Genomic DNA, 144179 nt, shown 5'->3' with positions numbered 1-144179 from the left:
GGGAATAATGGCCAGGTGGGGTCAGAAGAAACAAACAAACAAAAAATAAAAAAAATGCTGTTTAGTGAAATTCATTATTTGAATATGATAGGTAAAGCAGTTTTATATTATTAGGAATTTAAAGCTGTATTTGATTGGATTTTAAGTTAAAATTTTATTAAAATAAAATGCCACCTTGGGACATCATGTTTGTATCTCCCTATTTAGATGGCATGTTGCTTTCTAGAAGTATTGGTTAATTTGCAAACTATGTTCTGTTGGGTATAGGTATACGTTTTATGAAATTTGGTTCAAAATTATTTGTGAATCTTGCAGTTTAAAGTTTAAAAAAGTGATTTAGAGACAAGGGACTAGAGACATTGATTTGTAAAAGCAATTAATAGAACATTTAGTATTGTTTTGAGAGTGTATAAAGTATGTTGCAGAAGATTTGAGCAAGTAGGCATTGGGAGGAGAGAGACAGAGATGGGACAGGAAGAGATGGTGTGAGAGAAGGAGGAAGAGAGAGGAAAATGGCTTTCCAAAAATAAGGAATAAAAAGGCACACATCCCTAGTGAATTTGCCATTTCTCACAGGAAAGGAAATACCCCATGAGGTTGGAGATTGTGTATATCTGGCAGATTGGATCCTGGGGGAAATGGCACCCTAAAAATGATAGCTGTGGGAAGTTGGCTTGGGGGAAGCATGGTGGAATGGGGGAAGGGCAACCACAGACAACCTCCCCTCATTAAGATTTTTTTTTTAAACAAACTGGAGCTCTTTACTGGTTCAAATATTAATTGCTTCCACTGTAAAATTACCCATGCATATATCTGGTAAATAAAACCTATAATTAATAAAAAATGAGTCTTTTTTCTCCTATAAAATATTTTTGTAGGCATTCTCATTTTTTTTGTCCAATTTGATTTTTCTTTGTGGCTTTGCATGTAGATATTTTTATAACCTCATCATATTTTGAGTTGTAATGTAAGCTTCACTGTCACCATAACAGCTTTTTATTGTTGAAGTCTTTCTTGCTTGCTCATTTTCCAATCTTATTTCTTGGGGTTCAATTTTATGTTAGAGTTGGGATCAGTTTAGCTCTTGGAGGGTGTCCTATCTTCAAGTTTTGTAGTCATTCTGTTATTACAACTAATTCTGGGGACCTTTAAATTGTTATTACTTCTACAATGATAAAATCTGTGGAAGTGTATGGTCACTGTTGTCCTGGTCTGAGCTCAGATGCTTAGCCATGTAGAGCCTATGCACTCTCATAACCACATCTTCTCTTCTCCTTGGAACAGTAACCCAGAACTAAAGCCCTTGCTCCCTACTATTCACCTGTGGCCTGGAAGTGTGAGCCAACACTGAGTAATGGACAATGAAGGTGCCAAATGGCATCTGGTCAGTGTCTCTGCCAGCGCAGAGGGACATTAGATATTTAATCATTCCCCTAGCCATTTCTGGGAGGTGAGAGCTCTTGGTAGTGCTGTTACTGCCGCCTTTTCCAATGTCCACAACTTGTGGGTTTGTGACAATACTCTCCTGATCAGCTCAAACACTAGCTTCATAGACCTCCCTTTCTGATCTCCTGTGTTGGCCTGGATTGGAAAAACATCACACTTTGATCTTCCTTGGTCATGCTGCTTTAGAATATAATATGACACTATTGATTTGAGGAGACTCTTGTAACAGTGCTGTGTTCAACTCCACCATCTTGACTCTCTCTTTCTTCCTCATTCTTTAAGAAAACAAACTAAACAGAAACACCAGATCCCATCAATCGTAAAAACCCTTTGACTTCTGTCTTCATCTCATGGTATACAGAAAACAATCAAGTCAAAAAGAAAAAAAAATTAGAAACAAAATGCAAGCAAGCAATAACAAAAAAGTGAAAATACTGTCTTGTAATCCACATTCAGTCCCCACAGCCCTCTCTCTATCACAAGTTCAATGGAACTGGAATTACCTTGCTGAATTACCTTGCTGTTGTAAAGAGCCATTTCCATCAGAATTGATCATCTTACCATCTTGTTGCTATGCACAATGTTCTCTTGGTTCTACTCACTGCACTTATCATAGGTTCATGTAAGTCTCTCCAGGCCTGAGAAATCATCCTGATAATTATTTCTTATAGAACAGTAAAACTCCCCTTTAGTGTCTTAAGAGCTAAATCAAGTGACCTTTTCCAAAGCTCTCAGTGTATTCCTGACCTTTATGTGGAATTTGACAGTTGCCCAGTCATTCCTCTTGGAAATGTGTCTGAGGTTTTTTTTCTACCAGTTTCACTGTACTTCCATTTAACACCAATTACTGTTACTAACTTTTAATTTTAAATAGGATATTATGGAAATAAAATTATTATCAATGAAAGCTGATTCTGGACAGGGCTAGCACAGCCTGGGGGCTAACACCTCTTAAATCATCCTCAGTGTTGGAATAAAATATTGTATATGTAGGTTGTTAGGTCATTTAACAAATGGATATTTAACTGGTAGTCCTTATCTTTGATATGCTGTTGTTATGCAGATATATTTGGTCATCAAAGGGGCCTTGATACCCAAGAGTTTTGGGTAGTCTTGAAACGCTTAGGTGACCTGGCATTCCTGTCAGTATGGCCAAAGACTGCCAGGAGGATATCTTGAGCTTAACTCATGGGGGCTGGAATTCTCATGGATATTGGTCCTATTACAGTATCAAAGAAGAATCTATCAATAAGCTAAAGATGAGGAGAAAATAATTTTACTACTTAGAACTTCTTCAACTTTTGTGCAAAACATTATAAAGCTAAAGAGAATAGAAGGAAAAAGGACATTTCCCAAATAACTGAACATGAGTTTGAATGTGGGTTCCAGACTAAAAGGCAGGGGATTCATTTGGAACCTATCAAGTTTGATCTAACTGTGGGAGTTCTTGGTATTGGTGTCTAGCAGGACCGTGTAGGGTGATTAAGACAATCCTTTTCATTGTTCCAATTTGAAAAGCATAGATTATTGAAAGGTAGTCATGCTGAAATGAGAGATCAGATTTTAGGTAATTCAGGATAATATACATGTTGAACTGCACTTCATCCTGATATGCAATTTTTAGGGGCGTTCTCCCAATCTCAATGACTCTTTCTTTGTGTTCTCCCTCCCTGTTTTCTTTCATTTCTAGTCCTCTCTCCCTATTTTCTGGAGACTCAATTCTTCTGGGACAGTCTTCTTCCCTTGCTTGCTCCTCAGAGATTACTGTTTTGATTTCCCCGATTTGCATCTTTCTTAGCTGTGAAAGTAGCATGAACATTTTTGATTTCCTTCACAGGCTAATTAATGGTACGCTATTTCAACGTCCGATTCTTTTTGAACAGCAAAATAACTGTTTGGACATGTATATTAACATTGTATTCAATTTATGCTTTACCATATTTAACATGTATTGGTCAACCTGCCATCTTGGGGAGGGTGTGGGAGGAAGGAGGGGAAAAGTTGAAGCAAATTTTTGGCAATTGTCAATGCTGTAAAATTACCCATGCATATAACTTGTAAATAGAAAGCTAGAATAAATAAAAAGAATATAAAAAGTAGCATAAAGAATTTCTTTGGTTCTAACTTACTTTTTGGGGTGTAATACTTGCTAAGTTCTTCTTAACCCTGTGTTTATTAAACATAAACATGTTCAGTCATGTCTCATTCTTTCTGACCTTTGGGGGGGGGTTTGGTAAAGATATTGGAATCATTCAGCATTTTCTTCTCTAGCTTATTTGACATGTGGCAACTGAGGTAACATACTTAAAAGAACTTGCTGAATTTAAACTCAAGTTCACTCCTAGTGCTCTCTCCACTAGCCACCTGGCTGCTTGTATTTAACATCCTTACACTGTCTCATTTTCTGACTCAGATTGACGAGTTTGAGAGACGTTATTCAAGGCATCCAGGATGTGGTCAATTTCACTGAAAACAGGGAAGTCTCCAATTTAGGAGTTTTTAAATTATCTTTGAGAAAAAGGGAAAACTATCCCTTTGAGAGTCAAGAAACTGTCTATCAGCCTCAGGCATCTGCAAAGACCTGAGGTACTCAGCAAGTGTGACAGAGCAGGATATTTGGATGCTATGGATGACAAGACATTCTGTGTGCTGATACAGTACTACAAGAGACTCACATGCTATAACCCATAGAAGGGCTGCTGGAGGTCTATAGAGCGAGCAACTGGGGGGCACTGACATGGGCAATATTACAGCATGAGTAACTGATGAGTAATGGCTGATCCCCAGGGGAATTTATGACCTGAAAGAGCCTCTTGCCATCTCCCTCTCTCCTTGCACTTTGTCCATTTTCATATCAATCTGTGTCATGCTTTTAAGTGAATGATCTGTCCTAGTGGAGGAATAGAAGTTCCTCCTATCCTAATCTGAATGCACTCCAGGCCTTCTGAATTTCTCAGTCCCTGCCCTTTGCTGAAACTCTGTTCATGTTTATCTTCCAAAAAAAGGAAAAAAGCTCCATAAGAATCTGAAACTTTGACAGGTAAACTTACAAGATGGTGAGAAGCTAATAAGTGAGGAACAGAAGGTAACTTATCTGTGGGATGTTGAACACTTTGCTTGTCCTTTACGTAACTTAACCTTTCTATCCCAGGGAGGTAGGGAGGGTCATCATCATTAACTCTCTCAGACAAGTGAGGAAACTTGAGACAGAAGGATGAAGTGACTTTACAACCAAAGACCAAGTGAGTGTAGAAAACTGGATATAAGTGTGGGAATTAAATGGCTCTGATAGGGGTTGAGGTCTCTTTAAGATTGCTTTCTGATTTCTCAAGCCCCATGGCTGACCTTTGATTCACAAAGCCTGGTCAAAAACCACCCTTTTGAATATCCGGGCCCAGCCCCCACTATTAGCTCTGGTTTTCCCAATCCCCCCCAGTTTCTTCCTTATCTGAAAAGTGCCGGAACTTGGGGCAATACCCACAAGCCCCTTTTAGGTATAAAAGATCCAAGCTGGAGCTCTCTCTTTGCAGGAGCCCTTCCCCCTAAACATGGTATCCTTCTGACCATGTACGGGTTCCTGCCCACTCAGCGACCACCTTTGGCCCTGGCGTCTTTCTAACTAAACTTGACTTCTAAAATCCCTACAATAAACCTTTTATTTATCAATCTAGGTTTTTGGGCCTGTAAATTCATTTACAGGGGACACTGTGCCTCATGGGACTATCTTACTATCTTTGTGCCAACCAAGGGGGCTCCCCCTTTCCTATCTCTCATCAGTTCCAAACTCTGTTTTGGGTGCTAAGCTCTCTCTCCAATTGACTTGGTCTGGACTTGGTCTTGCCCTGCCTTAGAGCCTTCTAAGGACGGTAAGGTAGGCAATCCTACAGGGGACTTCTGAAGTCAGAATAAGAAACTTGAGAATTTCAAGGGATGTAAAAATCCATCTAATTAAACCAGGGGCTGTTTGTTCTCTGTGTGATCACAAAGGAAGGGCAACCATTCACCACCAAAGAAGATCCTGACAATGAAGTCTGAAATTGTATCTTTAAAATGTCTATCCATTGCTCTTTTTCTGTCCTCAGGCTCAAAACAAACAAATATGATTCTTTTTCTATGTGACAGCTCTTAGACGCTTGAACACCATAGTTACCTCCCCTCCCTTTGACCTTCATCTATGTTTCCCTTGATTAAGCATCCCCACTTCTTTGAACTAATCCTCATATAACTTATAGGGTGTCCTGAGGGTTTCAAAGTTGACTAGGATCTCTAATGTGAGCCCTTTTCAGGGCTATTCATTCACCATTTGGTGTCTACCTGCAACCCAACTCTCATCTGTGGCTCTAAAAAGCTATAGGATACAACTGCTGCCAAAATCCAGTAAAACTGCCTTAGCAAACAGACCAAAACAGATTGAGGGTGACCAATACAACTCAAACCCATAGGTGTGGCCCCAACAAATATGTGAAGCTCTCATAAGGCAGAATGGACAAATGAGAATAATTTGATCCTACAAATAGAAAAGGAGGAGAAGCAGGACCTGGGAAGTACTTAGAGAATAATTCACAGAAGAATCCAAAATTATGCACTTCAATCTGAGCTCATATGGCCAATATCCCCAGTAGTCCAGGCTTCTATTTTGACCCTGAATTTCACTGACTCTGGTAGAGAGAGGATGAGGAAATTCCTCTCCACTTTGTCATTTAAATGTCAGTGAAATTCATAGCACAAATTCAACCAAAATTATCATTTTTTCCAAAGGGGTGTGGGGAGGAAAAATCATCAACAAGTGAAACAAGATGACTGATTCCAGGAAGTACAGTATAGAGTTTTCCTTGCACTGGAAGCTAACAACTTTAGAACTATTCATAAGACTTTACACAGAAAAAAGAATAGTAAGTACCATAATAAATGCATTGGAAGACATAAAGGATTTCTTAAGACACAGATGTACAGAGGTGAGCTAGGCAGATCCTACTTCATCATGGTCCAAGGGAGCCTTCCAAGTCTTTCTGCTCCAAATGAAAACTGCCTGATCTGTGACTGCAAAGTGAGAGTACAGGAAACAATGTGCCAAGGCAGAAGAGAAAAAGTGCAGGAGAAAGAGCTCTTGGGAATTTTATGCTTCTCTGTGTCTTGAAGAAATTGGCCTAGTTTCTGCTATGAAATCAAAGCAGGACCAACTGAAACTACTGTGAGCAGGAAGATGATTGAGGATGGGAAGCAAAGTGGGGGCAGACTAAGACTAAATAAAGACTCCACAAGTCACAATAAATAAATTGGTATGTAGGTTTCAAGCTTGGAAAGAGGAAAAGATCCCTTTTCCACAGTGCATTGCCCATGAGTATGACTGATGAGGGAGAGAAGGCAGCTACCCCCTCTCTTCCTGCCCTCCCCTCAGAGTATGAAGAGGTAAAAGTGTTCCAAAGTATACAGACATGGCTACTGCCCTCCAAGCTCTCTGGAGTCCAAAGCCATTGGCTACCTGTTCTGGGATCTGTGGTTGACCTCATAGAGCATTGTGATGATCTTAGTGAATTCCAATAGAATGAAGAGGTACTTAAAAGGCGTGTGCCTGAAGGAAACTCTGGCATTTGCCTCTTGTTTATCTGAAAAGTAGGTTTAATTTGTTAACTTATAAATTTTGGCTTTAATTTTTTGTAAAAAAATCTGTTTTATATTTTAACTTTCTCTTTCTGATTTTCACTTTCTTTTTGTAAAATAGGATTGACATTGCCATACCACCCTGAAAGAGCCTGACCTCTTCTAATCAAAGAAGGTTAGCAGGGTGGGACCTGGTTATATTTGGATAGGAGACATTGTGGAAACATGAATTTTAATAAAAACATCCTTGACAAATTATGAAACATAAGGTGTACTTTGTATTACTAATGGGTTTTTAGAATGGCAGGATACCTTAAGTAAAAAAAAAATTCTAATAGGCTTGTCACATTGTAAAAGTAAATGTATGTTCCCCATGTGTGTCCCTTTTGTCCCTTTAATAGGAATTTAGCAAATGAAGTGAATTATTCATGCTGTTAAAAAGAGATGTTTATGTCCATAAAACATTTATTCTTTTAATCTTTTATTATTCAAAGTAAACTTTTTGTTATTTCTGGAGGACCTGAAATGCCTAGCAAGTTGAGTCTATGGAAATTCTACATTATCCACATAAAATGATAATATCAAGAATTAAAATAGATCTGTCAATTCAAAAAGAAAAAGATAATTTTAGAATATCTCTTTGAATTTGTGTAAGGGCATACACACACAAATACGCAACAAAAAAACAGAGAAAAATACATAGATTATTTTAGTAACCTCGCACAAAGGAACACATATGCTCAGGAAAAAAATGTTATGTAGTTAGCGATAGATGTAGAAAATTTTAAGGGGGGAGACACTAAACTGGAGTCCAATATGCCTATTTCAACTATGACAGTGCAAGAATTGGTCTCCAAAACTCTAGACACCCAAGTAAGCATGGTCCTTGTCTATAATATAAATATTGTTGATTGTCTTTTCCAGAGAAATTGAATATAATAGAGGAGCTGAAGCCATTCAATCTCTATTAACATTTTTATTTAACAATTTTTTTATGACTATCATGGAACACTCTATAGTAAGAGTCCATTTCATGGGCACTATCACTATATTTATTCCACAAGCATTTACTCAGCACATACTTATATAAAAACTCCAGAAAATTGAAGAATATAATGAGGGGGATGTAGGAGAAGTCTTAATGCAATGTTCCCAAATAGGAGGATGCCAAATGGAGTTTTTGTGGGCATCCCCAAAATTTAAACTCTTATTTCTTCAGAGAATCAATGCTTTTCAACAGTTCCTGGAAATCTGAATTATGGAAGAACTTTTCATTGTTTCAATGTTAATCTTTATGACTGGTCATAGTGACGAATTTTCTATTGTTTCCAAAATGACAGTTACTAAAGCAAATCGTAATTCCTAGCTTCAACAGTTTAAAACATTACTAAACACTCTGGAAATTGCGAGGCATTTTTATGTCATGGATTAACTCAAATGGTTTATTTATATATTATATATTTAAAACTTGGCCATTCTCAGAATTATGTTCACCCTTTCACCATTGAACAGTTTCCTGTCATACAAAGATAAAAGTACACACACACACACACACACACACACACACACACACAAACACGAATTCTTCCTAAATAATTTACAAAAGCTGCCAAGAGAACTGCACCGGTATCCTGCAGCTTCTCCTCCTTGTGGAACGAATCATATTTCCTTTGTTGTTTTCCAGGAGAGGCCTAGGATTTGTTGATATAATTAACAAGAGAAAGTGATCTTTCCCAGTTATTTTCTTTTATATTTATATTAGTTATAGGTACTGTGGTTTTCTCTCATTCTGCATCAGTTCATAAAGCATCACCTAGGTTGCTTTGCATCCTTTGAAGTTTTCTTTTTGAACAGATCTGAATTTTACTCTCAAAAGTTACAAAGGATGTCTCCTGGTGCCAATCTAAGACTTTATCTCAGTTCTTCTCTGTCTTCTTCTTTTGGCAAAGTTTGACATCACTGGTCATGTGTTCTCCTACATAGGCTTTCTTCTCTGTGTTGTGATGACTCTGCTCTAAGCTGGGGATTTTCTGTTTTTTCAGTCTCATCTGAAGGTCCATTTTTTCAGATCTGCATCCACTTTGAGGCTCTCCACCTGGCCATGTCCTCCTCTAAAATGGTGTTCCCTTTCCTCTTAACTCCTCTCCCTTTCCCTCTCCCTCTCCCTCCCTCTCTCTCCCTCTCTTTCTCCCTCTCACTCTCCCTCTTCCTTTCTCTCTCTTTCCTCCCCCCCTCTCCTCTCCTCCCTCTCCCTTTCTTTCTTTCTCTTCCTCTCTCCCTCTTTCCTTTTCTCCCTCTCTCCCTCTCTCCCTCCTTGCTTAAACAGCAAATAATCTCCCATGAGTTGAATATTCATCACTCCACATAATCAACCTCTTGCCAAACCTTGTCATTTTACCTTCAAATATCCCCTTTTCTCCATATCCTCGATCATCACATTGGTGCAGCCCCTCTCTCTTTGTCCCTCAGATGAGTGCAAGATCCTCTCCCTTTCTCAATTATCCCTCCATTTTAATGTATTCTACTCTCACGAAGAAAAAAAGATATAATAGACCTGGTAAGATAGATCTGACCATATTTCTTCCCTATTCAATGAAATTCAAAGGCCCCTGAATAACATATAAAATCCTATGTTTGCTTTTAAAGTCCTCCACCAGTTTGCCTTGCTTCAAACTCCTTAGTCTTAGAATGTGTACTCCGCTAAGTACTCTCAGATCCAGGAACCAAGAGCTTCTTTCTCTCCTGGCCCCTTTAACTGGAAAGTTATGTAAATTTGCTTCCACCTCCTGGCTTCCTCATCCTCTGAAACTCTGATTTTCCCCTCTGAAAGAGTTCTTTTCTATGGACCTTTCCTTTCTTAGACCCTGCCTTCCTCCTGAAATTATTTTCCTTTCTGGCTCTCTACATCTAAAACACAAAACTTTTGCTGTATTGTGTTCCAATTGTCTCTGAAGTTATTCAGAATGGGAGATTGTTTTAGCTTTGCTTTGTATCTTCAACAATTCGGCCCTTTGAGTGACACATGATCAATCTCCAATAAATACCTATTGATTAGATTTATTTCACATTTTCTTCATATGTCACAATTTTTTTTCAGTCAACTTCTGATCAACAGACATGCACTTTGTTTCCTATCAAGAAAATGTTGCTATATGGAAGGAACATATCTCTTGTCTTTTTTTAAATTATTGTTTACAAAGTATATGCATTGGAAATTTTTCCAACATTGACCCTTGCAAAACCTTTTGTTCCAAATTTTCCCTCCTTCAGCACACCCCCTCTTCTAGCTTCTGGCAGATAGTCTAATACATGTTAAATCTGTTGAAATATATGTGTATATATTTATACAGTTATCCTGCTGCACAAGAAAGATCAAATCAAGAAGAAAGGAAAAGAAAAACTGAGCAAGAAAGCAAAATGCAAGCAAATAACAACAGAAAGTGTGAATGCGATGTTGTGTTCCACACTGTGTTCCCAGATTCTCTCTTTGGCTTTAGATGGCTCTCTTTATCACTGAACAAGTGGAGCTAGTTTTAATCCCCTCATTGTTGAGAGCCACATCCATCAGAATTGATTGTGATATAGTCTTATTGTTGCCATGTATAATGTTCTCCTGGTTCTGTTCATTTCACTTAGCATCAGTGTTGGCCTCTCTGAAATCATCTTACTGGTAGTTTCTTATAGAACACTAGCATTCCACAGCATTCATATACCATAATTTATTAAGCCATTTTCCATTTGATGGACATTCACTCAGTTTCCCGTTTCTTGTCACTACAAAAAGGTCTGCCACAAACATTTTTGTACATGTAGATCCCTTTCTCTCCTTTAAGATCTCTTTGAGATATAATCCTAGTATTAACACTTGACATTTTTCATTTTGCTTAAATCTGACTGTGTGGAAAGTGTTTTGTAGTTTTGCTCATATAATTACTGACTATCCCTTGGCAGATAGAGTCCCAAATATTTTATACTTTCAACAGTTATTTTAAATGGAATTTTTCATTGCATATCTGCTGTTGGATTTTGTTAGTGATATATAAAAATGCTGATGATTTATGTGGATTTATTTTGTATCCTACAAATTTGCTAAAGTTGTGGATTATTTCTAATATGTTTTTAGCTGTTTTTCTAGGGTTCTCTAAGTATACCATCATATCATCTGCAAAGAGTGATAATTTGGTTTCCTCATGACCTATTCTTAATTCTTTTAATCTTTTTTTCTTCTCTTATTGCCAAAGCTATCATTTCTAATACAATATTGAATAGTAATGGTGAAAGCGGGCAACCTTGTTTTTCTCCTGATCTTATTGGGAATTGTTCTAGTTTATCCCTATTACATATGATGCTTGTTGATGGTTCTAAATAGTTGCTACTGACTATTTTAAGGAAAAGTCCATTCTTATACTCTTAGTATTTTTTTAATAGGAATGGATGCTGGGTTTTATCAAATGCTTTTTCTCCATCTCTTGAGATAATCATATGTTGTTTGTTAATTTGGCTATTGATAGAGTCAATTATGCAAATATTTTTCCTAATATTGAACCAGCCCTGCATTCTTGGTATAAATCCTACTTAGTCATGGTGTATTATATCCTTGGCATCAATATTCATTAGATTAGTCTATGATTTTCTTTCTCTGTTTTCATCCTACCTGGTTTAGGTATCAGTACCCTCTCTGTGCCATAAAAGGAATTTGGTAGTAGTCCTTTATTCCCTATTTTTTCAAATAGTTTATATAGTACTGGAGTTAAATGTTTGGTAAAATTGACATGTAAATCCATCTAGTCCTGTTTTTTTGTTTGTTTGTTTGTTTGTTTGTTTAGGGAGTTGATTTGTAATTTTTAAAATTTTACATCTTTATATTTGTTTACCACTTTTGGCACAGTGTGTTTTTCTTTCCATGTAGAGTTTCTCTTCCTCAAACTCTCATGATACTCCAGTTTCCTGATTCACCTTTCTCAGCTGTATAATTCTCATTTCTCTATTTGGGTCCCCTTCTATCACATGTTCAATAAAATAGGATATCCTCTAGTACCCCTTCTTTCTTGCTGATTTCATCATGTCCTTTTGGCCACATAATTATTTCTGCACAAAACTCCCTATTCCACAGATCTGTCTCTTGAAATATTCTGTCCTTGAGATTTGAAAAATTCAATGTATCAACACGAGTCTCATGCTACACATGACCAAATAATCTACCCTGAAAATTAGTCACTCAAGTAAAGTTTGTTGCATCCATTGAGGACACTGCATTCTGGCCAGTCACTAGGTTCTGCTGTCACTATTCTCTGAATCTTTGCTTTCCCTCACTGTCTATTATTATCAGGTCATTTATTAAATCTTATCCCAACCCACTTCTTTAATATCTCTGGCAATTTATTCCTTTCTTTTTACTTACAGGAACAATACTTGCCATGGCTCAGGATTATTGTAATATTTGTGTGTCAAACTCAATCCATTTTCTAGTACTGTCTCTACTTCCTAGCATAGAATCTTAGAAACGTTACAAGAAATATTTTAAAAGATTGAAAGAAAAGTGGAACAAAAGGAAAATAATTGGGAAAACCAGTTAGTTCGCTGAAAAAATTTTCAAAGTGTAGGTAACATTGCAATGCCTTTGGCCACTTTCTCATCTTTTAAAGGAGAAAAGAGAAAGAGTCTCATATATCCTCCTCAGGTTCATGCTTGTGTTTATACTTTGCAAAATTATCCACATTGGTTTGCAAAGATTACAGAAAAATTGCTAGGGCAGAGCCATGATGGCGGAGTAAAGGCAAGGACTCACCTGAGCTCTCCCCCAAGCTCCTCCAAATACCTGTAAATAATGACTAAGGCAACTAAGAGCATCTGAACCCCCCCCCAAAATGCAGGGAAACAATTTCCCAGCTGACGACAATTTGGAAGTTCAGCAGGGAAGGTTTGCTGCACTGGGGTGGGAGAATAGTGCAGGCCTGACCTCAGCAGGCTAAGAGTGGGCCTTGGGCTTTTTAATCAGTGGCAGCAAGTACAGTTTCCAGACCTCTCAGGCAAATGACACCCAATTCAGTTTAGGTTTGTAGAGAAGATTTGTCTAAGGGGGGAGAAGGTGTTGGGAATCCAGCAAAGCAGGAGCGGGCCTTGGGAGCCACTGAATCAGGAACAGTGCCATTGGGGGTGGTGGCAGTAGTGGCCATGGCAGCCCTGACTCTAGCCCTGACTCCAGCACACAGCCCACAGAGTAAGGAGGTCCAAGAGCTGGTCAGAAGGTGCTCTCTGTTATAGCATTGGGGCAAGGCCCTGGTGCTTTGCCCTCACTCAATGGACACATTTATGACTCTCAGTCCTCGGCTCTCAGTCACAGGAGGAGGAAGAGGACCACTGGCACACAGGAACTTAGAGCCAGAGTAGATTTGAGACCCTCCTCACAGTTCCAGGGCAGAAAAAAGTACTTATGGTCACTGAGAAATTGGAGCCTGGGCGAGGAGAGTAGTACACTCACTTCTCCTTTTATCATCCCAGCTTAGAAGAACTGAAAACTTAATTGACCTATCAGTATTGACTATATTAACAACAAAAAATAACAAAAATCATAAGCTTATCTCAGTTGGTGCAGAGAAAGGATTGGACAAAATCTTAACACCCGTTCCTTTAAAAAAAAACACTAGAGAACATAGCTAATAAATGGAGTTTTCTTCAAAATGATAAGTATTATCTATCTAAAAGCAGAGCCAGCATTACATATACTGGGGATAAACATTCACAATAAAATCAGGATGAAACAAGGATGCCCATTATCACTACGGTTAATCAAGATTGTATTGGAAATATTAACTTTAGAAATAAGAGAAGAAAAGGAAAGAAAACCATCACTCTTTGTTGATGACATAATGGCACATTTAGAGAATCCTAGAAAAACTACCAGAAACAAGTAATTTTAGCAAAGTTGTGGGATAGAAAATCAATCCACATAAATGATTGGCATTTCTATATAAAGTGACAATCATCAAAACCAATTAGTAGTGGTTGAGAAATTAGAATGGTGGTTCAGTGGAATAGGTGAGGTACATTCAAGCAATTTACTGTTTGAGAAACCCAAAAATTCCCACTTCTGGAATAAGAATTCAGTACTAAAAATTGCTGGGAAATTTGGAAAATAATATGGTAGAAATGATGCATAAACTAATATCTCACTCCCTGGACCAAGATATGGCCAAAATTGATTATGATGTAGGATAGCAAAATAGCAGAAAAGGGGATAGTCTTCCTCTGATCTGTGTAACAAGGGAGGAATTTATGGCCAAAGGAGGAATAGAGAATATTCTGAAATATAAAATGGATAATTTTGATAATATTAAATGAAAAGGTATTTTTATAAAGCAAACCAATTCAGCTATGCTTAGAAGGAAAGCAGACAGGTGGAAAGCAATTATACAGACTCTTTTTTTCCTGATAAATACCCCATTTCTAGAATATAGAGAAAATGGAATTTTCTGTATATTTTATAATTTATAAGAATGCAATTCATTTCCCAACTAAGAAATGGTCAAAGGATACTTATAGGCAATTTTTCAATGAAGAAATTAAAGCTATCTATAGTTATGGGGGAAAATGTTCTAAATCATTATTGATTAGAGAAATGCAAATGAAGGCAACTCTGAGCTACAACCTCATACCTCTTAGCTTGGTTGGTATTATAGGAAAAGATGGTAAATGGTAGAGGGGATGTAGAAAAACTGGAACACTAGGGCATTGTCATTGGAATTATGAAATGCTCCAAACTTTGTGGAGAATAATTTGGATCTACAATAGGCTATAAAATACTGCATACACTTTGATCCTGCAGAGTCATCGCTAGATCTTTATCCACAAGAGATCATGAATGAAAGGGGGAAAGGACCCACATATACAAAAATGTTTTGTAGCAGCTCTTTTTGGTGTAACAAGGTTTTGGAAATTGAACAGATTCCTATCATTTGGGAAAAGGTTGAACAAATTATGGTCTATGAATGTAATGGAATTGTATAAAAGCTTGGAAAGACCTTCATGAATATTGAGTCTGGGTGAAGCAAGCAGAATATGGAATATATTGTACAAAGTAACAACAAGATTGTGTTATGATTAATTATGACAGACTTAACTCTTCTCTGTAAAACAATGATCTAAGACAATTCCAGTAGACTTTGAATGGAAAAGTCCATTTGTGCACAGAAGGTAAACTATGGAGACTAAATGTACATCAAAGCATACTGTTTTTTCTGTTTTCTTCTTTCTCTTGGGCTAAATTTTCTTGCACAACATGGCAAATAAATCTGTTTCAAAGGATTGCACATCTTTAACCTATATAAGATTGTTTGCTGTCAAGGACACATTGAGGTGAAGGAGGGAGGTAGAAAAATTTGTAACACAAAATTTTACCAAAAGGAATGTTGAAAACTTCATATACATTTTGAATAAGAAAAAAAAACTATTGCAAAAAAAAAAGAAAAATTATGAATAGAGTGGTCTCAGAAAAATTTGGACATTCTCCAAGAGTTCATGCAAAGTGAAATGTACTACTATATACAAATAGCAGTGTTGCGAGATGATTACCTTTGAATGATCTGGCTATATTCCCAGTTAGACAATGATCCAAAAACCCTGTGAAGAAATTATAATGAAAAATGCTATCCATACTCAAAAAGAACTGATTATATCCAAATATAGATTGAAATGACCTTTTAAAAAACATTTTTATTCAAGTTTTTTGGGGGAGGAAGAGATATGATGTATGATTTTATTTGAAATATGAGACATGGAAATGTTTTGCATAATTCACATGGGCTTTCTGAAAGGGGGGGTTATGAGAAAAGAGGGAGAGAATGTAAAACACAAAAGTTTCTAAAACAAATGTTAAAATAATTGTTTCACTGTAACTGGAAATGTAACTGGAAAAAATAATACAGTAAAAAATAAAAAAGTTCCTGCAGATGTATCAGTAAGATTTCATTTGTATGCTTGTATATTGGGAATTGGCTCCTGTGTGTTTCTTAAGATATTTTTCCTTTATGAAGTTAAGAGCTTAATGCTTCTGAACCCTTGATTCTTTTTCACTTGGACCACTCTCTTTGGAATTGGTTCCTAGTTTCACTTTCAGAGTTTCTATCTTGAAAGATTTGCTGAATAAATTACTATTACCTCCTTCATAAATCTTTCATAAAAGTAAAAAAAAATCAGTAGAATATTAGCTTTCCAGTTATCAATTGATTAAATATGACTTTGATATTTTAGGAATGTATTTTATTTCTTTCTTAAAATATTTCTCTTCTACAGCCAAAGAATCAATCTTCAAAAGAGAAAATCATGAATGATCATGAAAACATTACATATGATGGTCCAACCTTGACAGATTTTCAGAAAAGCAGATACAAATGTCCTTCTAGTGGGTTTTCAGGATTATATATTATGACAATATCTTGGTAAATTGAAAAAGAAAATAAGAGTAAACTTGATCAATGGCCTCATCATCCCTTTCTAGTACATTGTGCATGTAGTATAAGAGAGACTATATTCATATAACATTTTTTCTCCAAAAAATATGGAAATGTTTGCAATGTCTGACAAGATGCAACTGAGTCTAGATGATCAACAACAAAGAGTAATATCAGGTATTAAAACTGATCATTAGAAGAAAAAGGAATATTCTAAAAATAACTCCATGCATGTATGTAAGAACCAGAATAAAAGAATGAACAGTAATTTATTAAACATCCACAAAAGACTAAATGTGCTTTCATTTGAAACTGAATAATCATTTTTTAAATTTTAATTAATTTAATTAATTTTTACAATAATTTTATGCATAAGTAATTTTCCAGCTTTGACAATTGCAAAACCTTTTATTTCAGCTTTTCCCCTCCTTCCCCCCACCCCTTCCCCCAGATGGCAGGTTGACCAATACATTTTAAATATGCTAAAGTATAAGTTAAATACAATATATGTGTGATTTTGCTGAACAAAAAGAATCAGACTTTGAAAAAGTGTACAATTAGCCTGTCAAGGTAAAACAAAAATGTAGACAGAAAAAAATATAGGCATTGGGAATTCTATGTAGTGGTTCATAATTTTATGTAGTGGTTCATAGTCAACTCCCAGAGTTCTTTCGCTGGGTGTAGCTGGTTCAGTTCATTCCTGCTCTATTGGAACTGATTTGGTTCATCTCATTGCTGAAGAGGGCCTCGTCCATCAGAATTGATCATCATACAGTATTGTTGTTGAAGTATATAATGATGATCTGGTCCTGCTCATTTCACTCAGCATCTGTTCATGTAAGTCTCTCCAGGCCTTTCTGAAATCATCCTGTTGGTCATTTCTTACAGAACAATCATATTCCATAATATTCATATGCCACAATTTATTCAGCCATTCTCCAATTGATGGGCATCCACTCAGTTTCCAAAACTGAATCATCTTACAAAGAGTAAGAAATGAGAGGGACACACAGCAGAATAATTGATAAGTTGTGTTTCAAAGAAAAGAGTTGCCTATCACATAGATGTCAATGAATGGAATCTATTATTGGTAGCTAATTCAATCAACTATGTAAGGGGAAGAATTGGGATCAATGCAAGATTCTTGATATCCAAGTCAGCACACTATCTAGCTTAAACACATATACTGTTTGTTGGTTTTGTATTTCAGAGACACTGTAATCCAGAGACTAGACATGGAAAGAACAATCATATGGGAAACAAAAGCCCTGAAATTAATCTGGGAATTTGAAGATCTTTGTACCGCTGTGAGTTATTCTAATTCATGGGTCCTTTATCCAGTTGTATTGCACAAGCATTTATTAAGAGTATATTTGCCTGCAATCCCCAGAAGAGATATAGGAAAGGCATCAAAACAATGCCCTCAATATGAGGGATGCTGGCAGCTTTTGGTGGGCATCTTAAAACATGAAAAGAAATGTTTTTCCAAAAGAGTAATGCCCCTTTTCCCTATTTCTAAGAACTGAATTGGGGAAGAATTTGTTTTAGCACTATCATGGGATTGTTTCCATGTGATAATTTTAATACATAATTATTATAATTTCAAAAAGTCTGCTGCTTAAAACACATTTTTTAGTTTCATCATTTTCAAGCACTAATAAAAAATGAAAATCATCATATAAAGTGTTTTGGGAGCTATACTTCATAAAGCCTAATAATATATTGTGTATTTCTAATCTTGATTTTCTCAAATTTATGTCCACATTCTCACCATTGAACAGTTTCTTGTAAATCAAAAAGACACACATGTATGCAAATAAATAATACATACATACAAAAATATATATGTATATTTGAACAAAACTGATATAATAAGTATTCATCACCAACTGGCAACATAAGTGTGCCTGACAGCAATCTACATCATGACTTATTGCTTCACTAACAAGTTGGAGTGACTTGTATTTCATTTGGTATTTTTTAAAAGTGATGAATAAGATGTTTCAGTTAGAGAATGGCAGACTTTCAGGGATTTTTTCATTTTAATTTCCTAATATCCCGCATGCTTCATTCTGCATCAGTTAATAAATAGTAACCTAGATTGCTTGGTATTTTTTGAATTAATTCTTTGGAACACCATGGACTTTTCTTTTTCAGAGTTATCAGCGATGACTTCTGGTACCAATCTACAGTCTTTGTCTCAAATCTTATTTTTCTTGATCTCTACACAAGTATCAATACCAGGAATCATTCTGTCCTTTTGACCAAGCTTTCTTCCATCAATTTTTGTTTAAGAGCTCCTATCTGGGGCTTCTCATTTTACTTTTCTCAGTCCATCTGAGTCTGCTTTTATAGGATCCACTTCCAAGCCATGCTGCTCACCATGACTGTGTCCTCCAGAGCACTGAACTCTTTCCTAACTACTTCCTCTTTATTATCTGGTTGGGAATCATATGAACTCCCATGAATTCAAGGAATCATTACTCACTGGAGATAGTTTCTTGCCATGATCTGTCATTTCTACTTTCACAATATTTCTATTTTCTCTTCCTCCTTCCTCCTTGGACATCAAATAGTCTCTACAGATTTGCAAGAGCCTCTCCCATCCTCAGTTCTCCCTCCACTTCACTGCTTTCCACCTGCTCCTAGCAAAATGATCTGGTGACAGAGATCTGACCACATTTATTCTCTAATCAACAAAATCCAGGAGTTGTGGGCTCATCCATCCAATTGTGTCTTTGATTTTTCTTTACCATCGTTAACGACTTGTCCAGTCTTCTCTCTTCTCTCCTCTCCCCAAGTTTTCTTAAAACCAGAGAGTCAGAGCTTTTTGTTCTTTCTTAGATACAACTCTTTTGAGTCGCAATTTCATATTTTCTCAATGTCTAGTTCCCTCTGTCTGGAATCTTCAGTCTCTTCACCTCCACTTCTTGACTTTCATGATCCACAAGAATGAAATTTTACCTTCTGAATGAGCCTTTTGGTAGTGAGCATTCCCCATTAATACCCCTCCCCAACCTGTTCCTGGTAAGGCCTTTCTTTTTTTGATTTTCCATATATTTACTACACACACACACACACACACACACACACACACACACACACACACACACACACATATATATATATATATGTGATATATATTATACGTATATACATACACTATATATAATGTTAATGTGTTATTTTCAAATTGAATAGGAATTACTTGAAGGTTGGGAACAGTCTTTTTAACCATCCTTTGTTTTCCCAGAGGTCAGTATGTTAGGTGATACATGAAAAATTCTTAATAACTTTTTCTAGAGTGTCTCAACATAATATCTTTCATACTACATTCCACAATTTGTTTATCTGCTCTCTGAACTATGGACATCTATTAACTTACTCTTCCAAGAAAATGTGACTCTATATAGGACACTTTTGTCTTTGATGTCCTTGGCATACATATATTCCCCAGCATTAGGACCAATGATTCAAAAACCATGGTCTTTTCCATGACTTTTCTTTTGTCATTCTAAATGTTTTCTCCACAACAATTGGAGAATTTTAACTCTTCCATTAACATATAGTTAACCTATATTCCCTTACATCGTCCAGTATGTTTATTTGCTTATTTCAGCATTAAAAAATCCTTCAAATCAAATGATATTTGATTATTCCATTTTATGTCAAAGCTAGCTATATGCCCAATTTCTTCTGTGTTTAATTCATGTATGATGCCATTGGAAAGCTGCTTTGTGTCTGACTGATTTTCAGTTTTTCCAGTAGTTTGGCTAGGACAAGGATTCCTTCTTTCTCTTTTTCATGTTCTTATGTTGGTTAAATAATAACACTTTTTGGTTTACTTGTTCTAAGGTTTGATTTGGACAGTCTGTTCCTTTCATCTATTTTTGTTTTTCCCCTTTTTTAAGAAGAGCCAAAAAGTTTTGATAAGAACTTCTCTGATAAAACATTTAATGGAGTAATAGTGAGCCCTTTCCGTCTTCCAGTTCCCCCCATATTTTTAATTGTCAAATTTTATGGTTATCTTTAAAAGGGAGTGTTAAGGAAATGACTCTAATCTCTGTCTGAAAAAATAATCATAAGTTCAAAGTTATCTTAGCTCAAAATTTCACTTGGAAATACTTTAGAGAAGCAATTTATTTCTCTTTGTAAAAGTCATTCTTTTTTTACAGGAAGAAATTGAAGATGGAGAAGAGAAAGAGGACATTGAAAATAGATGTATCGGATATGATGCATTCTCTCTGATATCTTTCTTAAACTCAAGGTATATTCATGTACTACTAGTGGGATTTCTTTTTTTTTAATTTAATTTTTATTTTATTTTATAATTATAACTTTTTTTGACAGTACATATGCATGGGTAATTTTTTACAACATTATCCGTTGCACTTACTTCTACTCAGATTTTTTCCCTTCCTCCCCCAGATGGCATGCAGTCTTATACATGTTAAATATATTACAATATATTCTAGATACAATATATGTGTGTAGAACCGAATTTTTTTTGTCGCACAGGAAGAATTGGATTCAGAAGGTGAAAATAACAGTTTACACTCATTTCCCAGTGTTCCTTTTCTGGATGTAGCTGATTCTGTCCATCATTAATCAATTGGAATTGGATTAGCTCTTCTCTATGTTGAATCTATCCACTTCCATCAGCATACATCCTCGTACAGTATCATTGTTGAAGTGTATAATGATCTTCTGGTTCTGCTCGTTTCACTTAGCATCAGTTGATGTAAGTCTCTCCAAGCCTCTCTGTATTTCTCCTGTTGGTCATTTCTTATAGAGCAATAATATTCCATAACATTCATATACCATAGTTTACCCAACCATTCTCCAATTGATGGACATCCATTCATCTTCCAGCTTCTAGCCACTATGAAAAGGGCTGCCACAAACATTTTGGCACATACAGGTCCCTTTCCCTTCTTTAGTATTTCCTTGGGATATAAGCCCAGTATTAGTATGGCTGGGTCAAAGGGTATACTAGTGGGATTTCACAGAACCCAGACAAGTTATAATAATAGAAGTATGACCACTCTTCCCCCCCACCTAAATACCTACCATCTCTTTATTCTCACTCTACCTGTAGTAGGTATATTAGGCTAACTGATAAAAATATCAACTTATGATCAAATAACAATTCCAATACTATTATTTTATTACTTTGAAACCTGAAGATGCCTGAAATGCCTGACAAGTTAAGATTATGTGAAGAAATTCTAGATTATCAATTCAAAGAAAAATATTAGGACTTGAAATTGAAGAGTATGATGAAGTAAATAAGTGTAGAACTTATTTTCTTAAACACACAGAAAAAGAAAGAGTATACATTGATTTAGTAATGATTCATAAGGGTAAAAATATGTTTAGAGTTAAAAGAGAAGAGAGTGTGATGATTAAGAAAATGTCAAAGTTGACACACCAGCAAATGACTGCAATATGGCAATGATTATAGGGATATCTAAGAATGGAATCCAATAAAATAAAGTCATTCATTACCTATGTGAGAAAACTGGGATAGAAGTGAGCCTGTTGATAGAACTCTTCCCACTGCTTTTACTTTTCAGAGAAAATGAATTTGAACAACAGAAACTTATGTTAAAGACTGCCTTTGAAGACAAAATACACGTCTTTCTGAACTGAAAGAAATGTGTTACATAGTGAGAAAGTCCAATTCATGTATACTTTTCCCTTTTGAATTCCACAAGGATTTTTTCAAGGATATTAAATAAAAGAGGAAACTAAGTTCATTTCAGGGGCATAATGCAATTTATTAACACAAAGATGCTGTCGGTCAACAAAAGAGCCAATGGGTTGGCTTCCATTTATGTCCAACATGCTGAATAGATGGTTTTGAGGAATGCAGAATATTCTCTTTTTAGTTTTTATATTCCTTTCCTATTTGTCACAATCCCCCGCCTCCTTATGGCTTTCTTATGCTTTATTTTTCTCCAAGTATTCTAAGGATACTTATTGTTCTCCCTCAGACAACACCACATGTTACAAGTTCATGCTATCTCCACCTCTGTTCTGTTTGGAATGTCCTCTCTCTTCACCTCCCCTTCTGGCTTTCATATTCTACAAGAGGGAAATGGTACCTTCTGAAAGAGACCTTTTAGTGTAGTGAGTCTTCCCCATTTGTAATTTCACCCCTGGCTCCTTTCTTCTGAGATTAATTTCAACTGGTGCTCTTTACAGCTACTGTGTATGATACACACACACACACACACACACAGAAACGCATATTTGGTGGAGGGTGTTTTGTAATTGAATATAAAATCCTTGACAGCACAGAAGTATGTTTTCATCTTTCTGTGTGTTTGCAGATATCAGCACAATAACATGTTCTTTTATAAATTTAAATTTAAATTATTTATTATTTAATTTATTCATTATTAATTATATAATTTTAATTTTAAATTATTTATTATTGGGGGCGGAGCCAAGATGGCGGAGAAGAAACACACGACTCAGTGAACGTCCTCACTCCCTCACAACCAATTAGATAAATTAAGTCTCAAAATTAGCTCAGGACTGGAAGCACGACTTACCAGCTGAAGAGAATCTGGAGTTTCAACAGGAAAGGTCAGTTCTCAGGGGAGGAATAAGAGAGACCAGCACAGACGGTGGGGTAGGGGCACACTGCGCCCATTGAGCTGGGAGGGGCTCTGGGATCAGAGAAGCCACTGAGGTAAAGGAATCTGGCACAGGCTGTTAGCTCTTCTCTGCTAATTATTTAGCAGTTCAGAAGAGAAAGCCAAAATATTTTAAAACTCTGATTAGATTCCCCCCCCCCCCCCCCCCCCCCCGCCCACCCTGGGGGTGACTCAGCAGAGAATCGGCACCAGGGGGTGTGGCCTCAGCTCCCTCCTGAGAATAGTTAAGAGACTGACAAGTGGGTGGATACGGCCCAAGGCAACACACACTGCCTAGCTTAGCTGGAGGGAGTGGAACTCAGCTCCAGGAAGTCCCAGAGAAGCAGAACCTTTGAACTAGGGACCGCAGTTTCTGGCAGACACTTCCAGTTTGAGCGCAGGGGCTTCTCACGTCATCTGCTGCAGACATCCACTCCCCACCCGGACACATAGACTGGGCTTCCTGCTGTCTTCACTATTCTACGCCCTCGAAGCACAGCAGTGCTAATCACCTCTGAGGCACTTCCAGGGAGGGGGTGGGGAACTCTCTCCCAGAGCTCTATCTTAGCTCAGGCGCGGGGGCTGCTGCATCCATCCCGTCTGGGAGGAAGCTTGTAAAGAAGTAAATAATTTCCTACCCCAGGGACAGACCCCAAAAGATTTTTTTAAGTATGAGCAAAAAAGCTAGAAAAACTATAGATTCCTTCTATACAGAGAAAGAGCGGGTATCCAACCCCGAGGAAGTTAACAGCAAAGATTCAGAAGATAACAACCTATAGGGGAACGATTCCTGCCCCCCATCACATAACTCTCTCCTAGAAGAAGCTCTTAAAAAATTGAGGGAGATCGAAGAAAAATGGGGAAAGGAAAGAGAAGTTATGATAGAGAATAACAACGTCCTGAAATTGGAGTTGGAAAAAATAAAGAATTCACAGGAGATGCAGGGAAACAAAATTAGTGAATTAGAAAAGGTTAAAAAAACACAGGAAAGTAGGATTTCTGAATTGGAAAAGATAAAAAAGTCTCAAGAAAATAGAATTTCTGAATTGGAAAAAGAAAATAATTCTCAAAAAAAAAAAATTAGGGAAATGGAAAAAAATTCAATAGAGCAAAATAACTCATTTAAAAACGAAATTGGGCATTTACAAAAAGAACTAAAAACTGTGAAAGAAGAAAATAACTCCTTAAAAGTCAGGATGGAACAAATAGAAATGAATGATTCACAGAGAACCCAAGAATCAGTCAAACAAAACAAAAAAAATGAGAAGCTGGAGAACAACGTCAAATACTTACTGGGAAAATCTATAGACCTGGAAAATAGATCTAGGAGAGATAATCTGCGGATTATTGGACTTCCAGAAAACTATGACCAAAAAAAGAGCCTAGATTCTATTTTACAGGAAATGATCAAAGAGAACTGTCCAGAGATAATAGAAACAGAAGGGAAAGTAGATGTGGAAAGAATTCATCGAACTCCTTCTGAAATAGACCCTAAAAAAAGAACACCACGGAATATTGTGGCTAAGCTGCAGAATTACCACACAAAGGAGAAAATCCTGCAAGCAGCTAGAAAAAAACAATTTAAATACCAAGGTGCCACAATAAGGGTCACCCAAGATCTGGCTGCCTCCACATTAAAAGATAGAAGGGCCTGGAACCTGATATTCCGAAAGGCAAAAGATCAAGGACTGCAACCAAGAATGAACTACCCAGCTAAGTTTAGCATCTTTTTCCATGGAAGAAGATGGTCATTCAATGAAACAGAGGAATTCTATATGTTTCTAAGAAAAAAACCAGACTTAAACAAAAAATTTGATCTACATCCACAAGACTGAAGAGAAACAGAAAAAGGTACACAGAACCCTTGAGAACTGTAACTCTGTTGTGGGTATATAAAAAATACTCAAGGATAATTTGATTTTACTGATATAAAAGAAAAAAAGGGGGGTGTAGTAAAGGGAAGGAGGTCGGTTCAGAAAAAGGGGAAGGAGTGATAAAAAGGGGGAAACTACATCCCAGGAAGAGACATAGAAAATACACCATATCTGAGGGAACTTAGTGAGGGGGAGAATCATTGTGTGAATCTTACTCTCATCAGAAGAGGCTCAAAGAGTAAATAATTAACATATTTGTTTTTCAGAGAATTTTCTCTCACCTCATTAAAAGGGGGGAGAGGAAAAGGGAAAAGGAAAAGGAGAATAAGTGAAGGGACTTGGAGGGAGGGGGGAGGGATCCAAAAAAAAAGAGGGAGGGTTGTGCGGCACAAGGGGGGGTCTGTAAATTAAATATCGGGGAGGGGGATCAGGGGGGTCAAGGGAAAAAAGCATAAGCTGTGGATAATACGATGGCAGGAAATACAGAATTAGTAATTTTAACTGTAAATGTAAATGGGATGAACGATCCCATCAAACGGAGACGGATAGTGGATTGGATCAAAAAGCAGAACCCTACAATATGTTGCCTACAGGAAACACACTTAAAGCAGGGAGATACATACAGAGTAAAGGTAAAAGGTTGGAAAAGAGCCTATTATGCTTCAGGTAAAGCCAAAAAAGCAGGGGTAGCTATCCTTATCTCAGATCAAGCAAAAGCAGAAGTAGATCTTGTTAAAAAAGATAAGGAAGGAAACTATATCCTGCTGAAAGGTAGCATAAATAATGAAGCCATATCAATACTAAACATATATGCACCAAGTGGTATAGCATCTAACTTTCTAAAGGAAAAGTTAGGAGAACTGCAAGAAGAAATAGACAGTAAAACTATAATAGTGGGAGATCTCAACCTTGCACTCTCAGATTTAGACAAATCAAACCACAAAACAAACAAGAAAGAAATTAAAAAAGTAAATAGAACATTAGAAAAACTAGGTATGATAGACCTTTGGAGAAAACTGAATGGCAATAGGAAGGAATATACTTTCTTCTCAGCAGTTCATGGATCCTATACAAAAATTGACCATATACTAGGACATAAAGATCTCAAAATTAAATGTAGGAAGGCAGAAATAATAAATGCCTTCTTCTCAGATCACAATGCAATAAAAGCTACATTCAGTAAAAAGTTAGGGGTAAATAGACCAAAAAGTAATTGGAAACTGAATAATCTCATCTTAAAGAATGACTGGGTGAAAGAGCAAATTATAGAAACAATTAATAATTTCACCCAAGATAATGATAATGATGAGACATCATATCAAAATCTTTGGGATGCAGCTAAAGCAGTAATAAGGGGAAATTTTATATCTTTAGAGGCTTATTTGAAGAAAATTGAGAAAGAGAAGATTAACGAATTGGGCTTACAACTTAAAAGGCTAGAAAAAGACCAAATTGTAAACCCCCAACCAAAAATTAAACTCGAAATACAAAAATTAAAAAGTATAAAATATTTGGGAATCCATCTACCAAAGAAAAGTCAGGAATTATATGAGAAAAATTACAAAACACTTGCCACAAAAATAAAATCAGATTTAAATAATTGGAAAGACATTCAGTGCTCTTGGATAGGCCGAGCGAATATAATAAAGATGACAATACTCCCCAAACTAATCTATTTATTTAGTGCTATACCAATCAGACTCCCAAGAAACTATTTTAATGACCTAGAAAAAATAACAACAAAATTTATATGGAAGAATAAAAGGTCAAGAATTGCAAGGGAACTAATGAAAAAAAACTCAGAGGAAGGTGGTCTAAGTGTACCTGATCTAAAGCTATATTATATAGCAGCAGTCACCAAAACCATTTGGTACTGGCTAAGAAATAGAATGGTAGATCAGTGGAACAGATTAGATACAAAGGACAAAAAAGGGTACATCTATAGCAATCTAATCTTTGACAAACCCAAAGATTCCAACATTAGGGATAAAAATTCATTATTCGGAAAAAACTGTTGGGAAAACTGGAAATTAGTATGGCAGAAATTAGATATGGATCCACACTTAACACCATATACCAAGATAAGATCAAAATGGGTCCATGATTTAGGCATAAAGAGGGAGATAATAAATAGATTAGAGGAACAGAGGATAATCTACCTCTCAGACTTGTGGAGGAGGAAGGAATTTATGACCAGAGGAGAACTAGAGATCATTATTGATCACAAAATAGAAGATTTTGATTACATCAAACTAAAAAGTTTCTGTACAAATAATACTAATGCAAACAAGATTAGAAGGGAAGTAACAAATTGGGAAAATATTTTTAAAAACAAAGGTTCTGACAAAGGTCTCATTTCCAAAATATATAGAGAACTGACCATAATTTATAAGAAACCGAACCATTCTCCAATTGATAAATGGTCAAAGGATATGAACAGACAATTCTCAGAGGAAGAAATTGAAACTATATCCACTCACATGAAAGAGTGTTCCAAATCACTACTGATCAGAGAAATGCAAATTAAGACCACTCTGAGATACCACTACACACCTGTCAGATTGGCTAAGATGACAGGAACAAATAATGACAAATGTTGGAGGGGATGTGGGGAAATTGGGACACTGATACATTGCTGGTGGAGTTGTGAAAGAATCCAGCCATTCTGGAGAGCAATCTGGAATTATGCCCAAAAAGTTATCAAACTGTGCATACCCTTTGACCCAGCAGCGCTACTACTGGGATTATATCCCAAAGAAATACTAAAGAGCGGAAAGAGACATATATTTGCCAAAATGTTTGTGGCAGCTCTTTTTGTTGTAGCTAGAAACTGGAAGATGAATGGATGTCCATCAGTTGGAGAATGGTTGGGTAAATTGTGGTATATGAAGGTTATGGAATATTATTGCTCTGTAAGAAATGACCAGCAGGAGGAATACAGAGAGGCCTGGAGAGACTTAGGTCAACTGATGCTGAGTGAAATGAGCAGAACCAGAAGATCACTGTATACTTCAACAACAATACTGTATGAGGATGTATTCTGATGGAAGTGGAAATCTTCAACATAAAGAAGATCCAACTCACTTCCAGTTGATCAATGATGGACAGAAATAACTATACCCAGAGAAGGAACACTGGGAAGCGAATGTAAATTGTTAGCACTAATATCTGTCTGCCCAGGTTGCATGTACCTTCGGATTCTAATGTTTATTGTGCAACAAGAAAATGATATTCACACACATGTATTGTACTTAGACTATATTGTAACACATGTAAAATGTATGGTATTGCCTGTCGTCGGGGGAGGGAATAGAGGGAGGGGGGGCAATTTGGAAAAATGAATACAAGGGATAATATTATAAAATATATATATAATAAAAAAATTATTTATTATTTAATTTATTCATTATTAATTATATAATTTTAATTTTAAATTATTTATATAATTTTAATTTTAAATTATTTTTTAAAATAGCTTTTAATTTTTCAAATTACATGTAAAGATTGTTTTTAGCATTCAATTTTTTAGGATTTTGAGTCTTTATCCTTTTAATCCCCTCCTTCCTGAAGACAGAAATCAATCAGATATATTTTCATTTCATTTTGAATTTATTTCCATATTTCTCACATTGTGAAAGAGAAATCTGAATGAAAAGAAAAAACACCCAAAATGCAAAATCAAATAATAAAAAAGTTGAAAATAGTATGCTGAGATTTGCATTTAGTCTCCATAGTTGTTCCTCTGGATATAGATGGCATTTTCCATCCTAAGTCTATGGAAATTGTCTTATATCTTTGTATTGCTGAAAGGAGCTAAGTTTATCATAGATGATCATCACATAATCTTGTTATTATGTACAACGTTCTTCTGATTTCTGCTTTCTTCATTCAGCATTAGTTCATGGAAGCCTTTGTAAGCTTTGCTGAAATCAACCTATTCATCTTTCCATTATAGAGTAATAGGCATTTACTCAATTCCCCTCTCCTTACCACTAAAAATGGACTGCTACAAACTTGTGGGCTTATGTGAATCCTGCCCCCCATTAGGAACTTTTGGGGATGCACATTCAGGAGTGAGACTTGCCCTACTGCCATTGTTTGAGTAGAGTTTCAAATTGCTCTGCAGAATGTCTTACTCAATAAACAACTTCATCAACAATATATTAGTGTCGCTGTTTTCCCACAAATTCTCAAATATTTATTATTTTTTCCGGTCATTTTAGCCAATCTGGACAATGTGAAGAAGTACTTTACAGTTGTTGTTGTTTTTTTTTTTTTCATTTCTGTAAAGAGTTATTTGGAATGTTTTTTCTATGATTACTGATGGTTTAATTTTTTGGTTGGAAAATTTTCTGTTCATAAGCTTTGACCATTTAGCAATTGAGGAAAGACTTGCATTCTTATAAATTTGACTCTTTTTTATCAGAATCACTGGCTATAACTTGCTTACCTAATTTCTTCTCCCCTTCTAATCTTGATTGCTTTGGTTTTGTTTGTGCAAAAACTTTTTAAATTTTATGTCATCAAAATTATCCATTTTGCATGTCAAAATATTATCGAGTTAAAGGCCATAAATTCCTCCCTTCTCCAAAGAGCTGAGAAGTAGACAACTACTCCTTGTTCTCCTAATTTTCTTATAGTTTACATCCTTTGTCCAAATCATTAACCCATTTTGACCTTATTTTGGTATTGGATGTTAGATGTTGGTCATTGCCTATATTCTGCCATGCTATTTTTCAATATCCCCAGCAATCTTTATCAGATAATGAGTTCTTATCCCAGTATCTGGAGTCTTTGTTTTTCTCAAACACTAGATTACTATATTCACTGATTATTGTATCTTGTGGACCTCACCTATTCCACTCAATCAATACCAATTCTTAGCCAGTACCAATGGTTTTGATGACGATTGCTTTACAATATGCTTTTAGTCTGGTATGGCTAGGCAGGCTTCCATTACATTTCTTTTTACTAATTCCCTTCTTATTCTTGACCTTTTGTTGAATTCAGTTGAATTTTGTTATTTTTTCTACCTTTATAAAATAAGTTTTTAATAATGTGACTTATATGGTACTGAATATATAGATTAATTGAGGGGGAGTTGTCATTTTTATTATATTAGCTGGGCTCTCCATAAGCAATTGGTATTTTTCCATTTGTATAGGTCTAATTTGATTTCTGTGGAAAGCGTTTTGTAATTATGCTCAAATAATCTCCAGATTTGTCTTGACAAATCAGACCTCTTTTTTCAAAATTGTCTTTCACTCCTAGGTGTCTATCCTTCCTCACAGTTGTATACCATGATATCAACTATGAAATCTTGTCATTTTTACTTCTGGAACATCTGTTCATAGCAAAAACAGCTTTACATGGATTATGTGTGTATTGTATGTGTGTGTGTGTGTGTGTGTGTGTGTGTGTGTGTGTGTGTATGTGTACGCCATAATGTCTTGCCTAACCTATTAAATTAAGATGGGCTTTTTAAAGAAATTAAAATTTTATTAATTTAGTTTTATTTTTTAATTACCAAAGTTAGGATTAATATCCTACTTCTGAGAGATCTCCATATATATCACAAGAAACCATAATTTACAGCAATAGAAGAGAAGAGGCAAAAAAGAAGCCCAATTAGCAAAACCAGTTAGTTCAATGAAAAATTTTGAAAATAATTAGTATTTGGGAAGTTAAATGGCACAGTGGCTAGAGCATTCATTGGCCCTGAAGTCAGAAGAGCCATAGAACAAATCCAGACTCAGACAATCATGTTTTTGTGACCCTAAACAAGTCAGACTACTTCTGAAAAAAAAATGGGAGGCAATTTTTAACTTTCTTGTATCTTTGCATCCTTCAAAGAATGGAGAAGAGTGAGTCTCTTCTTGCATCCTTTGTTAAAGTCCTGATTTGTGAATTTTAGAGACTAAAGAAAAATTCCAGCAGATGAGTGGGCAGGATTTCCTTTCTAGGCTTGTTCCTTTGTACCTATTGGACAAATGTATTTGGGATACATTTTCCAATGGGTTTCAAAAAGGGTTTAACCTCTAAAAGTTGGTAATCCAAAAAGTTAAGATCTAATGCTGCCTCCTTGTTTGACTGAATTTTAGAAGTTGATTCAAAGTCCATATTGCATTTTTATTTTTATTTTATTTTTACTAAGGCAGTTGGTTTGGCATTGCTTTTTAAATATTTATTCTGTCCTTTCTAAAAATCTTTTTCCCTTTTCAGGAAGCAAACTTTACTCCAGAAGAGGCAAACTGTGACAAGAAAAATAACATCAAGAATGAAAAACATCATTCAAAGTTCTGTGATTCTGGCCCCTCTCTGGAAAATTGGGTATACACATGTCCTACTAGTGGGATTTTACAATGGCAGAATTTCTTTAGGAAACAAAAAAGAAAAATATCCTGGTGACATTATAAAAATTACAATGTACAGTTCCTACATTGTGTTGAGTCCTTTACTGGGAATATATCAAACTGAATATCTGTGGAAACAGATTATATTCAGATAACATTTCCAGTGATATTCTTTTGTCATTGTAAAACTCTTGAGTTGATTTAAAGGCCTGAAAAATTGAGTGTTGGAGGAAATTCTAAATTATCGGCCTAAAATAAGGAATTGAAAACAATCAGTATGAAGAAAGCAAAAGTTCTGGAAAGTGTTTTGTGAAATATTTATGAGCACAAAAGATCAAACTAGAGTAAAAGAGTATCCATTATTTGGGGAACCACCCACAATGGAATATTTATATTTAGAATTAAAAGAGACAGTGATGAATGTACAAAATGTTCAAGTGAACACACAAGTGAATGACTGATAAGGAGTTGGGCATTGTTATAGGAGATGTCAATGAATGGAATCCAATGTACCTGATTGACTTGTCTGTGTCAGTGTCAAAAGTCAGTCAGAAGCCAAGAATCCTGATATCCAAGTCAGCATTTAGAGTATATAATATATTCATTGTTCTGATTTTGTTATTCCAGTGAAGCTGCATTCAAAAACCAGGAGCTTATCAAAATAGCTATTTTGGAGGACAAAACAGAAAGATTTCTTGATGAATTGAAAGAGTTGTGCACTATGGTGAGAAAAGCCAATTCATGCACACTTTTCCCATTTCACTTATACAAGGATTTATTTCGGGGCCTTTTGTGTGTACTCTCTTGAAATGTTTATGATGGTGAAGAACAAAAAGAAAGGAAATAAAAGCAATGCCCCCAACTTGGGGTTGCAGATGTTTTTACAGCAAGACAGTAACAAACCCCTATTCCTATGAATTCTGAATTGCAAAATTCTCTCAAACCCTTGTAAACAGTATTCTTTTCAATTAGCCATAACAGTATATATTCTCCATTGTTACAAAACTCTGTTCCCAATGTCAAGATTTGAAATGGCAGTAAACATGGTGTAGAAGGCAGTGTCAATTTTATTGTGGAAAATGTAGTGTTTATTGATAATATGCAATTCGCAGATTCATACAAACTTTGACCACTGAACAGTTCTCTGCAATGCAAAGACACATGCATATACATATATACACACATATATAGCAACACAAGCATACCTGCCTCTATACTTCATGGACAAACTATTGAGTACAACCTGCCAATAGATTTGCATCTGACAGCATTTTCAGTGTGTAGCCTACGTCCTCTGTGTTAAATGGAGAGATCCATATTTGCTTTCCTGTTTTCTAAGCTAAGGCTAGGATTTTCAATTCAGTAGATAAGAGAATGCCAAACTTGGAGTGCTTTTGTTCATTTACTGTAATATTAATTATACCTGTCTTGCTTCAGTCTGCATGAGTTCATAAATCTTTCCCTAAACTCCTCTGCATTCTTCAAATCTGATTTATACTGCACTGTAATTTGTCCTCCACAATTAATGATTTCTTCTGTTTTAAACCTAAAGGCTTTCTCTCAGTTCTTATTTTGCTTGATCTCTCAGAAAATGTTGACAGCAGTGATAATTATCTTATTGTCTTGTAGAGGTTTTCCTCTCTCAAATTTGGAGCTTCTCCTATTTGTTTTTTTTTTTCAGTCCTTGTGAGTTTCTTTTTGTGGGATACCCACCCTCTTGCACAGAGATAATGCCAGTCAATGTGATGTATCCCTCAAAACTTGGTCTTCTTTCTTCATAACTTCTTCCTCCATAGTATCTTATTTGGTAATTTTGTTGACTCCCGAGACTTCAGTGAATCTTATTCAATATAAACAATTTTTTTTCTTGTCAAGCCCTATTGTTTCTACCTATACAACATTTCCCTTCTCTATTCCCTATTCTCGATCCACATTCTTCAATGGATGTAGTCTCTCTTCCCCTCATCCCCAGATGATTTTAAGAGTCTCTCCATTCAAGTCTTCTTCCACTCCAATTCATTCTACCCTCACCTACCTTAGTGATCTTTAAAAAAAACTGGTCTGAGCATAGTTATTCTTATTCACTAAAAGAGTCTTCTGGGTCAAGTGTTCAATTTTACCTTTTACATAAATACCTATGGCACCTGGCCCCTTTCCACATTATCAAATTCTCTTGGGATTTGCTCTCCTCTTGGTTCTAAGATACAGATACCTGGAGGCTTCTTGGTCTGGTTTTTTTGTTTTTTGTTTTTTTTTTTTTTACTTTCCTATTTTTAACTACAACCAAAGAATTTTGATACCATTTTTTATGATATAGTTGGCCATGTAATAAAAGGTCCTTTTGTATTCCTATTTTTTTAAAAGAAAATAAATTTCCATTGAAAATACTTAATCTTTTGATTACTGAATCTTGACTTAGGGTTTTCTCCATCCACAAATGTGTTAGCTCCATACCACCCTACCACTTTGGATACAGTTGAAATTCTTTTCCAGGTACCATTTCTCTGCTCCCCTACCTTTTATGTGACTGATGACTTCCTGGTCTATCCAGTTGGTAGACTTCTCATTACTCTTCATGGGATTATGGCCCACTCAATAGGATTGGTGTCTTCCAGCTTTCTGTCCCAGTAATGTCTTTCTCTTAACTGCTGCTTTCATCAGCTCTCTGTATGAATTATTCTGTCCCTACAGAAGACTCCCAAATCATTAGGATCTAAGCATAGCATTTCCCATGAGTTTCAGACCTAATCAACATCTATCTCATCCCCAATACATCCAAAATGACCTGTCCACAATTTACTATTTCCACTTTACTCTGTTCCATTGAAAACACTCCCTTTTGCCCAGCTTTTTACATTCAGAATGATCTCTTATCCTGTCACCCACCCTCACATATCATATCTATATATATCATTATCATCAAGTAGGCTTTAAGATCATCTCACTTCTACTTCTATCTCCATATCTCTGTTCCATTGGGAACACTATTTAACCTACTTCAGAGTTCTTTGACTTCTTACCTAGACTACTGAAATCACTTATTTTAGATAAAAGAAAAACTATCAAAACCTTTTCATTTGTCAAAATCACTGCACATTCTCTTAGTGTCCTTCCTCTCTCTCTCTGTGATGATGTACACATACTTTATGAGAAAAACTTTTAAACAATAATTGAGAAGAATAAAAGAAAAAAATAAGCAAAATAAGTAAATATACTCAACAAAACATGAAAATATAGACAATATTGCTTTACCAATATTGGAAGCCAGTTCTTCTTATGTGGCCTCCTGGGTTCATGCTTGCTCTCTAAAGATACAAAATTGTTTGCATTGAGCTAAAGAGATTAAAAGAGAATTCCTGAAGATATATTCATTAGGATTTCCTTTATGTCTGTATGTTGGCCACTGGTTCATGCATCTATCTTAAAATATTTAACATTTACAAAGTTGGAACACTGCAGAATCCTTAGGAATTTATGATTTGTTCTGCCTAAGACTAAATTTGTTGAGTCATTTGCTTCATTTCACATGTTTTGTTTTGGAAAAAGTAAAATCTTTTCTTGTTGAGGAAAACATGTTACTTCTTTGACATTATTTTGATCAAAAAGAAATTCATTTTAAAATATAAGTTCAGAATAGGCTCAGCTTATAATAGATTTCCCCCAAAATTTGGTTTTGGTATTCTTTGATGTATTTTCTATTTCTATGCATGTATGATGTATTTCTATTTTTTTTGCACAGAAATATATTGAAGATAAATTTACAGTGCATGACCACATTGACATGGAAAGCACAAAAAAGGAAAATGGCAGTAAAAAACCAATTAATTATGATAATATATCTCTGACATCTATCTTTGAAACTAGGTAAATTCATATACTTTTTGTTTAGGGTTTAAGAATGGTAGAATCCCATCAAAACAATGTGGCAAAATACTGGCAAAATTTTTAAAAGTAAGCATGCATACCACTTCTTTACCTTTCATCAAGAATATACTAAATGGGGGCACCTAGGTGGCACAGTGGATAGAGCACCAGCCTTGAATTCAGGAAGACCCAAGTTCAAATCTGGTCTCAGACACTTAACACTTTCTACCTGTGTGACCATGGGCAAGTTACTTTACCCCAGCCTCAAAAAAAAAAAAAAAAAAAAAAAAAGAATATACCAAATGGGATGTCTTATACAAATGGCTAAAAAGAGGTATTTTTTAGCCAACATAACTATTTTTTCTTCAAAAAGCTGGAAATTCTAAAAATTCTGACAAGTTGATGTTGTCTCATGAAATTTTAGATATTAAAGTATAATTTCAGGAACTAAAAAATTGATTAGCATATGGAAAAGGAAAATTCCTAAAAATCTCTGTTATTACTATGAGCACAATGCAACTGAGCCAGAATAAAAGAATACAGTACTTTACTAGCCATACACAAGGGGGAAAAAGATGCTTTGAATTAAGAGCAGTGTTCTACAGAAAAATGATGAATGCAAAGACATAGGAGGGACTCACAAGAGAATAACCAATATGTTAATATTATGTAGATTTTAATGAATACAATCAAATACACTTAGTTCATTCAACTATATCAGTGCAAAGATTGGGATAAAAAAAAAAAACCTTATTCTTGATATCCAAGTCAGCATGCCTCTCTGCTTAAAAGGCATAAATGGTTTTTTTCTTTATTTTCCAGAATCACTGAATTAAAACATCAGAAACTGGCATTAAGAAGAGCCTGTCAATGCAGAGCACAGAAGTTCTACAAGGAAGTTAGACAGATAAGGGCCATGGTGAGAGAGTTGAATTCATGAGTATTTTTCCCATTACAGTTCCCTAAGGATTTATTCAGAAGCTATTATCTGCAGTATCCTGAAAATTATGGAGTCTAATGAGGACGATGCAAGAAAAGCATAAACACAATGAATGTTCCCAATTTAGTTGTGCTTCTTTTGACAGGAGCCACTCCTTGTTTGTAAGACTGTAAAATCATGAGATGATTCTTTTCAATTTTATTCTTTTCAATATTGTATTTAATATCTCAATACAATTGAATACTATTCAATGCAATGCTACACTTTTCAATAGTATAGAGTGCGAGTATAGAATTGTGTTTATATAGTATTTTTTCCAAAATTACTTTTACTTAAAATATATCATTCTTCTTAGCTCCAAAAATTTGAAACACTAGCAAATCACTAGGAAACTTAGCATATCCATTATTTTGGGAGGAAATTTTATTGACATGTTAAGATTCATAACCTATCCATTCTGAGATTCATACCCCAAATTTCATCATTGACCAACTGACTGGAATACTAAGATTTATGCTCACACAATACATAAATCTGTAATATATAAATGCATATGTTTCATAAGAAAATAGATAGTTTATGTTCTGCCTTGGAAAGGGTATTGTGAAAATGACTCTAATCTCCTTCAGAAAAATTTCCTGATAAAAAATTTCCTGATTTTCCATCAACAGAACAAAAAGACAAAATATTCTCATCTCAAAAATTTGGCTTTTTATATCTCTCTCCCTGAATATATTTCTTTTCTACAGGAACACATTGACATGAAAAACATATCTGAAGAAGAAAGTGTACTTTATCATCACTTGACTGCTTTTGCTCTCTGGAGAGCCAGGTACAGTCATCAGCTATGCTTTCAGACCAGTACAATCTTTTACCAAACAATATGACAATATTGCGCTTGACTTAAAAAAAATGTATTGCTCTTCTATCTCCTGTCATTCTTTTATTAGCACTATACCAAATGGATGTGTATTATGCAAATGAATCAAAGGGAATTTAGTTCAAATGATAATTCTAGTAGTATAATTTGGTTTCTCCAAAATCAAAGAGAAGAGTGAAATAAATGACATTTTGCAATTGAAAAAAAATTCTAGATGACCAACCTAGAAGAATAAAACAAAGAATTGAAATTGATTAGTATAAGGAAAGGAAACTTGTAGAAACAACCAGAAAATACAAGCAGAATAAAAGATCATTCATGAATTTAGTAACCACGCAGGAGAGATCTCTATGCTTTGAATTAAAAGAGAGATATTATACAGAGAGTAAGAAATGGACAAAATGGTAAAGGGGACTCGCAAGGATTCACTTCTTACAACTTCTTTAACTTCTTACAAGTTCTCAATATCATATAGATTTTGTTGAATGGAAACCAGTAGGCTTAATCCCACTCTTTCAGGAAAAATACTCTCCATACTGAAAACACACACCCTATTTCTTTTTTGGTTTTCCAGAGAAGCTAATTATTCTAAAGAGCTCCAGGAATTCCAAATATTTTTGGAAGAGACAAAAAACATTTGTACCATAGTAAGAAAATTCAATTCATGGGTACTTTTCCCATTTCTATTCCACAAGGATTTATTCAGCTTCAGTTTTGTGAACTTTCTCCTATAAATAGTCTGGTGCAGTGAGGAATATGTAGAAGAGGCATCAAAAACAATACCCACCCCCACATGGGGGTTATCAGAGTTTTTTTGTTTTTTGTTTTTTGTTTGTTTTTTTTTTTTGGTGGGGGTGGACTGCCAAACACAAAAAGAGATTTTTGTAGAGAGGCAAAGCTACTTTTTTTGTTCCTAGGAATTCTAAAGGGAGAAAGATTTCCCCTCCTCTTTCCCCCTTTTGCATTGTCATGTTATTCTTGTCAAGTAGCAATGGTGGTATGGATTCCCATTTGTCCCCAAGTGACTATTATGTAGTGAGTGAAATTCTGAGAGACCAATATGGGTATGATTAATTGATTTATTGATGAGAGTAGCAAATAAGCAACAAGTGAGACAGGTGTCTTGCTTCTGAAAGTGTCTCATTATGACCTCTCCTGAGGTCATAAGCAAAAGGCAACTCTAAATAATGGGCATTCTTCCCAACTATTTCTTCATTGGAGGAAGAGAGTAAGGAGACAAATCTAAACAAGAAAACTGTCATGGGCAGGACTTCCCTGGTCTAGTTTCCCTTTTGTAGACCAGATTACTCCTCACGGATTAGGAACCAAGAGCACAGGGCTCACCCTTCAATAGTGGGTGCCACATCTAACTGACTTCTCTGCTCACAGGGCAAGCTGAGAGACTCACTCATAGGATCCATAATATTCCTTAGAAAGTTCCTGGGATCCTTTCTTTATCTGAGACAAATGGGAAAATAGAGATTTCGACAGAAAAGGAAATCTGACCAAAAATGAAATGAGAGCTTTAGAATGCATTTGTTAATTTTCCTCATCCCCCATATGCATTTCCTGAAAAGCACAGTCTCCTGGATGAGTCATTGATAGGACAATTATCAGATCTCAGGAGTGACTCATCAGGATGTATAGGATACAAAAAATTTATATTTAAGAAGCACTTCCTATAGGGTTTTAACCATGAAGCTTCAGTGTTTTATCCTGATTGGAAGATTGTGAGAGGAAGAGAGGACTGGCTGAATGCATTGCCTAAACTCATAGATCTCTGCTTGTAACTTCCTCATTTATATCTATATCCCATCTTGTCATTTATCAAATCTTGTTACTTTTCCTTCTTTTGCATTTACTACTTCCTCTCAGTCACAGGAAGATTACTTTCCTTTGTTTAGACTCCTATCACTTCTTGCCTGCACCATTGAAAATAACATTGTTTGAAAAAAATTTCTACAGATTGGTTTTGTTTTTTTAAACAGAACAAGTTTCTCTTAGTGTGCCACCTAGCTCTCACAGTTCCCCACATGCTTTGTTCTATACAAAAGAGAAAGCAAACAGAAACAGAAAACAATTGGGAAAATCAGTGAAAGCATTAAACAAATATGAGCCATATTGTATCACCTTTCATTTTTCCCCTTTGCAAAGAAGGAGTGAGGGTTGGGAGTCTCAACTCACCTCAATTCTTTGGATCACGGTTCTTCTTTTATGTTTACAAAATTGTTTTCATTGAGCATGAAATTAAAATTAAAGAAATCCTGTAGCATATCTTAACACTTCCTCCCTCACAGAGTTACCCCCACACATTTTAGAAGAAAAAAATAATTTAAAAACTGAAAAAGAAGAAACAACTAAAAGGAATCCATTATCCAAATAATCAATATATTGAGAAAAGTCTTTATGATATTCCTACTTCCTCATACATTTCTTCACTCATCAGCAAATGAATGATGACAGGGACACCCTTCTTGCATTCTTCTCTTTGCATCATTCTTTTCTTGAAAGTTTGCTAAATTATCCAAGTTGAGTTGCAGAGATTTAAGAAAAATTCCTGCTTAAGGGTCAAAAGGATTTCTTTGCTATTCTTGTCCACCTAGCACTAACTCTTATCTTCTTTTCAATGATGACCTCTAAAAAAGGAGGCAGCCTTCAAATAGCCTACATACTTTTCCACTAATGTTGTTTTCTTGCTTGGACTGCACTCTTTCTATTGTTTCAAAATCCATATTGCACTTGCACAGGTTCTGCTTTGGAAAGGTATTGAGGCAACATTGTTATGTCTACATAAAAGCTTCTTGAAGATTTTTTTAAAGCTAAACAAAAAAATTAGAATCACTTTGGCTTATTAATTTCACCAAATTGGTTATTTTCCTTAGAAATATAATTCATGTTTTTTTTCCAAAAATACTACTTTTCTACAGAAAGAAAATGAAGAGGATGAAGGAGGAAAACCAAGAGAAGAAATAGAGTTGAGTGCCAAAACATCTGCAAATGCAAAGAAGAAAGTGATGAGCGCCAAGGATCTCTAGGAACCGTTCTAAAAAGGTAAACATTCCCAAGAAGAAAAATCTCAACAAAAAGAAAAATAGTATTTAGGTTTTTTTAATCATTTCTTATTCTTTGCAAGTGATGTTAATACTTTTGATTTTAATATCTATTGCTAAAGTCAATGTCCATGAGAACTCACTCCTATTGATGTAATGAGCATCTTTAACTTTGTCAAGAGCCCATAATTGGTAGGAGATGCATGGTGCCTAATTCTTTCCAATCATTTCACTTAAAGAGAGAGCAATCTTATTCAGTCATTAGTGCACTGTTTTGTTTACTATGGCTACATCCCTAGGTCATTAAGTGATCTAACCACATAGAAGTGAAAACTTGAGAGGTGGATATCACCTTAGAAATCAGCCATTCCAATTCTTAACATCAAAGTATCTACTTTTCTTGGCATGCATTCCTATATGGATTCAGCTTCTTTCATAGCAAAGGCCACATAGGTTATTAAGAATTCATTTTGAAATTTTCATTGGAGATGGAAACAATAGTTGACAATGATTAAGATAGTTCAGATTATAAACCTTTTTTGTTTTTGAAAGTAGAAAAATATCTTTGTATAATTTTGATGGAGTTAATGGATTTGTATTGGTAGAGATGGGAAGAAAAGGCATTTAAGTGAGAGAAAGGCCATGGGTGGAGACACAGCAGTGGACTTGGATAGTTGTCCTGCTAAAATGAATGAATGTAATTTCAAAAAAAAAATTAAGCTTCATGAATTCAAGGATATATGAAGATAAGAAGGGTATGAAAAGTGAATCAATAACTAACATTAAACATCCATGAATGTTAATACCAGTCGGTAGATGGATTAAACAAAAATATTAAGGAAGGAATAAAACACAATAATCATGTGAGGCTGGTAATTATGATCTTGCTTTCTTGGATGGGATATCTTCGGACAAGTCATGGTGGTTCATGGGATCATGACTTTCCTATTTCATGAGTTCACTAGCCATCCATCTCATGAAGTTTTTTAGAAATGTGTAGTGCCTTGAATTATTTGAATCGAAAATAACAGGGCTCCTTTGGAAAATATTAACATCTTTTCCAATTCAGGCTTTCTGGTCATTCTTCTAGACTTCTGAAAGAGTACTGATACATGAGAAATTGGTTTAGACCACTAAGACCTAGCCAATCTTCTGTTTATGAATTAGTCATACATTCTCTTTTTTTAGGGAAATGAACATAGTTTTTGGCTTTCCAACAGATCTTTCCAGCCTGAGTAGCCATGTGGCTATTCAGCACACCTAATACTTTGTTCACTCTCCTTCACTGGCTTTTCCCAAGTATCCCCTTTCACTGTCACATTGTCATATCCACCCATTGTTCTTCCTTTAGAATGCTGAAAATCTCCTTTGCCCTGCAAATCTTTTCTTTAAGGAAAATTTCTACCTCTCCAGGATATAGCTCCCTGATACAAACTAGAAGTTGAAAGCTATATTCTAATGTTCATTTCTATTTATAATGTTATGCAATTGTAAATTGATCAAAATGTTTTCTTTTAATTGTTTTTCTCCCTTCCATTTCCTGATTGGGTTCTCTATTCCTGAAAGGGAGAATTACCATGTCTATGAAGTTCTCTGAAGTTCACAGCAGCCACAGAGACAATTTGCATACAAATAGATCTCCAATGAATGAAATATTATGGTGATCCTTGAGGAGCAGATAGTACAGAGATGGGCTGTATATATTGTAGACTCAAACATCTAACTTCTAAAATGAGTAGAAAAAATGAATTAGAATTAGAAAAAGGAACAAATATTTGTTTTTTTTTAATTTATAGGAAGAAGTGGAAGAAATAACAATAAAAAATGAAGAAAATGATGCAAATAAATGGAATTTAAAACAAGAACCAGACATATTAGAAAATGAAGATTATGCTAATTCTGGTAAGATTAAATGATCCTTTTAGCCCTTATGGAGACTGAGGAATAGTTGGGTTATTTTGGAGAAACTTTAAGGGTATGAATCAGAGACGACATTGGGACTGAAGGGATAGAGACCTTTGAACTGATGACAGCATAAATTGAGAATCTGCAGTTAAGCAGATTGTGTCTAACAATGAGATAGATATATATTCATTAATTTAGATGACAAGTTGTTCACCATAGAAGAGCTGATGGGAAAAGTATGAAAGGAATTTTTTTTTGCATTCATAGCTTCAGATCTTAGAGTGATTTTCAAACTAACAAAGGCTTTCCTCAAAAAGGTTCTGTATTATGCTTGTTCTCTTTTTCTCTGAGGGTGAATAATATCATCATTCTGAAGTCCCATTTTTTTTCCATGTTTAGTTATCAACACCATATTCTCTGTCATAAAGACAGTATTCCTTCGCCTAACAAATGGACAAATAAAAAGCTGAAAATAATATTATTTGATGCATAGTCACTCTCCATAGTGATGTGATGGCATTTTCCATGCCAAGTCTGTTATAATTGCCTTGAATCAATTCATTTTGAGAAGAGATAACTCCATCACTGTTACAGTCACCCAATGTTACTGTTTACATTGTTTTCTTAAATTCTGCTCACTTCACCTAAATCTCTCCAGTCTTTTCTGAAATCAGTCTACTCATCATTTCTTATACAATAGTAATAGGCCATTAAATTTATATACCATGTCTTATTCAATCATTCCCCAACTGATGGGCATCCATTCAATTTCTAGTTGCTTGCTAAAAGACAAAAAGGGCTGCTGAAAACAATTTTACTCATGTGGGTTCTTTCTCCTCATTTATGATCTCTTTAGGATATAGATCTAGTAATGACACTGAAATTCTTGATTGACTAATCAACATGTAGGTCTTGTCTGACCTACCCATTCTTTTGCTAAGGCCCTTTACTCTCATAATTTTATTGTGTCATGATAAGAAAATTATACATTTAACATTTCTTTTACCTTTCTTCATTTGATTGTGAAGTTTTTAAGCCCTAATATGTAATCAATTTTTGTGTAGGTGAGAGGGCAAGGTAGATTTCTTTCTATTACAATTAAGTTTTCTCCAGTGGTGTATTATACTCAATATTACTAAACTTCTATTCACTTCCTTAACTTTTCAGTTGCTTATTTTGTGGTTTGATTCCTTTCATTAGGAGAGAAACAGATTAAGATCCTACACTAGGATAGGTTTGCTGTCATTTTCTTCCTGTGATTCACTTAATCTCTCCTCTAAGATTCTGAATGCTATCCAATTTGGTGCATATATGTGTAGTATTGATAATGTGTAGTATTGATATTACTTCATTATTGAGGGTGCCCTCTAGCAAGACAGTTATCTTCCTCATCATTTAAAAATATTCATTTTCACTTTTACTTTGAGATCAGGATCACCACTCCTGCTTTTTTTTTTTTTTTAATACTACTTTTGAAGCATAACCTAGCCTACTCCAGCCTTTTACTTTTATTCTGTGTGTGTATCTTTGCTTCAAAAATGTTTCTCTTAAGTGATGTATTGTAGAATTCTGGGTTTTAATGTACACCTCTAGTATCTACTACTGTTTTTGTAGAGTTCATCCCCATTCACATTCACTATTAGTATTATTAACTCTTTCTTTGCCTTCATCCTATCCCTTTTATGTTTCTCTCTCTTTCACCCTTTACTTCCTCACCAATGTTTTGCTTCTGACACCAAACTTCCCCAATCTGCTCTTCCTTTTATCAGCTGCTCTCCTTTTTTGCCTTTAACCCTCTCTCCTTCTGCCTTCCTTTGATCAGTATTCTATCTTCCTTTTCTTTTTTCTCTCCCCTTGCATTTCCTTTTAGGATAATATAAATTTCTTTACCCAAGGAAAGAGTATAATATTCCCGCTTTCATCCAAATGCAATGAGATTAAGCTGCAATGCTGTTGCTCCCCTATTACTGGAGGCACCTGCTAGTGTCTGCTGGAGATCTAATTCTGACCAGCAGAATGGATCCCTTCATGTGAGAGAATGATAATGATAAATGGAGATTTGAGAGGTAGTTGCATTCTCTGACCTCTCTTCTCTTCCCTTATCAGTGATGTATATTCACACAACCCATGAAAAATGTTAAAAGGGAGTCAGGTTGTAGTTCAATCCACACAGCAGCAAAAATTTGATTTGACTTGTTAGCGCCATTCATGATCTGTTTTGGAGTAATCCATGTGGTGGTGTTGGAGTTAAGAATGCTAATATGACGTGGTCAATACCTACTGTGTTAAGTCTAAGGCTAATGGAAGACAAAGCAAAGCTTCCGCTGAGCCCAGGAAGGACGCAAATAGTCGCCTCTGAGCCTCTGATTCAGTTTTAGAAAAAAAGCTTTCTCTCATCATTGTGCAATTCTGTTGTCCTCTGGAGATTTGCAAAAGGGATAAATGATGGGGTTAGGGCATATAAAAACACTTTAAGGACATAGGGAGGAAGTTTGAAGAATAAATTTGACATCTAGAAAACAATTCTGGGTGGGCAACAGTAAAATCAGGCATGATCTAAAAATAAAGGTAAGCATGTGTTACAAAATAGAGTAAACTTTTCTTTTTGTTCAGTGTACCCTCTAATTTACAGAGAACTTTCATTCAGCAAAGAGGGCTAAATTCATTTCATTCATGTAACATCTGCATCAGAAAAGGCTGGTTTTCAATTCCATCAAGTGTGTTTGGATTCAAAGCTGTGGGGGGGGGGGGGCCTCAAGAACTGACCCATCCCTTTACACTTAGGCATGGTCCTCAACACTCCCCCATTCCTTTTCTCCACTGAAATCAGTCTTCTGTGCCTCTTCAAGTGATATAATTTAACCCATTTTACCAACTCTACTTTTTCTCCCAACACATTTTCCACTCCTTAATTTTTTTATATGAATCATCAATTCAAAGTCAAGTTAAACCTATGCCTTCTGTCTGTCTTCTTACTTCTTTTTTAATGACCTAACAAAGATCTAGTTCTCAAGTTTTGCAATTAATGACCCCATGTAGGGATGTAAACAGCTGAAACTTTCAATTATATTTTGTCTCTCCTCTTTACCTTTGTACATATCTCTTGAGTCACTGAATGTTCTATTATTCTATTCCATTCTTTTCATGAAAAATAATTAAAAGTCCCTATTACACTGAATGTATATCTTTTCCCCTAAAACTTTCTGACCCAAGTTTGGTTGTGTGCAACGTGCTTGTATGCTTGCTTGTCTTTAGTGTCCAGTAGGCAAAAGCTAGATTTGCCACACAGAAAAAATTACATAGGATTGCCTTGGGTTATTCCATTACAAATCTCATGTTTATTTAACTTATGGAGTCCTCATTAAGATCCTGGGATCAGAACCTCAAAGCTATAATTTCCTTCTAAACTTCTATTCTGATCATTATCCAGCCAAGGGCTTGCAACCAAAAAGCACCAAGGGGCTTAAGGGGCATAATCTAGGTGACCTAGAACTCGAGTCAGTGTAAGGAATTCCCTATTGGCAGCTGATCATATATTCTGCTCCAGGGCAAGGGACCACATGGATAGATTTTGGCCCTGTTGTTGCCTAGATTTGCAACCACATATAATGTTTAGTTCTTCCTTATGTCTTATTATTACCTCTTCCTCATTGTTACTTATTATTCTAGTATCTAGGCTCTGCCCAATAGCTCTTTCTGAAGATATATCTATTCTATATTAGAAATAGATCTTTCGAGGAAGAGGAGAAGGGAATAATGCTTCTACTTTTAAATGATTTAAGCCAACTTCATTGGAAATACATAACTGCTACTATATCAAATGAAGAAAGATTTGTAGAATATTTATTCTAGCTATTGGAGATAGCCTTCCCATAAGATTCATTCTAAAATTAGGTTTTTCTTCTGTGCTGTTGAATTGCTTGAGATCATTCCAGTTAATATGGGTTTGGAAGCCCAAGAAGAAATCATGAATGTGAATAAGGAATTATATAAAGTATATAATTCTTGCTTTGTTAGGCCTTGGAACATTAAGGAAAACAGGGCCTTAATAAGTTGAGGTTCTCTGAATTGACTTTTTAGCCTAATCAGTGTATAGTATCCTTAAATACTATATCATTTTGCAAGAGGAGGTAGCAAATATCTTCTTGAAAGAAATCAATAGGGCTATTACAAGGTGATACTGGAGATGAACATTTTGTTCAAATCTGCTGCCATTTTTATAATAGAAATGAATGAAGTGTGGAATGCTTACTTACCACAGCTAACTAGGTATGGAGCATAGTCTCCAGGAATCCAGACTAATACAGTGCTCTTAATACTATATTATCAAATATGCCACTATTATAAACATAATTATCCAATATTCACAACTCCTGTACCGATTGCTATGGGTTGCTGCTAATAAATGGGGTAATTTTCAGTTTTGTAGACCAAATTATTCTTATTTCTAGAGAATGACACTGAGAAAGCATCAACTTCAGAAGGTCCCCTTCAGAGGAAGTTTACAGGATGGATTCCTTCTTTTTATCGGTAAGATCAATTTTGTACACTTATACAAAATAGAATTCAATTAGTGGTTTGGTCTCCTCTTGGTTTGAACTCTTTAGTTACCATCTTTCCCTTTTCTCTTTATTTCTTAGTGCTTTTAGCTATGTTGAGTGATTTTCATGTATTCCAATTGTCCTCAACTGGTGGAGCAGTAGGAGTTCTGAATATGGGCACTCAGAGGACCTGGATTCAAATGCTTACTCACCAACTATTACCACTTTCCCATAGTCAAGAGGGTGTGATGTTCTCTTAGACTTAATTTCTACCTGTTACTTAAATATCAGGAAATAGGACTAGACCTGTCAAACTATGGTCTTACTAGCTTTTGGCAAGTGATAGAGCTAGGGCAAGTATAAACACTCTTATGGTTGTGCATTGAATGGAGTCATCAGAAACAAAGCAGAAACTGCTTGCGACATTTTTACAATGTTACCCAACTTGGGATCCATATGTATCAACTAACTATGGTGGAAAAAATTTTCTATTCATGTCCAAAAAAACAAAATAACTCTTTTAATTATTCACAAATATTGAGATACACACAGACACCCAGAAGTACATATTTTTATATTTTATTTTTACCAATTATATCTAAAAAATCTTTAAAAAACTGAATTTTAAATTCTCTTCTTTCCCCCTCACCCACTTCCCATTGAAAGTAATGTGAAGTAATGAAAAACATTTCTATAAAAGTCACGTTGGGAAAGATTATATAGAATCTTTCTCCTCCCCCCCAAAAAATACGCTCAAGAAAAATAAGGTAAAAAAGTAGTTCACTTCAATCTGTATCCAAACACAGTCAGTTCTTTCTCTGAGTTGAGAGAGAATTTTTCAGCATAGTTCCTCCTAGTAGTTTTGGATTATTGTGTTACTGATAAAAGCAAAATTACATTGTAGTTACTTTGTACATGTTGCATGTGTTTATGGTGAACTTTCCAGTTTTTACACATTTGAGAAATAAGGCCTTCATCAGAGGAATTTGCTCCAAACAATTACTATGACTATTTTTCACATATTTATTTTTTTCTCTGCCTCCTTTCATTTTGCCTTCTCCAAAGTGTTTTGCTTGTGATCACCCCACACCCCAATATACTTTCTCTTCTGCCACCCTTCTTCCATTTTGCTCTCTCCTTCCTCTCTTATAGTCCTACTCCAAAATAAGCTGGATTTTCATAACCATATTAAATATAGGTGGTGTTTCCTTTTTAAGACAATCATGATGAGAGTAAGGTGCACTTCCTCACCCTCCCTTCCACTCTTAAAGGTTTTTTCTTGCCTCTTTTGTGATAAATAATTCATGCTATTCCACCTCTTTTTCTCACAAAACATTCCATACTATTCCACCTCTTTTTCTCACAAAACATTCCTCTGTAAACTTTCATTTTATTATTATGAAATATTATCCCTTTGTATTTAACTCGCCTCTGTGTCCTCCATTTATAAAAACCCCTTCTAACTGCTGTAATGATTCTAAAGTTCTTGTTTTAACAAGTAGACTGCTCCCATATAGGAGTGTAGACAGATAAACCTGTGTTATGACCCTTTTGTTATGACCTATCCTCATTAACCCCTTATGCTTCTCCTCAGTCCTGCATTTGAAAGGCACATTTTTTTTTAGATTTGAATTGGTCTGTTGTTTATTGAACACTCTTTTATATTATTATTATAGCTTTTTATTTACAAGATATATCCATGGTTAATTTTTCAGCACTGACAATTACAAAACTTTCTGTTCCAATTTTTCCCTTCCTTCCTCCCCTCGCCCCTTACCCCAGATGGCAGGTCAATCAATACATGTTAAATATGTTAAAGTATATGTTAAATACAATATAAGCATACATATCCATATAGTTATTTTGCTGCACAAGAAGAATTGGAATTAAAAATAGTGTACAACTAACCTGTGAAGGAAATAAAAAATGCAGGCGGACAAAAATAGAGGGTTTGGGAATTCTATGTAGCAGTTCATAGTCATCTCCTAGAGTTCTTTCACTGGGTGTAGCTGGTTCAATTCATTATTGCTCTATGGGAACTGATTTGGTTCATCTCATTGTTGAAGAGGGCCTCGTCCATCAGAATTGATCATCATATAGTATTGTTGTTGAAGTATATAATGATCTTCTGGTCCTGCTCATTTCACTCAGCATCAGTTCCTGTAAGTCTCTCCAGGCCTTTTTGAAAGCATCCTGCTGGTCATTTCTTACAGAACAATAATACTCCATAACATTCATATACCACAATTTATTCAGCCATTCTTCAATTGATGGGCATCCACTCAGTTTCTAGTTTCTGGCCACTACAAAGAGGGCTGCCACAAACATTCTTGCACATACAGGTCCCTTTCCCTTCTTTAAGATCTCTTTGGGATATAAGGCCAGTAGTAACAGCTGGATCAAAGGGTATGCAGAGTTTGATAATTTTTTAGCATAGTTCCAAATCACACTCGAAAGCCAAATTTTTTTTATTCAGCTTTAGTTTTTTTTTGTTGAAAGTCTACTATTTCTTTGAATCTAATTCTTTTCCTTTGAGGGACTATATTTTTTCTGGGTAGATAATTGGTTGTCATCCTAGCTCTATTGTTGTCAGGAATATAGTATTCCAAACCCTCCATTTCTTTAAGGTCAAAGATGCTAAGTCTTATGTTGTTATCTTGACTGTGACTCTACTATATTTAAATTGTTTCTTTCTAAATGATTGCAATATTTTTTCCTTATCCTGGGAATTCTGGAATCTGGCTATTACATTCCAGGGGGTTTTCATTTTGGCAGCTCTTTTAGAAAGTTATCAGTGATCATCTCAATAGATGCAGAAAAAGCATTTGACAAAATCCAACATCCATTCCTACTAAAAACTCTTGAGAGTATAGGAATAAATGGACTATTCCTTAGAATAATCAGGAGCATATATTTAAGACCTTCAGTAAGCATAATATGCAATAGAAATAAACTGCAACCTTTCCCTGTAAGATCAGGAGTGAAACAAGGTTGCCCACTATCACCATTACTATTCAATATAGTAGTACTAGAAACGCTAGCTTCGGCAATAAGAGCCGAGAAAGAGATTCAAGGAATTAGAGTAGGAAATGAGGAAATTAAACTATCACTTTTTGCAGATGACATGATGGTATACTTAGAGAACCCCAAAGACTCTGCTAAAAAGCTACTAGAAATAATTCAAAATTTCAGCAAAGTTGCAGGATACAAAATAAATCCACCTAAATCCTCGGCATTTTTATATATCACTAACAAAATGCAACAGCAAGAGATACAAAGAGAAATTCCATTCCAAACAAATGTTGAGAGTATAAAATATTTGGGAATCCATCTACCAAAGAAAAGTCAGGAATTATATGAGAAAAATTACAAAACACTTGCCACAAAAATAAAATCAGATTTAAATAATTGGAAAGACATTCAGTGCTCTTGGATAGGCCGAGCGAATATAATAAAGATGACAATACTCCCCAAACTAATCTATTTATTTAGTGCTATACCAATCAGACTCCCAAGAAACTATTTCAATGACCTAGAAAAAATAACAACAAAATTCATATGGAAGAATAAAAGGTCGAGAATTGCAAGGGAACTAATGAAAAAAAAAAACTCAGAGGAAGGTGGTCTAAGTGTACCTGATCTAAAGCTATACTATATAGCAGCAGTCACCAAAACCATTTGGTATTGGCTAAGAAATAGACCGGTAGATCAGTGGAACAGATTAGATACAAAGGACAAAAAAGGGTACATCTATAGCAATCTAATCTTTGACAAACCCAAAGATTCCAACATTAGGGATAAAAATTCATTATTCGGAAAAAACTGTTGGGAAAACTGGAAATTAGTATGGCAGAAATTAGATATGGATCCACACTTAACACCATAAACCAAGATAAGATCAAAATGGATCCATGATTTAGGCATAAAGAGGGAGATAATAAATAGATTAGAGGAACAGAGGATAATCTACCTCTCAGACTTGTGGAGGAGGAAGGAATTTATGACCAGAGGAGAACTAGAGATCATTATTGATCACAAAATAGAAGATTTTGATTACATCAAACTAAAAAGTTTCTGTACAAATAATACTAATGCAAACAAGATTAGAAGGGAAGTAACAAATTGGGAAAATATTTTTAAAAACAAAGGTTCTGACAAAGGTCTCATTTCCAAAATATATAGAGAACTGACCATAATTTATAAGAAACCGAACCATTCTCCAATTGATAAATGGTCAAAGGATATGAACAGACAATTCTCAGAGGAAGAAATTGAAACTATATCCACTCACATGAAAGAGTGTTCCAAATCACTACTGATCAGAGAAATGCAAATTAAGACCACTCTGAGATACCACTACACACCTGTCAGATTGGCTAAGATGACAGGAACAAATAATGATAAATGTTGGAGGGGATGTGGGGAAATTGGGACACTAATACATTGCTGGTGGAGTTGCGAAAGAATCCAGCCATTCTGGAGAGCAATCTGGAATTATGCCCAAAAAGTTGTCAAACTGTGCATACCCTTTGACCCAGCAGTGCTACTACTGGACTTATATCCCAAAGAAATACTAAAGAGCGGAAAGAGACATATATGGGCCAAAATGTTTGTGGCAGCTCTTATTGTTGTAGCTAGAAACTGGAAGATGAATGGATGTCCATCAGTTGGAGAATGGTTGAGTAAATTGTGGTATATGAAGGTTATGGAATATTATTGTTCTGTAAGAAATGACCAGCAGGAGGAATACAGAGAGGCCTGGAGAGACTTAAATCAACTGATGCTGAGTGAAATGAGCAGAACCAGAAGATCACTGTACACTTCAACAACAATACTGTATGAGGATGTATTCTGATGGAAGTGGAAATCTTCAACATAAAGAAGATCCAACTCACTTCCAGTTGATCAATGATGGACAGAGGTAGCTACACCCAGAGAAGAAACACTGGGAAGTGAATGTAAATTGTTAGCACTAATATCTGTCTGCCCAGGTTGCATGTACCTTCGGATTCTAATGTTTATTGTGTAACAAGAAAATGATATTCACACACATGTATTGTACCTAGACTATATTGTAACACATGTAAAATGTATGGGATTGCCTGTCATCGGGGGGAGGGAATAGAGAGAGGGGGGGGTAATTTGGAAAAATGAATACAAGGGATAATATAAAAAAAAAATATATATATATATATAATAAAAAAAATTTAAAAAAAAAAAAAGAAAGTTATCAGTGGATTCTTTCAAATTTTATTTTACCCTGTGGTCCTAGAAAATTAGTAGTTTTCCTTTATAAGTTCTTGAAAGATGAAGTCTAGGCTCTTTTTTGAATGATAGTAGTTTATAAATATTCTCTCCTAGATGTATCTTCCAGATCAGGTGTTTTCTAGAGAATCATTGGAAACTGCTTTCCCCCTTTCGATGCTCTTTTGGTTGCTTATATAATTTCCTGGTGTTTCATCAAGTCATTAGTTTCCATATGCTCATTTTCAATTTTTAAGGAATTAGTTTCCCATTTGATTTAGTTTTTTTAAGGCATTGTTCTCCTTATGAGCTTTTTGCATTACACTTTTATCACACTCATTTCTCTTCCCAATTTTTACTCTATCTTTCTTACTTGATTTTCAAAATCTATTTTGAGGTCTTGCATAGCTTAAAACAAATTCTTCTATTTTTGGAAGCAGTGAACATAAATGCTTTGATTTTATACACATCACCCGAGTGCATATTTTCATCTTTATTTGTGTTTATACTAATTTTTCTATGGTCATGACCTTTTTTCTGGTATTTGCTGATTGTCCCAGGACATCACTCGGTTTGGGGCTCTTTGCAAAAGTAGGACTCTGTTTCCAGGATGGAGGGTGCAATCCTAGAAGCTTGAAGGGTTTCTACACCTCTCTTCTGAAGTCCTCCTACATACATTTATTTACTGTGAGGCAGCATTGCACTTCAGATCTAGGTTTGGGCAAAGCAAGAGAATCCTGCCTCAGTCCCAGCAGTGAATCCCCTGTGGGTGAGCTATTCAGCCCCTTACCCATGGGAACCTCCAAAAGTCACCAGTGTTGCTGCAGCCACAGCTGCTGCTGCTGTTGCTGTTTTGGATTCAGTGGCTCTCCAAGCTCCTGGTTTGCTGGAGCTGCTCTCACACCTAAGTCTGAACGACCTTCCTGGCTGACCTTCCAGGTCTTTCCTGATGTCCGAGGACAGAGAAGTCTGGATTGTTACATTCCTGTGGCTCACTTAGAGACCCCTGAGCTCTCCCCTGACTTGCTAATGCTGGGTCAGTACTGTCTTGGCCAATGGCACAACGGTGCTCCTGTCCCACCTCAGGGTGACAGACCCCCTCCTGCCACCTTCTAAGCTCTCTTTGGCTGAAAAATTGTTTCACTGCATCTCTGTGGGGATTCTAATGCTCAAAAATATTTTAGAGGGATGATTTAAAAGTATTTGGATTCTGTGGGCCATGCTTTGGGGGAGTCTCTGCCTTTGGTCAGTCAACGGGGGCTCTGCCTCCACACACATTTGCAGCATGTAAAGTTATTTGGTTCTAAAATATAATGTGACTCAATTTCTACCAGGCCTCCTCAAATGTTTATTAACATGGCTCTTCTTTCTTCATCTTGGATTTCAGAACCCTTGGGAAGAGAAGAAAGAAGACAAAAGAGACAACAAAGATTCCAAAGGTAAACTTTTGTCTTGGCCAATTTGTTCTGTAGCTTCAACTACAAAGGTCAAGGGTGATGTCAGATGTGGGAGTTAGAGCAAAGAACTTCTTGAGTTTATGTCAGGTCTTGTAATGTTCTTTTTCTCTAAATTACAATCGTTCTCTTGGAGCAGGTCTCTTGGGGAGCTTCTGGAGGCAGCCTTAGTTTCAGTTCAGTTCAATAATCCCAAAATGCAGCCAGGAGTTAAAATCCAGATCCTTTATTTTGTCCTTCAAAATCTTGAATCTTTTCCTGGGGCCTGGTTAGCTGTAGGAGAGGCCTGTCTCTCTCTTCTTGGCTCCCGAGCGCTCTTGTCCAAATGTCAACGAATCCAAAGGTTTGTCCTTTAGCCTCCAGCCTCTCGTCCTCCCAATCTCTCCAGCCAGCATAAAAGTGGATGTTGGAATGAATCAGACTCCTCCTCCCAGAGAATGGGCTTGTGGGTGCTCCCTGGGCTTGTGGGAGCTTCTTACAAATATGTTCTCTTAAAGGTGGGAATCTCGTGGAATTCTAGTAAGTACATTACTGAACTAGAGGACTGTTAAATACCATGCTGAATTAGATAATTATTGTTTCTATTCATTCCAGTGACTTAGCACCTTGTAAGAATCCTAACAAGTCTAATATTTTAGGCCTCTAGGATAGTATGGCATGGAAAACTTGTTCTGCATTTGTGTAACATTAGTCAGCCCTTTGAGGCATAATGTTTTTTGTTTTTGTTTTTTCCCCCCAATGGTTCCTGTTGTTTTTGCAACAAGGATATTCTTCCCTGGATGAAGGAGAATGAAGTGAGTTGGATCAGTAACACTAGAAAATTGCAAGTATAGTTTGTGGCCTCTCCAGTTTTGTCATTCAAGGTATTGTCAGGTCCACTGCTTGCAAGTGGGGATTCTGGGTCGTTTTTCTCATATCTCCAGCTCCCTGCAGAGCCCCTGATCCATTGCAAGTAATTCCTTAATGCTTGCTTGTTCCTGGATTTAGGCTTTTAACTACTGGCTCTCTTTCTTAACTTTGCAGTTGCCAAGTAATTACAGCTTATGTGGTACATCTCAGGCACAAATTTCAGAGGAGATGGGAAACAAAAATACTGTGAGTCACAATAAAAATTTCCTTAAAGTGCTTTTCCATGTGCTCCTATTGGGTGTACAGATTGCATGACATCCTAGGTCTTAATTAGAATCTTGACTTGGACATTTAGGGAACATTGCTGGCTAATACAGAAACACTATCTTGGCATCTTGTCAAAAAAGTAAAAAGTCAACCTGCCAAACCTATAGTCATCAGTGTTCCTTGCCTCCCCACCTCTGCACTCATGGAGCTTGTGTTGATTTTTCCTGGCCCATTTCACTGTCCAAGCAGCACAGCTAGGCCTGGTTTCCCTTATCAGAAGAGGTTCCCTCAGCTTTCTTCAGACACTGGGACTACTCATACTGCCTGGATGGTGAAGATTCTACTTTTCAGTCCAGCTAGCCCAGTGCCGCTTCCCTTCTTGTTTGAGGGAAACTATACAGCAAGTATGTGTTGCACACTGGACCACCCTGATTTCTTTCTTGGGATTTTCTTTAATTATTCTGGGGATAGCCCAATTCTTGTTTGCTTGTACTGCTCTACATTAAGCATAAAGTACTATTTTTTTATTGTAAAGGAAATCTGGCAAGCTTCAAATTTTCTAACTGACTGCCATCTTGCCAGAATTCTCTCCAGTAGCTTTTCAATAAAGAGGGTTTACTTCAATACCTTAAATTTAAGAATAGTCCCAATTTTCAATCATTGGCAGCATGTGTATCTTATTTGATCTCGATTTTTAAAGTATTATTTTGTTTAAATAAGTCAGTTTAGCTGGATCATCAGAGAGAAAACTAAGAAGATTAACTCAGTTTTCACCTTAAATTGCAATTTATCAATTACAGAAATATCCAGCCTGCTCTTTCAAAATGCAGGTGGAGAAAAGCTTAAGGTAGGAATATAAAAGTAGTCATCCTAAAATATCTGTATGTGTGTCCATACATTTTTCAGAGTAAAAAACTCTTGGAAATATTTGGACATTTGTCATTTAGTCCCATGGAAAGAACTTTGTGGTTACTGCAAAATTTCTGAACATATAGGACCAAGGTCAGAGATGTTAGCAACATTCAAAAAATATGTTTACAAATTGTGGGAATAGTATTTAATTCATTTGAATGATTTGTTCCTCCTTAATTATTAGGCAAGGTTACAAGGAGCAGTGATGTGGTAGGACTGAAGTGACAAAAAAACCATTTCCATGAAGTAAATACACACTACATATACCTATGTACATATATATATATATATATATATATATATATATATATGTGCTTCTATATTTAATTAATGGAAATGCAGATCTAACTTCATCTCACTGCATCGCTGCTGCTTGCAAGAGTTATCTGCAAGCTCATATGTAAGACCGATTTTCATAGATAAATGGATTGGTCTGTATAAATATATATTTATATATCTCTATATATCTATATGTATATATAGATATAATATACATATTTAAATACACCTATATACATGTTTGTTTAAAGGAAATGGAATTCTGTCAGCAACATATTCTTAATTTATAAATATATAGAAAGAATCAACAAATCTATTACAAATATATATTGTCAATCTAAACAAGTTGTTCCTTATAGCATGACCAAAGTGAATTATTTATACTCATCTCAGTTAACATCCATCAGCTCTCTTTGTTAACTGAGTGTGTTTCATCATGAGCCCTCTAGAATTATAGTAGATCATTGTGTTGATCAGAGTCCTTTAAAAAGAGTTTTGCCTTCATGCCAAATTGCTTTCTAGAATACCATATTTAAGATCTACTAACTACTGGAAAATGCATGCTATTCCCCAAGCACTCCAGAGTTAATCATTATTATTTCTTGTCAGCTTTGCCAATCAGAAGGCTATGGTGTAAAGTTTTTAATTCACTTTTCTTTGGTTATTGATTTAAGAACATTTTTCCTGTAACTTTTCATGTTTACTTTTTTGTCTTTTGACTCTTATGCTTCCTAATTGCTTTGTATTTCTGTTGTTTTCATCAGGTATGTTGGGAAGTCCTCGGTTTCATTAAAGATCCCATGTTTTCTCTTTTAGGGACTAAGTTATGCTCAATTTTGTTGAGTAAATTATTCTTATGTGCATGCCTAATATTTTGCCTTCTATAATTTGGTTATAACTTGGAAGATATTTGACAGATGTTTCTTCTGGATTTACTGAGCACTCCTATCACTATCATGCAACATTAGATTAGCATTCTTCCATTCTTCAACTCTTCTATCTGGATTTCAGATGACATGTGAGTGGACTATATTGTATATAGTCTTTTGTGTTAAATGTCTGGCCTGAACTTTTGATCTCTTGAATCCCTTTTATTCTAATTTTCTTGGGAGTATTGTGTATGGTAATACTGAAGGGGAAAATCCACTTTGAGAAAAAAGAAACTGGTTATCATCAGCTTCACGCATCTCCAGATCCCTGAGTGCCTCAGCAATTATGACAAATATCAGGAACCTCAGAAGCTGTTCTCTTTGGATGACAATACCCTGTTCTGTGTGCCCTGTTTACAATACCAGGAAAACAACACTCATGGGCTATGATCCATAATAAAATTTGGGGGAGGTCTATAGAGTGAGCAACTGGGGCCCTGCCATTGGCAGTATTATAGCCTGAGTAAGGCAATGGCAGATGCCCAGTGGAGTTCATGGCCTGATAAAAGCTCTTTCTTTCTCCCTTTCTACTTCCATCTTGCCCAGTCTCAAATTAATCAATTAATCTCTGAACCATCCCTTAAAATGGCAGACCTATCACAGCTGAGTCTTAGAAGCTCATCCTATCCCAACAATGAAAACAAGCCAGACCTCCTTAATTTCTCTGTCCCTGTAATTTGCTACAACTCTGTTCATGTTTCTCTTTAAAAAAAAAAAAAAAAAAAAAAAAGAGGGAGGGTTGCGCGTCACAAGGGGGGTCTGTAAATTAAATATCGGGGAGGGGGATCAGGGGGGTCAAGGGAAAAAAGCATAATCTGGGGATAATACGATGGCAGGAAATACAGAATTAGTAATTTTAACTGTAAATGTAAATGGGATGAACGATCCCATCAAACGGAGACGGATAGCAGATTGGATCAAAAAGCAGAACCCTACAATATGTTGCCTACAGGAAACACACTTAAAGCAGGGAGATACATACAGAGTAAAGGTAAAAGGTTGGAACAGAGCCTATTATGCTTCAGGTAAAGCCAAAAAAGCAGGGGTAGCTATCCTTATCTCAGATCAAGCAAAAGCAGAAGTAGATCTCGTTAAAAAAGATAAGGAAGGAAACTATATCCTGCTGAAAGGTAGCATAAATAATGAAGCCATATCAATACTAAACATGTATGCACCAAGTGGTATAGCATCTAACTTTCTAAAGGAAAAGTTAAGAGAACTGCAAGAAGAAATAGACAGTAAAACTATAATAGTGGGAGATCTCAACCTTGCACTCTCAGATTTAGACAAATCAAACCACAAAACAAACAAGAAAGAAATTAAAAAAGTAAATAGAATATTAGAAAAACTAGGTATGATAGACCTTTGGAGAAAACTGAATGGCAATAGAAAGGAATATACTTTCTTCTCAGCAGTTCATGGATCCTATACAAAAATTGACCATATATTAGGACATAAAGATCTCAAAATTAAATGTAGGAAGGCAGAAATAATAAATGCCTTCTTCTCAGATCACAATGCAATAAAAGCTACATTCAGTAAAAAGTTAGGGGTAAATAGACCAAAAAGTAATTGGAAACTGAATAATCTCATCTTAAAGAATGACTGTGTGAAAGAGCAAATTATAGAAACAATTAACAATTTCACCCAAGATAATGACAATGATGAGACATCATATCAAAATCTTTGGGATGCAGCTAAAGCAGTAATAAGGGGAAATTTTATATCTTTAGAGGCTTATTTGAAGAAAATTGAGAAAGAGAAGATTAATGAATTGGGCTTACAACTTAAAAGGCTAGAAAAAGACCAAATTATAAACCCCCAACCAAAAATTAAACTTGAAATACAAAAATTAAAAGGAGAAATCAATAAAATTGAAAGTAAAAAAACTATTGAATTAATAAATAAAACCAAGAGTTGGTTTTATGAAAAAGCCAATAAAATAGATAAACCTTTGGTAAATTTGATCAAAAAAAAGAAAGAGGAAAATCAAATTGATAGTCTTACAAATGAAAAGGGGGATCTTTCCACCAATGAAGAGGAAATTAGAGAAATACTAAGGAGTTACTTTGCCCAACTTTATGCCAATAAATTTGATAACTTAAGTGAAATGGATGACTTCCTCCAAAAATATAGGCTCCCTAGATTAACAGAGGAGGAGATAAATTGCTTAAATAGTCCCATTTCAGAAAAAGAAATAGAACAAGCTATTAATCAACTCCCCAGGAAAAAATCCCCAGGGCCAGATGGATTCACATGTGAATTCTACCAAACATTTAAAGAACAATTAGCCCCAATGTTATATAAATTATTTGAAAAAATAGGGGATGAAGGAGTCCTACCAAACTCCTTTTATGACACAGACATGGTACTGATACCTAAACCTGGTAGATCGAAAACTGAGAAAGAAAATTATAGACCAATCTCCTTAATGAATATTGATGCTAAAATCTTAAATAAGATATTAGCAAAAAGACTTCAGAAAATCATCTCCAAGATAATACACTATGATCAAGTAGGATTTATTCCAGGAATGCAGGGCTGGTTTAATATTAGGAAAACTATTAATATAATTGACCATATTAATAATCAAATTAATAAGAACCCATATGATCATCTCAATAGATGCAGAAAAAGCATTTGACAAAATCCAACATCCATTCCTACTAAAAACTCTTGAGAGTATAGGAATAAATGGACTATTCCTTAGAATAATCAGGAGCATATATTTAAGACCTTCAGTAAGCATAATATGCAATAGAAATAAACTGCAACCTTTCCCTGTAAGATCAGGAGTGAAACAAGGTTGCCCACTATCACCATTACTATTCAATATAGTACTAGAAACGCTAGCCTCGGCAATAAGAGCCGAGAAAGAGATTCAAGGAATTAGAGTAGGAAATGAGGAAATTAAACTTTCACTTTTTGCAGATGACATGATGGTATACTTAGAGAACCCCAAAGACTCTGCTAAAAAGCTACTAGAAATAATTCAAAATTTCAGCAAAGTTGCAGGATACAAAATAAATCCACCTAAATCCTCGGCATTTTTATATATCACTAACAAAATGCAACAGCAAGAGATACAAAGAGAAATTCCATTCCAAACAAATGTTGAGAGTATAAAATATTTGGGAATCCATCTACCAAAGAAAAGTCAGGAATTATATGAGAAAAATTACAAAACACTTGCCACAAAAATAAAATCAGATTTAAATAATTGGAAAGACATTCAGTGCTCTTGGATAGGCCGAGCGAATATAATAAAGATGACAATACTCCCCAAACTAATCTATTTATTTAGTGCTATACCAATCAGACTCCCAAGAAACTATTTCAATGACCTAGAAAAAATAACAACAAAATTCATATGGAAGAATAAAAGGTCGAGAATTGCAAGGGAACTAATGAAAAAAAACTCAGAGGAAGGTGGTCTAAGTGTACCTGATCTAAAGCTATACTATATAGCAGCAGTCACCAAAACCATTTGGTATTGGCTAAGAAATAGACCGGTAGATCAGTGGAACAGATTAGATACAAAGGACAAAAAAGGGTACATCTATAGCAATCTAATCTTTGACAAACCCAAAGATTCCAACATTAGGGATAAAAATTCATTATTCGGAAAAAACTGTTGGGAAAACTGGAAATTAGTATGGCAGAAATTAGATATGGATCCACACTTAACACCATAAACCAAGATAAGATCAAAATGGATCCATGATTTAGGCATAAAGAGGGAGATAATAAATAGATTAGAGGAACAGAGGATAATCTACCTCTCAGACTTGTGGAGGAGGAAGGAATTTATGACCAGAGGAGAACTAGAGATCATTATTGATCACAAAATAGAAGATTTTGATTACATCAAACTAAAAAGTTTCTGTACAAATAATACTAATGCAAACAAGATTAGAAGGGAAGTAACAAATTGGGAAAATATTTTTAAAAACAAAGGTTCTGACAAAGGTCTCATTTCCAAAATATATAGAGAACTGACCATAATTTATAAGAAACCGAACCATTCTCCAATTGATAAATGGTCAAAGGATATGAACAGACAATTCTCAGAGGAAGAAATTGAAACTATATCCACTCACATGAAAGAGTGTTCCAAATCACTACTGATCAGAGAAATGCAAATTAAGACCACTCTGAGATACCACTACACACCTGTCAGATTGGCTAAGATGACAGGAACAAATAATGATAAATGTTGGAGGGGATGTGGGGAAATTGGGACACTAATACATTGCTGGTGGAGTTGCGAAAGAATCCAGCCATTCTGGAGAGCAATCTGGAATTATGCCCAAAAAGTTATCAAACTGTGCATACCCTTTGACCCAGCAGCGCCACTACTGGGCTTATATCCCAAAGAAATACTAAAGAGCAGAAAGAGACATATATGGGCCAAAATGTTTGTGGCAGCTCTTATTGTTGTAGCTAGAAACTGGAAGATGAATGGATGTCCATCAGTTGGAGAATGGTTGGGTAAATTGTGGTATATGAAGGTTATGGAATATTATTGTTCTGTAAGAAATGACCAGCAGGAGGAATACAGAGAGGCCTGGAGAGACTTAAATCAACTGATGCTGAGTGAAATGAGCAGAACCAGAAGATCACTGTACACTTCAACAACAATACTGTATGAGGATGTATTCTGATGGAAGTGGAAATCTTCAACATAAAGAAGATCCAACTCACTTCCAGTTGATCAATGATGGACAGAGGTAGCTACACCCAGAGAAGAAACACTGGGAAGTGAATGTAAATTGTTAGCACTAATATCTGTCTGCCCAGGTTGCATGTACCTTTGGATTCTAATGTTTATTGTGCAACAAGAAAATGATATTCACACACATGTATTGTACCTAGACTATATTGTAACACATGTAAAATGTATGGGATTGCCTGTTATCGGGGGGAGGGAATAGAGGGAGGGGGGGGTAATTTGGAAAAATGAATACAAGGGATAATATTATAAAAATATATATATATATAATAAAAAAATTTTAAAAAAAGGAAAAAAGGAAAAAAAATCGGAAACTTTTAAAAGTAATCTTTGGTTTTGAGAAACTAATAGGCAAGGAAAAGAAGATAGTTTAGTTGTGATTGTTGTGTGGAGAGTCAGTGTGTTTGGGTCTGTCTTCCTCAATAACCTTTTGTTTGTCCTTAAGTTAATTTTCCCAAGTCAGGAAACTAGATAGGATCATCATCATGAACTCTCTGAGAAAAATGATGAAATTTGAGAAAGAAAAGGGTTAATTAACTTCTTTTCAATCAAAGAGCAAATGAGTGTAAAAAACTGCATAAAGTGTAGGAAATGAGTGAATCCAAAATCTGTTCTGGGTTTTAAATCTCTCTCAAATTGTGGCTGGACTCAATCTTGCCCTTGCTCAGAGCCCTCTTAATTTCATTAAGGTAAATAATTCTAAGGAGACTTCTGAATTCTGAATCATAGAATGTGATCATTGTCACGGACTTAAAAACCCATTCAATCTGACTCAGAGATGACAGTAACCCCATGTTTAATATGCATTGACATGAAACAGTTTATTGTCTGTGTGAAGATCACAACAAAAGGGCAATCATCCACCACCAACATGATTCTTTTTCAAAGTGATAACTCATTAGAAAATGGAACACCACAATTACAATCCCTCCTCTTGACCAAAGTCTTTATTTACCTTAACTAATCATCCCTAGTACCATCAACCAATCCTCAACAATGTATGGGTTTATATTACAAATAAATATACACACAAAGAGAGACATAGAAATAAAAAACAAAAACAAAAAAACAAAATCCCTGAGAATAATCACATAGGATGGCAAACCAGTCTTTTGTATCTTGCTGCCTTTTTTTTTTCTTTTTTGAACCACTACAGTGAAAAGGAATCTGAATGAGTTTGATTAGGAATTGGTAAAGGTGCAGAAAACTGTTTTGGGTGCCTTTGGATGATAGGAAGGTAGAGTCAGATGAAGAACAGCAGGAGGTAGGAATTAGAGAGAAAGTAAGAGGTAAAAGTTTTGATATTGAAGAGGTGCTGCCCTACATTAGACTGAACATAATGGATAATCCACCAAGGATGCTAGACTTGTCTAATCATTTCCCCCTTTTGTTCATCTAAAGGCCCTCATTCTTTTGGTCTGGAGGCCAAACAGATGTTTCGAGAAGTGGAATGTGTTGTGGTAAATACATTAAAGGAAAAGAGGATTGACCAGAGTCTTCTGAGGAGATTCTTTTGAACTTCACCAAGAATCAGTCTAAAAGCATTATGAACTTTCCAAAATTCGAGAAAGGCTTCCCTTAAGAAGACCACCTTCTTTTTCTCACTACCATTTGAAATCAGTGTCTTCATGTTACACCAAGTTTGCGAAAAAGAAAGGAGACAAATGCGATCTCACGGGTATATCAGTTAGAAAGGCTAGCTTCGACTAGCTATTTCTTCATTCCCCAGATAAGCCAAATTCTTGGACAGAAAGGACAGAAAGAAAGCAAATTTTCTCCAGGTGAGATAATACTCTTGGTACCCCAGTTGGAACAATCCCCACTGAAAACACACTCTTGCTTTCTTTATCTAGAGAAAATCAAATAATAAACTCTATCAAATGATAAACTCTTTTGGAAAAGAGACTCCTTGGAAAGACGGTTGAGGAAAACTTCAGACTGAGAGAAATTATTCATTTTGGACCCCTACTCCATTCCCATCAATATTTATCAATTAGGTAAAATTTTATCAAAATTCTGTATATAAGGCCCCAAAACTGTTAGCTGCAAATTCTATATTCACTTGCTAAAGTCTAGGAAGTTAGCTAAAGCCCTCCACTCTTATATTTTCTTGTTGTGACCAAGCCCAGCATGGTAGAGATTTTAACTACTTGGAAAGTACTCAGAATATCTTTACATCTTCAGGCCAATCTGTTGTTGATTAGGAGCAGATCTTGTGATCACTTAAGTCACTGCCTATGATGAGTTGTGAAATTTTCTCCTGAACAAATTCAAGACTGTCCATCTTATGTGGAGGAGATATTCCTTGCTTCCTCTAATTTGTGACTTTGTTGACATATCGCTTATGTTGTGGAATTATTCTATATTTGGCAGAGCTTTTCTGGAATGACTGGACATTTAGCCTATAAAAAGAGGGTACTGGAAGGGAGGAAATATCTGATTGTGAGGAAGACCTGAGGTCCACTTCATTTGAGAGGACTCATTGGTGGTTTAATAAAATGCAATTGGCTCAGACCTCAGTTTCTCATATTGCAGGTGGGATAATTTTAATCACCACAAAAGTAATTAAAGACATTAATACAATGGTGAGGGGGCCAGATTCATGGGTGATTTTCTTTTTTCAATGTTTATTTTTCCATATTACATGTAAAAATATTTTAAACTTTTTTTTCTTTTCGATTTTGAGTTCCAAATTTTCATTCTCTCTCCCATCTCCCCTTCTTGGGATAGTAAGTGTGCATTAGTTAACATGTTCATCCATATATATATATATATATATATATATATATATATATATATATATATTCCCCTATAGTTCATCTTGTGAAAGAAAATATGAGGCAACAAATAAAGTGAAAAATAGCACGCTTCCAACTGTCTTTAAAGGCGACCTGTTCTTTCTCTACATTTGCTTAGCATTTTTCATCATGGGTCCTTTGGAAATTCCTAGGCTTTGCAGAGAATTACTAAGTAATTCATACGTGAACATTATACAATGTTCTTGTTATTGTTTATGATGTATTCTATTCTGCTCACTACACTTTAATTCAATTTATATAATTCTATCCATGTTATTTTCAGAAATGAATCTGCTCATTTCCTATAGCACGCTAGTATCATCCATCAAAATTACATAGTACAATGGGTTCCACCATTCTCCATTGTTATCACCTCAATTACTAATTCTGCACCTCCACAAACAGAACATCTTCAGATATTTTCTTGCAAATATGTCCTTTTTCCCTGTGTAAAAAATCTCTTTAGGAGATAGACTTAGTACTGTTATTGCTAGTTTAAAGGGGATGTAGGTTTCTATTCCTTTAGACATTGCTTGAAATTGATTTCCAATATATTTTAATTTCTTCACCAACTGTGTGTTCTTGTCACAATTTTCCCACATTGTTCCAACATTTATCCGAAATATTTTTCTTATCTTTTTTCTTCATTATGCATGACTTTTAATTCATTTGGAAAGTGTTGGTTTATAACCATTGAATATTAATCATTTTGGAAATGACTCTTATCCTTATAAATCTAATTCATTTCTCTCTATATTCGAGAAATTATGTCCTCTATCTCTTGTTTGGCTTGCATAATAGAAGTATTAGTTCTCAGATCGTGGCTGGCCAGTCTGTTCCATTCATATGCCTTTCTTTTCTTTTTTTTTTCTTCTCCTCTTTTCCTTCTCTCATTATGACTAAAGAGTATTGATGAAAACTGTTTTTGACTATAACTTGCCATGTGAATATAGTATGCCCTGTTCCAATGAAAAACTTCAACAACCATTTAATTGCAAATCTTATAGCTTTTTCTCCACTTTGTAGTGCCTTGCTTCTCCCCTACTTTTGAATTCTCATCTCACATCAGATTCTATTCATCCCCACTTTTCTTAATATTTCCCCTTCCTGCTGACATTTCTGCCTAGTTGTAGACATTTCATTTCTGTGTTGGATCATCTTTTATCTACCATTCAATGAATGAGATAGAGAGTCATCTAGCATTCAGTGCCATGCTCTATTCCTGATCTCATGAGCTATTTTGGGGTAAATCTCTCTGCGCAAAAGATTCCCAGATCTACATAACTTAGCTAAAACATTTTCTTGAGTTTCAGGCTAAATCAACCAACTATTCCATCATTCAATCAATATGCATTCCGATTCCCTACACATTGCAATGATTTTTCTCCAAAACCTTCTTTTCACTACACTTTGTTCTTTCTCTTTGTTCTTTCTATTGAGGACACTTCATGATGTTTAATCACTGAGCTCTCTGTACTCAGAGTAATTTCTGCCTTGTCACTTTCCCTCAGTACACTTATATATCATCATATCAGTTCTCAAATTATGTAACTTCTTGCATTGTAACATATCTTGCATCAATGCCTTTTCCCCTGCTCTCCCTGTATAGGCTTTGAAAATAATTTTATTTTATAAGAAATTAAAAATTTTATGCCTGGGTTTTGTCTCGATTTCACCACAAATTTGCTTAGTGTTCTTTTTCCCACCAAGAAACACCCTCACACACAGACACACACAGACACACAGACACACAGACACACACACACACACATGCAATTTAAGTAATAATAATTGAAAACTATAATAGAAAAGAATCAGAAATTGAATACAGTTATGACAGTCAATGCTTTGGACAAATATAAATAAAATTAGGATATAAATGTAAAATATAATTAAGTATAAAAATATGCATAAAATTTTATTTCTTTGAAGCTTACACCTGTACCAAATAGGGAAGGGGAGGAGTTTCTTCTCCCACCTCTTTTTTGATTGGAATTCCCTCTCCCTCTCCCTCTCCCTCTCCCTTTCCTTCTCCTTCTCCCTCTCCCTCTCCCTCTCCTCTTTTTTTTTTTCTATTCTTATCTGTCTTCTCTGAAAAATCATATTTTGTTTCAGGAAAGCCGGGCAGTATCAGAAGTGGAAATTCATATGGAAAGAGAAGAACATAGTCTTAATGAGCCAAACATCACACTAATGGACCCTTGTAATGAAAACAACAATGCTGACAAAACCATGGAGTCCATTCCCGAATCTCAAATATCAACAGGCTTTTATATCTCTACGAGAAACTGCTTGGCAAAACTGTTGAGTTCAGGTATATTGATTTACGATTAATGATATTTCTGAACTGTGCAATTTTTTAATTTAACAAAATGGCAGTATCCTGGAGAACTTCCACAAGTAACACTGGATACCATTTATCTCCCTGACATGACTTTATTGGGAATATACCAGCTGGTGTGTACTATGGAAACAAGTAAAAAAGGAAATTATGCTCTAATAAAATTTCTACTAGTGCTCCTTTGTTCAAAACCTGGAGAGAACTAGGTTACTTGACAAGTTGAGAGCATCTGAAAAAATTCTAGATGACATACTAGAAATTAAAATTGATCAATATGAAGAAAATGTAGAAATATATCTGCATTGTTTTGATTAGAAAAAGTAAAACCAGAATGTAATATTTTAGATTAGTTCAGAAGCTACCCATAATGAATAGAGATGCATTCAATTCAAAGGAAATAGGATACAGATAGTGATAAAGGAGCAAAATATCCAAAATGACACACAAAAGAATGACTGATAAGCACTTGACATTTAGATGTCAATAAATGTAATACAAGATGCAGTATTCATCTATCAGGAGGACTGATGAGATAGAAGCCAAAATGCTTAATACAAAAGTCAAAACAATCCCCACTTAAAAGATACACTGTTGCTTTTGTTATGCAGAAAAAATGAGATTCAACAGGAAAAGCTGGAAAGGGCAACACAGAGCTGAAAAATACCGTACATTCATAGAAACATATTCAGAGGTGAGCAGATTTGATTCATGGGTTCTTTGCTTTTTTGTGGATGATGTAAATTATATGTAAATTATATGTAAAATTATATGTAAAAACAATTTTAAACTTAGAATTTTTAAAAAGTCTTATTTTCAAACGTTTTACTTCCAAATTTTCTCTTTCGCCCTTCTTTCTGCAATACTAAACAAGAGGTATTAGTTATACAAGTATAGCTATATAGAACATCTTTCCATATTGGTTTTGTTCTGAAAGAAAATATTGACTTAAAAAAAAGAAAAATTAAGGGAAATATAGTGTCCTTTGATTTGGTTTTAATTCCACCAATCCTTTCTCTGTAAGTGCATGGCATTTTCCATCATGGTTCCTTTGAAACTGCTTTGGTTTACTGTATTGCTGAGAATTGCTAAATCCTTCATAGTTGAATACTGTACAATGTTGCTATTAATATATATGATGTTTTGGTTTTCTTCCCTTCACTTTGTATTGGGTCATGCAATTTTTTTAATTGTTTTTTTAATGTTTAATGTTTTTTGTTGTTGTTGTTGTTTTTACAAAAAATTTATGCATAGGTAATTTTCCAGCAATGACAATTGCAAAACCTCTTATTTCAACTTTTCTCCTCCTTCCCCTCACCCCTTCCCCCAGATGACAGTTAACTAATACATGTTAAATATGTGAAAGTATAAGTAAAACACATGTTTTATATATATATATATATATATATATATATATATATATATATATACATGTCCAGTTATTTTGCTGTACAAAAAGAATTGGACTTTGTAACAGTATATGATTAGCCTGTAAAGGAAGTCAAAAACGTAGGAAGACAAAAATATATAGGGATTGGGAATTCTATGTAATGGTTCATAATTAACTCCCAGAGTTCTTTCACTGAGTGTAGCTGGTGCAGTTCATTACTGCTCTCTTGGAACTGATTTGGCTCAGATATGGTACTGATGCCTAAACCAGTTAGGTTCAAAACAGAGAAAATTATAATCCAATCTCCCTCATGAATATTAATGCAAAAATCCTAAATAAAATGTTAGCAAAAACTTTACAGAAAATCATCCCCAGGATAATACACCACGACCAAGTAGGATTTATACCAGGAATGCTGGGCTGGTTGAATATTAGGAAAACTATTATCATAATTGACTATATCAATAACCAAATTAACAAAAACCATATGATCATCTCAATAGATGCAGAAAAAGCATTTGACAAAATCCAACATCCAACACTTGAGAGTATAGGAATAAATGGACTTTTCCTTAAAATAGTCAGTAGCATCTATTTAAAACCATCAGAAAGCATCATATGTATTGGGGATAAACTGGAACCATTCCCAATAAGATCAGGAGTAAAACAAGGTTGCCTACTTTCACCATTACTATTCAATATTGTATTAGAATTTCTAGCTTTGGCAATAAAAGTTAAGAGATTACAGGAATTGGAGTAGGATATGAGGAAACCAAATTATGACTCTTTGCAGATGATATGATGGCATACTTGGAGACCGCCAGAGATTCTACTAAAAAGGTATTAGGAATAATCCACAACTTTAGCAAAGTTGCATGATACAAAATAAATTCACATACATCATCAGCATTCTTATATATCACTAACAAAATCCAGCAGTTAGCGATACAAAGAGAAATTCCATTTAAAGTAACTGCTGATAGTATAAAATATTTGGGAATCTATCTGCCAAGGGAAAGTCAGGAACTATATGAGAAAAACTACAAAACACTTCCCACACAAATAAAGATAGATCTAACCAATTGGGAAAATATTAAGTGCTATTGGATAGCTTGAGAGAATATTATATTGCAATACTATCTAAACTAATCTATTTATTTAATGCTATACAAATCAGATTCCCCAAAAAATTATTTTAATGACTTAGAAAAAATAACAATATACATCTGGAAGAACAAAATGTCAAGACATTCAAGGGAACTAATGAAAAAAAAATCAAATAAAGGTAGCCTAGCTATACCAAATCTAAAACTATATTATAAAGCAGCAGTCACCAAAGCCACTTGGTATTGGCTAAGAAATAGACTAGTTGATCAGTGGAATAGGTTAGCTTCAGATGAAAAAATAGTCAATAACTTTAATGATGTAGTGTTTGACAAACCCAAAGACCCAAATAAGAATTCACTGTTTGACAAGAACTGCTGGGAAAATCGGAAATAGTATGGCAGAAACTAAGCATTGACCCACACTTAACACTAACCACCAAGATAAGGTCAAAACAGGTTCATGACCTAGGCATAAAGGAGATTATAAATAAATTAGAAGAACATAGAATAGTTTACCTCTCAGACATGTAAAGAAGGAAGTATTTTGTGACCAAAGAACAACTAAAGATCATTATTGATCACAAAATAGAAAATTTTGATTATATCAAATTAAAAATTAGTTTTGTACAAACAAAAGTAATGCAGATAAAATTAGAAGGGAACAAATAAATTGGGAAAATATTTTTATAGTCAAAGTTCCTGATAAAGGCCTCATTTCCAAAATACAGAGAGAATTGACTCTAATTTATAAGAAATCAAGCCATTCTCCAGTTGATAAATGGTCGAAGGATATGAACAGACAATTCTTAGAAAAAGAAATAGAAACTGTTTCTAGCCATATGAAAAGATGCTCCAAATCAGTATTCATTAGAGAAATGTAAATTAAGACAACTCTGAGATCCCATGACACACATCTCAGATTGGCTAGGAAAAGATAATGCTGAATGTTGGAGGAGATGTGGGAAAACTGGGACACTGATACCTTGTTGGTGGAATTGTGAATGCATCCAACCATCCTGGAGAGCAATTTTTAACTAAGCTCAAAAAGTTATCAAACTGTATGTACTCTTTGATCCAGTAGTTTTACTACTGGGCATATATCCCAAACCAATTTTAAAGAAGGGAAAAGGACCTGTATGTGCAAAAAAAATGTTTGTATCGGCCCTTTTTGGAGGGGCTAGAAACTGGAAATTGAATGGATGCCCATCAATTGGAGAATGGCTGAATAAGTTGTGGTGTATTAATGTTATGGAATACTATTATTCTGTAAGAAAGGACGAGAAAGATGCTTTCAGAAAAGCCTGGAGAGACTTACATGAACTGATGTTGAGTGAAATGAACAAAATCAGGAGTTCATTATATACTTCAACAATACTATTTGATGATCAATTCTAATGGACATGGCTCTCTTCAACAATGAGATTAACCAAATCAGTTCCATTTTTTTAATAATGAAGAGAACTAGCTACACCCAGCGAAAGCACTATGGGAAATGAATATGAACCACAACATACCATTTCCACTCCTTCTCTTTTTGTCTGCTTGCATTTTTGATTTCCTTTTCAGGTTATTTTTTTTACCTCATTTCTAAGTCATTTTTTTTCTTGTGCAGCAAATCAACTATATAGATATGTATGCATATATTGTATTTAACATGTACTTTAATATATTTAAAATGTATTGCTCTACCTGCCATCTATGGAAGGGGGATGGGGGAAGGAGGAAAAAGTTGGAACAGGTGGTTTTGCGAGGGTCAATGCTGAAAAATTACCCATGTATACATCTTGTAAATAAAAAGCTATAAGAAAAAAAAATAATTCCAACATCTCCATAATTGTTCCCTGAAATATCCCACTAAGGGGAAGTCATATTCTCATGTTCATTTTGAATTGTAAAGGTATTCTATCCTAAAAAATATATATTCAATTCTAAAGTAAATAATTTTTATTTTTAATTGTTTTCTTTCCTTCCACTTCCTGATTGGTTTCTATGTTCCTGAAAAGGGAGAGTTGCTATGTCTTTCAAGCTCTCTCAAGCTCATAAAAACTAGAGAGACAATTTGAATGTAAACAGATCTTTCTTAAATGAAATGTTAGGGTGGTCCTTGAAGAGCAGGTAGTACAGAGATGGGTTGTTTATTGTAAACTTCAAATTCTCAATTGTAAAAATAAGTAGAAAATATAAATTGGAATAACTGTTAAAGTAAGCAACAAATTTTCTTTTTTCAAAAATATGTAGGGAGCAATTGAAAATATAACAAAAGAGGAAGAAAATGACAAAAATGATGGAACAATGAGAAATTTGGACCAAGAAGACGACATAAGACTAGAGAGCAAAGAAGATTCAAATTTTGGTAAGACTACATGACTTTACATGTAACTGATGCAGAGATCAGATTTCTCAAAAGGGGCTTAAAAGAACAAAATTGAGATGACGTGATAAATTAAGAGTGATGACAGTCTTAATTCAAAATTGGCATGTTGATTTGAGTCTAGCAATGCAGGTACATATATATTCATCAACAATTTTAACGAGAAGATGTTCAAAACAAACTGGATTCAAAGAAATATCTTTTAAAAATAATTTTTGAGTTCTTCCCTTAAGATCTTAAAGTGATTTTCATACTAATATATAAAGATCTTCCTTAAGCAAGCCTTTTTGCTTATTAATCTCTCATAAGTGCATTTTGTTAATTTCTTACCAAATTTGTGAATTGTTTTCTTTCCCTTGTCTTCCAATCCTTTCCACCACTTCCTCTTTCTTTCTTTTCTTTTCTTCCTTTTGGAATTTCCCTTTTTACTCCTCCTCTCTTCTTTCCTCATCTTCGTGCTCTTTCTTATTGTCATCAAACATTTTTTCTTTGTTATCTGTTAAGATAAAGCAGAAGAAATACGTTCTTAAAAAGTCAAATAAAAAGTCAAAGATGTCAGTCTAAACTTTAGTGAATAAATTCTTAAGATCTTTATATTAAAATTATGGAATTGTACTTCCACTTATTTAAAGCCATTAGAAATCAGGGTATCGTTTGAGAGGAATTAGAATGTTGTGAGATTTATATACACCCACTCACACACAAATGTATTCATCTATATCCCTATGTTCATTTGTGTGTGTTCAAAGAGATGTATTATATATATTATATATATATATATATTCACTTAAAACTATACACACTTATCAGGATACTGGAATATAGATTGATGGACAGACAAGATAGGTATGACATCTTCTAAAATATTTCTAGAAGCTTTTATGTTTTTGTTGTATTTTAAGTTTTTCCCAGTAAATTCTTTCTATTTCTAGTGTCCCCAACTAATTCTGAAAGACCTAGGTAGTTCTATAATTTTTTTATTGCAGTTCATGATTTTTTGCATAGTGCAGTGTTTTTTAATTATTCAGTAGTACAGAGATGGGTTGTTTATTGTAAACTTCAAATTCTCAATTGTAAAAATAAGTAGAAAATATAAATTTGAATAACTGTCAAAGGAAGCAACAAAATTTTCTTTTTCAAAAATATGTAGGGAGCAATTGAATATATAACAAAAGAGGAAGAAAATGACAAAAATGATGGAACAATGACAAATTTGGACCAAGAAGACGACATAAGACTAGAGAGCAAAGAAGATTCAAATTTTGGTAAGACTACATGACTTTACATGTAACTGATGCAGAGATCAGGTTTTCAAAAAGGGCTTAAAGGAACAAAATTGAGATGACCTGATAAATTAAGAGAGATGACAGTCTTAACTGAAAATTGGCATGTTGATTTGAGTCTAGCAATGCAGGTACATATATATTCATCAATAATTTTAATGAGAAGATGTTCAAAACAAACTGGATTCAAAGAAATATATGTAAATAATTTTTGAGTTCTTTAAGATCTTAAAGTGATTTTCCTACTAACATATAAAGATCTTCCTTAAGCAAGCCTTTTTGCTTATTAATCTCTCATAAGTGCATTTTGTTAATTTCTTACCAAATTTGTGAATTGTTTTCTTTCCCTTGTCTTCCAATCCTTTCCACCACTTCCTCTTTCTTTCTATTCTTTTCTTCCTTTTTGAATTTCCCTGTTTACTCCTCCTCTTTTCTTTCTTCATCCTCATGCTCTTTCTTATTGTCATCAAACATTTTTCTTTGTTATCTGTTAAGATAAAGCAGAAGAAATATATTGTTAAAAAGTAAAATAAAAAGTCAAAGATGTAAGTCTAAACGTTAGTGAATAAATTCTTAAGATCTTTATATTAAAATTATGGAGTTGTACTTCTATTTATTTAAAGCCATTAGAAATCAGGGTATCGTTTGAGAGGAATTAGAATGTTGTGAGATTTATATACACCCACTCACACACAAATGTATTCATATATATCCCTATGCTCATTTGTGTGTGTTCAAAGAGATGTATTAGATATATATATATATATATATATATATATATATATATATATATACATATATATATATATTCACTTATAACCATACACACTTAGCAGGATACAGGTATTGATGGACAGACAAGATAGGTATCTCATCTTCTGAGTATGCGCTAAAATATTTCTAGAAGCTTTTATGTTTTTGTTGTATTTTAAGTTTTTCCCAGTAAATTCTTTCTATTTCTAGTGTCCCCAACTAATTCTGAAAGACCTAGGTAGTTCTATAATTTTTTTATTGCAGTTCATGATTTTTTGCATAGTGCAGTGTTTTTTAATTATTCTGTCCTCAAGGTTTTTTTTTTCTTTTCTTTTGTTTTTGTTTTTGTTTTTTTTAAGGGGGTCAGAAATTTTTGTTCTCTGTGGCTATATAACATTATTTAAATATTTCTCCTTGTTCCATGGACACAAGAACCTCATTTTAAGCTATTCTAGCTTTGCTTCTGAAATAGAATTGTGTAACTCATATTCCATGCTTCTTCATTTTCTTCTACATATTTCAAAGGTCTTCTTTACTTTCTTGTTTTGTTCTACATCACTGTGACATACTTCCATCTCTGTGACTCGATTTTCAAAGTAATTCTAGCCTATTAATGAATGAAACATGAATTCTTGTGTCATTCATTCCAGTACATATTTTGCATGTCCTTTTTCTGGATTTGTTTCTTGAGCATTCCTGTCACTATCACAGAGCTTTAGATTAGCATTCTTCCAGATTTCTACTCTTCAATTCTCACTTCATATGATATATTTGGGGGTATAGTGGGTGCACTTTAGGATGCATTGCCTGGTCAGAACTTTTGACCTGGTAAAACTTTTTTCAATATTCTAGGGGGTCTTGAGTATTAGGATATTTGAGGATCCTATAAATAACTCAGGCTTGAAATCTGTAACCATTCAAGTATTCTGCCTCAGAGCAACCTATGGATATTAAATATCTGATCTCTATTCTAAAAGTTACTGACCCAGGTGTGATTGTGTGCCATATATCTGAATGATAACTATCCTTAGTTTCCCTATAGATTTATACTAGACTTGCCACATAGAAAACTCTACAGAGAATCATTTCAGATCTTGTTATTCCATTACAAACTTCAGGTTTATTTAAGATATGGAAATCCTACTAAAGACCCTTAATAGAAAACTGAGTCCCCATTAAGCTCTAAGGGTCAGAGTGCAAAAACTACTGTCTGCTTCTGAATCTCCTGCCATGTGATTATCCAAATAAGGACTTGCAACCAAATACCACCTAGGAATGTTCCATCCAGGTGCATGTTGTCCTCCTCAGGTACCCTTGAATATGTGACCAAGAATTCATAGAGTCAATGAAAGGAGTTCCTGACTCAAAATTGTATCCACATTCTGTCAGAGGACAGGGCAACACATAGATTGTTCTGCTCCCTTATTGTTGCCCAGAGTCGCAGTCCCATCTACCTTTTAGTTTGTCCTTATTTCTTCTTATTAGCTCTTATTAATCCATGCTATTCCATTCCCTTGGCTCTGCCCTACCACATCTCTTCTGAAAATGTCTTTCTTCTCTCTCAGGAATAAATCTTTACAGGAAGAGCACCAGGAAGAATGCTGTTACTTTTAATGATATTAAGCCATCTTCATTAGAGATAGATAATTGCTAGTATATCACATGTAGAAAGATATATAGAATACCTGTTCTCGCTATTGGAGACAACCTTCTGATAAGATTTATTCTAAAATTAGGCTTTTGTCCCATTTGGAACTATTGAATTGACTAAGACCTTTAAAGTTAGTCTAGGCTTGTCAAGCTAAGCTTAGGAGAAAGCATGAATGTGGATCAAGAAATATCTCCCTAGCCTTTCTTGCTTTGTGGGGCCTTGCTTGATTTGTGCCTCTAAAAATACCTTAAAAAGCATCAAGTTAAAGTTCAGCTGATTCTTTTATGAACAAGCCATGTTTGGTTTTCTTAAATCCTATATTATTTTTGGCAGAGAAGTCTTGAGGTTAATACTAGATTAAACTGTAGAGGTCATTTGGTTCCAATCTGCCATCAGTTTACTGAAATCAATGAGATGCTAAGAGCGTCATTACAACAGTTCACTAAGCATGGAATGGAGACTCCAGGAATTCAGACTAATACACTGCTCTTCAGATACATCACCACAGATGCTTCTACTATAAACATGAGTGTCTAATATTCACAACTCAAGTACAGGTTACTTTGAGCTGTTGCTAATGCAATAATTTTCAGAGGTTTTCACACAAAATTATTCTTATTTCTAGAAAATGACCATGAGACTGCAACAGTTTCAGAAAGGTCCCACAAGAAAAAGTTTACTAGATGGATTCCCTCTTTTGATGGGTAAGATCAGTTTGATAACAAGAAAGGAGGGAATAAAATTGCTTGGTTTCTACATGGTTTAAACTGTTTAGCTAGCACCTTTCCAAAGTTTTTATTCTCAGCTTCCTGTTACATATGTCCAGTGATTCTTCTCTATTTCAATGGTTCTCACCTAATGTAGATAATTAAGAGTTCTGAGTATGGACACTCAAGAGGACCTGGCTTCAAATCATTGGTCTCCCACTTTTACCAGTTTGCCAACAGTCAAAGGAATCTGATCTTCACTTCCTCTCAATTTGTACCTGTTACTTTATTTTCTGGAAATGGGACTAAAATTTGTACCTGTTACTTAAATATCAGTAAATGGGGCTAGAATGACACTGAACCTGTCGAATTCTGTCTTTAACACACATTTGTGCATTGGATTCAATGATCAGAAACTGTTTGGGGCATTTTTACATTGTTATCCAACTGGGAGTTAATTATGGAACAAATCACTACTGTGGAGAAAGAAATTTTCTTTTCATGTCCAAAAAATGAAAGAATTTTGTATGATATATGTGAAGTCATGTAAAACCTTTCTATAAATGCCATGTTGAGAAAGAAATTACAGAGTTCTCCTCCCTGCTTCAAACCCTCAAGAATAATAAAAAAGGGAATGTGTCTTTATACAATCATAATCTGTTCTTTTTCTGGGTATGGATAACATTGTCCAGCATATAAGCTTCAGAGTATTCTTGGATAATTGTATTCCAAAAAAAGAGTCCAAAACAGGTATTTGGATCAAAAAAACTACCCGCATCCCTCAATATTCCATTTGGCTTTGACAATCTTCTACTTTTCAGAATTTTACACATTTTTTTTAACATTTAACCTGTTCTGTTTTTTAAGGAATTGTTTGCTTCAGGTTAATATATATATATATATATATATATATATATATATATATATATATATATTAATTATTTAGTTCCTTATTGAACAAGTTGTGAGCTCTTTTATCCCTATTTTTTGGCATCATTCTCATTTCAAGCAAACTGTTAAAAGAAATGGTTGAATGTCCAAAAGTTATTTTGATTAAAATAATTCCCTAACTCTCTCAATATTTACAGCAAAATTATCTGTCTTAAAATTTCTACATAATTTTCTTTCTTGTCATTTCTATTTCCCACAATATATCTTTTTTATTAAAGCTTCTTATTTTCAAAACAGATGCAGCGATAATTTTCAGCACTCACTCATATAAAGACTATGTGTTCCAAATTTTTCCCTTCCTTCCCTTCATGCCCTCCATTAGGTGGGAAGTAATCCAATATATGGCAAACATGACAACCCTTGTGCACATATTTCCACAATTGTCGTGTTGAAAAAAGAAATATCAGATTAAAAAAGAAAAAGAATAAGATAAAAAATGTAAGCAAACAATATTTAAAAAGTGAAAATAATATGTTGTGGTCCACACAGTTCCCACAGTCCTTTCTCTAGATGTATCAATTGTAATTTTTAAGGAATTATTTTCCAATTTGGCCAAATTTTGTTTTAATAGAATTCTTCTCCTCATGATCTTTTTCTGTTACTCCTGGCATCTCTCTTCTTTTCTTCCCACTTTTTCTTCTATGTTTCTTATTTGATGTTCAAAAGCTACTTTGAGCTCTCTCTCATGGCCTGAGACAAATACTTCTTCTTGCTTGAAGCCTATGGGTATAAATACTTTGACTTTATAATACCTTCCTGACTGCATTTTGATCATTATCTCCATAATAATTTTTCTATGCTCATGATCTTTTTCTGGTGTATGCTTATTTTCCCAGTCTATCACTCCATTTTTGTCTCTTTGATAAAGTAGGACTCTTAATCCAGTGGGAAAGATTTGATATCACAAGCTTCTGGGGTTTGTGCACCTCTTATCTGAAATCCTCCCCACAGACCTGTACTGTGAGGCAGTACTGTACCTGACATCTAACTATGTGAAAAGCAACAGAACCCTGATTCATTGCTAGCAGTGAGACACCTGTACTCTCCTTCATATGAGTTGTTCAGTGCCTCATCTGGGTGAGCCTGCAGAAGTCACCTTTGTTGCTGTAGCTACAGCTGCTACTGCTTTTGATGCTGTTGATTCAGTGGCTCTAAAAGCTCCTGGTTTGCTGAAGCTCCTCTCAAACCCAAGTGTGACAGACTTTCCTGGCTGACTTTCCAGGACTTCCCTGCTGCCCAAGGTTGGAGAAGTCTGGATTGTTGCCCTTTGTGCTGTTGACTCAAAGGCTTCTCCTGACTTTCTGATGCTGAGGCTGTACTGTCTTGGCCAATGCCACAATTGTGCTCCTGTCCCAGGCTTGAGTGACCAACCATTAAGTTCTTCTAAGCTCTGTTTGGCTGGAAAATTGTTTTAGTGCATTTTGTGCGGAGTCTAATGCTCAAAAATATTTGTGAGTGATTGTTGAAAAGTATTTGGACAATGTTGGTGATGCTTTGGAGTATATTCTGCCTTTGGTCAGTCAATACACATTTTCAGCAGGTAAATTTATCCAATTCTAACAAGTAATGTGAATTGATTTTTCTAGGTCTCCTTAATTGTATATTAACTTTGCTCTTCTTTCTTCACTTTGGATTTCAGAACCCATGGAAGGAGAATCAGAAAGAGTCCAAAAGGGAAAAAAAGACTCTAAAGGTAAACTTTTATCTTAGGGAATTAGCTTGAACTACAAAGGCCAAGGGTAATGTCAGATGTGGGATTTGGAGCAAAGGACTTCTTGAGTCCACATAAGGTCTAACATTTTAGGCCTCTCAAATTGTATGCCATAGAAAACTTGTTCTATGTGTGACATCAGTAAACTTTTACAGGTGTAATTGTTTCTTCTTTTCTCAATGTTTCCTGTTGCTTTTGCACCAAGCCTCTTCTTCCCTGAACGACGGAGGATGAAGTGAATTGGATTAATAACATTAGAAAATTTAATGTATGGTTTGTGTCCTTTCCCAGTTTTCTCAATGAGTTCTTCTCATTCTTTCCTGTGGAGACTCTCAAACTTTGTTCTTGTAGCAACAGCTCCCTACAGAGTCCCTAACCCTTTACAAGTACTTCCTTAATGCTTGTTTGTTGCTGAAATTAGGCTTTTAACTACTGGGTCTCTTTCTTGACTTTGCAGTGGCCAATGAATTACACCTTGTGTGGTACATCTCAGGCACAAATTTTAGAGATGGAGAAGAAAAATACTATGAGTTGGAATTAAAAAAAAAAAAAAAACTACTTTAAAAGTCCTTTCCCAATGTGATCACCTATACTCCATAGAATTCATGAAATTTCAAGTCATAATTAGAATCTATTCCTCTTGGTTTGGCAATTTAGTAATCATTATTCTTTAGCACAGAAAAAAGAGCTTGGCATTTCTTCAGGAAAAAAAAGAAGAAAAGAAATTGTGAAGGAAACCAAACAGTGAAAGAGTACTGTGAAATTCAAGCCTCAGGACAAAAAAAATCTTTGCAATCTATAATGCTTCTGATACTTTATAATTTCCAGATTTTATTATATCCTAATTTTTGAAATTATATTATCATTTTCTTTTGCTGGCAGGAACAAGAAATTTTTCCAAAATGTCAACCAGAAACATCACAGTATATGACAGAAAAAGCAAGTTTGACAGTTCAAATGATAAAACATATAAATTCTTAGAGGATACTGTACTGAAAATTGCATGATTGTATCCATATGAAAAATTTTGTGAAAAAACACTTAAGTCCTTAATATTGCCTTTTAAGAGCCCTATCTAGATATTACATTATAGGGTTCCCCCAAAATGAGCCTCTCAGGGCACAGTCTCTCTTTTTTGACTTGGCAGTGTCCAGAAACTTTCCAGTATCCCCTACCAACATTAAAAGACTGGACTTTGGAAGATATAAATAATGTGTATTTCCAGCTTGACTTGCCAAGTTTATTATTCTCCCTACTTCATAATGTAATCACTTTCTCTTACTTTTTCCTATTTCACTGTCTCACAATCCCACATGTTGCTATTCTCTGAGACTGCCAGAGCTCTCATTTTTTCTTTTGCAAAGCTCATTTTTCCTTCAAAAATAATTCCAACATCTCCATGGTGCTCCCTGACACATCAAATTTATGGGGAATCCATATTCTCCTGTTCATTTTGATTTGTAAAGTATTCTATTCTAAGAGAATTCGATTCAATTCTAAAGTAATTAAATGTTGTCTTGTAATGGTTCTCTTTTCTTCCACTTCTTGATTGGCTTCTATGTTCCTGAAAGGCAATCCTTGAAGAAGAGCCAACATGCCATCTTTGGCATAGCAAGTCTGTGCCTGCTGGGATGATATCCTCTTCCAGAATAACCTTCTTTTTATCCTTACCTATTTCCCTAACCAGACTTTATTCCTCTCTTTTGGGGTTTCTCTACTAGTAACTTTATCACATAAAGTGATGCAGAGATTGAAAAATACTTAAGTTTCTCAAAAAGGCCTTACAGGAATCAAACTGAGATAACCTGAGACATAAGGAGTGATGACCGTCTTGATTAAAAATGGACATGTTGATTGAGTCTGGCAATGCTAGTAAATATATATTCTTCAGTTTTGATGAGAAGTGGTTCAAAATAAAGTAACTGGTAAGAAATATATTAAAATAAATTCTTTGTTTTAAAGTTCTTCCCTCAAGATCTTACAGTGATTTTCACACTAATATATAAAGATCTTTTTTAAGCAAGACTTTTTGCTTATTTATCTCTAATAAGTGCATTTTGTTAAATTCTTATCAAATTTATGAATTGTTTTTTTTCCCTTACCTTCCAATTCTTTCCAAAACTCCTCCTTTGTTTCTTTTCTTCTTTTTTAATTTCCTATTTTGCTCTTCTTCTCCTGTTTCCTCATCTTCGTTCTCTTCCCATTTCTCTTTCTTATTGTCATCTAAAATTTTTTCTTTGTTATCTGTTGAGAGAAAGCAGGAGAAATAGATTCTTAAAAAAATCAAAAAGGCAAAGATGACAAGCTAAAGTCAAGTCAATAAGATCAATACTTCTTAAGAATATGCAACTGTACTTCCACTCATTTAAAACCATTAGAGATCAGAGGATAGTGTGAAAAGAGTTAGAATGTGGTGAGCTTTACATATACAGGGACACAAACAAATGTGTTCATATATTCATATGTCTGTATATACATATATGTGTGTGAGTGTACAAAGAGATGTATTTTATACATATGTCCACTTACATGCATACACATGCACAATGAGAGGAATAAATATATACAGGCAGATTGATAGACAGCTATTTTTAAACCAGAATTTTTGAATATTGGCTAAAAGGTTTATAGAAGCTTTTTTTTTTTTTGGTGCATTTCAAATTTTTCCCAGTAAATTCTTTTTGTTCTACTGTTCCCACTGATTCTGAAAAACCTAGGAAGATGTGTATAATTTCTTATAGTAACATGTCAAGGCTATTTTATTGCTACTCATGGTTCTGTGGATAGTCCAGTGGTTTTTCAATTTTCTCTCAATTTTTTTTTGACGGTCTGAATTTTTTGTTCCCTGGGCCTCTAGAAACTTTATTTCACTACTTCTCCTTTTCCAAGGGAGAAAAGGTCCTTAATTTATCCTAGTCTAACATTCTTTCTGGAATAGTATTGTATAACTCATATTCCATACTACTTCATTTTCTTCTACATGTTTCAAAGGTCTTCTATGGTTTCTTGTTTTGTTCTACAACACTTTGGCATACTTCCAACGCTGTGACTCGATTTTCAAAGTAATTCTAGCCTATTAATGAATGAAACATGAATTATTGTGTCATTCATTCCAGTACATATTTTGCATGTCCTTTTTCTGGATTTGTTTCTTGAGCATTCCTGTCACTATAGCAGAGCTTTAGATTAGCATTCTTCCAGGTTTCTACTCTTCAATTCTCACTTCATATGATGTATTTGGGGCCATAGTGGGTGCACTTTAGGATGCATTGTCTGGTCAGTACTTGTGACCTGTTGAGACTTTTTTCAATGTTCTAGGGGGCCTTGAGTATTAGGATATTTGAGGATCCTATAAATAACTCAGGCTTGAAACCTGGAAGCTTTCAAGTATTCTGCCTCAGATCAATCTATGAATATAAAAATTCTGATCTGGATTTTACAAGTTCCTGACTCAGGTGTGATTGTGCCACATACCTACATGCTTATCTGCCCTTAGTTTCCCTGTAGACTTATACTAGACTTGCCACTTAAAAAACTCTACAGAGAATCATTTCAGAACTTGTTATTCCATTACAAACTTCAGGTTCATTTAAAATATGGAAATCCTATTAAGGACCCTTAATAGAAAACTGAGTCCCCATTAAGTTGTAAGGGTCAGAATGCAAAGCTACTGTCTGCTTCTGAATTTCCTGCCATGTGATTATCCAAACAAGGGCTTGCAACCAAATACCACCTAGGAATGTTCCATCCAGGTTCATGTTGTCCTCCTCAGGTACCCTTGAATATGTGACCAAGAATTCATAGAGTCAATGAAAGGAGTTCCTGACTCAAAATTGTATCCACATTCTGTCAAAGGACAGGGCACGTCATAGTTTGTTCTGCTCCCTTATTGTTGCCCAAAGTCTCAGTCCCATCTACTTTTTAGTTCTTCCTTATCTCTTATTATTAACTTTTCCTTATAAATTGATGCTATTCCACTCCCTGGGCTCTGCCCTAGCACATCTCTTCTGAAAATGTCTGTCTTCTTTCTCAGGAATAAATCTTTCCAGGAAGAGCTCGGGAAGAATGCTGTTACTTTTAATGATATTAAGCCATCTTCAATAGAGATACATAATTGTTAGTATATCAAATATAGAAAGATATCAAGTGTGCCTGTTCTAACTATTGGAGACAACCTTCTGATAATATTCATTCTAAAATAAGGCTTTTCTCCCTTGGGGCACTATTGAATTGACTAAGAGCTTTAAAGTTAGTCTAGGCTTGTTATGCTAAACTTAGAAGAAAACATGGATGTGGATCAGGAAATATCTCCCTAGCCTTTCTTACTTTGTTTGTTCTTGCTTGATTTGTGCCTCTAAAAAGTGCCTTAAACAGCATCAAGTTAGAGTTCAGCTGATTCTTTTATGAACAAGCAATGTTTGCTGTTTGCAAATCCTGTATTATTTTTGGTGCAGGATGTGGCAAATATTTCCTGGAAAGAGGTCTTGAGGTTAATACTTGATTAAACTGGAGAGGTCATTTGGTGCCAATCTGCCATCAGTTTACTGAAATCAATGAGATGCTGAGAGCTTCATTACAACACTTCACTAAGCATGGAGTAGAGACTCCAGGAATTCAGACTAATACACTGCTCTTCAGAGTAATCACCATATTCGCTTCTACTATAAACATGAGTGTCTAATATTCACAACTCAAGTACAGGTTGCTGTGAGCTGTTGCTAATGCAATAATTTTCAAAGGTTTACACACCAAATTATTCTTATTTCTAGAAAATGACCATGAGACTGCAACAATTTCAGAGAGGTCCCACGAGAAAAAGTTTACTAGATGGATTCCCTCTTTTGATGGGTAAGATCAGTTTTGTAAATTGATAACAAGAAAGGAGGGAATAGAAAAATTCAGCTCAACTGGGGGCGGAGCCAAGATGGCGGAGAAGATACACGCAACTGTGTAAGCTCCTTTCTTCCCTCACAACCAACTAGATTTAATCAGCCTCAGAAATAGCGTTGGACTGATAGAATCCACAAGGACTGGAAGCACGACTGACCAGCTGAAGAGAATCTGGAGTTTCAACAGGAAAGGTCAGCTCCCAGGGGAGGAAGAAGAGAGGCCAGCACAGAAGGTGGGGTAGTGGCACACTGCGCCGGTCGCTCTGGGGAGGGCTCTCGGATCAGAGAATCCACTGAGATAAAAGAATCTGGCACAGGCTGTTAGCTCTTCTCTGCTTATAATACAGCAGTTCAGAAGAGAAATCTAAGCAACTTTAAAATTTAAAACCAGATTGGATCTTCCCGGATCCCAGACTCAGCAGATCTTGGCACTGGGGGTGTGGCCGACATAGGCAATGCAGGCTACCTCTTAACTACCTCAGGGTAGTAAAGAGATTGAAGAGTGGGCGGGGCGGTAAGTCATAGTGCCTGGCTCTGCTGGAGGCTGTGGAACGGAAGTCCCAGAGAAGTGGAACCTTTGAACTAGGCACCGCAGTTTCTGGCAGACACTTCCAGTTTGAGCCAGGGGCTTTTCATGTCACCTGCTGCAGACATCCACGCCCCACTGGGATGCATAGGCTACACTTTGAGTAGCCTTCACTGTTCAGTCTCAACCTCAGGGAAGCCGCTAAAACACAGCGCCCTCAAAGCACAGCAGTGCTAGTCACCTCTGAAGCACTTACAGGGAGGGGGTGGGGAACTCTCTCCCAGAGCTCTCTCTTAGCTCAGGAGTGGGGGCCTCTGCATCCATCCAGTCTGGGAGGAAGCTGATAAAGAAATAAATAAATAATTTCCTATCCCAGGGACAGACCCGAAAAGATTTTATAAGTATGAGCAAAAAGCCCAAAAAAAACATAGATTCCTTCTAAACAGAGAAAGAGCGGGTATCCAACCCCAAGGAAGTTAACAGCAGAGAGTCAGCAGATAACAACCTAAAGGGGAACGATACCACCCCCCCCATCACATAACTCTCTCCTCGAAGAGACTATTAAAAAGTTAAGAGAGTTTGAAGAAAAATGGGGAAAGGAAAGAGAAGCTATGATAGAGAATAACAACGTTCTGAAATTGGAGTTGGAAAAAATAAAGAATTCACAGGAGATGCAGGGAAACAAAATTAGTGAATTAGAAAAGGTAAAAAAATCACAGGACAGTAGGATTTCTGAATTGGAGAAGATAAAAAAGTCCCAAGAAAATAGGATTTCTGAATTGGAAAAAGAAAATAATTCTCAAAAAAAAAAAATTAGGGAAATGGAAAAAAATTTAATAGAGCAAAATAACTCATTTAAAAATGAAATTGGGCATTTATAAAAAGAACTAAAAACTGTGAATGAAGAAAATAACTCCTTAAAAGTCAGGATGGAACAAATAGAAATGAATGATTCATTGAGAACCCAAGAATCAGTCAAACAAAACAAAACAAAAAAAAAAAAAAATGAAAAGCTGGAGAATAATGTCAAATACTTACTGAGAAAATCTATAGACCTGGAAAATAGATCTAGGAGAGATAATCTGCGGATCATTGGACTTCCAGAAAACTATGACCAAAAAAAGAGCCTAGATTCTATTTTACAAGAAATTATCAAAGAGAACTGTCCAGAGATAATACAAACAGAGGGGAAAGTAGATGTTGAAAGAATTCATTGATCTCCTTCTGAAATAGACCCTAAAAAAAGAACACCACGGAATATTGTGGCTAAGCTGCAGAATTACCACACAAAGGAGAAAATCCTGCAAGCAGCTAGAAAAAAACAATTTAAATACCAAGGTGCCACTATAAGGGTCACACAAGATCTGGCTGCCTCCACATTAAAAGATAGAAGGGCCTGGAACCTGATATTCCGAAAGGCAAAAGATCAAGGATTGCAACCAAGAATAACCTACCCAGCTAAGTTTAGCATCTTTTTCCATGGAAGAAGATGGTCATTCAATGAAATAGAGGAATTCCATATGTTTCTAAGAAAAAAACCAGACAAACAAAAAATTTGATCTACATCCACAAGACTGAAGAGAAACAGAAAAAGGTACAGAGAACCCTTGAGAACTATATCTCTGTTGTAGGTATATAGAAAGTAAGCATGGATAATTTGATTTTACTGATATAAAAGAAAAAAAAGAGGGGGTGTAGTAAAGGGAAGGGGGTAGTATCAGAAAAAGGGGAGGGAGTGATAAAAAGAGGGAAACTACATCCCAGGAAGAGGCATAGAAAATACACCATATCTGAGGGAATTTAGAGAGGGGGAGAACCATTGTGTAAATCTTACTCTCATCAGAAGAGGCTCAAAGAGTAAATAATTGTCATATTTGTTTTTCAGAGAATTCTCTCTCACCTCATTAAAAGGGGGAAGAGGAAAAGGGAAAAGGAAAAGGAGAATAAGGGAAGGGACATGGAGGGAGGGGGGAGGGATACTAAAAAAAAAGGGAGGGCTGCGCATCACAAGGGGGGGTCTATAAATTAAATATTGGGGAAGGGGTTCAGGGGGTCAAGGGAAAAAGCATAATCTGGGGATAATATGATGGCAGGAAATACAGAATTAGTAAATTTAACTGTAAATGTGAATGGGATGAACGATCCCATCAAACGGAGACAGATAGCAGACTGGATCAAAAATCAGAACCCTACAATATGTTGTCTGCAGGAAACACACTTAAACAGGGAGATACATATAGAGTAAAGGTAAAAGGTTGGAGCAGAATCTATTATGCTTCAGGTAAAGCCAAAAAAGCAGGGGTAGCTATCCTTATCTCAGATCAAGCAAAAGCAGAAGTTGATCTAATTAAAAGAGATAAGGAAGGAAACTATATCCTGCTGAAAGGTAGCATAAATAATGAAGCCATATCGATACTAAACATATATGCACCAAGTGGTATAGCATCTAACTTTCTAAAGGAAAAGTTAAGAGAGTTGCAAGAAGAAATAGACAGTAAAACTATAATAGTGGGAGATCTCAACCTTGCACTCTCAGATTTAGTCAAATCAAACCACAAAACAAACAACAAAGAAATTTAAAAAGTAAATAGAACATTAGAAAAACTAGGTATGATAGACCTTTGGAGAAAACTGAATGGCAATAGAAAGGAATATACTTTCTTCTCAGCAGTTCATGGATCCTATACAAAAATTGACCATATATTAGGACATAAAAAGATCTCAAAATTAAATGTAGGAAGGCAGAAATAATAAATGCCTTCTTCTCAGACCACAATGCAATAAAAGCTACATTCAGTAAAAAATTAGGGATAAATAGACCAAAAAGTAATTGGAAACTGAATAATCTCATCTTAAAGAATGACTGGGTGAAACAGCAAATTATAGAAACAATTAATAATTTCACCCAAGATAATGACAATGATGAGACATCATACCAAAATCTGTGGGATGCAGCTAAAGCAGTAATAAGGGGAAATTTTATATCTTTAGAGGCTTATTTGAAGAAAATAGAGAAAGAGAAGATTAACGAATTGGGCTTGCAACTTAAAAGGCTAGAAAAAGACCAAATTAAAAACCCCCAACCAAAAATTAAACTTGAGATACAAAAATTAAGAGGAGAAATCAATAATATTGAAAGTAAAAAAAACTATTGAATTAATAAATAAAACCAAGAGTTGGTTTTATGAAAAAGCCAATAAAATAGATAAACCTTTGGTAAATCTGATCAGAAAAAAGAAAGAGGAAAATCAAATTGTTAGTCTTACAAATGAAAAGGGGGATCTTTCCACCAATGAAGAGGAAATTAGAGAAATAATGAGTTACTTTGCCCAACTTTATGCCAATAAATTTGATAACTTAAGTGAACTGGATGACTTCCTCCCAAAATATAGGCTTCCTTGATTAACAGAGGAGGAAATAAATTGCTTAAATAGTCCCATTTCAGAAAAAGAAATAGAACAAGCTATTAATCAACTCCCCAGGAAAAAATCCCCTGGACCAGATGGATATACATGTGAATTCTACCAAACATTTAAAGAACAATTAGCCCCAATGCTATATAAACTATTTGAAAAAATAGGGAATGAAGGAGTCCTACCAAACTCCTTTTATGACACAGACATGGTACTGATACCTAAACCAGGTCGATCAAAAACTGAGAAAGAAAATTATAGACCAATTTCCTTAATGAATATTGATGCTAAAATCTTAAATAAGATATTAGCAAAAAGACTTCAGAAAATCATCCCCAGGATAATACACTATGATCAAGTAGGATTCATACCAGGAATGCAGGACTGGTTTAATATTAGGAAAACTATTAGTATAATTGACCATATTAATAATCAAATTAATAAAAACCATATGATCATCTCAATAGATGCAGAAAAAGCATTTGACAAAATCCAACATCCATTCCTATTAAAAACTCTTGAGAGTATAGGAATAAATGAATTATTCCTTAGAATAATCAGGAGCATATATTTAAGACCGTCAGTAAGCATAATATGCAATAAACTGCAACCTTTCCCAATAAGATCAGGAGTGAAACAAGGTTGCCCACTATCACCATTACTATTCAATATAGTACTAGAAACGCTAGCCTCGGCAATAAGAGCCGAGAAAGAGATTCAAGGAATTAGAGTAGGAAATGAGGAAATCAAACTATCACTCTTTGCAGATGACATGATAGTATACTTAGAGAACCCCAAAGACTCTGCTAAAAAGCTATTAGAAATAATTCAGAATTTTAGCAAAGTGGCAGGATACAAAATAAATCCACATAAATCCTCAGCATTCTTATATATCACCAACAAAATGCAACAGCAAGAGATACAAAGAGAAATTCCATTCCAAACAAATGTTGAGTGTATAAAGTATTTGGGAACCCATCTACCAAAGAATAGTCAGGAATTATATGAGAAAAATTACAAAACATTTGCCACAAAAATAAAATCAGGTTTAAATAATTGGAAAGACATTCAGTGCTCTTGGATAGGCCGAGCGAATATAATAAAGATGACAATACTCCCCAAACTAATCTATATATTTAGTGCTATACCAATCAGACTCCCAAGAAACTATTTTAATGACCTAGAAAAAATAACAACAAAATTCATATGGAAGAATAAAAGGTCGAGAATCGCAAGGGAACTAATGAAAAAAAAGTCAGAGGAAGGTGGTCTAAGTGTACCTGATCTAAAGCTATATTATATAGCAGCAGTCACCAAAACCATTTGGTACTGGCTAAGAAATAGAATGGTAGATCAGTGGAACAGATTAGATACAAAGGACAAAAAAGGGTACATCTATAGCAATCTAATCTTTGACAAACCCAAAGATTCCAACATTAGGGATAAAAATTCATTATTCGGAAAAAACTGTTGGGAAAACTGGAAATTAGTATGGCAGAAATTAGATATGGATCCACACTTAACACCATATACCAAGATAAGATCAAAATGGATCTTGATTTAGGCATAAAGAGGGAGATAATAAATAGATTAGAGGAACAGAGAATAGTCTACCTATCAGACCTGTGGAGGAGGAAGGGAATTTATGACCAGAGGAGAATTAGAGATCATTATTGATCACAAAATAGAAGATTTTGATTACATCCAACTAAAAAGTTTCTGTACAAACAATACTAATGCAAACAAGATTAGAAGGGAAGTAACAAATTGGGAAAATATTTTTAAAAGTAAAGGTTCTGACAAAGGTCTCATCTCCAAAATATATAGAGAACTGACCCTGATTTATAGGAAACCAAACCATTCTCCAATTGATAAATGGTCAAGGGATATGAACAGACAATTCTCAGATGATGAAATTGAAACTATTTCCACTCATATGAAAGAGGGTCCAAATCACTATTGATCAGAGAAATGCAAATTAAGTCACTACACACCTGTCAGATTGGCTAAGATGACAGGAACAAATGATGATGAATGTTGGAGGGGATGTGGGAAAACTGGGACACTGATACATTGTTGGTGGAGTTGTGAAAGAATCCAGCCATTCTGGAGAGCAATTTGGAACTATGCCCAAAAAGTTGTCAAACTGTGCATATCCTTTGACCCAGCATTGCTGTTATTGGGATTATATCCCAAAGAAATACTGAAGAGTGGAAAGGGACCTGTGTGTGCCAAAATGTTTGTGGCAGCTCTTTTTGTTTTAGCTAGAAACTGGAAGTTGAATGGATGTCCATCAATTGGAGAATGGTTGGGTAAATTGTGGTATATGAAGGTTATGGAATATTATTGCTCTGTAAGAAATGACCAGCAGGAGGAATACAGAGAGGCTTGGAGAGACTTAAATCAACTGTTGCTGAGTGAGATGAGCAGAACCAGAAGATCACTATACACTTCAACAATAATACTGTATGAGGATGTATTTTGATGGAAGTGGAAATCTTCAACATAAAGAAGATCCAACTCACTTCCAGTTGATCAATGATGGACAGAAATAACTACACCCAGGGAAGGAACACTGGGAAGCGAATGTAAATTGTTAGCACTGCTGTCTATCTACCCAGGTTACTTATACCTTCAGAAGCTAATAATTAATGTGCAACAAGAAAATGGTATTTACACACATATATTGTATCTAGGTTATGTTGTAACATATGTAAAATGTATGGGATTGCCTGCCATCAGGGGAAGGGAGTGGAGGGAGGGAGGGGATGGTTTGGAAAAATGAATAAAAAAAAAAAAAAAGGAGGGAATAAAATTGCTTGGTATCTATATGGTTTAAACTGTTTAGCATCTTTACAACTTTTTTTATTCTCAGCATCCTGTTAGCTATGTCCAGTGATTCTTACCTATTTCAACAATTCTCATGTAATGTAGATAATTATGAGTTCTGTGTATGGGCACTCAAAATTCATGGGTCTCCCACTTTTACCAGTTTGCCCACAGTCAAAGGGCTCTGAGCTTCACTTCCTCTCAATTTGTACCTGTTACTTTATTTTCAGGAAATGGGACTAAAATTTGTACCTGTTACTTAAATATCAGTAAATGGAATTACTGGTTGGAATTACACTGAACCTGTTTAATTGTGTCCTTAACACATATTTGTGTGTTGGATTAAATGATAAGAAAATGTTTGGGGCATATTTACAGTGCTATCCAACTGGGAGTTCAATGTGGAACAAATCACTGCTGTGGAGAAAGAAATTTTCGTTTCATGTCCAAAAAATGAAAGAACTTTTTATGATATATGTGAAGTCATGTAAAACCTTTCTATAAATGCCATGTTGGGAAAGAAGTTATAGAATTCTTTCCCCTGCTTCAAACCCTCAAGAATAATAAAAAAGGACATGTGTCTATATTCAATCATAATCTGTTCTTTCTCTGGCTATGGATAACTTTGTCCAGTATATGTGCTTCACAGTATTCTTGGATAATCGTATTCCATAAAAAGAGTCCACAAAAGGTATTTTGATCAAAAACCTCCCTGAATCCCTCAATATTCCATTTGGCTTTGACAATCTTCTACTTTTCAGAATTTTACGCATCTTTTTAACATTAACCTGTTCTGTCTTTTAAGGAAATGTTTGCTTCAGTTTTTTATTTTTGTATTTGTTTTTATTTAGTTCCTTATTGGACATGTTATGAGCTCTTTTTTCCCCATTTTTTGGCATCATTCTCATTTCAAGCAAACTGTTAATAAAAATGGTTGAATGTTCAAACGTTTTTTTGATTAAAATAATTCCTTAACTCTCTCAATATTTACGCCAAAATTATCTGTGTCTCCAAATTTCTATATATTTTTCTTTCTTGTTATTTCTATTTCCCACAATATATCTTTTTATTAAAGCTTTTTATTTTCAAAACGTATGCAGGGATAATTTTCAACACTCACCCATATAAAGAACTTGTGTTCCAAATTTTTCCCTTCCTTCCCTTCATGGCTTCAATTAGATGGGAAGTAATCCAATATATGGCAAACATGTACAACCATTGTGTACATATTTCCATAATTATCAAGTTGAAAAAGAAATATCAGATCAGAAAAGAAGAAAAATGAATAAGATAAAAAAATGTAAGCAAACAATAAAAAAAAAAGTGAAAATACTATGTTGTGGTCCACACAGTTCCCACAGTCCTTTCTCTGGATGTATCACTTGTAATTTTTAAGGAATTACTTTCCAATTTGGCCAATTTTTTTTAATGGAATTCTTCTCCTTGTGACCTTTTTTTTGTTACTCCTGGCATCACTCTCCTTTTCACTTTTTCTTTTATGTTTCTTATTGGATTTTCAAAAGCTATTTTGAGCTCTCTCTCATGGCATGAGACAAACTTCTTCTTTTTTCTTGAAACCTGTGGGTATAAATACTTTGACTTTGTAATACCCTCCTGACTCTTCATTTTGATCTTCATCATCTCCATAATAACTTTTCTATGCTCATGATCTTTTTCTGGTGTATGCTTATTTTCCCAGGCTATCACTCCATTTTTGGCTCTTTGATAAAGTAGGACTCTGTTTCCAGTGGGGAAATTGTGATATCACAAGCTTCTGCAGTTTGTGCACTTATTATCTGAAATCCTCCCCACAGACCTGTACTGTGAGGCAGTATTGTACCTGACACCTAAATATGGGAAAAGCAACAGAACCCTGCATCATTCCTCGGAGTGAGTCACCTGTACTCTCCTCCTTATGAGTTGTTCAGTGCCTCATCTGGGTGAGCCTGCAGAAGTCACCTGTGTTGCTGCAGCTGCAGCTGCTACTGTTTTTGTTGCTATTGATTCAGTGGCTCTAAAAGCTCCTGGTTTGCTGAAGCTCCTCTCAAACCCAAGTGTGACAGACTTTCCTGGCTGACTTTCCAGGACTTTCCTATTGGCCAAGGTTGGAGAAGTCTGGATTGTTGCCCTTTGTGCTGTTGACTCAAAGGCTTCTCCTGACTTTCTGATGCTGAGGTTGTACTGTCTTGGCCAATACCACAATTGTGCTCCTGTCCCAGGCTTGAGTGACCAACCCCTAAGAAGTTCTAAGCTCTGTTTGCCTGGAAAATTGTTTCAGTGCATTTTGTGCAGAGTTTAATGCTCAAAAATATTTGTGAGTGTTGAAAAGTATTTGGTCAATGTTGGTGATGCTTTGGGGAATTCTCTGCCTTTGGTCACTCAACACACATTTTTAGCAGGCAAATTTATCAAATTCTAACACATAATGTGAATTGATTTTTCTAGGTCTCAATTGTATATTAACATTGCTCTTCTTTTTTCACTTTGGATTTCAGGACCCTTGGAAAGAGAATCAGAAAGCATCCAAAAGAGACAAAAAAGACTCTAAAGGTAAACTTTCATCTTAGGGAATGAGCTTGAACTACAAAGGTCAAGGGTAATGTCAGTGTGGAAGTTGGAGTAAAGGACTACTTGGGTCCACATCAGGTCTAACATTTTAGGCCTCTCAAATTGTATGCCATAGAAAATTTGTTCTATGTGTGACATTAGTCAACTTTAAGAGGTTTAATTGTTTCTTGATTTGTGATGGTTATGGAAAGTACTATTCTTATCTAGAGACGTGCCCCTTTACTGTGGATCAGAAAGCCAGTTCTATAGGATCTGAGTCACAGACAAAATAGTGATTCTGACTGTTCCTGAAAATCTACTAGGAAACAATGAAAAGATCTAATATCATAGTTTCTAGGACAAGATCTTGGGAACTCTAAAGAGCACCCTGTGCTGCTCCCTGAACCCCAAAGCCAACAGAGAACAGATAACACTATCTTTAAGGCTTTCAATAACCCTACCATCTATGTTGCCATCCAGGTGATGCTGGCCCTGTTTTTATGATTGCATCACTGATATTTTGATGGACTTGAGAGATGGCTGTACTACACATATCAAAGAAGACAAGGCTCTTCTCCAGGCCATCCTCCCTCTTGATTGGCCGCTTGTGATCTGAGGGACTGACTTCTGAAGGTGCTGAGAGAGGAGACAGCTCTACTCCATATTACTCCAGTTCCAGAGAAGTCTGGGTATGGACATTGGAGTAGGAACTCAGAGCTATTTCTTTCCTGCCCATTATTCCAGTAGAGGAAATCTCTGACCAAAAAACTTAGAGAGATTAGGTCATACACAGAATTATAGGATCAGTAGGTGAAAAGAGCAGGTCTGTGCATGAAAAAAATGAGGGAACTTATTTTTTCTTTATAGTTCTCTATTAAGGACCATGCCTAAGTGAAGGGGCAGGTCATTTTTCCGAGAGCCTCCACAGCTGTGAATCATAACACTTGAAGGAATTGTAAAGCAGCCTTCACAGATGTTTCTTGTGGATTGGGAATGAAATAAAGTGGAGGCAAGAGGGAAGAGAGGTCAGAAAACAGTAGCCACTGCCTCTCAGTCTCCTTGTATCATCATCCTCATCCTCATCCTCCACAGGAAGAGATCCATTCTATGGGTCTGAGTTAGACTTCCAGCAGCTACTGGCAGGTGGTTCCCATATCAAAACACTTCTTTATTTTTGATATTATAAGAGATGTACCCTTTCTTGGATCTGGTGATGTTTATATTACACCTCTGGCATGTGAATAATTGAAGTACTTTTGGAAGTAGAGTATAACTGTAATGACTATATTCCTTTTTTCATTCTAGTAAAGATAGATATTAGAAATGTTTGTAGTTATCTCAAGGAACCTGTAACTTGCTCTTTCCTTCATTAGGAAATAAAAGAAAAAGGAGAGAAAAGACATGGTGGAAAGAGAATGTCTGCTAACAATCACTCTAGCTATCTCTCCCAACTTCCTCCTTTCCCTCTATCTGACTGCCTTGAGTCTCTCTAGAATTTTATATTTCTGTTTTCTCATTCTGATAACTTTTAGGCTAATTCACTATTAAGGGTACCCACTAAAAACATTAAAGCATTTTGCTTACATATTAAATATATCTTTGACATTCTGCTCAAAATTAAGCATATATGTAAGGCTTTTTGTTTCTTCAGAAGAAGATTCAGAATCCATAAATAGCTACCACCTTCACCACCACCCCTACCACGGAAAAAGGAAACATGAGAATTCATAAGGGCAGTGAGGATCCAAGGAGGCACGGAGTCACACACAAGTAGGATAACCATCCCTAAATTGTGGCCAATAAGAATCAGCACGATTCTTAGTCAGGACATAGCAATACTTCAATACTCACATCATCATGAATCAGATCCATGGGACTCTGTTGGAAAAATAGAACCTAAAATTTGTTCCTATTTACACAGTAAAGAGAAGGAAAAAGATTTACAAAAAAGCAGTTGTCTTATTTTGGTTAATAGTAAAAAATCTCAAGGTCAGAAGCTCCCTCAGCTTACCAGGTTGAACACTGAACATAGTTTCAGAAAGCAAGTGATCCAAATGTGGCACTGAAGTGGCTGACATGGACAGCAAGTAATGGTAAGTATCAAGAGTTGGGGTGCAGTTCCATGAAGAATTCACAGTGGCCCTTCTCTTTGTCAAAAGGTAGATTTATTCGGGGGAATAGGTTACAGACAAAATGAAGGGATACAATAGGCACCAGGTAAATATGAAATAGATTTGGGAGAGCAAAGAGAGGGGTTGTCAGATTTAAAGATGGAATGGACGATTTCCCTACTCAAACTGGCCATTTACAGAGAAAGGAAACGCTCCATGAGGTTGGAACCTGCCCTTAGCTGACAGGCTCAATCCTGAAAGGGACTTAGCACTGCAGATATTTAGATAGCCATAAGGAGGATCAGTGGGGTTAGTCACCACTGGACATGTCAGTGTTAGGAGAAACCTCATTCATGAGAAGGGTAAGGGGAAATACACCACAACGCAGAATGCCATGAATGACTGATCCAGAGGAGGGCAGGGAGCATGGCATGGCCATAACCAGATATTATAGGGAAAAGGTTACCTCAGGGACATGGTTGGGATTTCTGACAGGACAGGGGGAGGTGAGGCTGCCCAGGACCCTACAGAGGGTGGGCCTCAGGCTTCTAACATAACATGGATTTCTGACAGGATGAGCTTCCCACAGGGTGGGACCATGGAGCTACACTGGTCTCTGTATCTTCTACCTGCCTGCCTCAGGGATCAGCTCTTACTCTCTTAACACACCCTTCAGTCGGACCTCATTATTTCCCCTCTCTTTCAATCTGTTAAACCTTATCAAGAGTGACTTGGGGTCCCTAAACAGAAGGGCATCTAGCAGATCAAAGCTGGAATTTTGGGGCCAAATCCTGGGACAATTAAATACTATCCAGACTCAGAGAATGAAAGACAGTGATCTATGGGGATGACGTTGCAGAGATGAACTGAAGCCAAAGTTTGGAGACCTCAGAGGGGTCCAAAATTGCTTACAGGGCACAGAAGCAGAGATGAGCACAAAGTCCATTGCACCTTACAGGGAGCCCATTCAGACACTGGGTAGGGTGTTGCTGGAGTTCATTCACTCCAACAGTCAGTTTCCCTCCAGAAATGGGACCCAAAGTCCTTCGGGGTACGGAGTGATGATCTCATCTTCTGAAACTACTTCCTGCTAGGAATGGACGGAGTCCTCCAGGGTCCCAGTTGGTATAGCTACACCAAGATGATGACTGAAGTGAGTTACCCAGTGAATTCTGAGTCAGGTCCCTGAAGCCGGTCAGTGCGGCTGTGGAGTGCTGGTCATTTGTAGGTGAAATGACCACAGAGGAAAACAAACCTTAGGAGCAGAGGGGAGGGACAGGAACATTGCAAACAGCAAAGGTTCCTTTGGGTCACCAAGGTGGCAAAGTCTTCAATAGGACTTCGGCTTTGAGGAGAGGGGAGAACAGGTTGAGAGCAGGCTGTGTCCTAGTCTGACCAACAGTTATCTGTCCCTAGCTGAGGTGAACACCCAGTGGGGAGGGATAGCTTGAGAGAGCACTGAGAGCAGGGCCCTCATTCTGGGGATATGTGCTTAAGGGGAAGAAATAAAAATGGCTTTAAAAGTATGGGGGAAAACAATCACCTTAAGCCAGTATGGCAGTTGTTCTACCTCACCAGAAGGCTGAGCATGTCAGGCAGAGGGAGGATGGTAATAAAGTTTAACTACCTCAGTCACATTTTGAATTATTTGTGACATGAAGGCCGGTGACTCTGTAAGGAGGTGGGCAGGCAAAAACAAAGTTTGATATTTTGTAGAAGAGACTGATGTTCTTGTGCTGGCCTGGCCGTTCCACCTGATGAATGTTCTGTGCATCAAAGAATAAAACCGGCCTACATGTGGGAGATATGACACCAGCTGAGAAATGTACACTTGTGGGATGGACATAATAACTTGGTTTTTATTTTGTATACAGTAAAGGTAGAGTGGTAAGATCTATGGAGAGCTATGGTCATTGCTCTCCTGATGTGAGCACTGATCCCTTGCAGCTAGAGATCCTACTCTCTCATAATCACACCTACTCTTCTCCTTAGAAACGTAACCCAGGGATAGGAACCCATTCCCTCAACTGCAAGTGTCCATCTCTGTCCCGGAAGTGTGACCCGGAACAGGATAATGGACAACGAAGTTGCCAAATGGCATCTGTTTCAGTGTCTGCTGCCAGCAAAGAGGGACCATGGAATCTCTCTCTGATTAGGTGTTTAATTAATCCCCTAGCTCTTTCAGGAAATGACAGTTTTTGGTTCTGCAGCTGCTCACCTTTTGCAATGTCTGCTACTCGGAGCTTTATGACGCTGTTCTCCTGGGCAGTCACCACTACTTCTCCATAGGCCTCACTTTCTGATTTTTTTGTGTTGGCCTGGACTAGAAAAAAATCTCACTTTGCCCTTTTGTTGGATATGCTGATTGAGAACTCAGTTTGACACCCTGTTAGTTTGAGGAGATTGTTGGGAGAGTTTGGATGGAATGCTCTCTTTAACTCCACCATCTTGACCCTATCCTTCTTCCTCATTCTTTAAGAAAACCAAACAAAAGGACCTGGTTCCATCCTTCCTAAAAACTCCCTAACCTACATCTACATCCCTCTATGCTTTCATAGCTACATTCCTGGAAAAAGTGATTTGTCGACATTTCTCATCTCCTGTTCACTTCTCAAACCACTGTGTTCTGACCAACCACTCAGGTGAAATAGCTTGCACTCTGGTTACCTTTGGTGTCTTCACATTCAATGACCTGTTCTAAAGCCTTTTCCTGACCTTTCTGTGAAATTTGGCTGTTGGCCACTCATTCATCTTGGAACTGTCTGAGGTTTTCCAAATGTTGCCTGCTCTTGATTTTCCAGCCAGTTTCACTGTGCTTCAATTTTACACCTGTTTCACTAGATCCTGTAAGAGATATTCCAGATGTTGTTACTACCTTTTTAAGTGTTCTATAATATATTTTGGAAATAATTTTTGAAGTAATTGTAGTGACTGTAGCTCATGAACTGTTTCTCCTTGTGAAGTCATTGTGTGTATATGTTGATCTGTGCATGGATATGTGTGATTTTCTTTATTATAAAGATTGGTTCTGGACAAGCCTAATACAGCATGAAGGTTCACACATGCCAAATTCATGCTCAATATTACAATAAAATAATTTCAAGTTTCCCCTGAAATTCATCTATCTTAGCTATGAAAGGATGAAGAATTGCTTTGGTTCTTTCTTAGCTTTATGGAGTGATAGCTGCTGAGGCCTTCTTATCCTTGTGTTTATGTTTAATCCTGTTCACTCATGTCTGAGTCTTTGTAACACTTTGGGGGGATTTTCTTGGTAAAGATGTTGGAATGATTCTGCAATTCTTTCTCTAGCTTATTTGACATATGGAAACTGAGATAAACTACATAAGTATCTTCCTGGCTTTAAACTAAAGTCAACTCCCAGTGCTCTCTCCAGTGGCCATCTGGCTATTCGTACTTAATCTCATTTCCTGACTCAGGTTGATGACTTTGAGGGAAATGATTCAAGGCTTCCAGGCTTTGCTTACTTCCAACTTTGTGACTTCCAATGACACTGACTCTGGACACGGTGTTTGTCCGACTGGTCTCAGTAACTTCAATGAAGTTTCCATGATTTTCTCCTGCCCTAATTCTCTAATTTACAACTTTCTGATTATCTTTAAATTAAAGAAAACAACTGTCTTGAGAGTAAAGAAACTGGCATCTCCATATCCCTGAAAGCCTCAGCAAGTAAAAGCCTCAAAAAGTGTTGTTCACAGATGATAACACTTATTCTGTGTATTCTAATACAACACCAATAAAATGAAGCTCAGATGGTATATCCCATAGAAGAGGCTCCTGGAGGTCTATAGGATGAGAAACTTGGGGCATTGGCTTGGGTAATATTATAGCATCAGTAACTTCTGTAATGGCTGATTCCCAGGGGAGTTCATGACTTGATAGAGCCTCTCTCCATCCATCTCTCTACTTCCATTTTGCCCATTTTCATGTTAGTCAATACTTCTCAGCTTTCTCTTTAAATGACTGATCTATTATAATGAATATTTAAAAGTTTTTTTTGTAACTCAATCTGAAAGCACTCCAGTTCTCCTGAATTTCTCAGTCCCTGATCTTCACTACAACTCTGTTTATATTCCTCCTACAAAAAAGGGGGGAAAACTCCCAAAGAATCTGAAACTTTTATATATAAACCTAAAAGATGTTGAGAAGCTAATTGGTGAATGAAAGTAGGTTCTTTAGTTGTGGGCTTTTGTATGGCCAGTAAGTTCTCTCCTGTCCAATAACATCTTGCTTGTTCTTTCCTTATACTTTGGAGATTTCTCTATGGTGTTCAGAGAGGCCTACGATCCCTTCTGTGTGCCCTTTTCAGGGTTATTCATTCACATTTGGTGTATACCTGAAATCCAACTCTCACCTCTGACTCCAATAAGCTATTGGGTTCAGCAGGCACAATCCACTAATACTGTTTCGGCAGGCAGACTAAAACATGTTGAGGGGGACCAATATGACCCAAACCCATAGGTATGTCTACCACTAGCATGGAAAGATCTCACAACCTAGGATAGATAGATGACAACGATGTTTTCCACAGCCACACAGTCAGGTGAAGCTAGTCCTGGGAGACCATAGCGCACTATGAGTCACAGGAAGTTCCAAATTCACCCACTTCAATCTGACCTCATATGGCCAGTATCCCCAGTGGTCCAGGCTTCTCTCTTGGCACAGATTCCAATGACTCTACCAGAGATAAGTTGAAGACATTGCTCTACTTTGTGTCATTTAAATGTTACTCAATTCAAATCAAGAAATCAATCAGAACTATCACTCTTAAAAAAGGGAGGGAGGAAAAGTGAGCAACAACATAAGCAAGATTCAAGAAGTAGAGCAAAGAGTTTTCCTTGTTCTGAAAGCTATCAATGTTAGCATCATTGCTAGGAGTTCTTATATGCAAAAAAAAAAAAAAAATGTCACTAGAATCATAGGAAGTTCATAGGAAGAAAGGATTCTTTAAGACACTGATTCATCCTAATCATGGTTCAAGGGAGCCTTCAAAATCTTTCCACTCCAAATGAAAACTGGCTGATCTGTGACTTCATAGAGAGAGTACAGGAACCAATATGCCAAGGCAGAAGGGAAAAAGTCCAGGAGGAAGAGTCCTTGGAAATCTTCTGGGTCAGCCTGACTTGCAGAAATTTGGTCTATATTCATTCTCCAGAGCCTCTGAAATCAGAGCAGGACAACCTTGAGACAACTGGGAGAAGGGAGATGATGGAGGATGGGCAGCAAAACTGAGGGCAGACCAAGTACAGGGAGAGGCAGCCTGCAGTCTAGGCACAGAATCCACAAGCCACAGTTGATAAATTGGAATATGAACTAAGCCTGGCTGTTGGAAATGTTTCCTTTTTTCATGGTGCATTGCCCATGGGTGTGACTAATGAGGGAGAAAAGTCAGGACCCTTCAGAGTATGAGGAGGCAAAAGTCCAGTGTCCCAAAATGTGTAGTTCTGCCACATCACAGACCTCCAGAGCCCAAAGCCAACAGGCGCCAGTGGCTAGCTGCTCTGGGGTCTGCTGTTGACCTTATTGAGCATCATGTTGATCCTCAGTGAATCCTATAATAGAATGAAGAGGTTGCTAAGAGGGTTGCCCCTGAGGAAATTTATGGCATTTGCCTTTTCAAAGCTCATCTAGGGAGTAGGTTTAGTTCATTAATTTTAATATTTTGCTTTTAATTTGCTACAGAACTTTTTATATTTTAACTTTCTCTGTGCAAAACTTCATTTTCTGATGGAAAATACCACAATTATAGAAAAGAATAGTATAACTTGTCTTGAAAACAAGGTCAAAGATTATATGGGTTGACAGCTATCTGTTCTGTCACTGAAAAGAATAGGATCACTCGTCTGACAAGTATTTTGAAAACTCAGAAATGATACAAGAGTATGCCAGTCTATGGTATATAAGCTATTCTCTGTATTATTATGACAAAATCTCTGTAGCAACCAATGGGGCCAGTATGCTTGTCAAGTTACAAAAGTAGCCTGTGTTCCCCAGCTATGTGCCTTTCATCCTTTTATTGGGAATATACCAAATGGAATTCATTATGCATACAGTTAAAAAGAGATGCTTATATCCATTGAACATTTATTCTATTAATTTGTTATTCCAAAACACTGGAGAAGCCTAAAATGTCTGGCAAGTTGAATTTGAAGAAATTCTAGATTATCAATATAAGAGAATAATGCCAAGAATTAAAATTAAACAGTAAGTAGAAAAGGAAAAAGACAATTCCTAATAAATTTCCTTGAAAATGTGTAAGAGCATAATCACACATACCCACACACAACACAAAAACCGGTCCAACAAATATAGATGATGCTAGTAGCCTCTCACAAATGTTATGCAGGTAGTGATGAACATAGAAAATGTGAAAGGGGACACTTGAGAGAATAACTGATAAAACTGCCATCTAATATGGCTAATCCACTCAACTATGTCAGTGGAAGGATTGGTTTCCAAGACACTTTAAACCCAAACCAGAATTGTCCCCACCTCTAACAAAAACACTGTTGATTTTGTTTTTTTCCAGAGAAATTGAATATATCAATCAATTGAAGGCAACAAAATCTGCTTGGAAACATTAACTTGAAAAATTTTTAAAAGAAAGCTTAGAGAGCACTGTGGTGAAAGTCCCATTCATGGATCCTTTCCCCATTTTTCACAAGAATTTACTCAACACATACTTGCGTAAAAACACCAAGATATTGGAGACTATTATGATTAATGGGTAGGAAGACATCAGGGCCTTATTCCCAACTTGGGGGAAGACAAATGGAGTTTTTTTGGGCATTCCCAAAGAATCAGTGCCTTTCAACTGTTCCTAGGAATTCTGAATTAGAGAAGACTTTTCTATCACAGTATTACAATGTTCATCTTTGGTGGATACAGCCTATATGGCAGAATAAAGGCAAGAATTCACTCAACTTGTCCCCCAAATTGTTCCAAATTCCTTTATATAATGTCTCTAACCAAATTTGATAGAACATTAGGTAGATAGATTAGATGATAGAGCCCCAAAACAGTGAGTAAAGAAACTTAGCAGCTCTGTAGAAAGAGTCTGTGACATTAGGGTGGGAGTCCTGCATGCAGTCCCAGGGAAGACCATGGCAGCCCTTCTCAGGCCCCAGTCAAGCCCTGGTATAAGCAAAGCAGGACTCTGGTGATTTAGCACATTAGAGCTTAGACCTACAGAAGGTAACCTGATCACTAAGTGTAGAATCCACAAGCCAAAATAGAGAAATAGTTATTTCAAGCCTGGCTAAAGGAAAAGCTCCCTTTTCTATTGTTCTTTGCTCATGGGTGTGACTGATGAAATTATGGACAAAAAAGGAAAGTGTAAATAATTTGAGAAGGTAAAAGTCATGTGGCCCAAAGTGTGTAGAACTGTCTACTGTGCCCTAGCTCTCCAGAGACTAAAGCCATCAGGAGCCATAGTCTAGCTGCTCTAGGGCTTCCTGCTCACCTCATGGAGTATCATGGTGGTGGTTCGTGAATGCTTGGGAACAGAATGAAGAGATTGCTAAAAGGCCTGTCCTTGAGGAAACCTGTGGCATTTGCTTTATTTCATGAACTGCCAGTGGAGTGTAGAGGCTTGGAGTGGATTGGAGATAGCAGAAGAATTGTTTTTGGGAGGAGAGTTTTGATGTGCTGTACTCTTAGGAGCCATTTGCAGCTAGGCAAGTATCTTTGTTTTCTTTCCTGGCCATTTCTTTTCATATTGTTCATCAACTATGTTGAGCCCTTTATTATTCCTCTTCTGCAAGCTGCAAGGACCCCGCCCACACCAAGTGTTTAGGGCTTGCAGGACGTGGGGGACAAGCAGAAAAGTGAGACTTCCTGAGAGTTGACCCAATCTCCAGAACACTTATGCACAGGTCTGAAACTGGTCTTTCTCAGAAGTGGAAGTCCTGAGAATCCAATGGAGAGGAGACAGCTGTAGGAGAGGAAAAATACAATGCAATGGTCCCCACAAGACCTAATTCCACTGGAGAAGACCAAGGGTTTCAGTAACCTCTAGTAGGAGTCAGTAATCTCTTGCACACAAATGATAAAAAGAATGAAAAAAGCCCTTTCTCTGGCTCATTCTCTTTCATGTAAATGCAGGCACTTGAGCAGAATTAGCATGGCTGGAAATGACCCATCCTCTCATTCACTTGAACCTCCTACTGAAGAGAACAACAAATCCCATAGGGATTACAGACATTCAGTGCCAAAGGGTCTATTTATTTGAAATGAAAATTGAAGACAACAAAGCAACTTGATAATTTCACATTTCTTTGGAAGTCTTTCACTGAATGTGGCCCACCATACTCATGGAAAGAAACAAATACAAACATACCTTCTTGTGTATATATTTGCCCAAATGTATGAGTATATGTAGAAATACATCTCTATAGAATAAATCACTGAGAAGACTCACATAGGATGGCAAACAGCACGACTCTTGTACCTTGCTACCCCTTCTTTTTCTTTTTGGATCAGTACATTGAAAGGGAAACTGAACAGGTCTGATTGAGAATTGGCAAGAGGCCAGAAGAATGTTGTTCAGGGCACAGTTGGATGGTAGAATGTTGGGTGAGATGACAAGCTGCAGTTGGGGAAGAAGGAACAGGTAGAAGTTTTGGTACAAGGAGTTGCTGTCCTATTTAAGAGCAATCATGATAAATGATCCACCCAGGCTGCTAGATTTTTTTGTACCATCATTTGTCCCTCTTGCTCAACTTAAGGCCCTCTTTCTTTTGATCTGGAGCACAGTTGGGTATGTTGAAGAGTCGATTGACCATAGTCTTCTGAGATTTTTTTGAATTTTCACCAAGTATCAGTCTAGAATCAATTTGAATTTTTCAAAGTTCCAGAAAGATTTCTGTTAGGAAGAAGACACTGTGTCCCTCCCTACCAGTTGAAATCAGTGTCTTCATGATAGTCTCCAGGATTGCTAATATAAGTTGATGGAGAAATAACACCTTGCAGGTGAGTCAGTTGGAAACATGGTTTAGAGGAGCTGTTTCTTTGATACACTGAAAAGCCCAATTATCCAAGGATAGAAAGAAAGCAAATATCACACAGGTGAGTTAAAACTCTTGGTTACCCAAGTCAGAAAAATCCTCAATTAAAACACACACTGTTACTTTTTTATCCAGAAAACAAATAAGAAGATAAACTTCCTGGAAAGAATCCTGGAAACTAGTTAAGGAAAACTTCAGAGTGAGAGAAATTATTCATTTCGGACCCCAACCTTTTTGTAATCAATTTGATAAAATAAGACCTAAATTTTGTAAATGCGGCCACAGAACTATGAGCTGCAGAATCTATGTTATTTGCTTAACTATACCAAGTTAACTAAAGCCCTCCAGTCTAATTTTGCTTTTTCACGTGACTAAGCCTAATGTGGCAGAAATCACAAATATGTGGAAAGTCCCCAATATATTTGGATATCTCTGGGCCAGTCACTTGTTCATAAGGAACAGATGGTCATCTTAGGTCACTAACTGTGATGGCTTTGTATCACTTTTTTATTAAGTAGAAGCCTGTTGTTCTTGTGTGGAGGTACTCCTTCATCCAATTTATGACTGATGACACATTATTCATGGTAATTGTTTTCTATTTGTTATGGCCATTTAGAAGTGACTGGGCATGTAGCCTATAAAAATAAATTCCTGAAAGGAGTAGGCATCTGAAGTCTACTTCATTAGAGGGGACCATGGACTCTTAATGAAATGCAATTGGCTCAGATTTCTAACTCAGTTTCTCTTAGAGTAGATAGGATCATTTTAATCTCCACAACAGTATTCCAATACACTAATTCACTGGAGAAAAAGAAAGTTCTTTTGTGTCAGAATTTTCAGTATTTTATAATTATAAATATAATTATGTTATGATTATAATATTCCATTTTGTGAATAAGGTTAATTTTTTTTCCAAATTATATATTAAAACTTTTTTACATTAAGATTTTTTTATTTCAAATTACAAATTTTCTCACTATACCAGGGAGGGGAGACAGGAGAGAGGAAGTGTGATTTGTAATATATGCGCAGCCATATATAACTTAATCCCATATAGTCCATCTTGTGAAAGAAGTTATGGACAAAAAAAGGAAAGTGTAAATAATATACTTTTATGTGCATTTAAAGTCTTCTTTATCTGTAGGTGCATAGCAGTTTTCATCATGGATCCTTTGGAATTGTCTTGGGTAACATTATTGCTGAGAATTACTAAATCATTCACAGGTGAACATTGTACAGTGTTGTAATTACTGGTTACATTGTAATTACTGTTTACATTGTTCTGGTTTTACTCACTTCACTGTCACCTAGTTCATGTAATAATTCCTTCCATGGTTTTCTGTAGTTATCATGCTCATCATTTCTTACAGCACACTAGCATAATCCATTAAACAACATGTTCTGCAATTCCCCAACTGATTGACAGAAACTCATTTTCCACTATTGCACTTCCACAAACAAAATGGGTATAGATATTTTTGTAAAATAATGTTTTTTTCTTTTATAAAAATTTATTTAGTGGATAAACATAGAGATATTGTTAGATTAAAAGGAATGCAGAGTTTTATCTCTTTTTACACTTTGCTTTAAATTAATTTCCAGCATATTTGAATCAAGTTATATCTTTACCAACTACGTATTCTTGTCACAATTTCCCCAAATTCCTCCAAAATTTATCAGAATTATTTAACTTTTTTCCTAATTTTTGTTGTTTTATGGCATGTTTTCACATGACTGGATTCTTCAGCTGGAAACTGTCTGTTGATAACCACTGAATATTTATGATTTTGGAAATGGCTCCTATTCATATATATCTGATGCATTTCTCTCTATATTTGAGATATGATGTTTTTCATTATTGAGATATCACTTTCTTTACAATGTCCTTGTTTGATTGTGGATGTCTCTTACCAATCTATGACAGAAAGAAACTTTCTTCTATTTTAAATGAAGATTTAACCTTTCTTACTTAGCCATGCCTCAAGGGCTCATCTAATTGAACTGTTTATGATGCTGTTCTAAACCTATTTAGTGCCTGTTTTTTCCATTTTTCTTTTAGTTTGTCTATGACAAAGAACCCTTCTCCTACTGACTTGTGTTCTTTGATAATAGAGGACTATATTGATTTGTTAATCAGATCTTGGTCCTCCATACATTCCAATGTTCTTTCTCCAAAATTTCTCATTCTGCTACACTTTGTTCCTTCTATTGTGGACATGATTTGCTGCTCAGTCATCCAGATCTCTGTACTCAACTCTCCCTCACCATACCTATATATCATCATATCCGTTTTGACATCCTGTCACTTTTTACTTTGTAACATATTTGACATTTATGACTTTCCCCCTACTCTCAAAAAATCTCACTAATTTCTTTCAAGATTTTATCAATTCTTTCATGGACTATGGAAATAAATGGCTTTTCAAGAAATTCAAAAATTTATGCATAGCTTTTGTTTTTTTAATTCACTACATCATCATTTAACTGTTCCCCCTTCTACTAAAAGGTCTTTATAAACAACCTAAGTGATAATACTTGAATTGTATAAAAGAGAAGAATTAGTAATGGAATAGAATTAGGACAATGAGTCAATGCATTGGAAAAAATAAGATATAGATAAAATATTAAATAAAGATAATTGTAAAATACAGATAAAATTATACGACCTTGAAGCTTGTATCTATACAAAAGAATGAAGGGAAGGAATATGTCCTTACACCTCTTCTGTCTCTGTCTCTCTTTATATGCATATACATCTCTTCTCTCAAAATCAGTGATAATACTTGAATTGTATAAAAGAGAAGAATTAGTAATGGAATAGAATTAGGACAATGAGTCAATGCATTGGAAAAAATAAGATATAGATAAAATATTAAATAAAGATAATTGTAAAATACAGATAAAATTATACGACCTTGAAGCTTGTATCTATACAAAAGAATGAAGGGAAGGAATATGTCCTTACACCTCTTCTGTCTCTGTCTCTCTTTATATGCATATACATCTCTTCTCTCAAAATCTTTTGTTTCAGAAAAGCAAAGAAGAATCAAAAGTGGAAAACGGCGTTGAAATGGAAAATATCAGTCTATAAGAAAATGGTCAAAAAGAACCATCACATTAGTAGAATTTATCATTGAAAATAAAATATAATTAGTGAGAAAATTTTCAACAATACAGAAATTAATAATATGGAGAATATCACCAAAAGCAAATGAACAAAAAAAAAAAAAATACCCACTGGTTATTCCATCATTTCATTGGTAGGAATTTGGCACAACTCTTGACTTACAGGCACAGTCATAGGCAATGAGTGGGATTTCTGAACTGTGGAATTTTTAAAATGAATAATGTGGCAGAATAAATAGCAATGGGCACTGATTTTACCTCTATCGTCCCTTTCTTGGAATATACCAGCTGAAGTATAATATGCAAACAACTAAAGAGAGAAATTATGTTCCAATAAAGTTTCTACTAGTATTCCTTTCTCAATTCAAAATCAGGAGATACTTATAATGCCTGACAAGTTGAAAGCATCTGAAAAAATTTTAAATCATATACTAGGAATTAAAATTGATCATTATGAAGAAAATCTAGAAATATATCTGCCTTGTTATGATCTTAAACATAAAACCAACATAAAATATTTTTTAGTCCAGAAACTGACAAAATATCAGAAGGAAACACAAGATAATGACTGATAAGCACTTATTTATTTTATATATAAATGTCAATGAATGTAATGTGGTATTCAGTATTCCTGCAACTGTTATCAGGAAGATAATTGAGATAGACACCAAAGCTCTTAATAATCAAGGAAGAACAATTCCCATTTCAAAAGAGACCCCAAAAAACATTGCTGCTTTTGTTATCCAGAGAAAATCAAATCAAAGGGGAAAAATGATAAGAAAAATACATTTGGAAAAGAAAACTGAGGAATACAGAATAATCACAGAAATATATGCAATGGTGAATAGGTTTGATTCATGGTTTCCTTCCTGTTTTGTGAATGATGTCTCTTTTCCCCCATTTCATATAAAACCTGTTTTAAGATCAGTATTTTTTATAATATAAGTGGTAATTTTTATCCCCTTCTTTGGGTTCCTCTCCCTAGGATATTAAATGAATGAGTATTAATCATGGATGTGCAGTCATGCAAAATTTTTTCCTTATTATTTTTATGTTGTGAAAGAAAATATTGACCCCCCAAAAAAAAGAGAAAGGGAAAAAATAAAATGAAAAATAGCATGCTTTGACCTGCATTTAAAGTCCATCAGTTCTCCGTATGTGCATAGCATTTTTTATCATGGGTTCTCTGGAATTGTCTTGGTTTATTGTATTATCGAGAATTGCTAAGTCATTCATAGTTGAAAACTTTGCAATGTTGCTATTTCTGTGTACAATGTTTGTTTCTGCTCAGTTCATTTTAAATTGGTTCACATAATTCTTTCCAAGTTTTTTCCTGAAATCAGCATGCTCATTTCTTATACTACACTAGCAATTCATAAAAATTACATACTACAACATGTTTTGCAATTTCCCATCTGATTGGCATAACCTGAGTTTCCACTACTGCACTTCCACAAACAGAATAGGTATAGATATATTTGGAAATATATTTTTATAAAAGGAATATCATAGATATATTTGGAAATATAGTTTTATAAAAGGAATATCACATAGTCATGATATTGCTGAATTAAAGGGGATGCAGAATTTTATTTTTTAAGTGTGAATTAATTTCCAGCATATTTGAATCAGCTTATATCTCCATCGACTGTGTTCATGTCATAATTTCCCCATATTCCTCCAATATTTATCAGACTTATTTTATCAATTGGGAAATGACTCATATTCCCATAAAACTGATCCACTTCTCAATATATATTGAGAACTTCTGTTCTCTACCCTTTGTTTGGCTGTGAATGTCCCTTACCACTCTATGATAGAAAGGAAATACTTTATATTTTACATGAAGAATTAATCTTCCTTTCTTAGCCATGCCTCCAGGGCCCATCTAATTAAACTGTTCATGATGCTGTTTTAAACCTACTTAGTATCTAAAGGTTTTTCCATTTTCTTGTAGTTTGTCTAAGATAAGGAGTCCTTCTCCTACTGACTTGTATTCTTGGATTCCTTGAATAATAGGCAATAGTCAGATCTTGTTTCTCCAGCCTATTTCCTTCATCTGTCTTTTTTATTTTCCTTTTTTTCACGATGACCCAAGAGCATTAATGAAAACTGTTTTTGAATATAGTTTGCCATGTGAATATAATGAGCTCTTTTTGAGTGGAAAACCTCAACAACCATTTAATTGACAAATCGGCTTTTTCTCAGTTTTGTAGTGCTTTGCTTCTCTTCCATTTTTGAAGAGCAATCCCATATACAGATTCTACCCCTTCCTACCTTAATATTTCTCTTTCCTGGTGCCATTTCTATCTAGTTGTGGATCTTTGATTTCTCTACATTGGATCATCATTCATCTTCCTCTCCAGGAGATCGAGTGTTTTCTAACATTCTGTATCATGTCCTTTCTCTTTCTGATCTCATGACTTCCTTGGGAGTAAACAATTATGTCTCCACAGAAAATTTCCAGATCTACAGAAATTGAGCACTGTCAGTTTCTTGAGTTTCACATTCAATCAATCATTAAATCAACATGCGTTCTGATCCTCCACGGATTCCAAAGATCTTTCTCCAAAACCTCCCTTTCCGCTACACTTTATTCCTTTTATTGAGGTCACTTCCTACTGCTCAGTCATCTAGGTCTCTGTACCCAAAATCTTTTTTGCCTCTTAACTCTCCCTCAACATATGGCATAACAGTTCTGAAATCATGTCACTTTTTGCTTTGTAACATATCTGGCACTTATGCCCTTTCCCCCTATTCTCAGTAATACTAATTATGGAAAAAAGTAGCTTTCCATAGCTTTTGTTTCTTGAATTCACCACAACATCACTTAAGTGTTCCACCTCCCACTAAAAGATCTCCATATGCAACCTAAATGATAATATTTGAAAAGTATAAAAGAGAAAAGGCAGAAATGGAATACAATTAGGATTAGTCAATTAATTGGAGTAATTTAAGAAATAGACAAAAATATTAAATAGATAATTTTAAAATATAGATAAAATTGTACCTGTACAAAAGAGTGAAGGGAAAGAATCTGTCCTCACATTTCTTCTTTCTATCTCTGTCTTTCTATTTATATTTATCAGTCCATCTCTCCTCCTCTCCATTGTCTCAAAATCTTATTTTGTTTCAGAAAAGCAAAGAAGAATCAGAAGTGAAAAACAGTGTTGAAATGAAAAAAATATCAGTCCACAATCAAAAGGTCATAATGAGTTGTCACAAAAATAGAAAGTATCATTGAAAATGAAAATATAATTATAGTGAGGAAAACATCAACAATGAAGATAATGACATAGAGAACACATCACCAAATCTAAAAATAACCACTGTGTATAAATTTGATCATTTTATTACATGGAATTTCACACCACTCTTGACCTACAGGTACATTAATATCCAATAATGGGATTTCTGAGCTGTGAAATTTTTTAAAATAAATAATGTGGCAATCTTTTGGTGAAGTTCTACAAATAACAATGGGTGCCAGTTTTGTCTCTGTAATGCCACTCTTGGGAATAAGCCAGCTGGAATATAATATACAAAAAAAGTATAAAGAAAAATTCAAATAAAGTTTCTATTAGTATTTTCTCAGTTCAAAATTAGGAGATAATTATAATGCCTGACAAGTTGAGGGCTTCTTTTTAGATTACATTCTAAGAATTATAATTTATCAATAGGAAGAAAATCTAAAAATATATCTGCAATGTTTTGATCACCAAAAAAAATGAAACCAGAATAAAATATACTAGTTCAGAAACTACCCATAATGAACATAGATACATCAATTTAAAAAATAAAAAAAAAAGATAGGGATGAATGGGCAAAATATCAAAAAATGACTGATAAGCAGTTATTTCATATAGATATCAATGAATATAATGAAATATTCATTACTCGTGCAATTATTATCAGGAGGATAATTGAGATAGAAGCCAACCCTCTTGGTAATAAAGTAAGAACAAGTCCCAATTTAAAACAAACACTGTTATTTTTGTTATCCAGAGAAAATCATATCAATGGTGAAAAAAATGGTAAGGAAAAGACCTTTGGAAAAGAGAGCTGAGGAATACAGAGTAATCACAGAAATACATGCAATGGTGAGTGAATTTGATTCATGATTTCCTTCCTGTTTTGTGAATGATGTTTATTTTTTCCCAATTTCCTGAAAAAACTATTTTAAAATGAGTTATTTTTCTTATTTTAAGTTGAAATTTTTCTCCCCCTCTCTGGACTCCTCTCCCTAAGATATTAAATAAGTAGGTGTTAGTCACATATGTATGTGTAGCGAGCTGTCGTCTCCAGAAGCTGCCGGATCGCTCTCTGGGAAGAGATCTGCTGTGTCTACTCAAATCTCTCAGACAGATTCTTCTTCCTGTAACGAACCGTTGTCTCCAGGCAGTTGCTGTTAACTCTTGTCCAAAGAAGTGACTTCCCTTCCTGCAGAGAGCCCCGTCAAGCCTGATGCAATTCAGAGTCTTCTTCTTTCTCTGAGAGTCCTCTCTTTTATTCTCCCAGAGAATGGGCGTGGGATAATGCAAGGGCTTCTGGGAAGAACCACCCCAGCCAATGAGCTTGGCCCCTCTATCAAGTCAACCTGAGTTCTCACCTTGTAACTATCCAGACGCCCCACGTTGGGCGCCAATTGTAACGTGCTGTTGTCTCCAGAAGCTGCTGGATCGCTCTCTGGGAAGAGATCTGCTGTGTCTACTCAAATCTCTCAGACAGATTCTTCTTCCTGTAACGAACCGTTGTCTCCAGGCAGTTGCTGTTAACTCTTGTCCAAAGAAGTGACTTCCCTTCCTGCAGAGAGCCCCGTCAAGCCTGATGCAATTCAGAGTCTTCCTCTTTCTCTGAGAGTCCTCTTCTTTTATTCTCCCAGAGAATGGGCGTGGGATAATGCAAGGGCTTCTGGGAAGAACCACCCCAGCCAATGAGCTTGCCCCCTCTATCAAGTCAACCTGAGTTCTCACCTTGTAATTGTCCAGAAAACCTGAATTCTCACCTTGTCACTGTCCAGACAACCTCAGTTCTCACTTAGTAATCCTAACATCTATGGTCATGCAAAACATTTTTCCATATACTTTTTATGTTGTTAAAAAAATATGGATCTCCCCCCCAAAAAAAAGATAAAGGAAAAATATGAAATGAAATGTTTTGATCTGCATTTAAACTCAACCAGTTCTGTCTCTGTATGTGCATAGAATTTTTCATCATGAGTTCTTTGGAATTGTCTTGGGTTACTGTATTATCACAAATTACTAAGATATTCATAGTTGCAATGGTGCTGTTTCTGTATATATGTTTGGTTCTGCTCAATTAATTTTTAATTAGTTCACAGAATTCTTTCAAAGTTTTTTCTGAAATCAGCATACACATCATTTTTATAACACACTAGCAATCCATTAAAATTATATATTACAACATTGTACACTATTTCCCAGATGAATGACATAATCTCAATTTCAAAGTTTGCATTTTCACAAAAAACCTGTATAAATATGTACTTTTCCTTCTTACAAAAATCTCTTTAAGAGATAGATGTATTAGTGATATCGCTGGATTAAAGGGGATGCACAGTTTTATATTGCTTTAGACATTACTAATGAAGTCCTATCTCCACCAACTATATGTCTATGTCATAATTTCCACATGTCCCGCTAACATTTATCAGGCTTGTTTTACTGTGTTCTTTTGTAATCTTTGAGTTTAAAAACATGTTTTCACATGATAATGCATAACTTTGGATTCTTTCTATGAAAACTGTTTATATTTTTGAGTATTTACCAATTGGAAAATGATTGCTATTCTTATCAATCTGATCTAATTTTCTCTATATTTGAGAAATGAAGGCTTTTTTTTTATAGAAACTTGATGTAAACAAAAATCTCAGCTTTCTACTTCTAATCTAGTTTGTATTGGATTTGTTTAATTAAAACTTTTGAAATCTGATATAATCAAATTGTATATTTAAATCTTGTATTGTTTCCTTTTCTTACTTGGTCATAAACTCTTTATCCATAGACTTAATGAATTGACTATTTTTTGCTCTCCTGCTTGGTTTATAATATTACATCTGAAGCTGGACAATACAGCTGTCTAGTGCTAGTCATTGACCAAAATTAAGAGGAAAACAAATCTAAAAAGCAGAGGTAAGGGACAGTAGCATTGTAAACAGCAAAAGGTTCCATTGCATAGTCAAAGAAACATGTGGCAAAAATGTTCAAAAAGTCTTAGGCTTTGGGTAGAGAGAAGAACAGATTGAAATCTTGCTTTGTCCAAGTCTGACCAAAAGTTATCCTGTTACACCAGGGAAAAGGGATAGCTTGAGAGAGAGGACTGAGAGGACAGATCTCATTTTGGGGATATACAGTTACTAAGAGCAGAAATAAAATGGCTGTAAAAGTGTGATGAAAAAATAATTTGCTTTCAGAAAGCATGACACTTTTATCTATATCCCCTGAAGATAGAGCTTGCCAGACAGAGTGGAGATAATAATCAATATTGAACGCTTTAGCTGCAATGTGGTTTATTTGTGACATGGAGGCTAGTCACTCTGTTCAGAGCCAGCAGGCCAAAGCAAAGTATAATTTCTTTTAACAGAGATTTTAATGTTCTTTTGCAAGTCTGGATCTTCTTCCTGAGGAATTTTCTCTGCATTAGGAGTAAAACAGTCTTCATTGGGGAGATATGATAACAAACAGAGAAATATAACCTTGGAGGTTTGACATCAAAAGTTTGTTTTCTGTTTGGTTATACTAAAGTGAGGGTTTCCAATGGGACTTTGAGTAAAAGTCCATTTCCTGAAGGATGGGGGGAGTAAGAAGGCCCATGTAACAAGGATCACTTTTGTGCCTCCATCAGTAAACCAGTTTCCTCTGGCTTGGTCTGTGTCTATTAAATCACTTATTTATAAGAAAACATGCTTATGCCAATACACACAGAACAAACAGAAGTTCCCTCTCAAAACAGATGGAGTTCTCAAATATCTGAAGTTTTCCTTTTTAATTTCTCTAACATATCTAGGCTATTTTTTTATGGAGGCTAATTAAAAGTTATGTCTGTTTCCAGGTTTGTTTGTTTTTTTTTTTTTTTTCCATTGACGTAGTTCACATTTCCTTCTATTTTAAGTCTGGTTTTATTTTTCTTGATGTCTGTTCTAAAATGCATGTCTAGGCATTTTTGTTCTTTTGTGTATAATCTTTTTTCTTTGAGACTTTGCTTATAAATGTTTTTATATCTTCATATTCTTTGTTGAAAACTAAATTGTAATGTTATCATATTATGGTTAGGTTCCTTTGTTTTTAATTTGCTCATTTTCCAAGCCTATTTCTTGATTGTGAACTTCATATTGGATTAGAGTTCAATTTGCCTGTTGGAGGGTTAGGAGTGTTACTGCCCCAAACTTGAGGATTTGTAATTTTCTCTTTCTTACAACTATTTTTAGGGGCCTTAAGGATTCTTGTTGTTTCCAAGGTGATCACATCTGTGGAGAGGTATGGTCACTGTTCCCCTGGTGTGAGGTCTGGTCTTTGCAAGTAGAGACTCTACTCTCTCATAACCACACCTCCTCCTCTTCCCCTTTGTTCTGACCCACTACTCATCTGAAACTGCTTCTACTCTGGCTACATTTTCTGTCTTAATAGTAAAATTCAATGAACTTTTCTAAAGCACTCAGTATGTTCCTGGCCTTTTTGGAGAATTTAATGCTGGCCACTCATTCCTCCTGGAACTGTCTGAGTTTTTCTAAATATTGGCTGCTTTTGATTTTTGTATCAGTCTCTTTGTGTTTCTATTTAACACCTGTTTCACTAGAACCTCCAAGGGAGGTTCCAGTTAGATTTGCTACCTATTGAAGTATTAAAAGGATATTGTAGAAATATTTTTAAAGCAATATTAGTGACTGCAGTTCTTGAAGTCTCTTTCCCTGTGAATTCATTGTGTCTGTCTGAGATGCATATGTGCATATGTATGTGTGCATGTTTGTTTATAATTAAATTTTTTTCAGTGGAGACTATTTCTGGACGAGTTAAGTGTAATGGTTAGAACTTTCTCAATTCATACTCAGTGTTGGAATAAAATGTGTTATGTGTAGGTTGTTCTGTCATTTACAAATGGTTATTCAATCAGTAGCAATTTTTCTTCATGCACTGTACCCCCGGGGGCTCCATAAGCATAAATATGTCTGGTCATCAAGGTGTAGTGATTTGGGTAGTCTTGAAATGTCCACAAAATCTGAAGGCTCAAACTTCAAGTGGGGCAGCCTTAGGTGACCTGGAATCCCTGTCAAGATTGTCAGAGAATACCAGAAAGCCATCTAAAATTTAACCCATAAGTGTCAGGAGATAGGAGAAGAAACCTCATAGAAGAATGTTATAGATAAGATCAATGTGACAAATAAAACCAAATATTAAATATATTATTTTTCCTTTTATTCTTCTTTCTTTTTCCTTTTATTTAACATTTATCAAAGAACTGATGAAACATGAATGACAACAAATATTCTTGAGACTTTCCTGGACCAAATGGTTTAATGGTGTTTCTGAGTAAAGAAAATGAGAGAGAATAGAGTCAAATAGATCAAGGGAAATGTGACCAGGCAGGCTGAAAAAAACTTATAGATGGATTCAGGGAAATCAGGCCTTTGATTGGGTTTTTGAAGGATAAGGAGATCCTTCAATGTGAATCCTTTTAGCACTATGAAAATTTTTACCACATGGTTATAGTTCACATGCCAAAATCCATCTTTACTAAGGTCCCCTTCCTTTTACTATGCTTCTCCCCTTGACTGACTGTACTATAGTTACTCACTAGCTTGCCCTCTTACATAGAATACTTACCCTCCCTTAAGAGACACTTCCTATGTGGATCCTCGGCAGATTCCTCCCAGCTCCTTGGAAACCTTACGTCCAATCCTTTTATAATTTCTTTATATGATTTACACATGGTTCCCCCTGTGGATTGTAGACTCTTGGAGAGAGCTGTCCAGATCCTAGCAGAGGGGCTGATTACTAAATGACTGCTCACTGGATGGTTAGGTGATGGGAAACATGCCATTGGTTTCCACTGAAAAAGAAGTCAGGATGAAAGTGGTTTTCCGACTGAAAGGAATGAGATTCATTTCAGACCTATCAAGTTTGATCTAACTATGGGAGTTCCTGACGTTGGTGTCTGACAGGAACTTGAATGGTGATTAAGACAGTTGTTTTCATTCTTCCAATTAGAAAAGCATAGATTGTTGAAGGTAGTTATGATAAAATGAGAGATCAGATTTTAGGTCTGCCTATGAAATGTTTAGTTCAGTCCTGCCAAACTCTATGCCTCCCCCTTCTTTGGGTTCTGACAGGCTTCCCCACCCATTTTTTTAAAGACTAAATACTCCTACAGTAGTCTTCTTGCTTTGGTTACTCCTCAGGGATTACTGTTCTGGTTTGCCCTGATATGCATCTTTCTTAGCTGGGAAAGGAGGATGAATAATTGCTTTGGTTCTAATTTAGCTTTTTGAGGAATGATAGCTGCTAAAGTCTCCCTATCCTTGTAGTTACTTTTAGTTATGTTTAATCATGTTTAGTTATGTCTGATTCTTTGTGACCTTTTAGGGGATTTTCTTGACAAAGATATTGGAAGAGTTCAGCATTTTCTTCTCCAGCTTATTCGACATGTAGAAATGGAGTTACTTAAATAACTTGCTGGATTTAAACTCAAGTCCATTCCTAGTGCTGTCTCCACTGACCATCTGGTTGCTTGTATTTTATATTTCTGACTCAGGTTGATGGCTTTGAGAGAAATGATTCAGGATATATTCCCCTGAAGGATTTATGATCTTTAGTTGCCATTTATTGGGACAGTGTTTGTTGATCTTGTCTCAGTAACTTCATGGAAGTTTCCATGCTTTTCTCCAAAGCTGAATACAGGGAAGTCTCCTATTTTGGACCTATTCCTATTCCTAAATTCCTATTTAGAATTTATATGATAGAAATTTCAGTAAATTGCTATCAGCATCAGATATCTGCAGATTCCTGAGGAACTCAAAGTATGAAAGACAGGAGGAGCCTCAGAAAGTGTGCTCTGTAAAGGATAAGCCCTATTCTATGTGTCCTGATATAGTACCAAGAACACAAGGTTCATATACTGTAATCATTGGAAGATGATGCTCAAGGTCTATAGGGTGAGCCACTGGGGGCAATGACATGGGCAATAATACAGCATAAGTACCCATTCAATGGCTGGACTTTCCACTTTGCCATTTCTTAGGTCAATCAGTATCTCTGGGCCATCTGTTTAAGGGCCCAATATATCACAGTGGGGGCCTAAAAGCTTCTACTAACATAGTGGTGAAAGCACTCCAGGCCTCTGAAATTTCTCAGTCCCTGACCTTTACTGCAATGCTGTTCATGTTTCTCTTGTAAAATAGGAAAGAAAAAAGCTCTAAAAGAATCTTAAACTTTTACATGTAAAGTTAAAAGATGTTCAGAAAGCAATAGGTGAGTAAGAAAAGATACCTTAGTTGTGTGCTGTTGTGTGGACAGTAAGGGTGTCTGTTTCTGTCTTCCCCAATTACACTTTGGTTTTCCTTTACTTAAGTTAATCTTCCCAAGCCAGGGACCTAGAAAGAGGGTCACTAATATTAACTCTTAAACAAATAAGGAAATTTAAGAAAAATGTTAAGTGTTAAGTTACTTAAAGAGTAAATGAGTATAGAAAATTGGATACAATCTTAGGAATTAAGTGACTCCAAATTCTGTTTTCAACTTGATCTTGCCCTGCCTCAGAGACCTCTAAATTCATTGATAGGCAATCATTATATGCCATTGATAAGGGACTATTTATTCCACCTGACAGTCATAGAGGAAGTGCAACCTTTTACCACTGAGGAAGACTGACAATAAAGCCTGAACAAACATGTTTGGTATGCATTGACAAGGGCGATTTATTCTGTGTGAAGATCATAGAGGAAGGGCAACCTTCTACCACCAAGGAAGACCCTGATAAAGAAGCATGAATTTGCAATATATACCTGTTAGGTTCTTACTAAGTGCTAATGAGATAATGAGATATTAGGTTCTTACTAAGTGCTAAGTCAGTACTTGACAATTCTCTAGTTCCGGCCATTACTGGGAGTTTTACTTGTGAATTCCTGAGGAAGAGCTTGCATGCTCAGGAGGAGCAAGTTCATTGGTTGAAGTAATTTTTCCCAGAAGCCCTTGCATTATCCCAAGCCCATTCTCTGGGAGGATAAAGAGGGCAGCTCTGGAGGAAAAGGGAGTTTTTGTCTGGACCAGACTTGAGGCTGCTCTCTGCAGGAAGGGAAGTCGGCTCTCTACAGGAAGAAGAATCTGTCTGAGAGATTTGAGTTGACACAGCAGATCTTCTTCCAGAGAGCGATCGGCAGCTTCTGGAGACTATAGCACATTACAATATCCATTGCTCCATTTTCTGAATTTCTGAAAAACAAAAAATATGATTCCTTTTCAATGTGATAGAATTTAAACACCATAGTTAAATGTCTTCTCTTTGGCTAGATCTATATTGTCCTTGCCTAATCATCCCCAATTCTTTCAACAAATCCTAAGTCAAAGAAGACTAGGATCTCTGGTGTAAACATTTTCAGTGTTATTCAACTCCATTAAGTTTTCATATACTGTAACCACAATCCAGTAAAACTGTCTCTGTAGACAGACTACAACAATTTGAGGTTGACCAATATAATTCAATGTGTCTACCACAAACTTGTGAAACCCTCACAGGGCAGAATTGACAGATGAAAACAATTTGTTCCCATAGCCATAAAGGTAGGTGAACTGCATAGATCCTGATGAATGACAGAAGATTCCAAAATCACCCACTTCAATCTGATCTCATGTGATCAGTATACCCAGTAGTCCAGGCTTCTATCTTAAAACAGAATGTCAATAATTCTGGGAGAGAGAAGTTGAGGAAATTGCTCTAGCTGGTCTAATTTAAATGTCAATCAAATTCAAGAAACCAACCAAAAATATCAACTTTAAAAAAAAGGAGGGGGGGGGGGAATCAGTAACAAGAGAAACAAAATGACTTAGATTTAAGGGAGTACAGCATAGATTTTTCCTTGAACTGGAAGCTGTCAGAGAACATTAACAATTATTAGTGCCATACCACTAGGATTTCTTCAGACAAGAGTAAAGGACACTTCCAGAAAGATCAATTTCTTAATTCATCAAGGTTCAAAGGAGCCTTTGGAATCTTTGTGCTCCAAATGAAACCTGACTGATCTGTGATTTCAAAGAGAGGATACAGGAAACAATGTTCCAAGATAGAAGGAAAAAAGTCCAGGACAAAGAATTCTTGGGAAATTTTCTTTCTTTGTGACATCATGAAATTGGCTTATTTATTCTCCAGGAACTATGAAGTCAGAGCAGAACAAACTGAGACTACTGGGAGCAGGGAGGTGATTGAGGGAGGGGAGCAAAAATGTACAGAGAGAATCCTTATATAAGTACAGAATCCACAAGCTACAATAGATAAAGTGGTATGCACATTTCAAGCCCAGCTGCAGGAAGAATCCACTTTTCAATGGTGCCTGGCCTATGGGTGTGACAGAACTCTTCCCCCCCCCCCCCCAAGAGAGCATGAGGAGGTGAAAGTCCCAGTGGCCCAAGTGTGTACACCTGTCCACTGCCCTCCTAGTTCTCCAGAGCCCAAAACCACCAAGAGCTATTGGCTGGCTGCTTTGGGATCTGCTACCAACCGCATCTAGCATCATGGTGATCCTTAGTGATGAAGATATTGCTAAAAGACCCGCCCCTAAGAAAAGCTATTGCATTTGCCTTATAAAAGCCTACCTTCAGAGTAGGTTTCCTTTATTAATTTAACATTTTTGGATTTAATTTTCTACAGAAAATTTATTTTTATACTTTAATTTTCCCTTTCTGACAAGGTTTATTTTCTTATAGAAAACACTGCAGTTACAGAAAAGAAAAGGATCACTTATCTGAAAACCATCTTTGAAAGATCATACATGATACAGGATGATTGTACTCTGGCAATCTGTGGTGAATAAGATATACTTTGTATTATTAATGGGGTTTTAGAATGGCAGAATCTCTAGCAAACAGTGTGCCAGAATGTTTGTCAAGATACAAAATAGCTGTGTGATTCCCAGGTATGTCCATTTTTCCTTTTATGGCAAATATACCAAATGGAGTGCATTATGCTTACAGTTTAAAAGAGATATTTATATTCATGTAATATGTATTCTATTAATCTTTAGTTATCCCCAAACCCTGGAGAAGCCTGGAATATTTGGATAATTGAATTTGAAGAAATTCTAGATTATCTTCATAAGAGAATAATACTAAGAATTAAAATTGAACAGTAAGTGAAAAAGGGAAATGTTAATTGTTGGAACATCTCTGTGAATTTGTGTAAGACCATACAAATACATCCACACATCCATACAACACAAAAAAACAGAAGAGAAAGTAGAGAAATTAATCAAATAGCCTCTCACAAGACAACATATGCTCATAATAAAAAGATAAATGTTATGTTGGTAGTGGTGAATGTAGAAAATATTAAAGGGGTCACATGAAAAAATAACTGATAAAGTGAGATCTAATATGCCTAATTAATTCAAATATTATTACTTGAAGAATTGGGATCCAAGCCAGTATAGACGCCAACTAAAACACTTTTGATTTCATTTTTTCCAGAGAATTTGAATTCTTGAGACAGTAGCTAGCCACACAATCAGCTTGGGAACATAAAGCTGAGACGGGAAACTTCTCAGGATAATCAGAGAGACATGTGCCATAGTGAGAATCCAATTCATGGGTACTTTGCCCATTTTTTTCCACAAGGATTTGCTCAGCACATACTTGTGTACAAACTCCAGAAAATTGGAGAATGTACTGAGGAAGATGTAGGAAAAGACTTAATGCAATATTCTCAAATTGGAGGATGCCAAATGGAGATTTTGTGGACATTTCCAAAGTTAAAACTCTCATATTTGCAGAGAATCAATACCTCTCAGCTGTTCCTGGAATTCTGAATTAGAGAAGAATTTTCTTTTTCAGTATTACAATGTTAATATTGGGGGAGGGGGTAAGAGTCAAGATGTCAAAATAAAGACAGAAATTTCCCAATCTCTACCCAAAACTATCCCCAATATCTTTAAATAAAGTCTGCAAACAAATTTTAGACCATCAGAACAACCCAGAAGACAAAAGTGGAAAATTGTCTAGCTGAAGGCAACTTAGCAGAAAAGGTCTGTGAAATCAAGGTGGGAGCCCCGCAGGCAATTTTAGGGCAGACAGCACCCACACAATCTTTGTCCCAGCTCCAACCCAGGACCCAACTTGAGTGAGACAAGCCTTCGGAAAAAGCAACAGTGCTCAAGGCTTCTGGACCTTTGGGCCCAAGAACACCAGGGAGGACTTGAAGGTCAATGAAGAGAGTGAAAGGTCAATGAAGAGAGTCTGAGCAATGGGGTAGGAATCTGGTGTGCAATCCCAGTGCAGCCCCAGGAGTAAAAGCTGAAAGTAAAGCAGGACTTGTTTTAGCTCATTAAGAGCTGGCTGCTACAGTGGGTCAGGGACAGCAGTTTCTAACAGAGGAGACATGAGGGCTTGTGGTTCAGGTCCTTAAAAGGATCTTTGAAAACAGATGCACAAAATGACTGAAGCTTCAGTGTAACCTCCATCTGAAAAATGAGCAGAAGACAAATTTCTGACCACTGAAAGTGACTTTGATGACAAGGGATCAAAATACATAATCAGAAGATAAGAAAGTTAAAAGTACCCACATCCATAGACATCAAGAAAAATAAAGAGTGACTAAGGCCATGGAAAAGCTCAAAAAGGATTTTGTAAAGCAAGAGATTTTCCTCTGAGTGGTACAAAAGGAAATACAAAAAGCAAATGAAGAGGACAAAATCTTAAATGGCAAAACTGGTTAATTGGGAAAGGAGGTTCAAAAGCTCATTTAAAAAATATTTGTTAAAAAATTAGAATTGAGGAAATGTAAGGTAATGACTTTATGAAGAATTAAGATACAATAAAGCAAAACTAAAAAAAAAATGAAACATCACATTAAAAAATGACTCATGTGAAAAATAGGTACAGGAGAGAGAGTTTAAAAAATATTAGTTTACTTGAAAGGCATGATAAACAAAAAAGAGCCTGGAGGAGGGCAGAGTCAAGATAGCAGAGTGGATACATGATTCTTTCTGATCTTCTCCCACAACCTTCAGACAAATTAGTAAATCTAGCCTTTGAATTAGTTCTGGACAGGTAGAATCCATGAATATCAGGAGTGCAACAAACAACCAGCAGAAGATAATTTTGAAGATCTCCAAAAAAGGTCAGTTTCAATTGTGTATGGAGGGAGGTGGGCCAAGTGCAAGCAGCACATATCTGGTGGTGTGGACTCTGCATGATGGAGAATATAGAGGGAGTATTCTACAGCAGTGTTGGCTACTCAGCCCTAGCTACAAGCCAGTAAGTAGATCAGCAGAGAAGTTATAAAACACACAACATAAACCCAAAAGGTAAAAAGTGAACTCCAAAATGCCAGAATGTCAAGGGACCTGGCTACTAACCGAAAAAGAGTAAACACTAACCCAGTGCTGCAGCTGCTGCTTGTAGAGGAAGTTTCACCAACCTCCCTTGCTCTAAAAGCAGATCTCAACTTTTTAAAAATGAATAAAAAAGCAAAATACTCTTTATCATAGTTTTTATGGTGAAAGAGAACAGATTTCAAACCCTGAGAAGACTAAAGCAGATCTCCAGATGAAACCCAAAAGGGTGATACAAATTGGTCCCTATCACAAAAGGCTCTCCAAGAAGAAATTTAAAAGTATCTTAAAAGAGCTAGAAGAAAAATTTAAAAATTGAAGAAAATGTAAAATACTTAGGAAAACAACTGACCTGGAAAATAGATCTAAGAGAGACATTCTAAGGATTATTGGATTACCTAAAAACCACTATGAAAAAAGAGCTTAGACATTTTTCAGAAAATCAAAAAGAACTGCACAGATATCATAGAATCAGAAGGTAAAATAGCCATTGAAAGAATTCACTTAATAGCACCTAAAAGAGACCCCCAAATTAAAATGCCAAATATCATGGCAATTTCAGAATTACTGCAAAAGGAACAGCCTTTTTACAGCCTGAAAGTTTACAGCATGAAAAAACTATTCAAATAATGAGCCACAATAAGAATTACCCAGAATTTAGCAACTTCCATCTTATAGGATTGAAGGGCCTGGAATCTAATAAGCAAAAATGCAAAGAATAAGTTACCTAGCTTAACTGAGCCATTTTCTTTTAGGAAAGATGACACTCACAGAAACATGTGAATTCCATTTCTGATGAAAAAAAACCTTAACTAAATAAAATGATTTCCAAATTTAGAACTCAAAAGTTCTTAAAAAGGTAAATACTCTTGAGAATTCTATTATGGGCATATATACTGCATGTATAATTTCATTTTACTGTTACGAAAAAAAACTAGTAGAAGAAAGGAGATTGTATGGGAAAAAGTGGAAAGTGGAGAAAAAATAGAAATTACATCTTGGGAAGAGGCAAAGAAAACCCATAACTGAGGGGAAAAAGGGAGTGGGATGAACATTGTATGAATCCTACTTTCATATTTGGTTTCACAGAGAAACTTCTCTCACCTTATAAAAAAGGAGGGGAAAGGGCAAAAGGGAAAAGGTTGGTTTTAGCTTATTTTAAAAAGGGAAAACAAATAGGGGAAAGGTATAAGGGGAAAAGACTAAAAGGGGAGGGCTGCTTGAGGCAAATAGTGCTCATAAGTAAAATACTGGAGAGGAAGGGGAAAAGGCAAGTATAATTTGGGGGTTAATAAGTTGGCAGGAAATACAGAATTAGTAAATGTGAATGGGGTGAACTCTCCCATAACATGAAAGCCGATAGCAGACTGGATTAAAAGCCAGAATTGTACAATATGTTGCTTAGAAGAAGCACATTTAAAGAAGAGCAATATCTACACAGTAAAGGTAAAAGGCTGGAGCAGAATCGATTATGCTTCAAGTAAAGGAAAAAAACAGGGGTAGCCATCCCCATCTCGGATTTTAAAAAAGCAAAAATTGATCTAATTAAAAGATAAGGAAACTATATTTTGCTAAAAGATAGTATAAACAGATCGGGGGGCGGAGCCAAGATGGCGGAGAAGAAACACACGACTCTGTAAAGGTTCTCACTCCCTCACAACCAATTAGATAAATCAGCCTCAGAATAAGCCCAGGACTGATACATACCACAAGGACTGGAAGCACGACTTACCAGCTGAAGAGAATCTGGAGTTTCAACAGAAAAGGTCAGTCCCCAGGGGAAGAAGAAGAGAGGCCAGCACAGATGGCTGGGTGCTAGCATAATCTGCCGATCGCGCTGGGAAGGGTTCTGGGATCAGAGAAGCCACTGAGATAAAGGAATCTGGCACAGACTATTAGCTCTTCTCTGCTAATTATTTAGCAGCTCAGAAGAGAAGCTAAAATACCTTAAAAACTCAGATTTTCCCCGATCCTGGAGGTGCCTCAGCAGATCTCGGCACCAGGGGGTGTGGCCTCAGCTACCACCTGAGAATAGTTAAGAGATTGACAAGTGGGCGGATACGGCCCAAGGCAACACACACTGCCTAGTTTAGCTGGAGGGAGTGGAACTCAGCTCCAGGAAGTCCCAGAGAAGCGGAACCTTTGAACTAGGGACCGCGGTTTCTGGCAGACACTTCCAGTTTGAGCTCAGGGGCTTTTCACGTCACCTGCTGCAGACATCCAGGCCCCACCAGGACGCATAGGCTGGGCTTTGTGCTGCCTTTACTATTCAGCGCCCTCAGGGCACAGCAGTGCTAATCACCTCTGAGGCACTTCCAGGGAGGGGGTGGGGAACTCTCTCCCAGAGCTCTCTCTTAGCTCAGGCGCAGGAGCCGCTGCATCCATCCGGTCTGGGAGGAAGCTGGTAAAGAAGTAAATAATTTCCTAACCCAGGGACAGACCCCAAAAGATTTTTTAAATATGAACAAAAAAGCCAGAAAAACTCTTAAAAAATTGAGGGAGTTTGAAGAAAAATGGGGAAAGGAAAGGGAAGCTATGATAGAGAATAACAACGTCCTGAAATTGGAGTTGGAAAAAATAATTCACAGGAGATGCAGGGAAACAAAATTTATGAATTAGAAAAGGTTAAAAAAACACAGGAAAGTAGGATTTGTGAATTGGAAAAGATAGTCTCAAGAAAATAGAATTTCTGAATTGGAAAAAGAAAATAATTCTCAAAAAAAAAAATTAGGGAAATGGAAAAAAATTCAATAGAGCAAAATAATTCATTTAAAAACGAAATTGGGCATTTACAAAAAGAACTAAAAACTCTGAAGAAAATAACTCCTTAAAAGTCAGGATGGAACAAATAGAAATGAATGACTCACAGAGAACCCAAGAATCACTCAAACAAAATAAAAAAAATGAGAAGCTGGAGAACGTCAAATACTTACTGGGAAAATCTATAGACCTGGAAAATAGATCTAGGAGAGATAATCTGCGGATCATTGGACTTCCAGAAAACTATGACCAAAAAAAGAGCCTAGATTCTATTTTACAGGAAATGATCAAAGAGAACTGTCCAGAGATAATAGAAACAGAAGGGAAAGTAGATGTGGAAAGAATTCATCGAACTCCTCCTGAAATAGACCCTAAAAAAAGAACACAACGGAATATTGTGGCTAAGCTGCAGAATCACCACACAAAGGAGAAAATCCTGCAAGCAGCTAGAAAAAAACAATTTAAATACCAAGGTGCCACAATAAGGGTCACCCAAGATCTGGCTGCCTCCACATTAAAAGATAGAAGGGCCTGGAACCTGATATTCCGTAAGGCAAAAGATCAAGGACTGCAACCAAAAATGAACTACCCAGCTAAGTTTAGCATCTTTTTCCATGGAAGAAGATGGTCATTCAATGAAACAGAGGAATTCTATATGTTTCTAAGAAAAAAACCAGACTTAAACAAAAAATTTGATCTACATACACAAGACTGAAGAGAAACAGAAAAAGGTACACAGAACCCTTGAGAACTGTAACTCTGTTGTGGGTATATAAAAAGTACTCAAGGATAATTTGATTTTACTGATATAAAAGAAAAAAAAAAGGGGGGGTGTAGTAAAGGGAAGGAGGTCGGTTCAGAAAAAGGGGAAGGAACGATAAAAAGAGGGAAACTACATCCCAGGAAGAGGCATAGAAAATACACCATATCTGAGGGAACTTAGTGAGGGGGAGAATCATTGTGTGAATCTTACTCTCATCAGGAGAGGCTCAAAGAGTAAATTAACATATTTGTTTTTCAGAGAATTTTCTCTCACCTCATTAAAAGGGGGGAGAGGAAAAGGGAAAAGGAAAAGGAGAATAAGTGAAGGGACTTGGAGGGAGGGGGGAGGGATACTAAAAAAAAAAAGGGAGGGTTGCGCATCACAAGGGGGGTCTGTAAATTAACTATTGGGGAGGGGGATGAGGGGGGTCAAGGGAAAAAGCATAATCTGGGGATAATATGATGGCAGGAAATACAGAATTAGTAATTTTAACTGTAAATGTAAATGGGATGAACGATCCCATCAAACGGAGACGGATAGCAGATTGGATCAAAAAGCAGAACCCTACAATATGTTGTCTACAGGAAACACACTTAAACAGGGAGATACATATAGAGTAAAGGTAAAAGGTTGGAACAGAGCCTATTATGCTTCAGGTAAAGCCAAAAAAGCAGGGGTAGCTATCCTTATCTCAGATCAAGCAAAAGCAGAAGTAGATCTCGTTAAAAAAGATAAGGAAGGAAACTATATCCTGCTGAAAGGTAGCATAAATAATGAAGCCATATCGATACTAAACATATATGCACCAAGTGGCATAGCATCTAACTTTCTAAAGGAAAAGTTAAGAGAATTGCAAGAAGAAATAGACAGTAAAACTATAATAGTGGGAGATCTCAACCTTGCACTTTCAGATTTAGACAAATCAAACCACAAAACAAATAAGAAAGAAATTAAAAAAGTAAATAGAACATTAGAAAAACTAGGTATGATAGACCTTTGGAGAAAACTGAATGGCAATAGAAAGGAATATACTTTCTTCTCAGCAGTTCATGGATCCTATACAAAAATAGACCATATATTAGGACATAAAGATCTCAAAATTAAATGTAGGAAGGCAGAAATAATAAATGCCTTCTTCTCAGATCACAATGCAATAAAAGCTACATTCAGTAAAAAGTTAGGGGTAAATAGACCCAAAAGTAATTGGAAACTGAATAATCTCATCTTAAAGAATGACTGGGTGAAAGAGCAAATTATAGAAACAATTAACAATTTCATCCAAGATAATGACAATGATGAGACATCATACCAAAATCTGTGGGATGCAGCTAAAGCAGTAATAAGGGGAAATTTTATATCTTTAGAGGCTTATTTGAAGAAAATAGAGAAAGAGAAGATTAACGAATTGGGCTTACAACTTAAAAGGCTTAGAAAAAGACCAAATTATAAACCCCCAACCAAAAATTAAACTTGAAATACAAAAATTAAAAGGAGAAATCAATAATATTGAAAGTAAAAAAACTATTGAATTAATAAATAAAACCAAGAGTTGGTTTTATGAAAAAGCCAATAAAATAGATAAACCTTTGGTAAATCTGATCAAAAAAAAGAAAGAGGAAAATCAAATTGATAGTCTTACAAATGAAAAGGGGGATCTTTCCACCAATGAAGAGGAAATTAGAGAAATAATGAGTTACTTTGCCCAACTTTATGCCAATAAATTTGATAACTTAAGTGAAATGGATGACTTCCTCCAAAAATATAGGCTCCCTAGATTAACAGAAGAGGAGATAAATTGCTTAAATAATCCCATTTCAGAAAAAGAAATAGAACAAGCTATTAATCAACTCCCCAGGAAAAAAATCCCCAGGGCCAGATGGATATACATGTGAATTCTACCAAACATTTAAAGAACAATTAGCCCCAATGCTATATAAAGTATTTGAAAAAATAGGGATTGAAAGAGTCCTACCAAACTCCTTTTATGACACAGACATGGTACTGATACCTAAACCAGGTAGATCGAAAACTGAGAAAATTATAGACCAATCTCCTTAATGAATATGGATGCTAAAATCTTAAATAAGATATTAGCAAAAAGACTTCAGAAAATCATCTCCAGGATAATACACTATGATCAAGTAGGATTTATTCCAGGAATGCAGGGCTGGTTTAATATTAGGAAAATTATTAATATAATTGACCATATTAAAAATCAAATTAATAAGAACCATATGATCATCTCAATAGATGCAGAAAAAGCATTTGACAAAATCCAACATCCATTCCTACTAAAAACTCTTGAAAGTATAGGAATAAATGGACTATTCCTTAGAATAATCAGGAGCATATATTTAAGACCTTCAGTAAGCATAATATGCAATAGAAATAAACTGCAACCTTTCCCAGTAAAATCAGGAGTGAAACAAGGTTGCCCACTATCACCATTACTATTCAATATAGTACTAGAAACGCTAGCCTCGGCAATAAGAGCCGAGAAAGAGATTCAAGGAATTAGAGTAGGAAATGAGGAAATTAAACTATCACTTTTTGCAGATGACATGATGGTATACTTAGAGAACCCCAAAGACTCTGCTAAAAAGCTACTAGAAATAATTCAAAATTTCAGGAAAGTGGCAGGATACAAAATAAATCCACATAAATCCTCGGCATTTTTATATATCACTAACAAAATGCAACAGCAAGAGATACAAAGAGAAATTCCATTCCAAACAAATGTTGAGAGTATAAAGTATTTGGGAATCCATCTACCAAAGAATAGTCAGGAATTATATGAGAAAAATTACAAAACACTTGCCACAAAAATAAAATCAGATTTAAATAATTGGAAAGACATTCAGTGCTCTTGGATAGGCCGAGCGAATATAATAAAGATGACAATACTCCCCAAACTAATCTATTTATTTAGTGCTATACCAATCAGACTCCCAAGAAACTATTTCAATGACCTAGAAAAAATAACAAAATTCATATGGAAGAATAAAAGGTCGAGAATTGCAAGGGAACTAATGAAAAAAAAAAACTCAGAGGAAGGTGGTCTAAGTGTACCTGATCTAAAGCTATACTATATAGCAGCAGTCACCAAAACCATTTGGTATTGGCTTAGAAATAGACCGGTAGATCAGTGGAACAGATTAGATACAAAGGACAAAAAAGGGTACATCTATAGCAACCTAATCTTTGACAAACCCAAAGATACCAACATTAGGGACAAAAATTCATTATTCGGAAAAAACTGTTGGGAAAACTGGAAATTAGTATGGCAGAAATTAGATATGGATCCACACTTAACATCATATACCAAGATAAGATCAAAATGGGTCCATGATTTAGGCATAAAGAGGGAGATAATAAATAGATTAGAGGAACAGAGGATAATCTACCTCTCAGACTTGTGGAGGAGGAAGGAATTTATGACCAGAGGAGAACTAGAGATCATTATTGATCACAAAATAGATTTTGATTACATCAAACTAAAAAGTTTCTGTACAAATAATACTAATGCAAACAAGATTAGAAGGGAAGTAACAAATTGGGAAAATATTTTTAAAAACAAAGGTTCTGACAAAGGTCTCATTTCCAAAATATATATAGAACTGACCCTAATTTATAAGAAACCGAACCATTCTCCAATTGATAAATGGTCAAAGGATATGAACAGACAATTCTCAGAGGAAGAAATTGAAACTATATCCACTCACATGAAAGAGTGTTCCAAATCACTATTGATCAGAGAAATGCAAATTAAGACAACTCTGAGATACCACTACACACCTGTCAGATTGGCTAAGATGACAGGAACAAATAATGATGAAAGTTGGAGGGGATGTGGGGAAACTGGGACACTAATACATTGCTGGTGGAGTTGCGAAAGAATCCAGCCATTCTGGAGAGCAATCTGGAATTATGCCCAAAAAGTTATCAAACTGTGCATACCCTTTGACCCAGCAGCGCTACTACTGGGCTTATATCCCAAAGAAATACTAAAGAGCGGAAAGAGACATATATGTGCCAAAATGTTTGTGGCAGCTCTTTTTGTTGTAGATAGAAATTGGAAGATGAATGGATGTCCATCAGTTGGAGAATGGTTGCGTAAATTATGGTATATGAAGGTTATGGAATATTATTGCTCTGTAAGAAATGACCAGCAGGAGGAATACAGAGAGGCCTGGAGAGACTTAAATCAACTGATGCTGAGTGAAATGAGCAGAACCAGAAGATCACTGTACACTTCAACAATACTGTATGAGGATGTATTCTGATGGAAGTGGAAATCTTCAACATAAAGAAAAACCAACTCACTTCCAGTTGATCAATGATGGACAGAGGTAGCTACACCCAGAGAAGAAACACTGGGAAGTGAATGTAAATTGTTAGCACTAATATCTGTCTGCCCAGGTTACATGTACCTTCGGAATCTAAAGTTTATTGTGCAACAAGAACATGATATTCACACACATGTATTGTATCTAGACTATATTGTAACACATGTAAAATGTATGGGATTACCTGTCATCAGGGGAGGGAATAGAGGGAGGGGGGGATAATTTGGAAAAATGAATACAAGGGATAATATTATAAAAAATATATATATAATAAAAAATTATTAATTAAAAAAAAAAAGAAAATAAAGCATCGGTTGACAACAAAAAACAAAAAACAAAAACAAAAAAAAAAAAAAAAAAAAAAAAAGATACCATAAACAATTAAGCAATATCAAGACTAAATATATATGCACCAAGTAGTATAGCATGGAAATCCCTAAAGGAGAAGTTGAGAGCTGCAAGAATAGACGGCAAAACTATAATAGAGATCTCAACCTTGTGCTCTCAGAACTACATAAATCAAACCACAAAAAAGAAATTAATTGAATACTAGAAAAGTTAGGTATGAGATATTTGGAGAAAAATGGAAACAGGAGTACACTTCTTGGCAGTCAATGGAACCTATACTCAAATTGACCATATATTAAGACATAAAGACCTCAATCAAATGCAGAAAGGCAGAAATAGTGAATGCATTTTCTTTCAGATCACAATGCAATAAAAATTACGATTCAATAAAAGGCTAGGGGAAAATCACAAAGTAATTGGAAACTAAATTCATGCTAAAGAATGGATGAAACAGCAATTTCATTTTCATCCAAGAGAATGACAGACAACATAAATTTTATATCTCTAGATGCTTACTTACATAATATAGATTAATGAATTGGGCTTGCAACTAAAAACTTGAAAAATTTTAAAACCCCAATCAAATACCAAACTTGAAATTCTAAAAAGGTGAGATTAATAAAATTCAAAGTAAAATTATTGAATTAATAAAATGAGTTGGTTTTATGGGGGAAAAAATTTGGTTAGAAAAAAGTCTACAGCCATACCACCCTGAACGCGCCCGATCTGATCTCGGAAGCTAAGCAGGTTCGGGCCTGGAAAATTGTCAGTCAGGAAATAGAGAACTTTCCACCACTAAAGATGAAATTAGATCAATAATTAGAAGCTACTTTGCTCAACTTTATGCCAAAAAGTTTGATAACCTAAGTGAAATGGAAGAATATCTACTAAAATTATATAGATTGGCCAGATAAACAGAAGAGGAAATAATCCCATTTTAGAAAAATAGGACAAGCTATTCAACTCCCTAAGAAAAAATCCCCAGGACCAAATGGGTTTACATGTGAATTCTACCAAATATTTAAAGAGTAACTCCAATACCATATAAAGTATTTGAAAAAGTAGGGAATGGAGGACTCCTACCAAATTCCTTTTATGACACAAACAAGGTACTGATACCTAAACCAGGTAGCATGAAAATAGAGAAAATTATAGACCAATCTCCCTAATGAATATTGATGCAAAAAAATCTTAAAATTAGCAGAGAAATTAAAGAAAATCAGCCCCAGGATAATACACCATGACCATGTAGAATTTATAGCAGGAATGCAAGGCTGGTTCAATATTAGGAAAACTATTAGCATAATTGATTTTATCAATAACCAAATTAACAAAAGCCATATGATTATTTTAATAGGTACAGGAAAACATTTGAAACATGGCATGGTGTGGTCTACTTGGAGAACCCTGGAGAATCAACCAAAAAACTATTAGAAATAATCTACAACTTAGAAAAATTGCAGGATACAAAATCCATATTATTCTGCATTTTTATACATTTAAAAAAAAGTGAAATACAAAGAGAAATTCCATTTGAAATAATTTGAGGCAGTATAAATATTTGAGAATGTATGTGCCAAGGGAAAGTCAGTAACTATATTAGCAAAATTACAAAACACATTACACACAAAGATTTAAACAATTGGAAAAATATCAAGAGCTCTTGGATAATCTGAGAGAATATAATAGAGGACAATACTATTTAAACTAATCTAATTGTGTTATGCCAATCAAACTCCCAAGAAACTATTTTACCGACCTAGGAAAAAAAAAGTTCATCTGGGAGAACAAAAGGTCAATTTCAAGGGAATTAATGAAAATAAAGCAAATGAAGTTGGTCTAGCTGTACCAGCTCTAAATCTATTATAAAGCAGTAATCACCAAAACCATTTAGTATTGTCTAAGAAATAATGGTTAGGGAGGCAGCTAGGTGAAGCAGTGAATAGAACACCAGCCCTGAATTCAGGAGGACCCGAGTTCAAATCTGGTCTCAGACACTTAACACTTCCTAGCAGTGTGACCCTGGGCAAGTCACTTAACCCCAGCCTCAGAAAAAAATAAAGTAAAATAAAATAATGGTTAGGTCCACAGGATAAGATAAATCAGTAGCTATAGTAATCTAGTGTTTAACAAACCCAAAGACCCCAGGCTTTGGGATAAGAATTCACTATTTGAACAAAATTGCTGAGAAAATTGGAAACTACTATGGCAGAAATGAGGCATTGGCCGACATATAATACTGTATTACCAAAATGCGGTCAAAATGGATTCATGATTTACACATATGAAAAAGTGCTCCAAATCACTATTGATCAGAAAAAATATTAAGATAACTCTGAAGATACCACTACAAACATCTCAGATTGGAAAAAAAAGACAAATATTGGAGAGGATGTGGGAAAACTGGGACACTGATACGTTGCTGGTGGAACTATGAACAGATACAACCATTCTGGGAGAGCAATTTGGAACTATGCTCATACAGTTATCAAACTGTGCAAACTCGATCTTGCAACTACTGGGCTTATATATCAAAGAGATCTTAAAGGAGGGAAAGGCCTCCACATGTGCAAATATGATTTTGGCAGCCCTTTTTTTAGTGGCAAGAAACTGGAAACTGAATGCATGCCCATCAGTTGGAGAATGGCTGAATAAATTATGGTTTATGAATGTTGTTTTGTAAGAAACGACCAGTAGGATGATTTCAGAGAGGCTTGGAGAGACCTACATGAACTGATGGTAAGGGAAATGAGCTAGGGGAGGGAGTGGGGGAAGAAGGGGAAAAGATGGAACAGGTAGTTTTGCAAGGGTCATTATTGAAAAAATGCATCCATATGTTTTGTAAACAAAAAATCTTTAATAAAAAAAAGAGCCAGGACATCATCTTTCAAGAAATTATCAAGGAAAACTGTCCTAATATTCTAGAATCAGAGGGTAAAATAGAAATTGAAAGAATCAACAGTTCATTTCCTGAAAGAGATCCCAAAATGAAAACTCCCAGGAATATTATAGGCAAATTTTGAAACAGACATCAGGGAGAAAATGTTGTAAGCATCCAGAAACAAATCAAGTATAATGGAACCACAAGATAACATGGGTTTTTAGCATTACATTAAATAACAGAGGTCTTGGAATAATGATATTCCACAGAGGAATGAAGGTAGGATTGCAAGCAAGAATCACCTATCCATCAAAACTGAGTATAATCCAGAAAAGGTGATCAATCAATAGAGGATTTACAAGTATTCGTGATGAAAACCAGAGATTAATAGAAAGACTGATTTTCAAATACAGGACTCTGGAGAAACATAAGAAGGTAATCAGGAAAGTGTTATAAGGAACTTCATAAGGCTTATTTGTTTGCATTCCCATAAGAGAGAATGATACTTGTAATTCATTAGATCCTTTTCATAATTATGGAAATTAGGAGCATTTACAGATAAAGGGCTCAAATGTGAGTTGAATATGAAGAGATAACTTTATGAAAAGGGAATATACTGGGGGACAGAGCCAAGATGGCAGAAAAGCACACAGGACTTTTTAAGCTCTCTCATTCTTTCACTACCAACTATGTAATTCAGCCTCAAAAATAGGACTTGACTCATAAACCCCACGAAGATTAGAAGTACAACAACTCACCAGACAAAGAGAATTTGGAATATTGCCAGAAAAGGTTGGTCCTGAGGTGGTGGGAGTAGACCAGCACAGGGCATGGATAGAAATGGGAGCAGGGTAGCCTCTGTGGTTGGAACATTTGCATAGAGCTCTCTGCCATAGTCTGACTGCTTTGCTTTGGGAGTGGAATAGTGGACCAGCAGAGAAGCTGGAGCCTAGGGTAGAGGGTACACTGAGGGATGCCAGAGCCTGAGAGGATCTGACTGTGTCCATCCAGGACTGGAAGTAACTCAGTGCAGACCATAATACAACTCTTCACGTCATTCTGCAGCTAGGGGATCTTGTTGGAGAGCAGTCACACACAGCAGGGGCACAGCCTGGGGCAGCCTCTCATCTGCACAGTGAGGGGCTTGACCTGGGGTTGTGGAATTTCCCCAGCTCAATTACACAGCCCAGGCAGAGACACTTCTATTGAGGTTAGGGATAGGGCAACTGCTAATGCTCAAAGCAGGCATTTGTGAAGGGGCAGTGATACTTTTGCTGCTTAACCTCTAGCCCCAAGGCCATCACTAATCCTCACAGCGGGGTTCCTGGCAGGGCATTTATACAGCCCCGCCCTTAATACCCAGACCTACTCACTTCTTTGTGGAGCTCTTCCCAGAGCCCTCATGCAGCTCAGCTGTTCCTTGCAGCCCATTGAGAGAACAGTTACTGTTCATATATCCATTCTTCCTCTGCAGAGGAAGCTAGTAACCTCCTTGTCCTGAAGGCAGACCCTGAAGGCTTTTTTAAAAAATGAGTAAAAATATGAAGTAAATGATTGATAGCTTCTATACAGAAAGAGAGCGGGTTTCCAACCCCAGGAGACTAACAGCAGGCAACCTCCAGACAATACCTCAAATAACACTCTCCTAGAAGAGAGTATTAAAAATCTCAAAATAGAGAAGAAAAATGGGGAAAGGAAAGAGAAGCTATGCAAGAGATTAACAACCTCCTAAAATGTGAATTGGGAAAGGTAAACAACTTCCTGAAATATGAATTGGAAAAGGTAAAGAATTCAAAGGAATTGCAGGGAAACAGAATTAGGGAATTGGAAAAGGTAAAGATATCACAGGAAAGTAGGATGTGTGAATTGGAAAAGATAAATAATTCCCAAGAAAGTAGGATTTGTGAATTGGAAAAAGAAAATAACTCACTAAAAAACAAATTTAGTGAAATGGAAAAAAAGAAAAATCCATAGAGCAAAACAACTCATTTAAAAACTGAATTGGACACATACAAAAAGAAGTAAAAAAAGCTAATGAAGAAAATAACTCATTAAAAATCAGAATTGAACAAATAGAAATGAAGATTCATTAAGATACCAAGAATCAGTCAAGAAAGACCAAAAAAATGAAAATCTGGAGAAAAATGTCAAATATCTATTTGCCAAAATGAAGACCGGGAAAATAGATCTAGGAGAGATAATCTGAGGATTATTTGACTTCCTGAAAATTATGATGAAAAAAAGAGCCTAGATACTATTTTACAATGCATCAAAGAGAACTGCCCAGAGGTAATAGAACCAGAAGGTAAAATAGGCATTGAAAGAATTCATCGAACACCTTTTGAAAAAGACCCTAAAAAAAAAAAAAAAAAACTCCACGGAACATTGTGGCCAAATCTCAGAAGTATTAGACTAAGGAAAAAAGTATTACAAGCAGCCAGAACAAAACAATTCAAATACCAAGGTGCCACAATAAGGGTCAATCAAGATCTGGCTGCCTCTATATTAAAGGATCAAAAGGCCTGCAATCTGATATTCCAAAAGGCAAAAAACTTGGAATGCAGCCAAGAATAAACAACCCAGCTAAGTTGAGAATTTTCTTCCATGGAAGAAATGGACATTTAAAGAAACAGATGAATTCCATATGTTTTTAAGGAAAAAACCAGATCTAAACAAAAAATTTGATCTGCAATCATGGGAATCAAGAGAAGCAAAAAAAGGTAAAAGGAACTCTTGAGAACTATATTTCTGTTCTGGATATACATTAAGACTACATGTATAATTTGATTTTACTGATATAACATAAAAAGGGCACATAGAAATGGAAAGGGGATAGTGTCAGAAAAAGGGAAAAGGGAAGATAAAAGGAGGGAAACTATATCACACAAAGAGGCAAAGAAAACCTATCATCTCTGAGTGAAGTTAGAGAGGGGGAGGAACATTGTGTGAACCTTATTCTCATGAGAATTGGGTCAAAGAGAAAATAATTGACATATTGGTTTTACAGAAAAGTCTCACCTCATTAAAAAGGGGGAGAGGAAAAGGGAAAAGATAAAGAGTAATAAGGAAAGGGAACAAGAAAGGGAAAGGGATTTAAAGGGAGGGGGAAGGGATACTAAAGAGGGAGGGCTGCGTGTTACAAATGGGACTCATAAGTTTAATACTGGGGAAGGCATTCGAGGGGGCAGGGAAAAAGCATACTCTGGGGATAATATGATGGCAGGAAATACAGAATTAGTCATTTTAATTGTAAATATGAGACGGATTAAGCAGAGACGGATAGCAGACTGGATCAAATATCAGAACCCTACAATATGTTGTTTACAGGAAACACATTTAAAGCAGGGAGATACATGCAGAGTAAAGGTAAAAGGCTGGAGCAGAATCTAGTATGCTTCAAGTGAAGTCAAAAAAGCAGGGGTAGCCATCTTTATCTCAGATCAAGCAAAAGCAAAAATTGATCTAATCAAAAGAGATAAGGAAGGAAACTATATCTTGCTAAAGGATAGCATTGACAATGAAACAATTTCAATACCAAACATATATGCACCAAGTAGTATAGCATCTAACTTCCTAAAGGAGAAGTTACAAAAGTTGCAAGAAGAAATAGAAAGCAAAACTCTAATAGTGGGAGATCTCAACCTTGCACTTTCAGAATTAGATAAATCAAACCACAGAACAAATAAGAAAGAAATTAAGGAGGTAAATAGAATATTAGGAAAATTAGTTATGATAGATCTTTGGAGAAAACTGAATAGTGATAGAAAGGATTATACTTTCTTCTCAGCAGTTCATGGAACCTATACAAAAATTGACCATATATTAGGACATAAAGATCTCAAAATTAAATGCAGGAAGGCAGAAATAGTGAAGGCTTCCTTTTCAGATGATGATGCAATAAAAACTACATTCAACAAAAAGTTAGGAGTAAATAGATCACAAAGTAATTGGACACTAAATAATCTCATCTTAAGAAATGATTGGGTGAAACAGCAAATTATAGACACAATAATTTCACTCAAGATAATGACAACGATGAGACAACATACCAAAATTTGCAGGATGCTGCTAAAGCATTAATAAGGGGAAATTTTATATCTTTAGAGGCTTACTTGAAGAAAATAAAGAAAGAGAAGACCAATGAATTGGGCTTGCAACTTAAAAAGCTAGAAAAAGACCAAATTAAAAGCTCCCCAATCAAATACTAAACTTAAAATTGTAAAATTAAAAGAAGTTAATATTGAAAGTAAAAATAATATTGAACTCATAAATAAAACTAAGAGTTGGTTTTATGAAAAAAACAATAAAATAGATAAACCTTGGTAAATCTGATTAGAAAAAGGAGAGAGGAAAATCAAATTGTTAGTCTTAAAAATGAAAAGGGGGAACTTTCCACCAATGAGGAGGAAATTAGAGAAATAATGAGTTACTTTGCCCAACTTTATGCCAATAAAATTGATACTACCTCCAAATATATAGGCTTTCCAGATTAATAGAGGAGGATGTAAATTGCTTAAATAGTCCCATTTCAGAAAAAACAAATAGAACAAGCTATTAATCAACTCCCTAAGAAAAACTCTCCAGGAGCAGATGGATTTACATGGGAATTCTACTAAACATTCAAAGAACAATTAGCTCCAATGTTATATAAACTATTTGAAAAAATAGGGAATGAAGGAGTCCTACCAAATTCCTTTTATGACACAGACTTGGTACTACTACCCAAACCAGATAGGTTGAAAACGTAGAAAGAAAACTATAGACCAATCTCCCTAATTAATATTGATGCTAAAATTTTAAATAAGATTTTAGCAAAAAGACTACAGAAAATCATCCCAGGATAATACATCATGATCAAGTAGGATTCATACCAGGAATGCAGGGCTGGTTCAATATTTGGAAAACTATCAGTATAATTGGCCATATTAATAACCAAAGTAACAAAAATCATATGATCATTTCAATAAATGCAGAAAAAAGCATTTGATAAAATCCAACATCCATTTCTATTAAAAACACTTGAGAGTATAGGAATAAATGGACTTTTCCTTAAAATAATCAGTAGCATCTATTTAAAACCATCAATGAGGATCATATGTAATAGGGAAAGACTGCAATTATTCCCATTAAGATCAGATTGTTGTCCACTATCACCATCACTATTCAACATTGTATTAGAAATGCTTGCTTTGCCAATAAGAATGGAGAAAGAGATTAAAGGAATAAGAGTAGGTAATAAGAAATCCAAATTATCACTCTTTACTGATGATATGATCGTATACTTAAAGAACCCCAAAGATTCAACTATAAAGCTATTAGAAATAATCCATACCTTCAGCAAAGTTGCAGGATACAATAAACCCACATAAATCATCAGCATTTTTATATGTCACTAACAACATCCAATAGTTAGAGTTACAAAGAGAAATTCCATTTAAAATAACTTCAGATAGTGTAAAATATTTAGGAATGTATGTGCTAAGGGAAAATCAGAAATTATATGAGCAAAACTACAAAACACTTTCCACACAAATTAAGTCTTATCTAACTAATTGTAAAAATATTAAATGCTCTTGGATAGGGCGAGCAAATATAGTAAAGATGACAATACTACCTAAACTAATTTATTTATTTAGCACTATACCAGACTCCCCCAAAACTATTTTAATTACCTAGAAAAAATAAAAACAAAGTTCATATGGAAAAAGAAAAAGTCAAGAATTTCAAGGGAATTAATGAAAAAAAAAAATCAAATAAAGTTGGCCTAGCTAAGCAATGATTACCAAAACCATTTGGTATTGGCTAAGAAATAGATCAGTGGAATAGGTTAGGTCCAAAGGACAAAATAGTCAGTAACTCTAATAATCTAGTGCAGTGGTCATCAAACTTTTTAAATAGGGGGCTAGTTCACTGTCCTTCAGACTGTTGGAGGCCGGACTATATAAAAACAAAAGCTCACACTCTGTCTCCACCCTTCAGTCCATTTGCCATAACTCATTGGGCTGCATCTGGCCCAAGGGCTGTAGTTTGAGAACCCCTGAAAAGCTTCCATACAATTATGAATACTGTCTCCTGAGTGTTGTCTGTGAGCAGAATGGCAGTATCAAGAGTGTGACACACCTTGAGAGTCAGACTGGGGTGTCTAGTAAGAGAGTCTAATATCTAGTAAGCCTCCCAACAGCAGCCACTGCTGCCCTTTGGCTTCTAAAAATGCTCTGAACAATATGGAGGGTAAAAACCTCCAATGGCTGCCTTACAGTGAGTTTTGAGGCTTTTTTAATTAGAAGGGACCTAGCAGCCATTGCTCTAACACAGGGGGGCCATCCTCAGGAAACTGAATTCTTTGAAAAGTGGACAACCAGCCTGGGATCACATCCAAAGGCCTAAAATGAGACCCCCCCAGGGCCTGGCCCAGACTTTCATCAACATACAGAGTAAAAGGCTTTTCTAAACTGGATAGAGCCAGGGAAGGGATAGGAGTCAGTTTGCCTTTCAGAGTCTTAAAAACTTTGGCCTGATTGGGGCCCAGTCAAAGGGAAGGTTGTCAGGGCCTTGAATTGAATCATAGAGGGGGGTTGGCAATAATCTCAAATTCTGCAGAAACCAGCCATGCCCAGGAAAGTATGAAGCTGTTTCAGGGTCCAGGTTCAGGGAGACATAAGATGGTCTGCTTTCTCTCCTCTGTGAGGAACAGGAGATAGAAATGAATTAATGGCTCCAATATTTGACAGATTGGCAGGGGATGTGGGCTTTGGATAAGGAAATCTTAGCTCCTAGAGGTCAGAAAATTAAAGAGTTTTTACAGCTGCATCTAAGGAAGCCTCTCAGGTGGGGCTGCACACCAAAATATCATCCACATACTGGATGAGAATGCTGTTAAGCAGTTCCAAATCCTTTAAATATTTAGCCAGTGCCTTTCTGAATATATGTGGACTATGTCAGAAGCCCTAAGGGCAATTGGTGGGGATGTTCCTGTGGCTTCACCCAATCAAAAGCAAAAAGAAATTGGAGTTTTTAATGCAAAAGTGTACAAAAGAAGGCATCTTTAAGATCTAGAATGGAAACCATTTTGTGTCCCATGGCATCTGAGTAAAGATAGTATAGGGATTAGGCACAATGGGGTTAATCAGAATAAATGCCTCATTAATCACACTGAGGTCCTGCAAAACTCCCCATTTGGTTTTCTAACAGGAAGAATTGGAGTGTTGCAGGGAGACTTGCAGGAACTAAAAGTTTGTGCTTAAGAAATTTTTCAATCAGGGTATGCAGTCCCTCTCTAGCTTCTGCCTTTATTGAGTATTGGCATTTATGGGGGAACATACTGGGGTCTCATAGCCATATTAAAGCTGGGATAGCAAGGGCAACTCATCCAGGGATTCCTTGGTCCCAGAGAAATCTATTTTCTTCCATATTTCAGAGTGAATGGGAGAGCTTTGAAAGAAGCACAGAAAGGTCACCTGGAGGTGTAAGAAGGGAAAATTGGGTCTCCAATTTCACCATTAAATGAACCTCAATAATGGAGCAAGAAAGGAGGGAATAATAAGAAAGAAGTGTTTAAACAACAGGTCACCAAACTGACAAGGCAGAGGGAAGGTCTCAAAACAATTCTTAAGCTTCCCTTCAATTTCCATTATCCTATGAGGGAAGGGGCGAGTGAGACCAGAGAGCCAGAGCAAGAAAGAAAGAGGGAACCCCATAGCAAAAAGAAATTCAATGGTCTTACCGGCCACATCTTAGGATATTTAGAATTCAGCTGTTGTGGTGGAGTGAGGGGGAGTTTGACCAATCCCCAAACTTCTGATGAAGGGCAGGGCATTGGAGGTGTAGCTTGTCCCTGTGGGCAGGCTCTCCTCTTCCAGTGCCCTTCTTGGTTGCACTTGGGGCAAGGACCAAGGGGCTTCCTCCCAGGACAGTTTCATGCGAGATAGCCCTGTCTATTACACCTGAAGCATGAAACCCCTATGGTTCCCAGATATGGAAGCAACTGCTCTTTCTTTCCTTGGTTTTCCTCCTCTGCTGCAGTTCGGTCCCTGTTATTAAAGACTCTCAAAGCTGTTTCTAATTGCTGAGTTGTGAAAGTTTGAGGGCCCAAGGCTGACTTTTCCAGCTTCCTCCGTTTATCTGGGACAGATTGTCTAATATTAACATCTACCTAGGAAAGATCAAATTGGAGAGTCTTAAACTCCTCAATATATTGAGTACAGTCCTCAGAGTAATGGCCAAGTTTTCCTTAATCTGGGAAAGATCTGAGATTGAAAAAGGCACCTGGCCCTGACTTTTTCTCCCTCATGGTCTGCTGCTTCTTTTAGGAAGCAGAGGTTAGAAGGGGTGTAGATCTTGAATTGGGATCCTGAGGAGGAGGAAAAGGGGTGTATAAGAGGGACTGAAGAGTGGGGGCTGGGAAGTCTCACAATCTGATCTGGGAAGTGAGTGGGACAAAGTTGAAGAAATATTATTGGATATGAGCTCCTGACTTTGATAAGGGAGTGGTTCTAGAAGGGATTCACAGGCCTCCTGATAAGGACTGCATGGAGGTACAGAGGAGGAATCCCTTATCCCTAGAGGTGTAGAAAGGAGAAAGTCATCTAGAAGGTCAGTATCTATTTTCAGTTGTCCACCATTAAAATTTACTGCAGCATCCTGCAGTGCTGTCTTAATTTAGGATCTTGAGAAAAGGCCATAAAGGCTTGGATATAGGGACCTTCATTCCACTTGCTTTGTCTTCAGCAAAACAAGTCAAGCTGCTGGATAATGTTATAGTTAATTGATCCATTAAAGAGCCATTTTTCCTACTTCCCCAAGATATATCTAGGCTAGAGAGTATTGCAACAGAAAATAAGTTTCTTAGTTTTCAAATATTTCAAGGCAAATTTGTTTCTCTTTCTTTAAGAGACAGCCTAAGGGAGAATCCTTAGGAATAGAGACAGAGGTAGATTGTCCCATTTTTGCCACAAGCCTTAGATTTTTCCGGTTCTATAGAGCCCATTCTCTTTAGACATCCCAGAGAGGATGATAGGTCTTCTGAGAAGTACAGAAACTTCCAAGTCTCGATGTCCCCAGTCAAGGAAGTCTGCTTGTTGTGCCATAGTTCTCTTTTAATGTCCTGACCCAGTTTCCCTAATTGTCCTATTCAGTTACTCTGCCAGGTTATAACCATTCCCTCTTAATGTTAGGATAAAGGTCTTATATCTTAGACCTTAGGCTATAATCAGTCCTTCTTAATGTTTGATGGGATAAAAGTCTCTATCCATTTTAGACATCATTAGAATATCAGGAACCTCTCAGGTATTATGTCATCCCAGGTGCCTTCCCCCATTAGGTCATTGTTCTTGTAACCCTATAAAAGAATCTTGTATCTGACATTCAGTCCTGGATTCTTTTAGACAATAGTCTCATTCAGCCCTGGGACCAAACCATGGATCCATTTGGTCCCAGTAAATCTCTCCCATTTACTAAATTATAAAATTGTTCTCTAATCTCTATATTGCTCAGTTTCTCTGGCATTACATTTTGGAGCTCCCCAGCAAGATGTTACAAAATGATCAGGATTAGAGATGAGAGACTTTCTGGTCTCTGCCTTGGGCCTCAAGGTGGCTGCAGATCTGAATTCTTGGCCTTGAGAGGCCTGGAATCCCTGATTATTTTTTCCAGAGCCTCTGGGACAGAGAGCAGTTTCCAGCCACAACAGCCTGATGGTAGATACCCCCATTTCATCCACAGGAGAGTAAGTTTATCTGGGTACCTTTTGGATTACCATCTGGTAAAGCCTTAATATCTGTTCTTTTCTGTCTATATAAGACCTGTTCTGTTCTATATGCTAACATCTGGATTAAATGTTGTGACTGCACAGTCTGTGTGTTCTGTGTTCTGTGTGATTTGTTTGTCTGTTTTGTTAATTTAAGAGCTCTGTTAAATTTAAGAACAATGATCAAATTTGGGAATTGGTTATATGTTGCAACTGTACTTAGTATAATTCTGAACTCCATCTGGAGAAAACATTTGATTAGGAATTTTAGGATGATTCTAAAGTTGGGAAATAATTTTACTATTGCCTTTGCATGCCAGATTTATTCTTTTGGGCAGTTTTAAAATTGTGGGAAATAATGTTACTGTTGCCTATGCAGGCTAGATTTAGTTATCTTTAAGTATAAGATCTTAAAAGAACAATAGCTTGTTAAAGTGAAGTTTTCTTAACTAGCCTGAAAGGAGTCATATGCCTCTAATTAGGTAAAGTATGTAGCAAAAAAGATCTGACTTTTCTTAAGGCTCCAACTCTGGCCAATTTGGAGCTTATGAGAAGTATATTGGGAATAATGGCCATGTGGGGCCAAGAGGGAGAGAAAGAAAAACTATGCTGTTTCATTATTTGAAATATGATAGGAAAAGCAGTTGCATATTATTGGGAATTTAAAGCTGTATCTTGGTTCAGAGACTACCTATATTATAGCATTGTAAGTTATGCTTTAAATCCAGTTTTGCTGGACATGTGAATTTTATGGAATCTTACCCCTTTCCCCTCCCCTCCCCCCCCCACCCCCCCACCCCCCCCCCCGCCCACTGATTTTTGCTACTTTAAAGACTGGGTGGGGTAGAGATCTTTTGTCTTCAAAGGTGAAGATTAAACTTGATCCCCACTGCTCTCAGCTACTTCTATGGAGCATCTAGTTAGCCTGGAGAACAGGTTAATTCACCTCCCTTCCCTCCTGCCTCTTTGGAGGTGTAGTGGGGGGGGAAGGGTAGCCACAATGGAATTCTTTCCTTCCCCCCTCCCTCTAAACTGTTTCAGACTTTT

At 35.9% G+C, this 144179-nt stretch overlaps 2 long non-coding RNA genes across 5 annotated transcripts; one reads left to right on the top strand and one right to left on the bottom strand.

Annotated features, from left to right (window-relative positions):
• Window positions 1-71304: 71304 nt before the first annotated feature.
• On the bottom strand, window positions 71305-103174 carry LOC141561117 (uncharacterized). Its single transcript, XR_012487966.1, has 4 exons — window positions 103025-103174; window positions 80375-80516; window positions 72822-72986; window positions 71305-71712 (listed from the first exon to the last, which is right to left on the bottom strand). It is a non-coding gene; the product is annotated as an uncharacterized LOC141561117 (long non-coding RNA).
• Window positions 103175-103192: 18 nt separating this feature from the next.
• On the top strand, window positions 103193-122546 carry LOC141561118 (uncharacterized). Of its 4 annotated transcripts, XR_012487970.1 has the most exons (5): window positions 103193-103575; window positions 110742-110836; window positions 119669-119877; window positions 119986-120089; window positions 120428-122546. It is a non-coding gene; the product is annotated as an uncharacterized LOC141561118 (long non-coding RNA). The 4 variants fall into 4 exon arrangements; XR_012487968.1 differs by lacking the exon at window positions 103193-103575 and adding an exon at window positions 103600-103671 and having other exon boundaries at window positions 119669-120089; XR_012487969.1 differs by lacking the exons at window positions 103193-103575; window positions 120428-122546 and adding an exon at window positions 103600-103671 and having other exon boundaries at window positions 119986-120101.
• The last annotated feature ends 21633 nt before the right edge of the window (window positions 122547-144179 follow it).

Source organism: Sminthopsis crassicaudata, chromosome 3, assembly GCF_048593235.1.
Source record: "Sminthopsis crassicaudata isolate SCR6 chromosome 3, ASM4859323v1, whole genome shotgun sequence".
Lineage (NCBI taxonomy): Eukaryota > Metazoa > Chordata > Mammalia > Dasyuromorphia > Dasyuridae > Sminthopsis > Sminthopsis crassicaudata.
This window is presented reverse-complemented; position numbering and strand designations above follow the sequence as displayed.